The 121,896-nt window shown below is 47.0% G+C and overlaps 12 protein-coding genes across 24 annotated transcripts in view; 9 read left to right on the forward strand and 3 right to left on the reverse strand.

Annotated features, from left to right (window-relative positions):
• Nucleotides 1-808, forward strand: part of sh3bp1 (SH3-domain binding protein 1) — a 14,662-nt gene extending 13,854 nt beyond the window's left edge. Inside the window, exon 18 of the mRNA XM_076034727.1 lies at nt 479-808. Within this exon, the coding sequence (XP_075890842.1) occupies nt 479-537 (59 nt within the window). The 3' untranslated portion in view covers nt 538-808. The remainder of the gene's footprint in view (nt 1-478) is intronic.
• cdc42ep1a (CDC42 effector protein (Rho GTPase binding) 1a) overlaps nt 1-10,755 on the reverse strand; it is a 12,842-nt gene extending 2,087 nt beyond the window's left edge. Inside the window, exons 1-3 of the mRNA XM_076034728.1 lie at nt 10,596-10,755; nt 5,363-5,481; nt 2,446-3,421 (exon numbers count right to left, since the gene is read on the reverse strand). Coding sequence (XP_075890843.1) covers nt 2,446-2,935 — 490 coding nt within the window. The 5' untranslated portion in view covers nt 2,936-3,421; nt 5,363-5,481; nt 10,596-10,755. The remainder of the gene's footprint in view (nt 1-2,445; nt 3,422-5,362; nt 5,482-10,595) is intronic.
• Nucleotides 10,756-39,468: 28,713 nt separating this feature from the next.
• LOC142893827 (putative endonuclease 4) lies at nt 39,469-42,100 on the reverse strand. The gene is made up of 7 exons (XM_076034753.1): nt 41,945-42,100; nt 41,655-41,864; nt 41,344-41,526; nt 40,555-40,686; nt 40,047-40,151; nt 39,828-39,957; nt 39,469-39,723 (listed from the first exon to the last, which is right to left on the reverse strand). The coding sequence occupies exons 1-7, from the start codon at nt 42,090-42,092 to the stop codon at nt 39,663-39,665; spliced, it is 969 nt and encodes a 322-aa protein (XP_075890868.1). The 5' UTR covers nt 42,093-42,100; the 3' UTR covers nt 39,469-39,662.
• A 400-nt stretch (nt 42,101-42,500) lies between these two features.
• Nucleotides 42,501-60,416, forward strand: tnrc6ba (trinucleotide repeat containing adaptor 6Ba). Its single transcript, XM_076034762.1, has 22 exons — nt 42,501-42,641; nt 44,119-44,205; nt 44,436-44,457; nt 44,938-45,372; nt 45,519-48,608; nt 48,965-49,126; nt 49,267-49,463; nt 50,092-50,163; nt 50,235-50,420; nt 50,602-50,721; nt 50,874-50,999; nt 53,075-53,245; nt 53,474-53,599; nt 53,692-53,905; nt 54,039-54,191; nt 54,491-54,637; nt 54,794-54,937; nt 55,294-55,386; nt 55,881-56,084; nt 56,311-56,378; nt 56,524-56,663; nt 57,428-60,416. The coding sequence occupies exons 2-22, from the start codon at nt 44,149-44,151 to the stop codon at nt 57,999-58,001; spliced, it is 6,501 nt and encodes a 2,166-aa protein (XP_075890877.1). The 5' UTR covers nt 42,501-42,641; nt 44,119-44,148; the 3' UTR covers nt 58,002-60,416.
• A 540-nt stretch (nt 60,417-60,956) lies between these two features.
• On the forward strand, nt 60,957-71,155 carry csnk1e (casein kinase 1, epsilon). 9 transcript variants are annotated; one of them, XR_012927750.1, is made up of 11 exons: nt 60,957-60,979; nt 62,781-62,878; nt 62,964-63,074; nt 63,790-63,938; nt 64,951-65,179; nt 65,325-65,495; nt 66,583-66,731; nt 66,911-67,109; nt 68,240-68,385; nt 69,349-69,441; nt 69,749-71,155. XR_012927750.1 is itself a non-coding variant. In XM_076034740.1 (11 exons), the coding sequence occupies exons 2-10, from the start codon at nt 62,803-62,805 to the stop codon at nt 69,406-69,408; spliced, it is 1,263 nt and encodes a 420-aa protein (XP_075890855.1). In that variant the 5' UTR covers nt 60,957-60,979; nt 62,781-62,802; the 3' UTR covers nt 69,409-69,441; nt 69,752-71,155. The 9 variants fall into 9 exon arrangements, 7 of the variants coding, with proteins under 7 accessions (XP_075890855.1, XP_075890856.1, XP_075890857.1 ...); XR_012927751.1 differs by having other exon boundaries at nt 69,349-69,430; XM_076034740.1 differs by having other exon boundaries at nt 69,376-69,441; nt 69,752-71,155.
• A 1,104-nt stretch (nt 71,156-72,259) lies between these two features.
• tmem184ba (transmembrane protein 184ba) lies at nt 72,260-87,075 on the forward strand. 2 transcript variants are annotated; one of them, XM_076034748.1, is made up of 10 exons: nt 72,260-72,721; nt 72,810-72,841; nt 75,613-75,840; nt 77,100-77,265; nt 80,743-80,833; nt 80,997-81,164; nt 81,832-82,001; nt 82,100-82,294; nt 82,523-82,549; nt 84,338-87,075. In XM_076034748.1, exons 1-10 carry the CDS (start codon nt 72,607-72,609, stop codon nt 84,568-84,570), a joined length of 1,425 nt encoding a protein of 474 aa, XP_075890863.1. In that variant the 5' UTR covers nt 72,260-72,606; the 3' UTR covers nt 84,571-87,075. The 2 variants fall into 2 exon arrangements, with proteins under 2 accessions (XP_075890863.1, XP_075890864.1); XM_076034749.1 differs by lacking the exon at nt 82,523-82,549 and having other exon boundaries at nt 72,266-72,721.
• A 1,331-nt stretch (nt 87,076-88,406) lies between these two features.
• Nucleotides 88,407-96,458, reverse strand: maff (v-maf avian musculoaponeurotic fibrosarcoma oncogene homolog F). The gene is made up of 3 exons (XM_076034760.1): nt 96,310-96,458; nt 92,834-92,916; nt 88,407-91,506 (listed from the first exon to the last, which is right to left on the reverse strand). The coding sequence occupies exons 2-3, from the start codon at nt 92,864-92,866 to the stop codon at nt 91,075-91,077; spliced, it is 465 nt and encodes a 154-aa protein (XP_075890875.1). The 5' UTR covers nt 92,867-92,916; nt 96,310-96,458; the 3' UTR covers nt 88,407-91,074.
• A 472-nt stretch (nt 96,459-96,930) lies between these two features.
• On the forward strand, nt 96,931-99,510 carry tomm22 (translocase of outer mitochondrial membrane 22 homolog (yeast)). The gene is made up of 4 exons (XM_076034761.1): nt 96,931-97,278; nt 97,777-97,895; nt 97,980-98,097; nt 99,055-99,510. Exons 1-4 carry the CDS (start codon nt 97,189-97,191, stop codon nt 99,127-99,129), a joined length of 402 nt encoding a protein of 133 aa, XP_075890876.1. The 5' UTR covers nt 96,931-97,188; the 3' UTR covers nt 99,130-99,510.
• A 749-nt stretch (nt 99,511-100,259) lies between these two features.
• Nucleotides 100,260-104,326, forward strand: dmc1 (DNA meiotic recombinase 1). Of its 2 annotated transcripts, XM_076035521.1 has the most exons (14): nt 100,260-100,328; nt 100,418-100,524; nt 100,681-100,725; nt 100,909-101,055; nt 101,304-101,386; nt 101,516-101,568; nt 101,681-101,722; nt 101,829-101,901; nt 102,048-102,139; nt 102,240-102,313; nt 103,336-103,450; nt 103,561-103,621; nt 103,712-103,828; nt 104,137-104,323. In XM_076035521.1, exons 2-14 carry the CDS (start codon nt 100,468-100,470, stop codon nt 104,204-104,206), a joined length of 1,029 nt encoding a protein of 342 aa, XP_075891636.1. In that variant the 5' UTR covers nt 100,260-100,328; nt 100,418-100,467; the 3' UTR covers nt 104,207-104,323. The 2 variants fall into 2 exon arrangements, with proteins under 2 accessions (XP_075891636.1, XP_075891637.1); XM_076035522.1 differs by having other exon boundaries at nt 100,265-100,524; nt 101,319-101,386; nt 104,137-104,326.
• Nucleotides 104,327-104,847: 521 nt separating this feature from the next.
• On the forward strand, nt 104,848-114,187 carry gspt1 (G1 to S phase transition 1). Its single transcript, XM_076034763.1, has 14 exons — nt 104,848-105,413; nt 105,701-105,745; nt 107,892-108,209; nt 108,298-108,331; nt 108,615-108,692; nt 108,816-108,996; nt 109,604-109,758; nt 109,908-110,048; nt 110,538-110,631; nt 111,308-111,388; nt 111,562-111,735; nt 112,928-113,017; nt 113,138-113,306; nt 113,454-114,187. Exons 1-14 carry the CDS (start codon nt 105,209-105,211, stop codon nt 113,504-113,506), a joined length of 1,818 nt encoding a protein of 605 aa, XP_075890878.1. The 5' UTR covers nt 104,848-105,208; the 3' UTR covers nt 113,507-114,187.
• Nucleotides 114,188-114,800: 613 nt separating this feature from the next.
• On the forward strand, nt 114,801-118,568 carry rsl1d1 (ribosomal L1 domain containing 1). 3 transcript variants are annotated; one of them, XM_076034764.1, is made up of 9 exons: nt 114,801-114,940; nt 115,220-115,359; nt 115,449-115,587; nt 115,684-115,832; nt 116,097-116,198; nt 116,718-116,811; nt 117,359-117,490; nt 117,582-117,743; nt 117,859-118,568. In XM_076034764.1, the coding sequence occupies exons 1-9, from the start codon at nt 114,902-114,904 to the stop codon at nt 118,003-118,005; spliced, it is 1,104 nt and encodes a 367-aa protein (XP_075890879.1). In that variant the 5' UTR covers nt 114,801-114,901; the 3' UTR covers nt 118,006-118,568. The 3 variants fall into 3 exon arrangements, with proteins under 3 accessions (XP_075890879.1, XP_075890880.1, XP_075890881.1); XM_076034765.1 differs by having other exon boundaries at nt 114,802-114,940; nt 117,582-117,755; nt 117,874-118,568; XM_076034766.1 differs by having other exon boundaries at nt 114,802-114,940; nt 117,359-117,477; nt 117,581-117,743.
• Nucleotides 118,569-120,226: 1,658 nt separating this feature from the next.
• Nucleotides 120,227-121,573, forward strand: LOC142894256 (transmembrane protein 238-like). Its single transcript, XM_076035523.1, has one exon. It carries the CDS (start codon nt 120,864-120,866, stop codon nt 121,302-121,304), a length of 441 nt encoding a protein of 146 aa, XP_075891638.1. The 5' UTR covers nt 120,227-120,863; the 3' UTR covers nt 121,305-121,573.
• The last annotated feature ends 323 nt before the right edge of the window (nt 121,574-121,896 follow it).

Genomic DNA, 121,896 nt, shown 5'->3' on the forward strand with positions numbered 1-121,896 from the left:
AAAAGAGGGCGCAGTGCAGCAGAACACTTGTAACACCAAAGCCTTTCCTTTTCACACACTCAACTCGTCCTTTTGGCAATGTTGCATAACAATTTATTCTCTGTATCGGGGCAAATTCAGCCTCGGAAAGACTGAATCTCTTTTTAAGCAAGAGTACGATAAATATAGTAGCGTCTACGGCTAATGGGAGAAAATTGCCAACAAATGAACATCTGTGTTCGTATCACCTGAAGCTCTGCTTCTTATGTAAATAAGAGTGTTTATAATTGAAAGTGAACGAAAATGTATCTTCCACTTAATTCAATGCCAATAGACCCAATCGATCTGTAAATGTTAGGCAATGCACCTTTAAAGTCCTGCTGAAGGTCTCACATCAAAATGACTTCTGATTTATTCACATTAATGCCGTTTTCAACCAGCGCTCAAGAGAAACTCGGGATCTGATCAAGTTTTTCGATGTATCGTTTGCCTCCAACAGGGGGCGATGTACACCAAAGTTCAAGCACGCCGTGTCGGACGAATACAACGGTGCGCTGAGATGTTCGGCTGTGTGGGGAGTGAATCATCGTGCCGGATCTTTTAATAGTTCAAACTCCAAAGTAGCGGAACTCAAACAGATGTAGATACAGTTACCAGAAAACATCTTCATGCCAGACAGACGGAACGACTGAGAGGTTCAAAGCGAAACGGCGTCAAGATTGAAAGAATCAACGGAAGAGAGAAAATTTAGAAAAAGAAAATAAATGATGGTCTAAAGAGGAACAAAGGCGTAAATGAAAACCAGTTCATGGGAAACAGACCCTCGGTTCCAGCGACATTCAGAGGAATCATTGTACAGTACCAAAAAAACATTCCATTCCAACATTCAAGTAGGATTGTGTTTCATGGCACTAGCGCGCTTACAGAACCCCCCCCCCCCCCCCCCCCCCCATTAGAAACCTCACAATAAGTCTCATAGCTGTGGCTTAAAAAACTGTAAAATGACTCGTTTGGTGGGACAAGCTGAAGACAGAGAGTCTCAGCTGTGAAGTTTGTTTTCAAATTCAAACACACACACACACACAAACACACACACACACACACACACACACACACACACACACACACACACACACACACACACGATGCCTGGTGTTAATCCAGGGCACCCAAACAGGCCCTCAGACAGCCTGTGGCCATCAGTGTCTGGATGTGTGTTATCAGTGTGAGCCCTGCTGACTGAACCAGGTGATTCACAAGGACGTCTGGGGCGAACCTGGCCCCATCTCTGGCTCCAGTCTGATGATGAGTGAGCTCCACACACGGCTGCAACCTGACTGCAGTCTCCCGTCAACTCATCTGACCTCTGCCAGAATGTTTTGTGTTATTCTGACGCCATTCATTCATTTTTAGAGGAACAATCTAAGGGACTATTTCTGGATTTGGCCGCACACTCCCCCAATTCACTGACTCACAGTCTCTGTGTGGAATGGCATCCTGTTTAAAAAGTCCAAGTGAGGATTTATGGCACCGTCTTAATGGTCCAAAGCCTTGTTGGTGGAAAAACTCCTCAGAATTAAGACCTAATTTTTTTTTTTTCAATAAATAACTCCAGCACATTTTCTCTAGACATGAAGCTTTAGTTTCCTCATTCTTTCCAGTGTGTCCACCAGCATGTTGCTGTCTTTCTGACTGTGTGCACTTCCTTGAATTTATTGTCAGAATTTGTTCTGCTCTATCCAGCAAGGAGACAGAACCACAACACTATCACCACTATTATCAAATACTGAAACATGAGCAACTTACACCCACCAGGAAACTGAAATTGAAACAATATTAAAGGTCCCATACTGGGCAGCAGTGATACTGGCCCATAGCCTCCGAGTGATCTCCAGAAATGAGAAAAGTTCCTCCTCTATTTGGTTTTGCTCGGCCCATATGTCAGAAAGTGTGTCAAGACACAGTTGTACGTATCAGGTCTTTGTGATGTCACAAAGGGCACTGACACCTCTCCCTGATTACTATAAACACATCAAGCCAGGTGCTCTTTCCTTCAACGAGCAAAAAACCATAGCATTTTATACTACAGCATAGTAGCGGGAGGCTGTAAACAGAGGGCTATATATGCTGTTGACTGGGGAACTATGAAGTAGTTTTTTATCATTATTATGAATTGTGAGAGGCTTCTCGACTGATAAGCTAAAAAAGAAAGTATCAAAATCTAAAATAAGTAAATACGGGACCTTTAAAGATGAATCATCCATCAGAGCAATGTTGACCAAACTCAACCCTTCTACCTTAAGGTGACCTGGATGACTGAGAACCTTCACAGGCATTCACTTAAAACCTTGAGCCGTCAAATTCAACACAGTGAATTGTGCGAGGCTGCTCCACTGAGAGTCCTGGATGGAAACAGTACAGTCGTGACAATGTGCAGTGTGCAGAAGGAAGCGCCGGCGTGCTTACCGTAAGAGCTCTTCTTCTCCTCGGGGGTGCACTGAGAACTGGGGAAGAGCACCTTGGCGGTGGGGCTGCCGTTGGGCACGTCCACGTCCAGCCTGGGCAGGGAGATGGCGTTCTTGATGATGGGCGAGACGGGGGGCGGCGGCGGCGACGTGGGGTCCTTGGGTGTGTCGCCCCGGGGCCGGCTGTCCGTGGAGCTCCTCCGGATCTGCCGCAGCGTCTTGGAGAAGAAGGCCCCGATCTTGTTGTCGGGTGTGGAGAGGGACTCGGCGTCGCCGCCGTTGCTCCCGTGATTGGCCGCCGAGCCGCCGTGGTTGCTGAGGAAGGAGGTGTCCCCGAACACGTCGCCGCCGCGGCCCACGTGCATGGTGTGGCGGAAGTCGCCCAGCGGCGGGCTGATCATGTCCAGCGTCAGGTCGCCCTTGTGGCGCCGCTTGCTGCTGGAGTGCGTCACCAGGCCTTTGAGGCCGGAGAGCTTCTCCTGGAGATTCATGGCGACGGAGGAGGAGGAGGACTGAGCGGGAAAATTAGCCTGAAATAATCCCTCGGGTGGCTCTTAATCCAGATTCAAACTACTCTCCTCAGAGATTGATGCCAAATGGAACTGGCATTTGAGCAGTGCAATCCTTCGAAACCAGGAAATGTATAAAAATCAAAAAAGGCAGGAGGAGGAAGTGTTCAAATCCAGGCACGCAGGTTGCAGATATTTCAATAGAGCGGATCAAGTGTGCGTTCGCTACCAGCAGGCCAAACTCTGTCCTCCTGCTGTTCCGTTGTCGTGCATTGCCGGCTGGATTAAACAAACATCGACGGAGGGAGAGAGAACACTGAGCAGTTGTGTTCTGGGACGGACTCGGGCCAGGAGTGCGGTCGGGTCGCCTGCTTCCCCCGCTCGGCTCAGGGTTTGGCTTCGTTGGGATCAGAAATAGATCTGCAGAGTCCAGCTGTAAACGTCCTCGCGGTCACATCATTGAAGTATCTGCAGAGAAGAAGAACAGAGATGGAGGACGGTCCAGGGATCCGTTTGATTTTGATGCATGTCGAGATACTTGGCTAAGATTCGCAGTGTTTTCACTTGCGGAAAATGAGGCTCAGTGAAAGACAATGGTGCTTTCCTTTTTTCCTTTCTTCTTTCAAAAACCCCTGTATGTAGTTGTAAAGTAACCTCGCTGTGTTTTGAACACATCCATCGTTCCGCGTTCCAAAAATCCACTGGTCTGGAACCATCTAAATTTAGACCACAAGTCACTCCTCTGTGAGAGGAACCAAAGCCTGCATCTTATCCGTGGACCAGTTGGACTTCCAGGGAAATCCTGCATCCTCCATTTTGTTCCACTTTGTCCGGTGTGCGCAGTTTCGCACAAAGGTAATTTTACATTGCGGCGACAGGACTTATCTTATCTCATTACCCCGATAACCTCCAGCAGCCCCTGGCGTCAACAGCCCTGGGGTCGTCGAGAAGCAAGAAAAGCAACGATTATTCATGAATGCGTCAAGAAGCCAGTGTAATCCAAAGACAGATGCCTTCATTACACTGCGATTATAACTGACTGAGGAAGTTAAGGCAGTCAATAACTGGGGTGTTTTCCAGTATATCCAGTGTGAGCCGGTTTTAGCTCAAAGCTAAACTGCATACAATGAGAAAAGTGATGCTACATCACTCAAGCTTTCAGTTTGGTGATATTAGTGAGTGAAACTCATCCGGCTGTATGGCAACTGCAGAAACTATGCATGGAAGTTAAGTATTAAGTCTGACACATCATCCAAGTTGGTGTTAATATGTCATCATGTGTCCTTGCTTTTCATTGGTTTACAAGAAGAAGAACAACAACATGACATATAAACTGTTTTAATATTGGAATGTGAAAACTTGTATTCCATTCGGTCAGTGCTCTTAACGTTGTTCCTCCCCACTGGGGTTAAGAATCCTCAAATGTTTTCATAGCGCAAGGCAGCCATGGAAGAAACTGACTGCTCTCCTTAAAAGCTTTCCCTGCGGCAGCAGCAGCAGCGGCAGCAGCTAAACGTCTGCGGGCCTCCCACGCACGCTAAAGCCCCGTCTGGCTTCATTAATGATCTGCATCCAGTCGGGGATTGCGTCAGGTCCAAGGCAGCCCCTCTAATTTGCCGTTGACCGCAGACCCAGGCCCTCCACTCTGCTTCCCCTGGCTGCTGTTTTAAGAGGAGGCAGCAGCGGCAGCAGCAGCAGCGGCAGCAGCAGAGGCAGCAGCGGCAGCAGCAGCAGCAGAGGCAGCAGCAGAGGCAGCAGCAGAGGCAGCAGCAGCAGCAGCGGCAGCAGCAGAGGCAGCAGCAGAGGGGAGTCATCTCAGGCCTACAGCTGAGGGGGCCACCACACCGAGGTGTGATACTCAATCTAATGTCTTCCAGGTCCGTCAGGCCCTGGTGCACATTCCCATGAAGTCACAAACACAATTGGATTTGCGCTCCCCTAATGAGGGCTAAACATCATTACCTTTGGTCACGCTTTAACAAGGAAAAGCCTCGGCGCTAAGTGATAACCCGCAGTCTTACTGGAACACACATGGGGGCGTTTAATATGTTGACTGTGTGTTTACGGGGGGCTCTGGTGTTTGGTCTCGGCCTGTCATCCCGGCAGACCTTTGACCGCGGCTCCGAGGGGGTCGACCCTCACCTCCCCCAAAGCTCTAATGTATCTGTTGACCCTGGAGGCAAAGCTCTTTTTATAAACCCATACGCTCCCCATGCCGCCGAACTCTCCTCCCCGGCTGTTTTCGGTCGACAAAGCCAAATGTTTTTCAGCTCTTAAATACAGAACAAGAGCTACGCTTGCCAAAAACACAACGAAATGTCTGACTAGAGCGAAGAAACAGAAGATTTCCGGCCTGCCTGCGAGAATGAATTGCGAGTTGAGTTGTCAACAGGAGGGTCTTGAACGTACCTTGGATTATGTTCTAATCCTTCATCTCTGGAGCTGCTCCCAGCGGGGGGTGGCTGCTTCTCAGGGCAGGGCTTGGGTGCGATGACCCCGACGGGATGCTCCACCGACTGTGACTCCTCCTGTCAAGGAGGAAATAGATCAGCTGGCTGTCCACTGAGGAGAGGAGGCGTGCGAGGGGTCGGCAACAAGACGATGGATGACAAGAGGTTGCGCATAATGAGGAAGACAGACTTGGTCTTAGTCTTGTAGTAGAAAGTCTCGTAGAAAGGGCCGAAAAAGATCTTTGGAATTACAGAGAACTACAAAAAAATGGATTTGGAATTTACTCAGACTTTCAATCACAGATGTTCTTTGAGTGTTTGTGCAGAAATGTTTCACCACTGCGATACAACCTTTCTGATTTCTTAATCCCTACACCTGGCATGATTTAAACCCATTTGCGTTCACCAATCCTGCATTTGCTATATTCCTTTGTTTGGATCAAAACAAAGAATTTGTTTTCATAGATGTCTGGAGAGACAAAGCCTCAGTGATTCCCTCAGTTATTTGCCAAAATGGCAAATGAATATAAAAAATGAAAACGTAACACTTGCTAAGAGTCCTGCTCCAAACCTGACAGGCCAGGTGGAATGTTTCACATATCCATGGGACACATGGCAGGAATAACACTGATCTATTTGGGGCGGGGTTAAACGTTTGGGGGGGGGTTAAGGGGCTTCAAAATCATTTGGAGGTGGACGAACCTTGCGTGCCGCTGGAAAAAGACCAATCAGGTGTTTTTACTGCCAGTGGAGCCAGTTGGCAGCAGCGCTATGCTTTCTACTGATGTGAGGAGCGCCCCCTGGCGAGACGTGACAACTGAGTAAACTTTTGCCAAAGCCAGTCAGGGGTGGAGGAAAGAATTCAGTGTTGTTTTTCTCTTATCTTTCATTGAGCGAGGGAATAATGTAAAGCCCATGCGCTTCTCCATGCGTCCATATTAATCTCTTTAGCAGCAGCCATATGGTGCGAAGTGCAGCTTCTTCCGTCTGCTTCTCAGCGCGGCTCGGAACAGTTGATCCTACCGTCATACCTCCTGCTTCTCTAAATGTAAAGAAGTAAAGATAGATTAAGGTTGCATTGAAAACGCTCTCTGTCAGATTTTGGTTGGACGGAGGAGCAACATTTCAGAGCTGGAGTGGGAGACGTGCAGCCGCAGCTACATCTGAACTGCGTCCCTGCTGTGTCGTATTCATGGACGTATCAGAAGAACTGGATACCGGACTGGCGATTTTTCACAGTGGTCACTTGAGGTACTGCAGCAACAAAATCCCATGGGCCCAAAAAGCATTTTTCCCATGGACCAAAATACAAAAATAAACGCCTTTTAAAATGGCTGGCAGGATATTGCTGTGACCTAAAACATGATTCATGACGAATCTTTCTATTGCAGATTTTTCAGTTATGGACTTTTAGTCGTTTAAAAAAATGATAAAGGCCAGAAAGAGTTTATTGAGATGGAGATTCCCTCAGTGGCGGTGACAGACAGGCGGCCGCTTGGTTAACGGCTTTGTTTGCCAGGAATCCTGCGACGCGCAGGCCCCTCAGCATTGGTGGTAGATCTCAGAACTCATCAGCACCGGTTGGTGACAAAAAAAGCTCTTTTCTGCCGCAGCCCCGACTTGCTGCCTTTGGGTGTCCGACGATTTGTGGGATTTGGGAAGCGTTCATACATCACAGACAGGCTCAATCGACTGTTTCCATGTCACTACGTACAGAATCTGCTCAAAGTGGATTCGCTGGAAGCAAACCAGGGCGACCGCAGTCTAATAGGAGCCGTGTGTTGATGTGTGGAGGTGCGCGCGTGCGTGTGTGCGTTGCAGGGTGCGTGCACCAACACATTCCTAAGCGAACATCAGTGGCTGGAGCCTTTTTTTCTAAATTTTGATCAACAAACATCCTTCGGCTCAACTTTGCCACCGCTTGAAGCCACACTTTTGGTCTGAAATTTTCATTTTTCTTGAATTCCTTTTTCATTCTGCTTTTATTTCTTTTCCATACTTTGTCGCTTTTTTCCCTTCCCTGGAACGGCGCTTTTTTCACTTCTTGCCTGCTTTTTCCTTTCTTTACTCGCTCCTTTTTAATCCCCTTGCTCTGCTTTGTGTCTTTCCCACTATTTTTCTTTGCTTGACTCTGTCCTCTGTCTTCTCTCTGCCTCTCTTGAGTGACTTGTGGACGGGTGAGGCAGCTGTCAGGCCCACACAGGCAGCCATCAGTCGTTCTCCTTTCATGGCTTCACCTCTGGAGTGTTTACACTGCAACACTTGGTCTTTTGGTACAAAACAAAAAAACAAACGTAAAAAAAACGACACACTCCCCCCCCACTTGACCCCCCCCCGCCTCTTCCCTCACGTCCTTCACTCGCTAACCCTGCTAACCAGGTGAACAAACATACAAGATAAGGCCACATTTATTTTCACCCTCAGCCTTTGACTTTCAATTACGCTCCTATTTTCGCCGTCCACGCTCAGGTTGAATCCAAGCAAAACAGTGTTACACTTCCTCCTCAGCCAAGAAAACATTATTCATGCTTCAACAAATATCCATACCCTCCTTCGGCTTCCTGCTTCCTGCATCTGCCGGCACGGGCGGCACTCAATTTGCCCCCTTTTGTTGTCTCTAATTTGGCTTTTATGCGTAAACTGGACATGAACTTTTCTTGCCTTTTCATTTCATTCTCACCACTTAAATCCACATTTTACGACTGACAATTTACCTTCAGGCTACCAAAAACATACTGCAACCAAATGACTGAAGATACTTTTTCTTCTCATGTTTATTATCTTGTAGTTGTGGGCCAGTTAAACTGAATGTCAATTTTAAGAATTATTTTTTTTTTAGGTTTGATTTGATTAGCTATCTATTCTTGGGGTTCTTTCCTTGCTAGGAGCAAGCCGCCGCCTAAAGAAACAATGAGCCAGAAAATGCTAGAGAGCAGAACACAGAAAATGAAAAGAAGTCATAAATAAACTGACCAAACGAGCGCTCTTAAGGTGCTTTATGCATAATATGTGCTGAAATGTTCTTATTTTTTCAGAATAAACAGTTCCAATTTCCCAGTTTCTTCTCAGTGACAAACAAAGTAATAAAATATGCTTACTTAAGTGTTTCTCAACAACTGACGTCAAACTTTCTTGTGTGTCTCTTTGGCTACAGTCCCTCAGCACTTCTGTTCTCATGGTTTACAACGTCAGTCTCAGGCCCTTTTGTATTGTGCTTTGATTGTTGCTGTTGTATTATGTGATATCAGGAGCAGCACTGGAAGGCAAAGAGCCAGGCACAGGGAGAAACTTTACAATCCGTTTCACATCAACAGTCCACAAGGTTCACACGGCGCCGAGATCTGGACCTCTGCCAATCGACAAACACTCCTCTCTGCAGTTCCCTGTTTGTCAGCCTTAAACAATCCTGGCGGCTCGCTCCAAAAACGTCTCACACACGTCACCAGAACCTGAGTTTTTCATCAGTGCCCCGCTGACCCTCAGTGGCCAGCCCCTTCGACACATGCTGTCTTGTTGCTCCTGTTGAACGACTCGCAACCATTTGGTGGCAGCTAAACAGAGCTGTTCTCCCAACATCATCGACATGTGTGGAGGTGGTGGTGGTGGTGGGGGGTGGGGGGTGGGAGGAGGTGGGGGGGAGGGGGGGTCATAGAAAAATCCTGTGGCGTGTGAAGACAAATAGGGCAGCCGGATTCAGAGTTCGCACCTCTGTTACTGACCCCTTCCTGCTCGGTTGCGTCAATGACACCAAAAGGTCACCAAAGGTCCCCATGAAGGAATTTAGAGCTCCGGTTAAAAAATTAGAAAAGGAAACAAAAAAAGGCGAAGGGGCAGAGAGGAAAATCCACAGGGAAGGTCTGCACTTGAGTATCATTAGTGCCGATCTATGGGGGCGGCATGGTGGTGGTGGTGGTGGTGGTGGAGGGGGTTTCACATAGACAAACAGTCAAGGGTGAGTTCATCTGTGCACGTTGCAGGCGGGAGGGCTACTGATCATGAAGGTGTAAACTCAATAACCAGTCACTAGCTGTGTTTCCATTACCACTAGAATTGCGCAAAGCCTAAATATCGCAATAAAAAACTGGTAATGGAAACGCCTATACTTTGAAAAACCTATCAAATATCGCTGTTTTTTACATACTCATGAGATGCTTTTTCAGACGTATCGCATCGTAACGTAACGTAAATGGCGCGTTATGTCAGTGTGAGTCCTGGTACTGTCCTGGTGTGTGTGTGTGTGTGTGTGTGTGTGTGTGTGTGTGTGGTATTTCACATGGTGGCCACCATGGCAGCTTGTGGTGGTGGTGGGGGGGAGAAAGAGGGGTCAGGAGGTCAAGGCCCTCTCCTTGTCATGAGTCCAACTCCGCGACGCCCGTTTGTCTCCATAATTAAAACACCTCAAGGGCAACGACTTCAAGTCCAGCGCCTTATTTTCACAGCCAATCAGAGAACGCCTCCGCGATGCCCGGAAAACATGCCCTGCCGCTGATGTCATGTCATGTCCCTTTTGGTTAATTACAAGGTGGCGTGATGGAGCTGAGAAAGGCCGAGGCCGTTTATTCTGACCGAGGCTGCGGTGGAAGAAATAGTAATGACACGCTGCTGTTGCTGCTTCTGCTGCATATAAATATATTCCGCAGAGGATTGAGTTTCATGTCAGACATCTGAGAAATGATTCAACATTTCAACAACCCAGCACAGCGCTTTTACCAACCTGACCAATAAAGCCATGACTGACGATTGCTGAGGACTGAATCAACATTTGGGCAGGTTTTCATTGCCTGATCTGGAAGTGAACTTAAGACATTTTTATTTTATTTTCAACGTCTGCAGGAAGCTTTTTTGCTTTCACTGCAATGTGAAATCATGTGTTTTTCAAGGTGGAACAAGTCATTCCTCGGGAAATGAACATGACAAAGACTTCCAGCTTGTTCCCAAATCTCCTGACTTTACCCACTCCATGTAAAAAGTGAGAAGAAAATGTGTGAATGTTTTTTTTTTTTCTGATATTGTATAAATCAAATATATGTATGTAGGTATATTTCAATTCTATCGCTACGAGCTAGCTTCCAAACTTTAAAGTAATTCTCATATCAATTAGCGGTAATAACGGTCAACAACGGTCAACAAACGGCTCCTTGTGCATCTTTTGAACGAAAACTAACGTTGAGAGTAAAGACAAACAAACTTACCAAGAAAGAGTGCGACGGGGACGGTGGTGCTCTGGCAGTCCTCGGTCGAAATAATGTTTGCTTTCGAAGTGTATTTTCGTTTTCTTGCGGTCCGAGAGAGCCGCTTTCTGCTGCCGGACAGTCCCGCTGGCGCGCCTGGTGTGCCGTGCGGCGCAGCGCGGAGGATGGGCGGGGCCAGACGGGGGTTCACGAGAGGGGGGCGGTGCTACTGGCGGTTGAGGGGGTGCCGTCTCCACAGTGTGTCAGTCAAGGTGTCAAGACCATGTGAAAGCTCAAGTCAGCGCCATTTGAAGCGCAACTTTTGCGGTTTTAAAACTAAGTTGCGTTGTGTTGCGCATACCAGGAAGAGCGTATCCGGTGGTAAACGTTAGACCTCACCAGCTGAGTGTCTGCTGACAGACACACTACGGTGAAGACCATGTGAAGTTGTGATGATGATTCAGGTTGGTGACCATGAAACCACTGATGGACCAACAAAGGCTCCGACGACAGACACCGTTTAACCCAGGAATCATTTGAAATCATTTGCATGTTGGATCCAGGATATAATTTGCATTTCATGAGGAAACTCTCCACTGAGAAGTTTATCTGATCATGAATAAAAAACAAATAACATTCATTTCATTTTATTGTATTTTCTTATTACAAAATGACAGCTCCAAACACTTCTGAAAGTGTTTATTTCTGTTTGAGTGTTTTAGCGTTCACTTGATAATAATTAGTTTGAGAGAAAATTCTGAGATTCTGTTTCTCCTTCATTAAAACGATTGTTATCATTGTAATCCTTCAAAGAGAACTGGATAACACATGCTTCAAATATTGATAATATTCATCATAGTAAAAATAATGAAAATGCCAGTTTTGTGCAGGTGGGGCCGTCAGCAGACAGGTGTGACCTGCTTTACTCAGTGCTAAGATGATCATAGAGACACCATTGGTTTGTACAATTTACATCATTATTTTGTATTTTGGGGTCTGTTTGCCTTCATGATTGCCCTACTCCGTGAGGGACGGTCATCTATCCTCTTTCCAAGATAATCGAGGACAAACATATCAATAATAAATAAATAGGACAAAACAATAATCATTAAAGTTATTTATTTAACACTCTAATTTGCTTATTGAAAATGGTATCATATCTAAAAATTGTACTATAAAATGTAAAAGCGTAGCTATCCGGTTGTTTATTTACTTATATATGCAATACCTCTAGTTATATTCAAGCTACATTAAACTGCTTAACTGTTTTTTGCAGCTGTGTAAGTGGACAGGATCAGTGTGTCAGTTCTTCCTAGGTTTTCGGAGTTCCCAACAGGCTCAGAACGCCACTGAGCAGCATGTCCCATGGAATCCTGTGAACAATGTGTCAGGCTGCTCTTGTTGAGATGCGATAATTCAACAAAAGGAAACCACATCAAGAGGCAGAGCCTGCAAGCCTCCGGATGACTGGACTAAACACAGCGAATCTGCAGCACAGTGTTTTCACCAGAGGGGCTTTGATTTCCTCCTTTCTATTGTTAGAGACGTGTTTTCTGCCTCCCTCCCAGTGTAGCTGTACCAGCAGTGCTGTCTGGCCTGCAGACGCCCTCTGGAGATTTAGGAAGGGGCGGTTAACAGACTGTCTTGCAGATCCATAGAGAAGAGCTCCCGTCTGATTCGGCAGGTCAGAGGATGACGATGCAGACGCAGGAGCTCCAGGGCAGCTTCAGCTGTGATGGTAGTGAGAGGCGACTATGAACTGAGGCCACTGAGGAGATAAGAGTGGCTGCTGCAAAGTCAGCAGTTTATCACAAGTGCAACACATTTTTTTCAGTACAAGGACGGCAAGGACTGATAGTGATTTTTTTTTTTAAGTTGATGCCACTCCTGCCTGGAGTGCGATCAACACGGCTACAAAGCTACCAACAGGCCCACTGATTGGCCCATTCTGATTGCTATCACTCAATCAATCAGTCCATGAGTCAAGATTGTCTTATTGACTTGGCTCCACAGCAACTCAAAGGTGATCAAAGTGAGAACCCTGGCATACAGTCAAATTAGAAAAGCACAATAGTAATCATCAGCCTTATCACCCTATTGATCAAAATCCCTGATCAATAACATGTAGCGAAATCATGAGGTGCTTTAAAAACAAACACATGAGAATGTCAGGGACAGCAGTGGTAGTGCGCTCACATCTGGGTGAGTTTTTCTTTAAAAGACAGTAGTGGAGAAGAGCTAAGAGAAAACACTTGGATAAACAGCAACAACGTCATCAAGCCTCGAACCAGCAAAGGTCTCAAGATGTTGGAGGCTGTTCAGTCACCATTCAAGATATTTTTTCAAGGGTTCTTCTCTTTCCCAGCATTTCTACGGGCTGCTTTCCAGGGTAAATACACGCCGTGGGGAGGTGAATCGTTCCGTCTCTCCTGTCAGGTTATTTAGTCTCCTCAATATTTACATGTCAGCCGTCCCACGCTGACGAGCTCGGCAGGAAATAGAATCTCACCAACAGGAAGTGGAGGCTCGCTCGCACCGTCCTCAAGCTCTGTGGTGGTCCGGAGGAGTCCGATCACACACCACCTGTGGAGTGTAGGGTGCTGCTGCATCCGGTGCCACACACACACACACACACACACCAGGACAGTACCAGGACTCACACTGAGGTTCACACGTAGGCAGACACCAGTAAACAAAAGACTGTCACCGCTCTTCTTTCACACCGGACTGAGGTTGCTCTTGTTTGCTCAAGATCAAATATTTTATTCTGGTCCTTAAATCGTTCTCTTAAATCTCCCCACCCCCACTTTTTTAAAAAAACATTTATTCAGCTGTTTTTTATCACAGAAAGATTTTTTTCTTGTCAGGCCACGGCAGGACTACGTGCAATTGAAATATGTCTGAAGTCACAGTCCGAGTGTTTCATCGTCCATTTGTCTGTTTGTCTCACCCGGGTGCTGAACACGGCCTCCTGCTGTCTGACCTCCTGTGAGGCACAGCCAAAATAAGCCTCGTTGCTTGGTGCTGCTGTTGACAGCCAATCGGGTAGCAATTCTTTTGAGCGCTGCGACATGACTGGCCGGCCCACATTATCATTAAGGGATCAGAAGACTCACAGTTTGTTTAGTGACAGACACTGTTTAATACCTAACTCCAATATTTATATTCACTAGAGGAGGACATCTAGGGATTAGCTTGTGTGCATGTGCGCGTGCATGTGCATGCATTCCATGCCCACGTGTATCAAGCAGCATGTCTGTATTTGGTCTGTCTTGCCTCCGACCGCCACCTACGCCCACTCAGGTCGGGCATGAAGTGTTGGCACCGACGCTCCTACAGACCTTTATTTTAGCAGCCGGGCCTCACTGTGCTTTCACTAGCAAGGCAGCATTTACTCTGAATGCCAGGCGGCCAAACTGCCAGGAAAATTGCAATATTTCAGAGGAGGCTTTTCAGCAGGAATCCTGTGAGAGAATCTTTCTTTTGCTGCTGTAACCTGACATACCAGGCCGGACGCTTCCCGCAACTCAACTGAAGGATCCTTCCTGTAAAGAGTCCTTGGAGAAAGTTTTGTTAAGGGCTGGTACTTTCAGAGAACCTTGGGAGGTGATTTCTCCTACTTTGCGGTCTAGAGGGAATCTAACACATTGGATTGGACATTTCCCAAAAAACAGTTTATTTGTTCTAGTGAAGAGCCCACAAAAAAAGGTTTGTAGAATCTGTTCAAAAAGATCCAAAGTGACTGCACAAACCTGCTGTCACATTCAAGGTGTAAAAATCTGATATTTTTTACTGCCAGTTGAGCTAATGAGGGTTTTGAAGGAGGGCCTTGAACTTGAGAGTGCAATCCTAGCACTTTGATTGTTGATTTTTAAGAACCCCTGAGTAGTAACATATTTGTCCATTTCTTCATTTTAGTCCTTTGTCCTGTTTGAGATGCAGTGCGCTCACTCACAGATCTGGTTTCTTACTTCAACCCACAGAGTGCTGGGCTACTCCATCAAAAGAACATCAAACTTAACCAGTGTCACACTCTCTGTTATTTCATGGTGGGGAAATGAAAATAACACACTCACCCAGGATCACCCTGAAGACGACTCGTGGAGCTGAGCAAAAGAACCACAGTGGCACAAGAGGGACACACATGAAGTTGAAGCTACAGTTTGATCGTCTGGTTCACAGTTCAGGTTCACGTTGCTTCATTCACACCCAGCTCCATTGTTGAAAACCAAATCGCAGGATTGAATTTGCTCTCAGGTCAACTGAACTAATTCAGATAATTAATATAATAACTGTATTTGCAAATGTCTATGTAGTTATTTTCCATGACTTGGTTTCTGGCCTTGTTCCAGCAGTGAACTCACTCCAGCTTTGCTGTGTGAGTCATCAGACTTGGAAGCTTCCAAGGTGTCTTTCTTCTATATTTGTGTTTTTTTTCGTGCAGTAAAATATGCACAGCTCACAGTTGCAGCACTTTGCATGTTTTCGTGATGTCATTTGTTGGAGCTTGTCTTTTCTCAACTAACCATTCATCTGTTCTTCCTGAGTTATTAATGTTTTCTCTGTCGATAACTTATCTGCAATGATTTCAGCACATTAGCTGGATTGATATGTTCAAGCTAAAACGTATGGCCTCTATTAGCGGTGCAGAATAATGTTGTTATGTTTCAATGCTGCTTGGTTTTCTTGTGTATCTCCAGAGAACCCAGTCGCTCTTTGTGTTTGTGAAGGACTGTTTGGTGTGTCTCAACTTCACACACTCTTCTCTCAGATCTCCGGTCGGATCTGCCGCTTTGCCTTTGTTGCCGAGAGCTGGAGAAACAAAATATTATCCCCGCTGATCTGCTCAAGCTATCGTTTGTTTTTGTGTATTCTCTGCGGCCAGGGTTCCCAAGCATCTCGTCCCTCTCGTATCTCTCTTCCTTCACACAAGCTCCAGTTTTCCTCCTTTATCTCTTTGTTCGTGTTTTTTCGGCCTCCTCGTTCTTCCAGGACCTCGTTGCATCCCTCCGCTCGCTCTACCCCCGTCGCTCAATCCCAAGATAAACAACCTCTGTACTGAGGCATGTCAGCTATTTGTTCAAAAAGAATTTGGATGCCATTCAGACCTGGGTCTCCGAGGGGAGGAAAGCTTACAAATTTGGTTCTTTTTCACAATCCCTTCCTCTGTTTTTCATTTTTCTTGGTCGGTGCTGCTCTTTTTTTTCCCTCCAGGCTCTCTCACGACTTCATCCCTCTCTTTAAACTGATATGTGAGCTCCAACGCTCCAGACTTCTAATGCTTACCCTTATTTTCCCCCTTTTCTTACCCGAGATGAAAATTCCCTCCTAGTTGGGACCTTTCACCATCTTTCCCTGAAAAATACACAAAGGGAGAACCAAATAGTTCTCACGCCTCTGCTTGTATCAAGTCCCACTGAGGGGGAAACACCCAAACATGCATAACGCTTTTTTTTGTTACTATGGAAAAAAAAAAATCCCCAATGTGGTAGTCTGCTTATCGTTGAGTTGTTTGGAAAAGCTTTATCAGTCTAATGACCCAAAGTGGACGTTTCTCTGAAGACAAGCGGCCATGTAAGTGTGTTTGTCTGGTGGGAATTCATGGCGTGAGATAAAAAAAAACAAGGACACTCAGACAAGTCAACGTTTTCTCTGCGTTGTGCATTTTCTGTTACTTTCTGTACTGTTGTTTGTTTGTTCACTTCAACTAACTTTGTAGTGGAGGCACATTCATGTGTGTACCATCCATTAAAGATCATGATTCCATCCTGATTAAAGTTATTGGATTAAAGAATATACAAAATACTTTTCCCAATGTTTTCAAACAATAATTATTGTCCCAAACATGTTATTCCCACCCGGGACTGAAAAAAGTCCATCATCAATCATTTACTCCACAGCTCCCAGATCCAACCATTTGTGACATCATAAAGCGTTACTTGTGTGGAAAGCCCAACAACACATCAGTTTTAGCATGAAGCTAACACAATTATCCCTCTGTAAACATTGCTTTACTATGCTTCTTAATGGATATCTATATTTTTTTCAGGATCACTAATAGTGCAAGACTAATGTATTGGATTTAAAATGTTTATCAAAAGGAATTTATTATCTTCAAATTTAAACACGCACCCCACTCACAGGTGCACCTTTTCATCTTAACACACACGCGCACATACACACACTGACACATGTACTGTACAACAATGCGTCGGCCATGTTTTGACTAAGCCGCCATTCAAACACAGAGATACCGATCAGTGTTTTGCTCTGAGAGCAGCGGGGTGATGGTGGAGTGGCGAGCGCCGCCCTCTGACATGCTCTCTGACCCATTTCCATGATTTACTTTGCGCCTGAGACGCTGTTTCACTGGCCCCGTCCAATTTGTCTGTGGCTTGCGAGACCTTGTGGTGCCGGGAAGACGGACGATTCCAAGAGTGATGTTTTTAAACTGGGGTGTCCATAAATGTGTGATGGAACGCAGCTGCTAGCTCAAGTTGCAACACGCAGAGGGACTTTTTCCATCTTGTATTTTTTGAGCAATCAAGGTTCGTTCATACATCATTACTGATGTTAATGTGATGCACAGCCTCCACAGGTCCTCGTAGCAGCAATTGTAGCTCTAAATAAGAAAATACCAGAGCCCGGGTAGAAATTATTCCCACTGGCGCTTTTGGTGCAGCAGGTTGGTTTGGAGTTGTTTTGTTTTAGCTAGTGTTGTAGTCAAGTCCGCACTAACCAAGACCAAGACATTATCAAGACTAGAGAGTATCGAGATCGAGACAAAGCAAAGACTTTATATATCAAAGAAAAATAACAACAAAACAGAAAAAATGACCAGTATCTTTTGTATCAAGTTTGCTTCTAACTCAAACAGCAGCATATCTTTTCAGCAAGGTATCTTTGAATATTTTTCTTTAACATTTTGGTGCTTTGCCAACTATTTTGAACCATTTTCAAAAAAACAACTTTGCTTCAAAAAATTAAAAATTAACAAACAAGGAATAAGGGGCTGCGTCACTTTGGGTGTCACAAACAGAGCAGCAGCTGGATTCTTTTCCGTTATTATCTGTCATTGTAGTGTTGGCTGATTCTCAACTGTTCTTGATGAAAAACCCAGAGTCTGCCCAGTCCGACACCAAGACAAGACCAAGTAAAAATGCCTCAGAGTCCCAGACGAGAACGAGACCCTTAAAAAGTGGTTTCTAGACCAGTCTTGAGACCACGACCAATCTCGAGTACAACAACACTAGTTTTAGCCTCCCATGTTGAGAACCACCAGATAGGAAAGAAAGGATTAAAGAACATAAAAATATGCTGTCATATGAGTGGAAATCCTAACTAGCACCACTGTGACCCAGGACTGTGTGTGCCTGGTTGGACACAGCATTCATCCTCTTGCTGCTTTGCAACTCTGGAGAGACTACTCTACTGCTCAATGTACAATCCACATTCCTCCCGGGAACAAGATGTGACAGCCAGCTGGACGCTAACTGACAGGGTCTTCATGTACATAACGATTAAATACTCTTATCATGAAACACTTTGCCCTTTGCACCAATGGTAACATAATATTTGGGAAGAGAGGAATTCCTCTATGATGCACTACAATTTGAAAAAGATGCAACTCCACTAAAAATAAGAACAAGGACCTCACTGGATGTACTGAAGTCAGCGCTCACACAAGCCCAGTAAAATATTTTAAATTCAGGTCAGAGGTCACATATTGTAACACTACCATAGATTGATAACACATGACAAACTCTCAAACCAGACACAATAAGTGGAACATTTCCTGTGGATATTTCTCACGTGTGTATACGTCCATAGAAAACATTTGGTAAAGGGAGGCCTACAATGGGACAAATCCTTTGTCTATCACATTTAAAGTTCACCATTAAGAATTTTTACAGTTAAGACAGTTACAGACTGACAGCTCAGGTGATGGCTAAACGTTTAGTAGCATTAGCCTGCTAAGGCTAGCAGCAGTGTACCCCTTTGTGAAAATGTTGCCCAGTTCTTGTTACGCAGCCAGTATTGCTGCATCCAAAAGTTTCATGGATAGGCACCATTATTTACAGCTTGTAGTTGCTTCATTCCCCTCATCCCGTGTCTTCTTCTCTAGAGGAATTTGCAGCAGTCTCCTTTCTTTGGTTGCACCTCAACAGAAGCCGAATGGCTTCTTTATACCAACAACGGCCAAAAAAAGGGTTTAGACTGGAGTGTTTTAAAATGGATTAGGCATCAAATCCAGCTCAGTTACAAGGCCAGGCTGTGTGAGACCTCAAATATTTCATGCGTGTCCACAATAATGAGCAACATGTCTTTTTAAAACTGCGATATCCGTACTAACGGGCTGAACGAGACGCTGCCGTTTTGTTCTGTAAAACACATTGTTGAGGAATGACAACGGAGAATGTGGGGTGCTCAGTCTGTGCCACTGTTATCTCTTCAATCTGAGGGAAGGGAACTCTATCACGGGAGACGGGTCGGGCTGACAGAGGTTGGAACGGTAACTCGGGGCTCAGTCGTCAATTTAAAGTGCAGAGAGAGACATCAAGGACCTGGCGTGGGGCGCAGAAACAGGATGAATATTTCACGGACAGAACGTGGGGATATTATTCCAGGAAATGGCTTTCACGCAGTGCACATGCCTGCCAGATATGTTGGAGCCATTAGAGCCAGAGCAAACCCAAGGAAATTTAGCCAATTAAGTCATTTTTAAAGAGAAAACCACTGCCGAACCGGCCTTGAACAGCAATGCGTTTTCGGCTGAGACATTTACAGGTAATGAACAACAGCCCCCTAATATTTTAAGTAATGGTTTGGAAACAGACACCCACCCCCCTTCCTCCCCCAACCCCCAACTGTGGAGCCACATTGTAATATGTGCACTTACAGGAATAATTGTGTTTTGGGTTGAGTTTAATGAAGTTGTGGTTATTTGATGCTATAAACAAGCATGGATGTTGCTGAAACCATTTGATCTCGCTGTATAGTTTCCCCCAAGACCTTTAATAGGCAGACGTGGCTTTGTCTCGTTGGCACCATAGGCCAAAAAAGTGAAGTCCCTGACAATCCAGTTCTGCCTTTACTGTAAGCGTCTCTGTGTTTCCTCTGTGCGAGTTTTGGATGGCAAAACAGACAATGCTGCCAACACGCTGCTTTAAAAACCCTCACTTTCAAACAAACCAAACTTAATAAAATTTATATACTCAGCCGAGGTTCCTCTTTTATGTCACAGCGGTGCACATTAAAGCACCGATTGGGTGCCAGCTCATAAATCCTGTTTCTGCAGCATGATCTGCTCCCCAGAGGCCAGGCTGGTTTAAATTAGACCTTCAGCGGCCCGTCTGCTAATTTGACTCCTAGAATAACAGCAGCTACTGTGTTTTTCAGCCGTCTGGACGTCAGTGCTGGCAGCTTGCAGTGGACACAGGTGCTGTCTTCTCTGTCTTTGTCTTTTCCTTTCAGTTTTCTGGCTGAGTTATTCGCTCAGGAGGGCCGGTTTTACTACACCGAAGAGCAGGAAAATCCCAGAGGTCTTGAAATCATCAAAGGTGTTTCCTGAGTCAATCCTTCAGTCTGTCAGCATGTGTGTGTCCATGTGTAAGGGTTGCTGTATGGCTCTTCCACCCTGTCAGCCCGATGTTAGATACAGATACAGATAGATATAAGATGCACGATTGTTGAGGCAGGAAAAAGGCCAAGCTTTGCTCTGACCTGGCATGCCAGGCGGAACTGTTCCTAAATCGGTTGTATTTATTACACAAATCCATGAGGTAACGAGGGCAGAGGAAAACATTTGGAATTTGGACACCTGACTGACCAATCACATTCTTTGCAGTGAGTGTTGAAACAGGAAGCAGCAGCTTTGGACTTCCTGCTGGTGCAAGGTGTGACACTACATGCACATGTTTAAGTTTAAGTCAACTCTGTTCAGCAGCAACCTTCAATCAATTCGATCATCTTTTAGTGTGAAGATGTCATCTAGGAGTTGCATTGGTGGAACAGCTGCGCTTTTTTTTTCTTTAGCTTTGACTAGGCTTGTAGTCACTTCCTGTATTTCCTGCACTCACTTCCTGTCTCTTCTTTATTGTCTTCTGGGGGTTTTTAATGGCAGCATGGAGCAGTAGCTTCCTCCTTTTGTCACAACCAAACAATGCTGATTAACTATGCAATACAACAACTCATTGAAAAATGCCTCAGGCTGGAGCTTTGCAATGTTGGCAATTGGATGTTTGCTGTTTAAGAATGGAAGTCTCGGCAAAGTTGGCTTTGCAGAAGTTACGCCTGCAAGGATTTTTTTTAAAAAGCTCTTTTAGTAACTGTTTTTACCTTTTGACATGGAGTGTTTTCATCAAAACTGGAGTGAAGGAGGTAATCTCAGATTTTTTGGGGAGTTTCCTTATTCTCTGTAATCTGTCAAGGTCAGTGTTCATGTGTTCAGGCAATCCTTCCTTCAGTTTGCACGGCATTGGAGTGCTTGAACAAGTTTCAGGGGAAGAGGAAGGCTGCTGAGACAGAGAGTGGTGTTTTTTAGCCACCTTTTCTAAAATTTTGAAAAGCCCACAGTTCCAGTGAGGACAAACCAATGCCCTGTGGGCGAAATCATATAATACTATAAACCAAATTGGAATATGTTGGAAAATCCCCACCATTCCTGGTTTCGTTTTTCAGACCCAAACCGCTGTGTAGCTCCTCCACCGTGCAGCCCTGCAGCCCTTCGCCGCCCCCTTTTCCATATTCCTTCATGCATAATGTAAAATGTGTCTCCCTTTCGTTGGTTACGCAGGGATGGGACGCTGATTAGCTTCCTGGCAGGATTCCTCCCACCCACACCCACCGTCCGTGCTGGGGTCCCGCCTGGAGGGCCTGACGCGCCTGCCGAGAGCCGTGGCCGCCGCTGTTTGTTTGCCCTGTGTCCTAATTTCCGTGAATTCTGACATGACAGGAAGCGTGGAGGGGAGACGGGACAATGGGCTATTGTGAGACCACACTTTATGTCCGTGCAAGGCTCAAACAGGAAAGCATACTAGACAGGAGCATGCATACACACACCCTAACCTGCACAAACAGACTCCGGGGAAGACAGTCTTGCCCCTCCTTGTCCTATTTCTAAGTCACAAACATCCAAATGAGAATGAAAATATGAACTGTGCAAAGTTAATCTGCCGTAAATTAAAGTGAAGTCTACTAAAATAGATCACACTGAATCAACATCAACTTTGACCATAAAAGGACATATTGCAAAAGCATGAACAATCACAACATTGAGATGCAGTGTTTCCAGTGTATTTTTGCAATGCATATTAACTGCAAATCACAGCAAAAGACGCACAATGTATTACAAGTCATTTTTCTTTCAAGATAATCACCATTTTCCATGGCTGTATGTATGTAAAAAAGCTTTCATTATTAAAGCTTTCCCATCATGCACAAAATTAAGCTCACACAAAGAGGCAGGAAAGTTACAGTTAAATTACTTAATTCAAAAACATTTTTATTGAAGGATTATGACCACCTTGTTTCACTAAAGAGTAATATTAAAATAATAGTTTTTTTTTGGACACATTTGGGTCTCCCTGCTCACAAACTTATAATGAAAGTTTTTGGGTGTTTTATTGAAAGTTTTGGCAGTAAATTACGCCACACATTTCAGCAGCTTGAAGCAGCGACACCTGAGGACCAGCAGACCCACAACACCAAGTTTTGTTTCAGTGGGACAGAAGAAGACGTAAAGACCTTCCTCTTGCTGCTGCTGCAAACAGACGCCGTCTTCACCTTGTCTATGCGTCTATATTGTGACCAGCTGGCTGCTCCGGTCAGCGGCAGGGAGACCCCGGGTCTAACGTGGAAAGATGTATGGAGATTTACGGGGGCTTCCTGAAGGGTCCAATCGTGAAATAAGGAGAGGGAGGGAAGCAATTTACAAACAGGAGGTATGTGGCACTGCAGTGCTGTTTTTCTGTGCTGTGCTGTGCATATGTGTGTGTGTGTGTGTGTGTGTGTGTGTGTGTGTGTGTGTGTGTGTGTGTGTGTGTGTGTGTGTGTGTGTGTGTCAGGGGGAGAGTTTGGAATCTCTCATCAAAGAAGCTGAAGGCGTGATAACACAGGCCCCCTATATAAACTCTGTGCTTACTCAGTTAATCTATGGCACTGCCCATAGGCCCCACAGGACAGAGGACAGGCCATATGTATGCCACTGTGTCCGTGTGTGTGTGTGTGTGTGTGTGTGTGTGTGTGTGTGTGTGTGTGTGTCTCTGTTGTTCTATTTGTCTTGTGCTGTAAGGAATGCAGATGTCTTACTTTGTGCCCTTTGCAAATGCATATTTGACACAAAAGACCAGTGCCTGTGTGCTGCGAACACTCAACTAGACAAGCACTTATACACACACAAACACACTCAGACCAGACGTGCCTCGAGAGAGCTGACAAACTCACACCAAACCAAAGACACATGGTACACGCTTGTCTGAGTGTCTTGACACATTGTGGGCTGGTCTCTGGTGCCTGGTCACTGGTCTCTGGTCACTGGTCTCTGATGGTGGGTCGCTCGTGGCCGGTCTCTGGTCACTGATCTACGGTCACAGGTCTCAGTTGGTGGGTCTCTGTTGGTGGGTCTCTGGTGGTGGGTCGCTGGTGGTGGGTCTCTGGTGGTGGGTCCCTGGTGGTGCGTCACTGGTCACTGATCTCTGGTGGTGGGTCACTGGTGGCTGGTGTCTGGTGGTGGCTCACTAGTGGCTGGTCTCTGGTGGCTGGTCACTGGTGGTGGATCACTGGTCACTGATCACTGGTGGTGGATCACTGGTGGTAGGTCTCTGGTGGTGGGTCTCTGGTTGCTGGTCTCTGGCGGTGGATCACTGGTCACTGATCTCTGGTGGTATGCCTCTGGTTGCTGGTCTCTAGGCGGGGGTCTCTGGTGGCGGGTCACTGGTGGGGGGTCTCTGGTTGCTGGTCTCTGGTGGGGGGTCTCTGGTGGCGGGTCACTGGTGGTGGGTCTCTGGTTGCTGGTCTCTGGTGGGGGGTCTCTAGTGGCGGGTCACTGGTGGTGGTCTCTGGTTGCTGGTCTCTGGTGGTGGGTCACTGGTGGTGGATCACTGGTCACTGATCTCTGGTGGTGGGTCTCTGGTGGGGGGTCTCTGGTGGTGGGTCACTGGTCACTGATCTCTGGTGGCGGGTCACTGTTGGTGGGTCACTGGTGGTGGGTCACTGGTCACTGATCTCTGGTGGTGGGTCTCTGGTGGTGGGTCACTGGTGGTGGGTCACTGGTGGTGGGTCTCTGGTGGTGGGTCACTGGTTACTGATCTCTGGTTGTGGGTCACTGGTGGTGCGTCACTGGTGGTGCGTCACTGGTCACTGATCTGTGGTGGTGGGTCACTGGTGGTGGGTCTCTGGTGGGGGGTGTCTGGTGGTGGGTCACTGGTGGTGCGTCACTGGTCACTGATCTGTGGTGGTGGGTCACTGGTGGTGGGTCACTGGTGGTGCGTCACTGGTCACTGATCTCTGGTGGTGGGTCACTGGTGGTGCGTCACTGGTCACTGATCTCTGGTGGTGGGTCTCTGGTGGTGGGTCACTGGTGGTGGGTCACTGGTTACTGATCTCTGGTGGTGGGTCTCTGGTGGTGGGTCACTGGTGGTGGGTCTCTGGTGGGGGGTGTCTGGTGGTGGGTCACTGGTGGTGCGTCACTGGTCACTGATCTCTGGTGGTGGGTCACTGGTGGTGGGTCACTGGTGGTGGGTCAGTGGTTACTGATCTCTGGTGGTGGGTCACTGGTGGTGGGTCACTGGTCACTGATCTCTGGTGGTGGGTCTCTGGTGGTGGGTCACTGGTGGTGGGTCACTGGTTACTGATCTCTGGTGGTTGGTCTCTGGTGGTGGGTCACTGGTCACTGATCTCTGGTGGTGGGTCACTGGTGGTGCGTCACTGGTCACTGATCTCTGGTGGTGGGTCTCTGGTGGTGGGTCTCTGGTGGTGGGTCACTGGTCACTGATCTCTGGTGGTGGGTCACTGGTGGTGGGTCTCTGGTGGTGGGTCACTGGTCACTGATCTCTGGTGGTGGGTCACTGGTGGTGCGTCATTGGTCACTGATCTCTGGTGGTGGGTCTCTGGTGGTGGGTCTCTGGTGGTGGGTCACTGGTCACTGATCTCTGGTGGTGGGTCACTGGTGGTGGGTCTCTGGTGGTGGGTCACTGGTTACTGATCTCTGGTGGTGGGTCACTGGTGGTGGGTCACTGGTCACTGATCTCTGGTGGTGGGTCTCTGGTGGTGGGTCTCTGGTGGTGGGTCACTGGTCACTGATCTCTGGTGGTGGGTCTCTGGTGGTGGGTCACTGGTGGTGGGTCTCTGGTGGTGGGTCACTGGTCACTGATCTCTGGTGGTGGGTCACTGGTGGTGCGTCATTGGTCACTGATCTCTGGTGGTGGGTCTCTGGTGGGGGGTGTCTGGTGGTGGGTCACTGGTGGTGCGTCACTGGTCACTGATCTGTGGTGGTGGGTCACTGGTGGTGGGTCACTGGTGGTGCGTCACTGGTCACTGATCTCTGGTGGTGGGTCACTGGTGGTGCGTCACTGGTCACTGATCTCTGGTGGTGGGTCTGTGGTGGTGGGTCACTGGTGGTGGGTCACTGGTCACTGATCTCTGGTGGTGGGTCTCTGGTGGTGGGTCACTGGTGGTGGGTCTCTGGTGGTGGGTCACTGGTTACTGATCTCTGGTGGTGGGTCTCTGGTGGTGGGTCTCTGGTGGTGGGTCACTGGTCACTGATCTCTGGTGGTGGGTCTCTGGTGGTGGGTCTCTGGTGGTGGGTCACTGGTGGTGGGTCACTGGTGGTGGGTCACTGGTTACTGATCTCTGGTGGTGGGTCTCTGGTGGTGGGTCACTGGTCACTGATCTCTGGTGGTGGGTCACTGTTGGCTGATCTCTGGTGGTGGGTCTCTGGTGGTGGGTCACTGGTCACTGATCTCTGGTGGTGGGTCACTGGTGGTGGATCACTGGTCACTGATCTCTGGTGGTGGGTCTCTGGTGGGGGGTCTCTGGTGGTGGGTCACTGGTCACTGATCTCTGGTGGCGGGTCACTGTTGGTGGGTCTCTGGTGGTGGGTCACTGGTCACTGATCTCTGGTGGTGGGTCTCTGGTGGTGGGTCACTGGTGGTGGGTCTCTGGTGGTGGGTCACTGGTTACTGATCTCTGGTGGTGGGTCACTGGTGGTGCGTCACTGGTGGTGCGTCACTGGTCACTGATCTGTGGTGGTGGGTCACTGGTGGTGGGTCTCTGGTGGGGGGTGTCTGGTGGTGGGTCACTGGTGGTGCGTCACTGGTCACTGATCTGTGGTGGTGGGTCACTGGTGGTGGGTCACTGGTGGTGCGTCACTGGTCACTGATCTCTGGTGGTGGGTCACTGGTGGTGCGTCACTGGTCACTGATCTCTGGTGGTGGGTCACTGGTGGTGCGTCACTGGTCACTGATCTCTGGTGGTGGGTCTCTGGTGGTGGGTCACTGGTGGTGGGTCACTGGTTACTGATCTCTGGTGGTGGGTCTCTGGTGGTGGGTCACTGGTGGTGGGTCTCTGGTGGGGGGTGTCTGGTGGTGGGTCACTGGTGGTGCGTCACTGGTCACTGATCTCTGGTGGTGGGTCTCTGGTGGTGGGTCTCTGGTGGGGGGTCTCTGGTGGTGGGTCACTGGTGGTGCGTCACTGGTTACTGATCTCTGGTGGTGGGTCACTGGTGGTGGGTCACTGGTCACTGATCTCTGGTGGTGGGTCTCTGGTGGTGGGTCACTGGTGGTGCGTCACTGGTCACTGATCTCTGGTGGTGGGTCTCTGGTGGTGGGTCTCTGGTGGTGGGTCACTGGTGGTGGGTCTCTGGTGGTGGGTCACTGGTGGTGGGTCACTGGTGGTGGGTCTCTGGTGGTGGGTCACTGGTTACTGATCTCTGGTGGTGGGTCACTGGTGGTGGGTCACTGGTCACTGATCTCTGGTGGTGGGTCTCTGGTGGTGGGTCTCTGGTGGTGGGTCACTGGTCACTGATCTCTGGTGGTGGGTCTCTGGTGGTGGGTCACTGGTGGTGGGTCTCTGGTGGTGGGTCACTGGTCACTGATCTCTGGTGGTGGGTCACTGGTGGTGCGTCATTGGTCACTGATCTCTGGTGGTGGGTCTCTGGTGGTGGGTCTCTGGTGGTGGGTCACTGGTCACTGATCTCTGGTGGTGGGTCTCTGGTGGTGGGTCACTGGTGGTGGGTCTCTGGTGGTGGGTCACTGGTTACTGATCTCTGGTGGTGGGTCTCTGGTGGTGGGTCTCTGGTGGTGGGTCACTGGTCACTGATCTCTGGTGGTGGGTCTCTGGTGGTGGGTCTCTGGTGGTGGGTCACTGGTGGTGGGTCACTGGTGGTGGGTCACTGGTTACTGATCTCTGGTGGTGGGTCACTGGTGGTGGGTCACTGGTCACTGATCTCTGGTGGTGGGTCTCTGGTGGTGGGTCACTGGTCACTGATCTCTGGTGGTGGGTCACTGTTGGCTGATCTCTGGTGGTGGGTCTCTGGTGGTGGGTCACTGGTCACTGATCTCTGGTGGTGGGTCACTGGTGGTGGATCACTGGTCACTGATCTCTGGTGGTGGGTCTCTGGTGGGGGGTCTCTGGTGGTGGGTCACTGGTCACTGATCTCTGGTGGCGGGTCACTGTTGGTGGGTCACTGGTGGTGGGTCACTGGTCACTGATCTCTGGTGGTGGGTCTCTGGTGGTGGGTCACTGGTGGTGGGTCACTGGTGGTGGGTCTCTGGTGGTGGGTCACTGGTTACTGATCTCTGGTGGTGGGTCACTGGTGGTGCGTCACTGGTGGTGCGTCACTGGTCACTGATCTGTGGTGGTGGGTCACTGGTGGTGGGTCTCTGGTGGGGGGTGTCTGGTGGTGGGTCACTGGTGGTGCGTCACTGGTCACTGATCTGTGGTGGTGGGTCACTGGTGGTGGGTCACTGGTGGTGCGTCACTGGTCACTGATCTCTGGTGGTGGGTCACTGGTGGTGCGTCACTGGTCACTGATCTCTGGTGGTGGGTCTCTGGTGGTGGGTCACTGGTGGTGGGTCACTGGTTACTGATCTCTGGTGGTGGGTCTCTGGTGGTGGGTCACTGGTGGTGGGTCTCTGGTGGGGGGTGTCTGGTGGTGGGTCACTGGTGGTGCGTCACTGGTCACTGATCTCTGGTGGTGGGTCTCTGGTGGTGGGTCACTGGTGGTGGGTCTCTGGTGGTGGGTCACTGGTCACTGATCTCTGGTGGTGGGTCACTGGTGGTGCGTCATTGGTCACTGATCTCTGGTGGTGGGTCTCTGGTGGTGGGTCTCTGGTGGTGGGTCACTGGTCACTGATCTCTGGTGGTGGGTCTCTGGTGGTGGGTCACTGGTGGTGGGTCTCTGGTGGTGGGTCACTGGTTACTGATCTCTGGTGGTGGGTCTCTGGTGGTGGGTCTCTGGTGGTGGGTCACTGGTCACTGATCTCTGGTGGTGGGTCTCTGGTGGTGGGTCTCTGGTGGTGGGTCACTGGTGGTGGGTCACTGGTGGTGGGTCACTGGTTACTGATCTCTGGTGGTGGGTCACTGGTGGTGGGTCACTGGTCACTGATCTCTGGTGGTGGGTCTCTGGTGGTGGGTCACTGGTCACTGATCTCTGGTGGTGGGTCACTGTTGGCTGATCTCTGGTGGTGGGTCTCTGGTGGTGGGTCACTGGTCACTGATCTCTGGTGGTGGGTCACTGGTGGTGGATCACTGGTCACTGATCTCTGGTGGTGGGTCTCTGGTGGGGGGTCTCTGGTGGTGGGTCACTGGTCACTGATCTCTGGTGGCGGGTCACTGTTGGTGGGTCACTGGTGGTGGGTCACTGGTCACTGATCTCTGGTGGTGGGTCTCTGGTGGTGGGTCACTGGTGGTGGGTCACTGGTGGTGGGTCTCTGGTGGTGGGTCACTGGTTACTGATCTCTGGTGGTGGGTCACTGGTGGTGCGTCACTGGTGGTGCGTCACTGGTCACTGATCTGTGGTGGTGGGTCACTGGTGGTGGGTCTCTGGTGGGGGGTGTCTGGTGGTGGGTCACTGGTGGTGCGTCACTGGTCACTGATCTGTGGTGGTGGGTCACTGGTGGTGGGTCACTGGTGGTGCGTCACTGGTCACTGATCTCTGGTGGTGGGTCACTGGTGGTGCGTCACTGGTCACTGATCTCTGGTGGTGGGTCACTGGTGGTGCGTCACTGGTCACTGATCTCTGGTGGTGGGTCTCTGGTGGTGGGTCACTGGTGGTGGGTCACTGGTTACTGATCTCTGGTGGTGGGTCTCTGGTGGTGGGTCACTGGTGGTGGGTCTCTGGTGGGGGGTGTCTGGTGGTGGGTCACTGGTGGTGCGTCACTGGTCACTGATCTCTGGTGGTGGGTCTCTGGTGGTGGGTCTCTGGTGGGGGGTCTCTGGTGGTGGGTCACTGGTGGTGCGTCACTGGTTACTGATCTCTGGTGGTGGGTCACTGGTGGTGGGTCACTGGTCACTGATCTCTGGTGGTGGGTCTCTGGTGGTGGGTCACTGGTGGTGCGTCACTGGTCACTGATCTCTGGTGGTGGGTCTCTGGTGGTGGGTCTCTGGTGGTGGGTCACTGGTGGTGGGTCTCTGGTGGTGGGTCACTGGTGGTGGGTCACTGGTTACTGATATCTGGTGGTGGGTCACTGGTGGTGGGTCACTGGTCACTGATCTCTGTTGGTGGGTCACTGGTGGTGGGTCACTGGTCACTGATCTCTGGTGGTGGGTCTCTGGTGGTGGGTCACTGGTGGTGGGTCACTGGTGGTGGGTCTCTGGTGGTGGGTCACTGGTTACTGATCTCTGGTGGTGGGTCACTGGTGGTGCGTCACTGGTGGTGCGTCACTGGTCACTGATCTGTGGTGGTGGGTCACTGGTGGTGGGTCTCTGGTGGGGGGTGTCTGGTGGTGGGTCACTGGTGGTGCGTCACTGGTCACTGATCTGTGGTGGTGGGTCACTGGTGGTGGGTCACTGGTGGTGCGTCACTGGTCACTGATCTCTGGTGGTGGGTCTCTGGTGGTGGGTCTCTGGTGGTGGGTCACTGGTCACTGATCTCTGGTGGTGGGTCTCTGGTGGTGGGTCACTGGTGGTGGGTCTCTGGTGGTGGGTCACTGGTCACTGATCTCTGGTGGTGGGTCACTGGTGGTGCGTCATTGGTCACTGATCTCTGGTGGTGGGTCTCTGGTGGGGGGTGTCTGGTGGTGGGTCACTGGTGGTGCGTCACTGGTCACTGATCTGTGGTGGTGGGTCACTGGTGGTGGGTCACTGGTGGTGCGTCACTGGTCACTGATCTCTGGTGGTGGGTCACTGGTGGTGCGTCACTGGTCACTGATCTCTGGTGGTGGGTCTGTGGTGGTGGGTCACTGGTGGTGGGTCACTGGTCACTGATCTCTGGTGGTGGGTCTCTGGTGGTGGGTCACTGGTGGTGGGTCTCTGGTGGTGGGTCACTGGTTACTGATCTCTGGTGGTGGGTCTCTGGTGGTGGGTCTCTGGTGGTGGGTCACTGGTCACTGATCTCTGGTGGTGGGTCTCTGGTGGTGGGTCTCTGGTGGTGGGTCACTGGTGGTGGGTCACTGGTGGTGGGTCACTGGTTACTGATCTCTGGTGGTGGGTCACTGGTGGTGGGTCACTGGTCACTGATCTCTGGTGGTGGGTCTCTGGTGGTGGGTCACTGGTCACTGATCTCTGGTGGTGGGTCACTGTTGGCTGATCTCTGGTGGTGGGTCTCTGGTGGTGGGTCACTGGTCACTGATCTCTGGTGGTGGGTCACTGGTGGTGGATCACTGGTCACTGATCTCTGGTGGTGGGTCTCTGGTGGGGGGTCTCTGGTGGTGGGTCACTGGTCACTGATCTCTGGTGGCGGGTCACTGTTGGTGGGTCTCTGGTGGTGGGTCACTGGTCACTGATCTCTGGTGGTGGGTCTCTGGTGGTGGGTCACTGGTGGTGGGTCACTGGTGGTGGGTCTCTGGTGGTGGGTCACTGGTTACTGATCTCTGGTGGTGGGTCACTGGTGGTGCGTCACTGGTGGTGCGTCACTGGTCACTGATCTGTGGTGGTGGGTCACTGGTGGTGGGTCTCTGGTGGGGGGTGTCTGGTGGTGGGTCACTGGTGGTGCGTCACTGGTCACTGATCTGTGGTGGTGGGTCACTGGTGGTGGGTCACTGGTGGTGCGTCACTGGTCACTGATCTCTGGTGGTGGGTCACTGGTGGTGCGTCACTGGTCACTGATCTCTGGTGGTGGGTCACTGGTGGTGCGTCACTGGTCACTGATCTCTGGTGGTGGGTCTCTGGTGGTGGGTCACTGGTGGTGGGTCACTGGTTACTGATCTCTGGTGGTGGGTCTCTGGTGGTGGGTCACTGGTGGTGGGTCTCTGGTGGGGGGTGTCTGGTGGTGGGTCACTGGTGGTGCGTCACTGGTCACTGATCTCTGGTGGTGGGTCTCTGGTGGTGGGTCTCTGGTGGGGGGTCTCTGGTGGTGGGTCACTGGTGGTGCGTCACTGGTTACTGATCTCTGGTGGTGGGTCACTGGTGGTGGGTCACTGGTCACTGATCTCTGGTGGTGGGTCTCTGGTGGTGGGTCACTGGTGGTGCGTCACTGGTCACTGATCTCTGGTGGTGGGTCTCTGGTGGTGGGTCTCTGGTGGTGGGTCACTGGTGGTGGGTCTCTGGTGGTGGGTCACTGGTGGTGGGTCACTGGTTACTGATATCTGGTGGTGGGTCACTGGTGGTGGGTCACTGGTCACTGATCTCTGTTGGTGGGTCACTGGTGGTGGGTCACTGGTCACTGATCTCTGGTGGTGGGTCTCTGGTGGTGGGTCACTGGTGGTGGGTCACTGGTGGTGGGTCTCTGGTGGTGGGTCACTGGTTACTGATCTCTGGTGGTGGGTCACTGGTGGTGCGTCACTGGTGGTGCGTCACTGGTCACTGATCTGTGGTGGTGGGTCACTGGTGGTGGGTCTCTGGTGGGGGGTGTCTGGTGGTGGGTCACTGGTCACTGATCTCTGGTGGTGGGTCACTGGTGGTGCGTCATTGGTCACTGATCTCTGGTGGTGGGTCTCTGGTGGTGGGTCACTGGTCACTGATCTCTGGTGGTGGGTCACTGGTGGTGGGTCTCTGGTGGTGGGTCACTGGTTACTGATCTCTGGTGGTGGGTCACTGGTGGTGGGTCACTGGTCACTGATCTCTGGTGGTGGGTCTCTGGTGGTGGGTCTCTGGTGGTGGGTCACTGGTCACTGATCTCTGGTGGTGGGTCTCTGGTGGTGGGTCACTGGTGGTGGGTCTCTGGTGGTGGGTCACTGGTCACTGATCTCTGGTGGTGGGTCACTGGTGGTGCGTCATTGGTCACTGATCTCTGGTGGTGGGTCTCTGGTGGTGGGTCACTGGTCACTGATCTCTGGTGGTGGGTCTCTGGTGGTGGGTCACTGGTGGTGGGTCTCTGGTGGTGGGTCACTGGTTACTGATCTCTGGTGGTGGGTCTCTGGTGGTGGGTCACTGGTCACTGATCTCTGGTGGTGGGTCTCTGGTGGTGGGTCTCTGGTGGTGGGTCACTGGTGGTGGGTCACTGGTGGTGGGTCACTGGTTACTGATCTCTGGTGGTGGGTCACTGGTGGTGGGTCACTGGTCACTGATCTCTGGTGGTGGGTCTCTGGTGGTGGGTCACTGGTCACTGATCTCTGGTGGTGGGTCACTGTTGGCTGATCTCTGGTGGTGGGTCTCTGGTGGTGGGTCACTGGTCACTGATCTCTGGTGGTGGGTCACTGGTGGTGGATCACTGGTCACTGATCTCTGGTGGTGGGTCTCTGGTGGGGGGTCTCTGGTGGTGGGTCACTGGTCACTGATCTCTGGTGGCGGGTCACTGTTGGTGGGTCACTGGTGGTGGGTCACTGGTCACTGATCTCTGGTGGTGGGTCTCTGGTGGTGGGTCACTGGTGGTGGGTCTCTGGTGGTGGGTCACTGGTTACTGATCTCTGGTGGTGGGTCACTGGTGGTGCGTCACTGGTGGTGCGTCACTGGTCACTGATCTGTGGTGGTGGGTCACTGGTGGTGGGTCTCTGGTGGGGGGTGTCTGGTGGTGGGTCACTGGTGGTGCGTCACTGGTCACTGATCTGTGGTGGTGGGTCACTGGTGGTGGGTCACTGGTGGTGCGTCACTGGTCACTGATCTCTGGTGGTGGGTCACTGGTGGTGCGTCACTGGTCACTGATCTCTGGTGGTGGGTCACTGGTGGTGCGTCACTGGTCACTGATCTCTGGTGGTGGGTCTCTGGTGGTGGGTCACTGGTGGTGGGTCACTGGTTACTGATCTCTGGTGGTGGGTCTCTGGTGGTGGGTCACTGGTGGTGGGTCTCTGGTGGGGGGTGTCTGGTGGTGGGTCACTGGTGGTGCGTCACTGGTCACTGATCTCTGGTGGTGGGTCTCTGGTGGTGGGTCTCTGGTGGGGGGTCTCTGGTGGTGGGTCACTGGTGGTGCGTCACTGGTTACTGATCTCTGGTGGTGGGTCACTGGTGGTGGGTCACTGGTCACTGATCTCTGGTGGTGGGTCTCTGGTGGTGGGTCACTGGTGGTGCGTCACTGGTCACTGATCTCTGGTGGTGGGTCTCTGGTGGTGGGTCTCTGGTGGTGGGTCACTGGTGGTGGGTCTCTGGTGGTGGGTCACTGGTGGTGGGTCACTGGTTACTGATATCTGGTGGTGGGTCACTGGTGGTGGGTCACTGGTCACTGATCTCTGTTGGTGGGTCACTGGTGGTGGGTCACTGGTCACTGATCTCTGGTGGTGGGTCTCTGGTGGTGGGTCACTGGTGGTGGGTCACTGGTGGTGGGTCTCTGGTGGTGGGTCACTGGTTACTGATCTCTGGTGGTGGGTCACTGGTGGTGCGTCACTGGTGGTGCGTCACTGGTCACTGATCTGTGGTGGTGGGTCACTGGTGGTGGGTCTCTGGTGGGGGGTGTCTGGTGGTGGGTCACTGGTGGTGCGTCACTGGTCACTGATCTGTGGTGGTGGGTCACTGGTGGTGGGTCACTGGTGGTGCGTCACTGGTCACTGATCTCTGGTGGTGGGTCACTGGTGGTGCGTCACTGGTCACTGATCTCTGGTGGTGGGTCTCTGGTGGTGGGTCACTGGTGGTGGGTCACTGGTTACTGATCTCTGGTGGTGGGTCTCTGGTGGTGGGTCACTGGTGGTGGGTCTCTGGTGGGGGGTGTCTGGTGGTGGGTCACTGGTGGTGCGTCACTGGTCACTGATCTCTGGTGGTGGGTCTCTGGTGGTGGGTCTCTGGTGGGGGGTCACTGGTGGTGCGTCACTGGTTACTGATCTCTGGTGGTGGGTCACTGGTGGTGCGTCACTGGTTACTGATCTCTGGTGGTGGGTCACTGGTGGTGGGTCACTGGTCACTGATCTCTGGTGGTGGGTCTCTGGTGGTGGGTCTCTGGTGGGGGGTCTCTGGTGGTGGGTCACTGGTGGTGCGTCACTGGTCACTGATCTCTGGTGGTGGGTCACTGTTGGCTGGTCTCTGGTGGCGGGTCACTCCGGCCGTGCCTGTTGGGTGGTGCTGTCGGTGTGATTTCACTAACCTCACTGTAATTATGTTGCAGCATGTTTGCCTCAGTGGCATTTAAATGACAGCGTGCGTGGCTGCAACAGCGAGGGCGCAAGTGTGAAAATTGCACGTTTCTATTCCAGTGTAATGAGGAGAATGGGACTCGTTGATGTGGCGTTCGGACTAATCATCGCTTGCAACGGCGCTGACTGAGATAACAAGCATGGGTTGCAAAGGTTTCCAAACTATTTGCCGCTCTATACGTAGCCTAAAACTGCCTCACTGCGTTAATGTCTTCTTTTTATCTGGCCAATCAAGGTTGCATAGCTGAAATAGAATTAGCACAGCGCAATTCTATCAAGGCGATCTTCCTAATTGTTTGTTTTGAACCTTTTTGGAGGAAATATCTGGAATTCTTTGCTTCTGAATAGCTCTTGTATTCTCCAGCCTGTTGCCACCTCCACTGTAAACTGCCAACTTGTGTCAAAGTCCTCTGTGATTTGACACTTTCGCAGTGCAACTAGCAAATGCATGTCTTCAATGAATGTATTAATTGTAAAGGCTTTTAAGGATCGGTGAATGCCACTGTACACGTAAATAAAGAAAACAATCCAAAAATAGAAATTATGTGCGCATTACATTTCATTCCTCGAGGATACTCTTACTTCTCTGACAATGTCTGCTTCAAATGCTCTACCATCTTTCACATAAAACATAGGAAGCAATAAATACCAATGACTGAGGAAGTAAAAGACTAACCTTTTGTAAAAATCTGAGGAATTTTAGACATATACATTTTTAATGGTAATAATATTGGCCCAAATATTTTTTGATCGTGCATATTCTATTGTGGACCTGTGCAATGAAGATACTGGACATATAGTATGTGTTTTGGTAGAAGGGTAACCCCAAAAACACCAGAGGTACCAGCAGACAGGTTTGGGAAGAAAATATACAGTATGTTAGTCCACTTCAAGGTTCCTCTCTGTGTTTCTCTCCTGCCTCCTCTTTTTCTCCTCTCTGGTCTCCATGTGGCCCGGCGCCCAGCCACCAGTGGGTAGCATTCCTCAGCGTGAGCGAATGAAAAGAGAGGGATCAAGAAGACATGAAGAGGAGAAAAGTGGAAGAAATTGGGAGGGATGAAAAAAGAAAAACGGCCGCAGCCCGTCTCCTTATATAGAGTGATGTTATACGAGATTGGCGACCTTGCTGCCGGGGCGAGCTGCAGATTTCTTTTCCACCATAATGTTTGTCGCTATCGAGCCTTTTTTTGCCCATTTGGTCATAAACCATCCCTGCTGTTTATAGTCACATCCACTCAAGCTTAAACAGGCGTCTGCCGGTAACGAAACTCTCCTCCGCGCCACAAAGTACCACAGTTGGACCGTGCAGGGGTCCACTTAAATATACCCACAGCATACAAAAGCAGACAGCCTTTCCTTTTTTCCCTCCATGGTGGGAACTGCAATGCTATATCTAGGATGTGAGTTATGATGCCTGGACTCCTGCTGAGGTGCAAAAATAAAGGATTTGCTGAGGAAGCAGGGCGAACTCCACCCTGCCCTGCAGCTCTTATTTCTTTTGAGCACTCAAGTGAGTGTGTGTGTGTAAGTATTGAGGCTTGCAGGAGCATGTGTGCGCAAGGCAGTTCAGAGGAGCTTGTGATTGAGTTTGCATATGTGTTTGTGTGTGTAGGGCATCTCCTCTGGTTTGTGCTTGGCAGATGCAGTAGTCAGACTGCGGGCACAGGGACGGATCAAGTTTGGCTCAGTCGGGAAACAAAAGACATATTTGAAGAGCGAAGCCACGCATGCAGTCCTGTCTCTTCTAGTCTGACTGTTTTTTTCTGAGAAATGTAACCTTGCCCTTTTTCTCCACAGTTGTTTTGACTTGTCCATCACTTGTGTACTATTTAATTTAATCTCCTGCAGAAAAATAAATCAGTCGCTCCCAATTGTTTCGTCTGTCTCTCTTATAGCTGCAGTTAAAGTTAAGCAGCCCTCTCGTTAATAAGCCGCAGTCTCACATGGGATCCAATATCATCCACTAATGTGAAAAATGAAAATACTGACTTGTTGTCAACAAGTCAGCAAGTTAAAAATGTAAGAAATGCTCACAGTATCCAAATTCAAAACGATCCAATGGACAAAACCTGGGTAAAGTCCTGCACGCAGTCCAGAATCTCTCACATCCATCTTGCCCATCTCTAATTAAAAGTATTTAAAACCTAATTAATGAGGAACCAAAATCTGTATTTTAAGTAGTGATTAAAGTAGGAAGCGACTGCTGCAGAGCTCCTAAAAAGCAATTATTGCCCCCCCCCTTTTTAAAAAAAAAAAAAAGAAGCAACCCTTAGTCTGCTCTGCTAAAAAGATTGCTAAAAAAAAAGAAAAGAAAAAGAGCATAGATACTGCAGTCGCATCGTTTTCACCACGAGAGGAGCCAAGAACACCAAAGGCCTTTCTCTGTATGGAAAATGTGTTTTTGCTTTATGTTGGTAACTGGCTGTGGCAAAAGTTAAGAGGGGCTCACCGCAGTTCACCACAGGGGATCTCACACTGGCTCACCAACATAAAGCTTTGCGCTGCTTCTATCATCTTAAATGTGGTCTTTCCCAGATACACACAGCAAATAAAGCTAGAAGATTTGAAAACATTTCATCTGAAATTTAGAATTGTTGAGACTTTGAACTCAGGTCCTCATAATTAAGGTGATCCATCATTTTAGTTTAAGTCCATCAAAATGCCACACCATCACAGACAGTGTAGCAGTTTTAGTTTTGAATGAAGGTTTCAACACAGCTCAGGACTCTTTCTGTGTATTTTGTTCATTCAGGGGTCTTTGTTTAAAGAAAACTTGTCACAGTCAGATGGGGAGGTACACAGTCTTTGTTGTTGCAGCAGTTTTTTGGAGAGAGCCATATGTTAGTCATTGTATATTTATCTTTGGGTAATGAAAACGCAGTCATAATAATCCTTTTTTTAAATATCTAATTGTTAGGCCAACGGCTTACTTTGAGCAAATGAGCAAAAGATTAACATTTAACCCCATGTTGTCACAAGGAAAATATCACCCTGCCTTTGCTCTGTCATTTTTGGTGTGTCTGGTTTTTGACTACATTTTGGCAGCGTGTCCTTTTCTGCTTAAAAAATAGAAGAGAGGAAAGAAAAGAAAAAGAGAACAAAAACCTTGGGTTAAGTTGGCAGCTGCAGCCACGAGAAAAGGAAATGAGTTGCTTTTACAAATGGTGGGATAAAACAGTGAAAAATAATAGGCCATCTCAGATTTGGTACAGATGTTGTGGAAAGTATTTAATCCTGTAAGAAGAGGCCAATTGATTACACATTGCCGCGCTCTCGTGTGCACGGCCCTGTGAGGGTCCTGGCAAAGATTATTTTTTTCTCTTCTGCAGCAGCTTTAGAGCTTTCATGCCAGAGCAGTGATAATATGTTTCTTCCTTTGAGCCACTGAGGAGAAACACAGAAACAGTTGCTTCACTTTAGCTGTTTGACTGCTTCTCTTTGGCAGGCATTTTTTGGAGTTGGCGTCCACTTCCAGTCTCCGGAAAATCAGACCTAGAGAAAGAGAGAATAAGAGACAGAGTGAGAGAGAGAGAGGGAGAGAGAGAGAGATCGTCGCTTTACTGCTCACAAGACACAGAAACTGTCTGACCAAAGATATCTGAGAATATTTAAAAGGTGTATAATTAAATCAGTGGCTTTTCTGCTGCTCGCGGAAAAAATGTTCTGAGCGTAATGTACTGATTGAGAAAACAGAGGAGAAATGTGCTCATGAAGAAGAGTCCTCCGAAGCAGCGTTTTTTTCAAAGTCCTTTATCATGCAAATTCACAATAAAAAGTCTTGTTAGCCTATAAATGAACACCCAGAAACAGAAAAGTCTCTTCTCTTTTTCTTTTGCTTTCTCTGTTCTTTACAGAAAATCTGTGTGGGAGGGGAGCCTTCTGTGATGTCACAAAGGGCATTGGTGATACCTCTCCCAGGTTAGTGACACCCTAAACATGCTGTTTACTGGAGACCAGGGAGTTTTTCGGGGGGTAAGTAACAAAGCTTCACCTCACTGTAGTTCAAGATGAAACATAAGATACTGAAGATGATTCCAATACAGAACTACTACATGTGATTTGTCTCTTCATCTGGTTTTCTCTCATAGGTAATGACAAATTTAGAGTTGAAGCCATAAGTGCTCTCATTGTTTAGTCTTGAGCTTGTCTGGGTTTCTCACCCTTGATCCTAATAAATCACACGAGCACCTCTGAAAACCATCACACATTTTTCCAGTCTAAACTGTAGAACACCGACATTCCCATTATTCAAACCCAATTCATCCTCTCCTCCTTCAGCTGCCCGACTCCACTAACAGGAGACTGCTTTTCCGTCGGCGCAGACTCCAACAGGCCGCACAGGCATTTCCTGTGGGTGGGACCATAGAGCAGAGACATTCTTGGGCCAGGCACCTCCACTTCCTGTCTCTGCTAACGACACAAGGAAAGACATAGCGTCTGGGAGCGTTCTTATTTTACACATTGCTCCAAAGCTTTCATCCAGAAGCAGGTTTAGTTGAAATTCCGAGAGATAACCGCTGTTGGGTGTAAACAATTGCAAGAAGTGCAAGGTCAGAGTCCTGTTCCTCAGACTGTGGAAGGAACAGAACAATAGCTGCAGCTGATGTGCCTGGTCAAGATAAAGAGTAGTTTGGTTTTATTTTGCAGTGACGAAAATGGTATTTTCTTATGAGTTTGTATGCAAGATTCTAGCACACAATGGTGGAGTAGGTGAGAGAGGACCTGTCCTCCCAGGGGTGAGCAGCTGGGGGGAAGAAAGGTTTAGCTTTGTCTGCATGGCTTGTTTGTGTGTGTGCGTGACCTAATGTAAAAGGACAAAAGCAGTGTATATAAATGTGAATTGATTGAAATGGACAAGGGTATGTTGTTGTTGTTGTTTTTTTGTTTTATAAAAATATATAAATAAATACCTATAGCCATTTCATTATTTTTCCAGGGAGAAAAGTCAATAAAAATAAACTATAAATAAACTAAACTTAGTTATTACGATTATTTTATCATTTCAGGCTAAAAACTGAAATTACCTTCCTGGTTTACTAATTTGGAGTGTATAATATACTTGCATGAGTAATTTTGCATTTTATTTGGGCTCTGCCAATGATGTCAAGACAACAAATGAAATGGGGGAAACTCCGCATCATTCAGTGAAAAGTCTGCCACTCGAACCTGATGTCACTTCTGTGCTGCATTTCTGTGTTTTTGCTGCCCTCTAAAGGAGAATTGTGAGCATGACGACTCTGCACGTTTTAGACTTAAAACGCCTTTATTTAACACAAACTTATTCAAAGATAAAAACCCACAGAAACATCAAACAATAACTAATAGGAAACATGTCAAAACAATGTGTCAAGTTAACATCAAAATGTTGACGTGTTGAAACAGCAGGACTGGGTTTTTGAAGTCCCATCTTAAAGTAGTACATCTGAAGTGCTCTTCATTTTTTCTGACTGAGAGAATGGAGAAGTTCTATTTGTTGCGGGTACTCAAATCCTGGCCTGTAGGAAAAGACACATAGTCATCAGCAAAATACTTAACAGGAAGTGGTTCGCTGAGCTTTTCACACAACCTATTCCAGCAGAGATATTGCACAGTGTCTTACCGTCCAGGAGTCTCCAGTATCAGAGGAATGTTGTCTAGTCGAGGCTCATTAACGATATCCCGGAAAGCGGAGATTCCAATCTGGCCTTTTCCGATGTCTTCGTGGCGATCAAGATGGCAGCCAAGGCGTCCTGAAGAAGAGGAAGAAAGCAAGAAAACCGTGAGACTTACTTACACAGACATTTGATGTTTGCTTCACGTGTGATAATTCTGCCTGCACCTTTAGAGTCGTTAAGATGGACGGCTTTAAGGTAGTGGAGCCCAACCACCTGATCGAACTCATCCAGCACGGCCTTCACTCCCCCCTCTGCAGCCAGGTCATAGCCTTCAACAACAAGCAAAATGCTCAGTCCTGATTGCACTTTTCATATTTCACGTCACACCAGCGACTATTTGATCAACAAACTTCATCGCGCTAATGCTAATTTTGTCCGACCTGATTGTGAGAGACCCATCAAAGATTGATTTGGATCCGTTTTATGCTCAGACGTTGGGACAAACTGTGACTTTTCCCCTGAAGTTCTATTGTTCTGTTTGTAATCAGGGAATTTGGGAGTCGCAAGTTTTAACCTTTTTTTTGTTTGAAGCTACACACAAATGTGTATTTATACTGTACCTTTGGGGTCATTTCAAAAAATGCTTAGTAGAGGGCAAATACAGGCAGGGAGGAGACTCTGAGACATCTGTTAATTTCGCAATCCAACACGTCGACATCAGGATTGACGCACCTGCTGCAAAAGCGTGGCAGGTGTCCAGACACACGCCAACCCTGGTCTGGTCCCTCACTTGGTCTATGATGCTCCTGAGCTCAGAGAAACGTCCGCCCACCGTGCTGCCCTGGCCACTCATGTTCTCCAACACTGACCGCATGGAGGGATAGACAGAGGAGAGTCCACCATCAATTTTAGGACACAACGCTCGTCACTTCTGACGGCACCAGACAGCACAGTCAGGGCTTCTTTTTTGTGAAGAAGAAAAAGAGATTTCACTCAGGCATGAAGTGTCTTCATGTCATACAAACGGTATATTAGTATGCGAGTTCTGGTGGCATGCAGTGAATCACATCAACGCTGCAGTCAGTTTTGATAACTCAAAGCTACAAATTCAAAATAAAATCTAGTTTTCTTTTTTTCTGATGACATGCAAACAAATGAAAAAAGTGACTCTTCATGACGTAACATTAATTTCAGTTTAAGAATCCTCTGCAGATTTACGAGCAGAAAGTTCCAGTTTCAGTGAAGCTCCTCGTGTTCAGTGCTTGATCACACCATCACAAAGGGATCTGACTCACATTAATTCATACAGGTGGACTTGCTAAACATTTCAGCTTTCAAATAATGAAATTCATTTTTTTATTTTTTTATTTTAAAAAGCACTAAAAGATTGTGTTTCATTAAATTTAAAACCAATTGACAGCTTCTGTTATTTTCACAAAGTGAAAAAAATATTTACTCTGAAGCTACTGGCTGATGTCCTCCTGAACGTGTTGTTTTTGTTTTATTAGACCAGCCAAGCACCTGTGACCACAGCAGCAGTCTGCTGGTGAGCGTAGTTAATGGCCCCTGCTATCTTCTCACAACACTGATCGGCGGTGATGGAGCCCAACGACGACCCAGGGTGGAAGTTGAAGAGGTTGAGACCCAGCAGGCTGCATCGGCTGAGCTCATCTACCAACAGGTCTTGGCTCTTCTGGAAGACATCTGAACGAAAACACAGATGGAAAAACAGCAGGTGCAGGCAACAGGGAGAGTTGCAGTCAGATATCAACACAACCAGGGACCCAGGGTCGAGGAACAGTTGGGAAACATCCATCAGTGTTTGAGCAAACCCTCTTTGGGAGATCCACAGTTCATCAGGTAGGACCCGTGGGGCAGGATGTGAGCCGGGTCGAACCCCTGCAGCGAACACTGCTCCCGGAACTTCTCTGCGGCCTCCTGCTGCAGGGCGGCTCGCTTCCATGACCGCTGAGACCCCAGAAACAGGGCAAAGCAGTTTCCACCCATCTCCACGGAGGAGTGCACGGCTTTCCAAATCCCACCTGGATCACACGGAAGAGCACAAAGTGTGAGACCGCGTGTGAGGTTTTAATAGTTTAGTGATGTAGAGTTGAGACACCACCTTGGATCCTAACATGGGCCCCAATGTATTTCTCATTCCCACGGTTCTTCCTCCTCTTCTCGCCTTCCACCTCCTGGATGTCATCTATCTCACGTTCTGCATCGGCCGCGCATTTCCTCTTGTTCGCTCCTGCTTTTTTCGGACCCATGTTCAGCGCTTAAACAATCACAAACAGTAAACAACACCACTTGTTTGCAAAACTGACGCCGCGTCGAGTTGCCGGCTCTTCGGCGGTTGCTGTTGACGTGCGCAGAGCGGTGGCGGCGCCAGCTTTAAGTGTAAAACTTTTTTTTTCTGAAGGTCAAAATGAGTTTGTGTGCATCCCTCGCGGGTGAAAGGCAGCCAGTCAGCGGGCTTCCAGGCAGCTGCCACACACTGGCCATTGGAGACGCTTCATGCTGAGCAGCAAAATGGCCGCCCGTCAACCGACAGACTCCACAGCGCTTTGAAACGTTCGTTTTTTTCCCCCACCTGCACATTAGGGTTTACACTATTACAACGTTAGTACTTATTTACAAAACCAGTAGCTTATTGCGCGTGTGTTTTCGTCGTCTGCCACTTACTTGACTCTCCGCTCAGGCGTCGCTGTTCTCGTAGCCTCGACGAATGCCTCAAAAAGCTCGGGAAAAAAATCGCACTGAAGCACTTTAGCTACACTGGCTAGCACGCTACCGTCTCTTCATATGTGATTCCTGAGGTGAGTAACGATAGCTGCACCTATGTTGCTCATGTGGAGAACACACTGCGGTGTTTTACTAGTCGTCTATGTGCATTATATTGGAACTCATTCGGGTTGGGGGGCTGGGGGGGATAGAATTCGACATGTTTTGCGCTTGCTATCGTCGTTAGCCTTGTGATTGTGGCAGATGTCCGCAGGTATTAAGTCGCTGCTAGTTAGCTGACGTTTTGTAGCATTAGCAGTCGTTAGGCATTATTTAAGTAGCTATTTTTTGCGCCTCAAGTTAATATGCAGTTTGAGATTTACACGCATTAAACACATCGGTTATTCGATTTGTGTCTGTCGACAGCTACATGGTGTTCTGAACTTGTTAACGGTAGCGCTGCTCGGTGTCTGCGCATTTTAAAAGTAACGTTACCCGCGGACACCCCTCCTTAACGTTTGACGGTAGCTATCGACGAAATTTTTTATCAACCGGCGTCAACTCTGTAAACTGTAAAACATAAACGAAACAGGTTTGGCCACTACAGTAAATCCGTGTTTTTCCATTTAATTCAGCTTAAAGATGCAATGACTTTATTTCTTTGGCGAAGGTTTTTCCCCGTTTTTTGTTTTTTTTTAGCATGGGAGAGCTAAGATCTTGGTAACGCTGAGCTAACAGCTAACTGCGGATGGGGGAGTAGCGTTGACAGGGTTACACGGATGGGCTAAAACTTGCGTATTTCGCAAAGGTCGCAGGGTTTATATCCTCGTTAAAATCGCTTTGGCCCCGGGGGCCTCTGCTCCGTAATATCTCAGAAGGTTGAGGGGTTCGTCGACAAGACGTCTGCATTTAGCTTGCTCAAAGTGCTGTGGTACGAAGCAAAGAAAAATCTTTAAAAGCTTCGTACATAACATTACACACAATCGCACCGTAGTTTGCGGTTCTTAATGTGTCTGTCAGATTCTGTCGTTTGTCTTATTCCGTTCCTGGCTTCAAATAGTGCATGGCCTTCACCAGCTAGCTTGGCTCAGTTGTTTCATAACTGAATGAATCAAACTCTCTGAACCTAAGGCGTTTAGCTATCGGTCTGGTTTCCATAGTCACACGCAAAGTAGGTAGGTCCACAGCCCCGACGTGATGCGCTTGCTGACTAACACACGCACCTGTCGATACAGGTTCAGCTTTGTGGCGTCAAACTTGCGTACGGTTATGCTATGGATATGTATTGTTCCTATTACCTGCAACGGATTCAGGGACATCTTCTTAGTCCCAGGCCTAGAATATTGAACCAGTCAAGCACGTCCTACATTGTCGTATTTGCACAAGTGCGTGTGTCCTTTATAACCATGCAGGAACCATCTGTTTTTAAAAGAGCTAAGAGCTTTTAACAATGTCGTTTGAGTGTCAATCTTTCTAACTACTAAAAGTGTTCTAAAGTGAGGGCTTCATTATATTCAAAGATGGCTAACGCGTAACTGTATTAAGGGCTGTCTTCCTTTTTTGTTCCAGAAGAAAGGAGTATCAGAACTGGAGCAGTAGTTCATGGAAGACAAGAAAAGGAAAAAAGACGAAAAAAGGAAAAGGGAAGCCTCTCAGAAGGTAAGTGTGTTCACAGTGACTTGCAAGCGTCTCTGTTTTGCTCCAGTGCCGTGATCATCTGCAATTTGATGAGCTGTGAGATTCTCGAGCAACATAGTTCTTTAAATGATCAGAGTTTTCACTGTTGGTTAGTTTTAGCGATTTCAGTGGAGAGGCTCATATTGTTGTTCATAGGTTTGAGTGAACGTTGTCTTGAATTGGTTGTCTCGTGTTTTCTCTTTACTTTTCAGGTCACAGAACAAAAAAACAAAGGTGAGCAGCACTGTGACAAGTGTGCCATGTTGTCAAGGGTCTGGTTTGTTTGAGTGTCTTTATTGATTCTTATTATTTTGCAATAGTAATAGTGCTTGAGACGAGGTCGCAAATTAAGCATTTTTTTATTTTATTTATTTATTTTTTTAGACTGATGATTCATAGGTCTGTTTTTTTGGTAACTCTGACACGTGTACACATTTCAAGGAGGCAGGCAATTTACAAATGTGTGTAGTCAAAGGTAAATGGTTGTCACATCTGTCACCAGTGGGGAAAAATGAGCTGAGAGCCGTGCATAACTTCAGCATAGCCTTAAGTTCTCCAGTCCTCGTGATCAGTAACCACATGATGATAACTAACACTGTGTCTAAATTTACAAAGTGAAGACTGAACTAACAACAAAATGAAGACTTGATTAACGACAAACGTCGTCGGCTCTTAACCTCAAATAAACTCTCTTCCTGCCTTCCTCCCTTGCAGTGCCAGAGTTGACCAAGCCTGCAGCATCTGCTCAATCATCTGCCACACAGAGCAGCTCTGCTTCCCCCAGCCCTGGACCAACCCTATCTGCCTCCCCATCCTCAGCCACCTTGGGCCCTGGCGGCGCTGCCACCCCATCCCAGGGCGGCAACAATGCCAAGCGCCCGACTGTGGCCAACGGACAGCCCACCACCTCTTCCATTTCTTCCTCCTCCTCTGGCAGCCCCGGTGCTGCTGGTAACGGCAGTGCAAGTACTGGAGTCCAGGCGCCTCAGCAGCAACCGCGCTACATGCCGAGAGAAGTGCCACCGAGATTCCGCTGCCAGCAGGACCATAAAGTGCTACTGAAGAGGGGTCAGCCACCGCTGTCCTCCATGCTGCTGGGAGGTGGGGGCGGAGCGGATGGCCCCAATGCAAACATGGCTGCTGCCTCCGGTAAGCGTTCAAAAAAAAATAAAATAAAATAAAAAGTCTGTTGAGATAATTTGCAATGTCTCAATCCCAAGTCACAAGCTTTTATAACCTGAAGTTTCTACGTGCCCTTTTTTTTTCTTCTTCTTTTTGTTATGTTTTGGTTTCAGACTCTGGTGCAGCTGCCTCCTCATTGGCCCAAACCTCATCATCAGTTGCTGCTTCTACTACTATTTCTAATTATGCAAATTCCATGTGGGGGCCGAGCTCGGGCAGCCAGACCTCCTCTCAGGGCAGGGAGAAGGTGATTGTTGACGGCAATGACCTGGAGGAGTGGCCGAGCATTGCTGGCAGCGATGGGGGAGGAGCTTCTTTCGCTGGGGTCGGAGGGGGGGGCGGCGGCGGCAGCAACAACGGAAAGCCTGTGAACAGCATCAGTGCCTCTGGCAACCAATCCTCACCCACTACCACGTTCTCTTTGCCCAATGAATGTATCCAGTCGTCCAACAGTGTGGCGTGGGGGATGGCTGCTTCCCAGGGTCATCATAGTGGAGGGAATGCAGTGTCTGCGGCCGGGCCTCTGCTACAACAATCCTCCTCACTTTCCAAAGCTTCCGCTGTGCCAGGGAGCCATGACGCCAGTGGCCCTGTGGACGGCAGCAGTGGGATTCCAGGTGCCAATTTCAATCCAAATGCCAACCCTTCAGCCTGGCCTGCCCTGGTGCAGCAGGACGGGCCCGCCGCTGCAGTCGAAGGAGGGCCGTCTTCCTTCCATCAGCAGGGCCCCGGGGGGTCTCTGTCTGCCAACGGCGCCGCCTCCGCCGGCCCAGGGCCGGGGAGCGGCGCGGTCGGGGTGCTGGGGGATCACCCACCTTTATCTGTGAATCAATCAAGCACCTATCAGCGCCAACTTCACCAAATGCAATCAAGAGACAGAGAGGTTGGAGGCGGAAAGTGGGACAGTGAATCAGCGGGACCAAAAATCGCAGGGGGGGAAGGCAGCGGGGGAGGAATGGAGCGTAATGTCAGCGCAGGCGAGGTGAGTCTGGTGGACCACAGCCTCGCCTCCTCGTGGAGAGGCCAGCCTTCTTACCCTGCAGCTAACTCTAAAACGGGTGCCTCAAGGACTGATGGATGGGAGGGCGGAGGAAGCGGCACGGGGGGAGCCGGTGCTGCTGAAGAGGACAATGGGACCTCAGCTTGGGGGTATCCCAGTTCCACTAGCGGGGCTAATGCTTGGGGCAGTGCTGGGACCGGTGGAAGCGGTAGTCAAACCTCCGGGGTATCTCAGGGAGGGTGGGGGTCCTCAGGAGCGGAAGGCGTCCCCGGATGCGACTGGGGGGCAGGAGGCTCCGCCGGCGTCGGCGGCGCCAATCCAGCAGGCGAGGGGATGGGCGGAGCCAGCAGCAGCAACAGCAGCAGTAGCGGTGGCAGCACAGCCGGCAACGTGGCCGTCACGACGTCCTCTCCCCCGACAGCCACCACTACGACCAGAGCTTGGGACAATCAGAAGGGAGAGGGTGAGATGGGAGAGTGGGGTGGGGGCGGCGAACGACAGGGAGCACAAGGAGGGTCCTCGTCCAGCGGCGGGAACTCCCGCAGCGGCAGCTGGCCCAACAGCAGTCAGAATCGCTCTCGCCACGCGGCACCTAATGCAGAAGCTGCCTTACAGAACCTGCTCAGCCGGTCCGACCTCGACCCCCGGGTCCTGTCGAACACGGGCTGGGGCCAAACCCAAATCCGTCAAAACGCATCCTGGGAATTTGAGGAAAACGTAGGACAGAATAAAGGGGGATCATCGTTTGCGTTGAAACAGGCGTCTTCTGCCGGCGGGTCCTCGCACTACTCTGGTGGGCCGAGGACGCAGAGTGGCGATAGCATGGGCCCTGCTGGGGCCAATCCAGCTGTGGTCCCACCTGCAGGGTCCTCAGGAGGAGAGGGCTGGGAGAGCAGCAGCAACAGTAGCAGCAGTGGGGCGTCTCTCTCTGGGAGAGCGCCGCCATCTTCAGGCCCAAACAGAAATCTAGGCGTCTCACAATCTGGGCCGGTGACTATAGCAGGACCCATGATGGGGTCCGGAGTAGGACCAGGACATGGCCAGCAGGGTAAGGCTACAGGCTGGGGCGAGGGAGGGATGGGCTCTGGGGATGGCAAAGAAGCCAAGGGCTGGGGAACTGAGGAGTGGGGGGGGGGCAGCGGCGGGGGCAGTCGACGAGGGAACGCCGGAGGGTGGGGCGACCACCAGGGCGAGTCGGGCAGCGGAGGCTGGGGAGGAAACCAGGAAGAGAAAGGGACGGGGACTTGGAAGGCACCGGGAGGGAACGCAGGTGGGTGGGGCTCAGTGCAGAAGGCGGGGCCCGGCAGAGAGTGGGGGGGCGAGCAGCAGTCCAAATCAAACAGCGGCGGCGAGCGGTGGGACGACGAGAGGAAGCACGGCGGAAACTCAGGTGGGGAGTCGGGCGGCTGGGGGAACTGGGAGGACGGCGCCCCCAGGAGGACCTGGGGAGCCGGCGGCACAGGGGGAGGAGGAGGGAGCGGCAGCGGGGGGGTCGGCGGGGGCGGGGGGCCCAAGCCCCATCAAAGTTGGAGCGGAGGCAACAAAGTGCACCAGATGCCAAACAGCTTGTCGGGCCCCGGCGCCGGCCCGCAGGCACAACTGCAGCAGCAACAATCACAGCCCCGCAATCAGCACCCACAGCGGCAGCAGGCGCTGGACCAGGGCGCAATGCAAGGGGGCGGGGGGAGGAAACCCATCCCCCAAGCGCAAAATCCCAACCAAAGCTCAGGCTGGACCTCCGGGCCCATCCCGGGCGGCTCTGGGGGCGGCGGAGGTGGACCAGAAGCGAGCGGCTGGGAGGAGCCGTCGCCGCAGTCCATCAGCAGGAAGAACGAGATCGACGACGGGACATCAGCCTGGGGAGACCCGACCCATTACAACTACAAGCCAGTCAACTTGTGGGACAAAAACAGCACACCTGCTGGCCAGCCGCCGCACGGTCAAGTTCAGGCTCAGCAGCAGCAGCAGCAGCAACATCAGCAGCAGCAGCAGCAACAACAGCAGCAGCAACAACAACAACAACAACAGCAGCAGCAGCAGCAGCAGCAGCAGCAGCAACAGCAGCAACAGCAGCAGCAGCAGCAGCAGCAGCAGCAGCAGCAAGTACCCCCGATTCAGCAGCAGCCCAGCAGGCAGGCTGCAGGACTCGGAGGTAACAGAGAATTCAACTCTGGCCACGGACCTGGAAAAGGTTCAGCGATGGGTAAATATGAATTGTTTATTTCGTCAAAGCTACAAAGCAAATCCAAGTGCATTGATCACTTTAATAGTGGCAACTTTGCCAGTCAGACAAGGAAGTGACACTCATACCGCCTCGCCTCAAGATGGTATCAGTCTCTCACTCATTCATGCATCACGTGTGAATGTCAGTTGTTATTTTGATATAACGTGACTGAGCTGTGAACTTTGACAGCTGTTAAAAGCTGCAGCAGTAAAAGAAGAAAACACATTGGTTAACTAAACGCCCGTCTGCTCCACGAGGAAGTGAAAATGAATGTGACGCTCGCTAGCCTTCCCCAAGTTTCCATCTGGACCCAGACTGTCGATGCTTGTGCGCAGGTCCGTCGGGTTGGGGCAGCACCTCTCCAACCAGTCCCTCAGACAATGGCACGGCAGCTTGGGGGAAGCCCAGCGACGTCCCGACCGGCTGGGGAGACCCCGATGATGCCGGAGAGAAGACGCCTGGCTGGGGAAATCCTCCTCCCAACCCCATCAAACCTGGTTAGAGGATTCGATGGAATATAACCCAATTAAATCACCGCTAATTATCATCGTTAAACCTTGCAAAATTGAATCTATTGAGTGTTGACGCGCCAACCGATTGGAGCCCGGAAGTGATTTTCAAGTGTGCGCTCATGCAGGTCCAAAGTCTATGCAAGATGGCTGGGGAGACAAAGACATCTCTGTCGCTGCCTCGCGCCACTCCAGCTGGGAGGATGAGGAGGAGGGAGGCGGCATGTGGAACAGCGCCGGCTCCCAGGGAAGCGGCTCGTCCTGGGGACAGGGAAGCAACGGCGGCTGGGGACAGAGTCACGTCGTCAAGAAGCCCGGCAACAAGGTGGCGCACTCCACACGTGCACAGGTTCTGTGCCCCAAAGAAGTAGTTATTAGTCCCAGTATCTGCGTTTAAAAAAAGGTTGAAGATTGAAGTAAACAATCATTTTAATGTCATGTCAGTCAGCGTGTGTGTGTATATATTGTACACATTCTGGTTGCTCTCAGATCAAGGTACTGTTATTGATCTCATAAATAACATTTCACATTTGATTACAAGTCTGTGGACATTACAACACCGTTATGAAATGGTCATTGTTCGTATCCATAGCCTGCTTATATAACGTAAAGTTCAGTGTTGTGTGATACAGTGTATATATTTTTCCAACTTTCCCGAATGACTCTTTGTGTTCATTTGTGATTCGTTCTCTTCGAGAAATATTTGAATAAGCTCATCTGAAATAGCAACCAGCAGCGAGTTGATGTGATAAGTTGTTTTCCCGATGTCAACTTCACAATTCACTTCAGTGGCACCAGGCCCAAATACCTTCTGTTCATCTGTATCCGTTTATTGTATTGGAATGACTTTCTGACTTCAGAAATCTAAAGCAACGCGTCTTCAGCTACTTTTCCTCTTCTACAATTTGAAAGATCACCGTTGAGAGTATTCCTTCCTCTGAATGTGTCGGCAGGGTCCGGTGAAGACTTGTGGAGACTCCTGGATGAGCCCCATCAACAGGCAGTTCTCCAACATGGGGCTACTGGTGAGCCAGAAGACGTCTTGACTTGTCATTTTGACTGTGGCTGTTTTAACGCTGGCCTTCTGTCCGCGCAGAGCGACGACCCCCCTGGTCCAAATATTGAGCTGGACAAGAAAATGGATGTGGATAAAAGATGCATGGGACTGAACGATTACAACAGCGACATGAGGAAGGCAGGAAGGGGCGGAGGGATGAACGCCTACCGTCCACCCGCCTCCAAAGAGGCGGCGCCGGGAGACGGCGGCTCCTACTACGACAAGGTGGTGCCCCGCCCTCACTCCACAGTCCTCTGTGTCCCACGTCCGTTCTGGCGTCTCGCTTTCATTCCGTCTTTTCTCACTGTTCTTTATTTCCTCCTGTGGTTCTCCCTTTGTCTTCTCGATTTCTCCTCCCCCTCCACCACCACTCACATTGGTCTGCCATTGGCTGTCGCTGTGACAGGCCTTGCCTTTGACCAATCAGGATTGGTGCCTTGGGGAGGAGGGTCCTTGCTCTCTGTACTCACCACCCACTGTCTACAAGCCCCATTCCCTCTTCAACCACACTATCCCCTTTAGACAAGTAAGATAATAACTCTCCTCTTGTTTCTGTCCTGGTGTCCTTTTTGCACAAGGTTCTCCTGGTTTTTCCTGTCAACACTGCCCGCTTGTGTCCGCCTGCTTTTTTTGGTTTTTCTTCACCGTGTTGAAAGTGTCTGGTTAATCCAATCACAGGGTGGCCACAGCATGTTTGGAAGCGGCGGAGGAATGGCCCAGTCACGACACCAGCCAAGTGTTCCACCGATAAACCAGTCCCCAGGGATACGAGCGCAAGTGCCTCATCAGTTCCTGTCACCACAGGTAACACACCACAGGTCTTTCAGGCTGCGTTGGGTTGAAACATCCAAGGTGCACCTGTGTTTAGTGAGTACTAGAACTGTAGTAGTAGTAGTAGAGTAGTAGAACTGTTAGGCTGCGTTCAGACTGCAGGCAGATCTGATTCAAATCAGATTCCTTCTCAAATCTGATGCTTTTTAGGGTGTCCAAATGGGATGTGGCTCTGTTCAGACTGGGCCACAGTATTGACCCATCTGACAGGTTGATATGGCAACAACGTCAGAGTGGAGCCGTCGTCCAGCGCGGGTAGTGTGTGACGTCATATCATTGCGACAGTGGCAAAAACTAAATGGACTCGTTTTGCGATCCATGGCCTGGAGCTTGGCTTGAATGGAGTAACCTGCCCACACACTGATGAGCCAATGACTTTCCTCCTCTGTCTAGGGACTGCTGTTTGCTACTGCTTCTGTCTGCTCCATTATGTTGCAGCTCGGCACCTGGACTGGCGCTGTCTGGTCTGACGCTTTGGCTCTTGCGTCGTGTAGAGTGACGGCACGTGACACTCAAAACCGATCTGGGTGTTCACCTCCCGGCGTCGTCATTATAAAGTTACAAACAAGAAGCGAAAACAAATCATTTTTGTTAGACTCGTTTATTAGGATGCTAATAAATTTCATTCCGCATTAGTGTATTTTGTCAGTGGAGCAGCGGTCGCAGTTTCCCACATATGAGATTAAATGTGCGACGTTGCATCCGAAAATTTTGCCAGCCACCGAAAATAAAGTCGTCACCACCCTGTCCCACCAGTCATTACTCCTCGTTCGGATCCATACGCATCTGTCTGGTTCCGCAGCTATCAGACCAGAGACAAATACTGCAGCCCTCTTTCTTCTCCATGCTGCTCTTCTCTTTAGTCGGCGCTCTAAGACCATTAACCGGCTTTGTCCACAACTTCCGATAATACGGACGAGCTGCAGTAGAATTAAAACGAGTGACTTGATATAGTCCGCAAACAGGAAGTAGATTCTTATTCGCTTTAAGGTGAAACTAGCCGTGGTTTTGCGCTTTACTGCCCCTAGTGGTTAGAAATGCACTAATGCGATCACAAGTGGCACGCTTGAGACGCATGTTAATGCTATGTGCGAACAGATGCTTCTAGATGCGTACTTTGTGATACGATCCCCCGAAACAGTTGCAAGTGACCAAGTGCAAACGGGGCCTTAATCTGGATGGGCTCTGGATGGCTGGCAGTCTGAGTGCGGCTTTAATGAAGCAGACAGAGGACATGCCGTCATTTGATGTTGGCAATGTGTGAAGATGGATCGTTGCTACATCGAGACTTTTTGGCTGCAGCATAATGATAGAATTGATGCAAATTGATATATTGACAGTGCAGTTGGTCGCTGTCGTGTGTAGCCGGGTGTCACCTCATGCATTCTGCCCAGAGGCTGTCACACTGGTGAATGCTCATTAATGCATTTCTGTATATGCAGCTCCATCGTTTTTAAATCACTGCACTCTTTTATTATTATCATCGCTATTGTGTTTTGCTGTTTTTCCGTTATTCATTTAGATATTTTCCTACTTGCCACAATTTTAACTTACATTTTATGCTGCTGGGCCTGACTTTTGACCTTGAAATGAAATGGGTACCATAGATGTCACTCTGCATTTCTAGCCCTTGAAATTGACACAAATCCCCAAGATTCACTTCACTTGACCTCTCATCTGCATTATCTTGTAAATTTACCAAATCTCCACGTCATCCTGTCAGCCACTTGCTTTTTTTCCTTCCCAATGTGTTTGATGTTTTTTTTTTTGTTCTCCATGAGATGGCCCAGCATGACATTAATTTGTCAGCGCTGTCCCTGGAGTGCTTAATCACTGTTTAGGACACTGCTGACCACCATTCTCTGCTTAGTTCCTAGGAATAGAGAGACAAGGATGTCAAGGATACAGACGTTCAATACATTTGTCTCTTGCGTCGCTTGTTGAATACTCGGCGCTGCTCTGAACGGGGAGGAGCACATCAGTGCGGTCGTCTGCAGCAGCAGCCGAGTAGTAACAAGCGTGCTGTGCTCGTTTTGTGCCTCCTCCAGGTGCCAGGCTCCATGCTGAAGCAGATGCCCCCTCCCAGCGGGAGTGTCGGGGGAGTTGGCGGTGTGGGCGGAGTGGCTGGATTGGGAGGCGGGGTCTTCCCTCCGCAGCTTTCGCCACAACAAATCGCAATGCTCAGCAGCATCTACCCGCCTCCCTTACAGTTCCAGCTGGTAGGAAGAGATGCTTTGCTTCTGTCTGCTTTATTTTTATTTATTTATTTATTTTTTTTAAAGTTATTATTAGTTGTAGTAAGTTGATTACAAATGATAAGGTTAGGTCCAAAATCCAACCCTTGTGTTTATCTCACATTGAATCATGGTAATTGTTAGATTTTTTAGCCGTTGATTACTGCAGTGCAAACTCCTCACCTCTCTCTCTTTGTGTTTGTCTGCGTTCAGGCGTGTCAGCTCCTCCTCCAGCAGCAGCAGCAGCCACAGCAGCAGCAGCAGCAGCAGCAGCAGCAGATTCTGCAGAATCAGAGGAAGTTCACTCCTAACGTCAGGCAGCAGACAGACCCCCAGCAGGTACCCGTCCACAGCAAACCCCCTCCCCCTGCGTTTTCTGTCTTTTCTTTTTCTCCTCGGTCAACCGCCCTGTTCTTGTCCTGTGTGCTCAGCTGGCCAGGATCATGGCCGTGCTCCAGCAGCAGAGGCAGCAGCAGCAGCAGCAGCAGGCTGGGGGCTTAGGCGGCAGCTCCAAACTCTCCCCTTCCCACCACGGTGGGATTGTCGGAGGGGGTGCTAAACTGCCCGGGCCCGATCCTCTGAGCCACCCGGGCCTGGCGGGATCCGTAGCCGACCTGCACCAGAAGAGTCTCGGACCTTACGCTGGTTTGTGATCGCATTGAAAACGCTGTTATTTGAAATGGCGGACATCACTTTTTGTTTTGTTTTGTCCCATGACAGTGGCTTAGTCACATCACTCCTGGTGTTTATTATTGACAACTTGACTTGTTCCCTGCAGGGTATGGATCTGGTGTCAGCCTCCCAGGACTGGACCTGGGGTCGGCGGGGGGCATGAAGGAGTTTGGGGGGCAGCAGTCCCGCTTTAAATGGATGATGGAGGGACACAACTCACCCGACACCTCCTCGCCAGAAAATGCATTCCACAAAAATGGCAAGTCGCGTGTTTTCTGCTCATCCATCGTGTGTGTGTGTGTGTGTGTGTGTGTGTGTGTGTGTGTGTGTGTGTGTGTGTGTGTGTGTGTGTGTGTGTGTGTGTGTGTGTGTGTGTGTGTGTGTGTGTGTGTGTGTGTGACACTTGAGGACGTGACCCACTATCAGGCACGTAGTGCTAAGGGGGTTAGATGTGAAGGTGATTGGTTAATTTGTCTAGTCCTGCTCTTGGCTGTGATGTCATTTGGGACTCGCCCGGGTTGCGCAGCCTTGCCTTCACACTCATCATCAACCTTCCAGGTCCCGTCACTCCAATGAAGATGCCCGGCGGCTTGCCGTACTCTCAGTACGACATGATGGTTGGAGACGGCCTCGGTGACAACTGGCATCGTACGCCAGGCAACAAGATGGGTACCAAGCTTTCCACTGCACCCAGCTGGCCCCCTGGTTAGTGCCACACTGCAGATAAACTCATCTGTCATTCAGGAGATTCAAGCGTATCGTGAAGAGTAAAAATGCAAAGCAGCATAATGTATTTAGTGGTGTGGCAGTGAGTTCACCTCTGAGCTTCCGGATTGACGGTCACCCTCTCGCCCCCGGCAGAGTTTCAACCCGGCGTTCCCTGGAAGGGAATTGACCGCGTCGACCCTGAATCTGACCCCTACATGACCCCAGGGAGCTTGATGGGAAATGCAGTGTCCCCAAACCTCAATGATACTGAGCACCAGTTATTACAAGATAACACTGGTAAGCATTTTCTTCTGGCTTCAGCACCTTAACATTCTTGTTACAACCTAGTAATTACAACACAGCAGAACGGAATGTTCAGCTCTGACAGGTTGGACAGTGATTCCTACCTTGTTGCACATGATTTACAATTTATGTTAATATTTGTCAATGTATTTCTGTTTTAACTGTTTAATTAAGCATAAATAATTTGCGCACCAACTACATTGATTGATCATCAGCCACTCTAAAGAAGTTGGGGATTATTCCTTAAAAAGAAAAAAAAAAAAAAAGAATTAATGTATGTTGACTGATTGGGTTCATTATTGGCTGGGAGTAAAAGATGAACACTGCTAATGGGTGCCCTTTGTTCATAGACTCCACCCCTCCCCTCAACACCTTGCTGCCTTCACCCGGTGCCTGGCCCTACAGTGCCTCAGACAGTCCCCTCAACAACGCACACAACTCAGGTAATTGTCACGCAGTAACTCACGTCTCATCTGCAGGCCGCTGTTTGTTTGGGCTCCAGTAAAGACTGCAGTTCAAACTGTAACTGCATGCTTTAAGAACAAGCTTTTTAATCTGTTGAAATAATAGTAGGCATATCGTCTGAATTTGAAATGTGTTGCAGTTTCATTGAGGACTTTTTTCACACATTAGCTGTGCAATATCCTACTGACCAGCTTGTAAAACCTGTTGAATCAGGAGGCATTCCTACAGTGACCTTTGCTTAGCTGGATGCGTCCACATGTAAAACAAAGTTAGAGAGCTGAAGTAAGAACCACAGAACATGTGAAAAACTTCACTGCCGTTGACATTGAATATCACACGTTAATTACTGTGCCTTGCTAGAAGAACAGCGTCTTGTAACCTCTGGAAGCCCTCTGCTCTCCGGTAGCAGCTATGCTCCACGTCTGATTTCCAGTTGAGTCATCTCTTGAATGACTTGTGTGCCCTCGTGCAGCAAAGTACGCAGACTACAAGACCAGCTGGCCCCCCGAGCCTATTGGACACAAGTCCTGGAAAGCCAACCGAGGCAGCAGCCAGAGCCAGCTGTCACGCCCACCCCCAGGACTAGCCAGTCAGAAGCAGCCGTCACCGTCGCCCTGGTCCGGAGGAGGCCCTCGATTGGCCGGCCGGGGCTGGGGAAGTGGCTCAAGCACTAGTGGTAACGCATTCATCCATTCATCCATCCATTCATCCATCCATTCATTCATTCATTCATTCATTCATTCATGTTGTTTCCCCACTGTGCTGTGCTTGCTTCATTGAGGCACAATATTTGTCAAACTGCTCTGTTCATCTGTCCAAGACAGTAAGAGAACCATGTGACCCTCTGAACTCACAGGAAGTCATGGAGCGACTAACGTTGATTGTCTTTGTTTCTATTTCAGGCTCATCCTGGAGTGACGGCAGCTCTCGGGAAAGCTGCTGGTTGGTGCTCAGCAACCTGACACCACAGGTACTAAACTGGCTCACTCTGCTAAACTCTTACACTCCCAAAAATGGGTTTGTTGTTTTTAATGTGCTTCCCTTCATCTGGATGTACGTGAAATTTCCTTTCTGAACTGCATATGCAACACTTTGCTTCTGTGACTTTCCCACAGATTGATGGCTCGACCCTGAGGACCATCTGCATGCAGCACGGACCTCTTCTGACCTTTCACCTTGGCCTGACCCAGGGCACAGCGCTGATTCGCTACAGCTCAAAACAAGAGGCAGCCAAGGCCCAGAGTGCATTGCACATGTAAGAAATAGTCTTTTGACAGCAGAGCATCTTTCATTGTTGACCTGCATTGACTTGATACGAGTCACCGCATCCCTCAAGGTCCAACTGAAAGTGATGGCAGCATTTTTAAGTGTTAGCATTTGCAATCTGGTATCATTTTGAGCAATTTTTGAAACATTGTCCACCTGTGACACATTATAGTAATATATAATGTGTTGCTTATTCCAAATGAGGCACATGTAAACCCGTCAACCTGCAATTAATCCGGTTTGTGTGTGAGATCTAATGTTTGTAGGGATCCACACTATCAGCCAGAAGTTTGGACACACCTTCTCATGCAATATTTTTTAATCTTTACAACTTTCTCCACTGCAGATACTGAAGACATCAAATATATGAGCCAGATATGTCATTATACAGCAAGGAAAAACACCTTCAATAACTCTAAACATGCTTTTTATGAAAAAATTTGTTTGAGTTGTTTTACACTTGGATTGTTTCCTATATCATTCCATGTGTGTTCATACGTAGTTTTGATGCCTTCAGTGAGAAACTGCGACGTCAATAGTCATGAGAATGAAAGAAAAGACATTAAATTCATAGGTTGTGTCCAAACTGTTGACTGGTAGTGTATTTAATCCAAACGGCATCATCATTAAGATTTCAATCATATTCTTGTCTAAACCTTTTTTACCTTAGATGTTCTGGTTTGCTAATTGTGTCCGAGACTTAAAAAACCCAATTGAGTTCATTCCTATGTATTTCTCTTCTTCAATCTCCAGGTGTGTTTTGGGCAACACCACCATCTTGGCAGAGTTTATGAGCGACGACGACGTGGCTCGCTACATTGCACATTCCCAGGCAGGAGCGGCCGGAAGCGGCGGTGCCGGCTCCTCGGGGGCGGCGGGGGCGGCCTCGGCCGTGGGCGGGGCCAACGCCAACGGAGGTAGCTGTGAAAGAGGCGGCGGGGGTGGCGGTGCCTCGGCGGGCGCGGGAGTGGAGGGAAGCTCCGCGGTCGTCGGGGCGGGCAACGGAGCGAGCGGGCATTCCAGCACCGGGTGGCAGAGTCTGGACAGCACAGGCAGCTCGTCGGACCAGTCGGTCCCCCCAGGGCCCGGCCTGGGCATCTTCGCCCAGTGGAGCAGCAACGGGACCGGGGTGGGCGGGGCGGCCGGCGTGGAGAGCGCGGGGCGGGGCTTGTGGGGCGGGATGGGCGGGATGGGCGGGATGGGCGGGGCCGGCTACCCCAGCAGCAGCCTCTGGGGCCCCCAGGCCCTGGAGGACCGCCACCAGATGGGCAGCCCGGCCTCGCTGCTGCCGGGCGACCTGCTCGGCGGGGGGGCCGACTCCATCTAGGCCACGCCTGCTAGCCACGCACATACAACCATTTCACAACCAATTTGTCATACGCGTGTCACACTCTCAATTACTGACACGAAGAGATGATGTTAGTCGAAGCTAGACTGTTCACCCAGACGTGCAAACACTCAACATTCATGTCACACACACACACACAGAGTTACATGCAGTACACACACACACGCACACACTCAAAACGTTTTCACTTGTAAAGCCGTGTAACTTAAAATGAAGACGACAGTAAAACTTGAATTGGGGGAGAGAAACAAGTGAGATCCACTCGACTCTTAGGACTCAACTGGACAGCTCTTTGTCTTTGACAAATCCCACCATCCGCATACAGAGACCCGATAACTCAGGCATGCACTGTAGACAGGCTCAGCCAGAGTCAACAAGTTTAGCTATTGCTGTTCATAGTGTGCCACAATTTATTATTATTATCTTTTTCTTTATCCTTTTTTGTTCATTTGTATTTAATGGTTGAATCTCAAAAAAGTCAGACTTGCAGACTGAGCCTTTGTAGACCTGGCTGGTGTTCCTCTGAGTTCTCACTTGACGGGAGCTGGAGAGAAGGAAGGGGGGGGGGGGGGTACCTGGAGTCAGTAGACACGTTTGGACGGCGGTGCCACACTACTGAGTCAAAAATGGACGATTGGCATTTTGTTTGCGCTCCAGAAAAAGAAAAAATGTTTGTAGAAGGTACCGACACCTTTGCCTTGGTGGAAATGCAGCATTACGTGGACCCAGGGATATACAAAGATTGTATGTGTGTATATACATATATGTCTCGCTCTTTCTCTACATATATATATACATATATATATATGTATACACACACGCATATATAACAACACACACAGATGACATTAGCCAAACTTGCACTATATCCCTCTGGGTTTGTTGACAGAACTTCCACAGATCCCTCCATGTTCTTTTTGAAACAGAGCTCCAACTATTTTACAACAGCAGTGGCCTTGGCTCACACCCAGTGGCCGCCCAGCCTCGCCCAGCCTCGCCCGCCTGCCCGCCACGTCAGCAGCACCGCACCGCACCGCACCACCCTCCCACCCTCCACATTCACACTGCTTTCGTTTTTTTGTTTGCCAAGCAAAGTTGTTGACGTATTGTCGGTTGGTCATCCTTTTTATTTCCGGTTTTAAAAGAAAAGAGAAATGTGTGAAACATTGTGGAAATCCAGAGATGTCCCTTTTCTTTGCCCTTTGAACACTGACCTCGCTATTTTATTTTGTTTTATTTTTGGGTTTTTTTTTTTTTTTTTTTTTTTTTTTTCTTACTCAAGAAATCAAGTTGGTTATTATATATTGTCATGATGTTGATGACTATGATCACTTACTCGCTGTTCAAGGTGCCCTCCTGCCTGCCTGTGTGTGCATGAAAGGAGCGATGACAGTATGGCCGAATGGAGGACAATGTGATGAAGATAATAATATCAGGAGTGTCTGTGTTATTGATACAATTCTGAATGTTTCTTTCTTGTCCATGAGAGATTTGTGAGAAATCAACTGTATGTGTGTGTGTGCGCGTGTGTGTGTTTGTGTGGGCTTGCTTTTGAACACGTATCTGCTCTAGTGAGGGGAGTGAATAGATGATTATCTGACAGCTTGCATCTGACTGAAAGGATGTGTGTGTGTGTGTGTGTGTGTGTGTGCACACTTGTGTATGTTTGTATGGATGTGTATGTTCTGTCTGGAAGTTGTGATATCTAAAAGAGAAAAAAAAAACTTAAAAAAAAACAAAAAAACATTGGCACTATTGCATATGTCTCTTAAGTTGTGTTTTTAGCAGCATTTTGTTCCTGTTTGTGTTTTTTGTCGTTTTTGTTTCTGCCAAATGCAATAAGAGAATTTGTTTTTAAGACGAAGCAGCCAACTGACGGCATTTCTACTAAAGATGCCAAATCCTACCATACCAAGCTGAGCTGGAACAGTGTTTTACAGACACATTAAAGACATTACCTGTTTTACCTTTTTTTTTTTTTTTTTTTTTTTTCTTGTGTATCAATGTAAATTAAGTCATTCTTTATTATCACTCCTGTTCGGGATGTTTTCATTATTTCAGATGTTACAAAAAAGGAGAGGAAATTAATTTAACGCAGAAAAGAACAAGATAATAAAAGTTGAATTGAAGTCTGCAGTCGTGTTTTGACTCAGTCTATTGAAAGAAAATTGTTAAGACTGATCATGTAGCGTTGATGGGTTTTGTTATTTTTTTACGTAAATTTTTACGGGCAAGTCTTTGGATTAGACCCGGCACATTTGTTGATTTGGGTTCAATTCCAATCAGTGTGTGAATTCCCATTTCCTGTCTCAAGTCAAGTAGACGTTAGAAATGTTGCACTGTGAAACAAATAAGGAACTTGTGTTTTTTGCTGCTAAAAAGTGAGATTGAGAACTTGCTGTGTATTCCTTTTTCTTGACAAATCCCATCTGAATATTGATGCAACGTGTTAGTTGGTGAAATAAACCACTTTTTCAGACCATTAAATACACAACAGACTACAGAAGAAAGGTGGCCTACACATCTTTTTTTGGTTTCCTGTCAAACTTGGAACTAAACCTTTTAAAAAGTCTCCTTTGATATGTGTTCTGTCCAGATAATGTTTAATTGAATTTCATTTACCAATTTTATTAAGGTCGGAGGAACACATGATTAACGTTTGGGTGATGACATCAGGAGGTCATTGGTATGTTCAGTCTTAATATTCAGTGTTAATATCCGAATCCTTTTTTTTTTTTTTTTTATAATATAATCATTTTTAATGCTCTGGTTTCACCGCAAATTTAACACAAAAGTACTTTGATGCTAGCGTCGTGGCTAATGAAAGCTAACTCAAGGCTAGCTGTTATATCGCCCTCTGGTGGCTCACTGTTTGCTAAGCAGATAGACTGTGACTGCTCGGATTACGTATCCGTGCTCTACTTTGTGCTTATGCGGAGAGAGCGGACCGGTGGGCGGTGAGTGTGTCACTCCGCTGCGCCCCCCTGTTCACGCCTGCAGAGAGCAGCAGATGCCGCCCGCCGCTGCGGAGCGGCGACTTTAAGTCAATCCGGGCATCTCGTCCAAGTCTGCGTATGACATCATTGATATTGTCAATGGCAAACTGAGCGAGAGAGAGGGCTGGTTGGGCGGGTAGGGGGGCGTGTGAGCAGGGAGACGAAGAAGGAGCTCACTGTCTGGATTCCGCGGGGTTTGGTTCTTCTTCTTCCCCCAGAAGAAAGCGTCGTTACGGGGAGAATCTTCCACACTGCCCCGGGCTCGGCTCGGCCCTGTCGGCGGTACAGGGTTTTTTTTGTTACTGGGTTGTTGTTGTTTTTTTGTTTTTTTAGGGCGGGTGGTCCAGCTGGCTTTTTGGGGGAAGGGATGGGGGTCTTGGCCCTTCCGGGTCCGAGGTTATGAGCCGTCCTAAGCCGCGTCCAAGCGTTGCTGTCCGGGGTCCAGAGTCCTGAGTTGGTGGGCGAGAAGAAGAGAGAAGCCCGGAGGAGGAGGTGGGTAGTTTGAGGGGCGTTTGTCGACGGGGGAGGTGTGTGTGTGTGTGTGTGTGTGTGTGTGTGTGTGTGTGTGTGTGTGTGTGTGTGTGTGTGTGTGTGTGTGTCGGGGGTGGGCTCAGGTGACTGAAATCCAGTCCACACGGCGTCACGTCGCGGAACGCCGCTGGCCGAGGCTCCTACCTGCTGCTGGCCTGGCGGAGGGCGCGGCTATGGGGGTTGGCAGCACGTTCGATCCTCAGTGAGTGACGACCAGCGTGTTGCCTTGCTCGCTTTATCCTCCCTCTTCTCCCGAGCTATCTCTGATCACTTGGAGTATTGTTTTTGTTTTTGGTTGTTGTTTTGGGGTTGCGGGGGGTTTATTTTCGTCATTTTTGCGGCACTTTGCAGCATCGGCGAGCCGTAGTTTTGCAAGCCCAGCCGCAGGAGCAGCTGTCTTGATGCTGTGAGGAGACATGGGAGGTGCGGGGAGACCTCATGGAGCAGGGTTGGTGCGGCAGTGGCGCTGCTTTGCCTTGTTTGACCCAGTGCAATGGATGTAGGGTGGTTTTTGTTTGGCGCAGGGCTAGAATGAACTTGTGCAAAGCCATTTTTTTGGCGCCTGGCGGGGCTCAGCCTTACCTGCTGCACCCCCCGTTCTTTTAAAGCCTATATTCCACGGGCGCTTTGACGGGCGTGATGGGTGAGGCGAACGTGACTCATTCCAGTGTTGTCATCGCGGCTGGTGCTCGAGAATCGGGACTTGGTGCAAATCTGCAGACTGCTTTGACGGTGTTTTTTTTTTTTTTTGTTTTTTTTTGAAGCGGTTGCGTTCGCAGCTCTGAATAAATCATGTTGTAACTGCACGCCGGCTTCCTCCTGCCTCCCCATGCATGCGCCTTGCAAAGACCCGACTGTCCTACATGGTTGTCCTCCTCAGACACCTCATCAGGTTCTGTCCCCTGAAGGTGGCACAGCCACAGTGGCTGCACTCCGCTTTGCATAGCGGAACATGTTCTGCTCACACAGACACGAGACGTGGCTGAAAAATGAGCAATGTATTTTTATTTATTTTTTACCCACTTTCCAGGGACCTCGACTCAGGCACCATTACATCACTGCTGTTGTGGTTCAGTCGTTTGTCATTTAGTTACAAGTCTGCAGCTTTGCACCACCACTGTCTTTTTTATTCTATTGATTATCAGTGATTGATGAGGTGTGTGTGTGTGTGTGTGTGTGTGTGTGTGTGTGTGTGTGTGTGTGTGTGTGTGTGTGTGTGTGTGTTGTGCAGTGAGTGTAGAAACTCAGGAGCCATGGAGCTGAGAGTTGGGAACAAGTATCGCCTCGGGAGGAAGATCGGCAGCGGTTCCTTTGGAGATATTTACCTTGGTGAGATTTCTTTTTTATTTTGAATTGTGTTAATTCATTACCAGGCTGTACAGTTAATATCTCTCTCTTTTATTTTGGCACTTAGGTTCTAACATTGCCACAGGAGAGGAAGTAGCCATCAAACTAGAATGTGTAAAGACCAAACATCCTCAGCTCCACATCGAGAGCAAATTCTACAAGATGATGCAGGGAGGAGGTAGGAAGCACAACAACACGTTTCAGAGTTTATGAACATGGGTGAAAACTGGAGGGCCGCTGCGGGGGCTGTGAGCTTCTAAAGAGCGCTGGAGGGTGAATGATTACAGCTTTGTTTTTACAGGGACATGGCAAAATGCATTCAGGATCAATCAGGGATGCAAGGCGCATTTTTGACTTGATTGATCTTGTAGTATGAATTCCACATGTGATGCAGGCCAATGGGAAAAACAAAATTTGTGAAGCTGTTTTAGAAAATTACTTATTTGAAAGAACAAACAAATCAAGTCTGTCATGAATACATTTTTTTTTTTACAGTCATCAATACTCTGTGGCCATATCGCACCACAGTGAATCCAAAGTAGCCCAGAGCAGACATCGGCATGGGGTTTTCATGACAAGTCATCATAATAAGTTGTCATGTTATTTGACAACGTAAAAAAAAAAAAAGATGCAATCTCTGCGATTGGAAGTGTGTATATATTAACATATGGAAACATAGATTGCAAACTAGCAATAGACCACAGGACTGTGAGACTTCAATAACTGATGATAAAAGATAACAATAAGATAAGAGAGTGAATAAAATGATCAAATTATTCTCTAAATTATAAATTAGACTTATGTTTTATCTTTTGTCAAATACATGTATTCATGTTCATATTTATATGTTATGTTTTATATATTTATATTTATATCCTCCTCTGTATCCTCAGTGGGAATCCCATCCATTAAGTGGTGTGGGGCCGAGGGCGACTACAATGTGATGGTGATGGAGCTGCTGGGCCCCAGTCTGGAGGACCTCTTCAACTTCTGCTCTCGCAAGTTCAGCCTGAAGACAGTCCTGCTGCTGGCCGATCAGATGGTGCGGCTTTACTCAATCCAGCCCCAAGGGGGGCCGGGGTGGGGTGAGGGGGTGCTTCTCCAGAGAAAAACTAATTAGTCTTACATAAAGAGCTTACCTCTTTGAGCGGACTGTTTTGGTTTGTCCATGATGCGGTGAATTGACCTCAGGTTCAGGAGTCACAGTGATTTGAGTGAATAATGGCACGAGGCTTTCTTCTGGCCTGGAACTAAAAGGATCAATTGGAGACTAAATTCTCAATTAAATTCCATAGCCTTAGTTTCTGTGTGGATACAGAGGTCATCTCCTCACTATCTGCCGTTAAGGTTCTCCTTAGAAACCCGCTTGAGTTCAGGTCAGGAACATAGAGGCAACATAAAAGACCAGATCCATTTCACAAGATCAGCCACGGTGATTGTCAAAGTCCCACATCTGGAAGGTTTGTTTTCGGCTTCCTGCATGGTAAAATTCACTCTACCTGTGTTTTCTGAAGATAACATGTCTCCAGTCTGTCAGTGAACTCTCCAGGGGAGAGAAGAGTCAATCCTTTTCTTTTGTTTTTCTCGCTCCACTGCTCAGAAAGTGTGTGTTGAAAGATGCAGTTCTGGAATTCAGCCCCCTTTGATGTCACAGAGGGCACTGATCCATCAGTGATGGCTCTCACAGGTCAAAGACGCCGCCTCCAGTCATGTGTTTGTTCCACCCTCTGAGGCTTTCTTGGTTTGTCCACTTCCAAACAGGAAGTTACCTCAAAAAATTACAACAAAGCCTTTTTTTTTTTGTTGCAGGGAGTTAATACAGACTTAATTTACGAGGCTGCAAACAGAGGGTTAAATCTGTAGTTCTCAGGAGATCTATAGAAGTTTTGGATAATTAATTAACTGCGCCACTGAGGTCTACATAAAAAAATACAAGTCTGAAAAATGTGTAGTATAAAGAAACTGTAAATATAAAAGAGCGTGTTGTTGTTGCATCTTACTTCTGTGTTTCCATGTGTTGAACCTTTTAGTTCTCCTGTTTCTCTGTGCCTCAGATCAGCAGGATCGAATACATCCACTCCAAGAACTTCATCCACAGAGACGTGAAGCCCGACAACTTCCTGATGGGACTGGGCAAGAAGGGCAACCTGGTCTACATCATCGACTTTGGCCTGGCCAAGAAGTACCGTGACGCCCGAACGCACCAGCACATCCCCTACCGCGAGAACAAGAACCTCACAGGCACCGCTCGCTACGCCTCCATCAACACCCATCTGGGCATCGGTGAGGCCGTGCAGCTCACCCGAGTGTGGCCTTGTAGATGACCAAATAGACTCCTGATCCCCGCCGTGCTCTCGCCGCCTCGGCGTATTTCCTTTTCTGCTTCTTGCGTGTAATTTTTATTTTCATCTGTTTATGACCCCCACAGAGCAGTCGAGGCGAGATGACCTGGAGTCCCTCGGCTACGTCCTCATGTACTTTAACCTGGGCTCTCTGCCCTGGCAGGGCCTCAAGGCTGCCACCAAGAGGCAGAAGTATGAAAGAATCAGCGAGAAGAAAATGTCCACCCCCATCGAAGTGCTGTGCAAAGGCTACCCATGTAAGTCAGTCTGCACTCATTTTGTGCTTTTGTGGATGATTTTTTTCATTTTTTTTTCTACATGATGTCTTTCTTCTTTTGGTTGCTAAAAACTGAGCTGTTGGAAAAATCCTTCCAGGGATTTTAAGAAAACACTGCTTTACTGTTTGAGTGTGTGCAGTTTGTAGAGGAAATTGGTGTTTTTTTATGGGGTGGGTAGTCTCCTGCTACATTAGCTCACAGAGGCCTTTTGAAGAGTTGAAGGGTGGAACACTGTTACTCAGAATTTATTTGTGGTTAAGGTTTGGGTAAATTGATTCTACACAGGACACAATTACCAGGTTGACCAAGATCACAAAACATGAACAATTTGAAATGAATGACTTACTGATTCCCCAACCTACTTACACCATTAATGGAACCTACAGTAAGGTTTTTAACATTTTAGAATACAATCCATTAATGTTTCAATATATGCTATACAGGCAGACAAATAATATAAGAATTAAATAATAATAAATTAGATTAACATTAACAAATACATCATACATTTGTTTGAATGTTCTTCAGGTCTAATGTAGTTAAACTGAAATCTTTTCAAATATTTGAACTTTTTTGGGGGAAATGAAGATAGTGAGAACTAATGGGTGGAGTTATTATGACTTTGGTGTGATTTGAGTTTTGAGTGACAAGCTGTGCAGCTCAGTGGGATTTTAACTGCCACCGGCTCTCGAACACTCTCAGTGTTCACAAAGTTGAACCTGGTTGTCAGTCCATTCCTCCTTTTCCTCTTGATGTGCCTGCACTGATTGTCTCTTGGGGTTCTGCTTGGCAAACGTGTCATTAAGCTTCGGAGATGACAGCGCCACCTCTTGCTGTGGCATGTGCCTCACATCTCTTGACAAGTTCATTCGCAGTTGAGATGATTTCAGGGTACAGTCAGTGTTTATGGGGAACCTTTTTGACTGGAAGTTGAAGAAAATGTCTTCTGTAAGCCTCTATACGTGGGTGTGTGTCTCTGTGTGTGTGACAAGGCTTTAGTCGCATTTTGTCAAGTCCAGACCGTCTTTGTAACATCCACATGTCGTCTCCTCTTGGGTTTTGGCAGCCGAGTTCTCCACCTACCTGAATCTGTGTCGCTCGCTGCGCTTCGACGACAAGCCAGACTACTCCTATCTCAGGCAGCTCTTCAGGAATCTTTTCCACCGACAGGGTTTCTCCTACGACTACGTCTTCGACTGGAACATGCTGAAGTTTGTGAGTCACCGCCTCCAGGTCTTTTACACCTGCCGCTGTTGCTTTACAAATGCTAGTTCCTGTTTTCCGGTTTTAAAGCTGTATTTCACTGCTTCCCCCCTCCCCCCCCCACACACGCCATTGGGCATCGTTTCCACCCGCTGTCTGATTCACATCTGTGCCGTTCCTCTGCTCCGTAGGGCGCGAGCAGGACGACGGAGGACGGAGAGAGGGAGAGGAGGGACGGGAAGGACGGCGAGGAGCGAGCAGGAGGAGGCCAGAGAGGCGGCGGAGGACGAGCTCTGCCACCTGGCCAGAACCCTTCAGCAGCCAACAGAGCAAGGAACGAGGGGGATGCTGCGCCGTCCAACCCGGCCACACGTGGGATCCAACAGTCAGGTCAGTAGTTTTAAAACATCCCTATGTGTGAAATTCCCTCAATTCATTCTTCAGCCTGTCAGCGTGTGTTCTAACGGTCCAGTGTGTAATATTTGGCTGGATTTATGATTTTTATATTGGTCAAAGCTTAATATACTGCCCATAAATACATGAATAAAAGTGTAGGACGGGTGACTGACGGTGTTTCAAACAACAGTGGGAAGGTACGGCCTAGCACGCTAGTGTGACTTTTATTTGAGTATATTTTACACCAGTTTCTACAAGAAACTTTCTAGTCAGCCGTCCTCGGTCTACCTGTGTGTCTCTCCATTGAGCTCTTCCGCTACGAGCGCCCCCTGCAGGTTTGGAGCACATCTGTTGTAGTGACTGGTTTATGCAGCGTTTTTTTTGTTTGCATGTGTTTTCTTGTTTTGCGTCTGTTATGTTTTGCTTCGCTTCTCCGTTTTCAGCGCATTTGATGATTAAGTCCATGTTTTTATGTTTTTTTTTTCGTTTGCAGCACGATCCCCTTTTTGTATCTTGTTTAGACTTGTGTTTGTATTTGTGAATTTGCATCGTTTCCATGCCTGCAGCTGTTTTTGCCAACTAAGCGCATTAGACTTTTGTATTGTGTTTGGTCCTTGTCGGCCACCGTAGTCTTGCTCCCGGTTAGCTGCCAGGAAGCCTGGTTTTGAAGTATCCAAGTTGAGGTGCGCAGCCACTGGAGTTCCCTGGCAAGCTCAGGAGGGGGAGGGAGAGTGAAAGTGCTGCAATCTAAAATGGAACCACTTGATGTCGCTCTTTCTTTTTCAACATCTCCAAATATTACATACTTAACCTTTAACACTCTGGTGACCCTTGTGATATCACAAAGGGCACAGACACATCTCCCAGGTTAGTGACAACACCCCTAGACATCTGTTCTGCACCGTCTTTTTGTCCCCATCAAAAGACACATAGAAGGTCGAGCATAGCACAGATCTTAGCGGGAATAGTGTTTGTGTGGGAGGCTGTAACCAAAGGGCTAAATATGCTCTTTTAGTTGTGAACTCTTTGATGTAACACTGCCTTTGATTCAGCTCATCCGGAATGTCGGAGGAACAGAAAGGATCTAAAAAAATGACAGTTGCTGTTTGCTTCTAAACGTGCAGGGAACCGCTCTCCTCAGGCGGGAAGAGCAGAGCGAGCCGAGCGGGAGAGGAAGGTGGCCATGAGGCTTCACCGTGGAGCCCCTGCCAACGTCTCCTCCTCGGACCTCACGGCACGCCTCGACCAGTCGCGCATCACTGCGTCGCAGGTGCGGAGAGCCACACACACACACACACACACACACACACACACACACACACACACACACACACACAGGAGCGTCTCCCAGGCACAGCGTTCTGTAGATGCCTTTGCTTTTATTGAAATGATGCTTTTTAGATGCACTTTCTTATGAGCAGACAAAATATAAATGAAACTTAAAGGTCAAAAGTAGTTACTGTACGCACAATGTGATAAGATTAACAGATGTTACAGTGGCCTTATCTTCAACTACTGCTGTAGATCTCGACAAATTATTTGGAGCTGTTTTTATGCCTTTCATTTATTTGTACTTTGTGTAGTGACATGTAAAATTGAGCCAATGGGCAACACATACACAATACTGTCATGTTGTTAAGATGTTTCATGTTAGCTTCACACGTCATCATTGGCACAGCTTTGACAGATGTTATTTCAGATTATAAATACATGTGTCATAATTGCACTCCTAGATATCGTGTTTTCTAACAGTGAAAATGTGAATTGAACAGAAAAAGGTGGATGAATTCTCATTCCATAGCCTGATTCTTGGCTATGTTTGCCTTTGAAATTCCTTCTTCATGACTTCATCCTGGAAATATTAATGTTCAAAAAATATTTGAGCATTGCCACCACTCAGTTACTGCGACCCGTGTAATAATGAGAAGGGGAGAGTTTTTTGCTGTTGTTGTTGCTGGTGGCACAAGACACTCCAAATATTATTATTACTAATAATATTAAGGAAATAATTCGTTATGAATCACATGATTCAGGTTTGGCAGTTTGATCAAGTGGATGACCCTTATTCAAGACAATGTGTTATTATGATGTTTATATATTATATCTATTATTGTGCTCCTGTCTGGCTGAACGGCTGCAGGGCCACACTGCTGGGAAAGCTTTGGGTTTCCAAGGGCTCGCATGTTAAAACACATTATTCAAGTTGCCATCTTCTGCCTTTGATTTTCTTCAGGCTTCTCATCTCTCCCCCTGTGCTTAGGTCAGCGTGCCGTTTGAACACCTGGCCAAGTGATCGACATTCGACTGGCCCACAGGTCAGTGGCAGGTATGGACGTGTCATACACACACATGGAAACAAGTCCTTAAGGTGCCTTTTAATAGTAGAAACTTTGAAAAGATAAAATAATGTGCTTGGTTTACCATAAATGTGAGATTTTTAAGAAGTTATTTTTCTCCAATAATTGTATTGTCTTATGAACATCCACTTACTTTTGCGATGCTTTCCAAAACACAGCAGCCACAATCTTTGCGTGTATATTGTGCATGTGTGTAGTCAAACACATTTATTTTCAGCATTCTAATCGTAAAGTGGCATGACCGGTGTCTCTTGTTTTCTCTCTCTCACGGTTCAGCAGCTGCAGGGCGTCAAGCACCCCTCACTTTTCAAAAGGATGAATGAGAAGATGAATGAGTGGAGGAGGGCTGAGGAGGGCACGGAGCAGCCGCTGAGAGAGTAGGACGAAGGCCACGGCAGTGTGTCAGTGTGCTGTCTGTGTGAACACACGCGACCCGCAGCGGCTGTAAGGGAAAACTTTCATCATAAAGTAACGAAACAAACTGACTCCCGGCTGGAGCCACTTGGTTACTGCTTTATCCAGGGGTCCAGGCGTAACAGCAAAGGTGTGGGGGAGGTGGGCTCCAACCCTTCTTTACTCGTTCAGCTGCCCGTCAACTCAGAGGCTCAACTTGCAAAAACAAAACAGACTTAAAAAAAAAAAGAAAAAAAGAAAAGCATTAACAAAAGAATCAAACTGCACAAAACGGACTAAATCTCATTTATTCTGTGGTTTACACCTGCAATTAAAGAGAGAAAAAAACTGCTAGTGCTGAAAGCCAACAGCTGCTGCTTATGGTGATTTCCATTCTAAATAATCTAGTAAACACTTGCAGAGGCAAACAAATGTATTCAGGCCCTTGATATGTACATATGTATCTGCCTGGAACTGTGTATCTCAACTGATGAATGGTTGACGACAGAGAAAAGGCGATTGGCAAATGAATGTGAGACTTGTGAGTCGGAGTGAGGCAGCTTTTGTCGATAAATGTCTGTGTCTTTCTGTGTGTTATCGTCACAAAAGGTTATTTTACCTTCAGCTTTGCATTAGAGCGCCCAGCAGACTGCGGGCCTGACAGGAGACTTTAAGTGTGCAGCCTCCTCTGCTGCACACTTGCTCTCACCGACTGCAGGGGAAGATGGAGGCGCTCTTGAGAATTAGTTAGAGGACAGGATAAACGGAAAGCCATGTTGATTGTGTGATAGGATCGGATTTAAAAGCTTTAGTGCAGCTTCTAACTCCAGGTGTGAAAAAACTGAAACTTGTGGGATCTTGTTGGTCGACAAGCCTGGAGTCACACTTGTATTTCTCAGTTCCTTTTGCTTTTTTTTCTCCATGTAATCATTCATGTAAAATCTGTAGATAAGGAGAGACATACGGATTGTTTAAAATATTGGGAGATAGAGAGAAGTGTACAACTGATAGCTCACTGACAGCCCTGGGGAAGGAAACAAATGAAGCTTTCTTCTTTTTAACCAATAGCCTTTGGAGTCGGCCAGATGTGCACGTCTTTGCTTTGTGTTGTGGCAGGCAATGACAGACAGGTTGTTAATATTTGAAGCTTTGACCCCCGGGCTTGTCACGACACTGGGATGATGACAGTGGAATGAAACGTCTGATGTCCTGTACATTTCTCCACCATGCTTCTCTTTATTACTGATATTTGTGTATATTTTCTGAGTCAATTAAAATATATGCAGCCTACATGCTGAGTTGTGTGAGTGATTTATTTCTTCAAGGAAAATACATCATTTTCTATTATTGTAAGTATACCAGCTCCCACCCAATAGCTCTGACTCCACTCGCATGAACTGAAGATGATTTGTGACACATCACTACTGTAGACAGTTGTGTCCTTACACTGTTTTGGTTATCTAGTGTGGCTGTACTAGCAATAGTATGGCAACACTATTAGAATGTGATTTCAGATTTGCGTACAGGCTTATATCCGGCTGCTGTACACACTTGAGTGCCTCCGGTGCCTAACTAACAATAGTGAATAAATGGCTGTTTGAATTCAAACCAGAAGTGATTCTTTGTAAAGTCAAGAAGTCAACAGCTGCGTACAGAAATACAGAAATGGCTCCCTGGCTTGATTTTAAAGAAGAAGAAGAGGAAGCCTTTATTAACCCGACATTAGGGAAATTTGCATAATTACAGCAACAACACAGTGCAGAAGAAGGAAAATGATATTGATAAAAAAGACAAAGAAATAAAATAGTTAATAGACTAAGAAAGGAAAAACCAAGATATTTACATTGTATTGGCAGTTTGATATCTACATAGTATTGACAGAAATCTCTGTCTTCAGAAACCTGTTGAGAAAATGATTATTTTATATATCCCTTGACTGCGGAGAAATTACGTTAATGTCAGAACCTCTTAAAAATGATCTCGGTGGGTGGCATTAGGACAGAACACTTGAAAAGGCACTTGTGAAAAAGATGACGAAAAACCTAAACAAATTTGTGTTTTGTTCTAAAGAAAGTAGTCCTTGTGACTGAACGTGCACGACGTGATTATAGGACACAGTTAAAAGGTCAACACATGAGTGTGCGTCATTATATGCGTTTTAATGGCATCGTGTTCTTTAATCCTATCAAAGTACCAAAATTCATTAGGTAAGTGCTGTGTCATGACGAACAGGTGTCTGAGGGGAGAACAAAAATACGGATAAAGCCAAAAAATAGCGTTTCCGGTTAAGACAGAATGAACAACCATAGACTTCATCATTATTGGCCTTCGTCACAGCCCGTGTGGGTGAAGTTCTGTCCTAAAGTGTTGTTTTGCTGCGAGGCCCAGAATAGATGCGACGCCAACTCGGCGTTAGCGCGGAAACCCACCCCCTTAATGACAGCCTGCCCGTGATTGGCTGAATTGGGTCGTCCTCTCGCAGTGGGCGGAGCCCGTGGAATAGTTTTTAATCCGACATAGATTGACTGGCGGTCGGCGACCAGTGGAGAAGAAAGAAGCGAACGCGAGTGACGGAGTTTATCCTGCTGTTCTACTCTTGGAATATCGCCTCTGGAAGTAGTTTGTGAGCGGACAGGGGGACACTGAAGCGACTCTCTTGGACGGGTGTTTAACATGAGCGAGAAACTTTGAGGGGACGCGGAGTTGGACGGAGCTTCTCTCCCCTGGAAAGCTCAACATGGATGTCCGCGAAGCAGCAACGGTGCGGCTCTGAGCAGGAATTAAAGGCTGATTCCGAGGTTATTTCTGGTCGGGACTTGGCTGACGAGGATTCGAAAGAGGCGCCCTGTTTGCCAAGTGAGTCCCCTAGCACCTTGCAGAGTCTAACATTATCTCCAAAGAACACGTTTAAGCGACTCATAAGGCGTTATCTCCTCAATTGCAGTTGGAAGATCGTCCGTGTCCAGGTCGGCGAAGGTACTGTTGCGTCTTTATACTTCAATTTTTCTCTCTTTCTCTCTCTTGTGTCGTTCTTTTGTTTTGTTTTTTCCCCCCCGTGGCATTTCCATGCCATTGAATCGTGTCAAATCACCTTGATCCCCGGCGGTGGAATAGAAATAATAAGTGTTGTGTAAGAAGCACTCGAGCAAAATGCCAAAATATGTCCGTGGCTGTGTTGATTAATCCCCGCTGGTGTTTGTTTCAGCAGGCAGAACCTTTAGCTCGGCTGTCGTGTGTGTGTGTGTGTGTGTGTGTGTGTGTGTGTGTGTGTGTGTGTGTGTGTGTGTGTGTGTGTGTGTGTGTGTGTGTGTGTGTGTGTGTGAGCTCCACTTATTAGAACCCACCCGTCGCCCCTTCCCATCTGTTGCTACGTGTCTGACCCCCCCACCACCTCTGTGTGTGCGTGTGTGTCCAGAATGGACTGCTGTGATTTTAAACACGACGCCACACAACCAAATTGCATTACAGCATTGTCAATAGTTTCACATTGATTGAATACAGACTTTGTAAATATTGTCTGAAGCAATAATTCTTATAGTTTTTTGTTGTTTGTTTGTTTTTTGTTTTTTTAAACTAAAATGAATGAACAATTTATATGGAACAAAAAAAAATACATTGATGATGTTGCGGGTCATTTTGACTCGTACTCTGTAAATTAAGGCTGAATGATAATGGAAAATAATCTGATTGCGATCCCCCCCCCCCCTCAATATTGCGATTGCAATTTAATTTGCGATTTTTTATTTTTATTTTATTTTTATCTTTTTCTCATCTATTTTTCCAGAAACAAACAATCTGTTGATCTCTTGTTTAAAAAAAAAAAAAAAGAAAGAAGAGAAAAACACACGGCAGCAGCACTGCAACACCTTTCACCATGACCTGCCTCCTCCACCGGGCACTTTACAGCACCAATTAGCCGTGTGTGTCTGCCTTCCTGCCTCCAGGTGTGCGTTATGTCACCGTGTCAGCCTGTCGTTGTCCCTGCTGTTTGCTCACTGCGCTTTGTACCTGGAGCCTCGGCGGCTCAGAATGCAGTCGGATATCATCTTGCACTGTCTAACCCAGGGGTGGGCAGTCTTTTTGACTGGTGGCCCACAATGGGTGGTAAAATGTGGCTGAGGGCACCGGAGTAGCAGCAGATGGATGGAAGGTTTTGGTGACCCACCTCATGAGAGGAAAAATATATATTATGGGATATGTAGAAAAACATGTGTCATTTGAAAATGAACCAAAGCAAAGTTCCAACAAAATCAGTGTCTCTGAAGCCCGAGGGTATTCAGCTCTTTATTGAAATTACTCTTATGATGAAATGCATTTATTTCATGACTTAATATTAATATATATATATTTCTTCAATTTCAAGTTAAAAAGCTAAACGAGCCGCATATGGCCCCCGGGCCGTAGTTTGCCCATGCCTGGTCTAACCCCATTGCCCATTCTGTCTGTGTGTGTGTGTGTGTGTGTGTGTGTGTGTGTGTGTGTGTGTGTGTGTGTGTGTGTGTGTGTGTGTGTGTGTGTGTGTGTGTGTGTGTGTGTGTGTGTGTGTGTGTGTGTGTGTGTGAGATTTAAAGTTCACAAACTACCCTTCAGCGATGAAGGACAAACACAAACATGCCCCATCGAAAATGTCCGTCTCACCCCGGAGACGGTGACGAGCCTGCACTGATGTAACTCTAACGTGTCCTCTGGCCACTTCACGTCTGCTCTTCTTCTTCTTCTTCTTCTTAAGCTGGAAATTGATGTTGCTCACAGATGACGTCTTCATCTCACAGCCGCTCAAAGCCTGACCAGGCTCGAGAGGTCGTGTGTAAATATCACATCTGATGATGTCATATTTAAGTATATATTGTTCATTAATTTAGTTTAGAAAAAACAAAACAAAAAACAATGAGAAGCGTTGCTTCATCAGAAACGTTTGATTTACAAAGTGAGTGTTCAATGTGACATAAATGGAAATACTCTAATACACTTTGGTTCAATGATGCTTCATGGATAAATCACAGCAATCCATTCTGGACACACACACACACACACACACACACACACACACACACACACACACCTCCTAAAACACACCTACACAGTAAATATTTGATCATGTGTGGTGGAAGCAGATGAATGGCATTCTGGGGGGTGCAGTAAAAGTCACCGTTCATTCTTGGGAGTCTATAACTAACACAGCTCCCAGTGTAGCGGCTCGGCTCTGCATACAGTGTCTCCATGGCCTCTGATTACACATGACGTTGATGAGCGAGCATGCAATCCATACTCCGGGTTGATGATTACCACCGCAGCTCTCTGCCTACACCAGGCATGGGAAAAACTACGGCCCGGAGGCCAAATGCGGCCCGTTAAGATTTCTTATCCGTCCCGCCGAATTTAAAGAAATGAAATAAATAGTAAGTAAGTAATAAAATAGCTGTATTTCATCCATTTGTCAGTGTTTTAAGAGTCATTTCAATAAAAAGCTCAATACTGTGGGGCTTTAAAGACACATATTTTGTTGTATTGCTTTTGTTCATTTTAAAGCACATGTTTTCTACATATCCAATGATATATTTTTTTCCTCCAATGAGGTGGGTCATCAAACCACTCCATCCATCTGCTCCTGCTCCAGCCCCATTGTCACATTTTACGACCCATTGTGGCCCCACCAGTCACAAAGCTTGCCCACCGCTGGCCTGCACTGCTCACTTCCTGTTTGGAGTCTCTGCTGCTCACTGAACGGGCGGCCGTGTCGCCGGCAGATGTGGAGGCGAGACGTGCCGCTGTCGGAGAGGCTGGGCGAGGACCCCCCTGCGCTGGCCGCCGCTCCCAGCCCCGCGCCCACGGCGGCTCCAGCGGGGCCCAACATGTCGTGGCTCCCAGAGGAGCCCCTGCTGACGCTGGACCAGCCCATCTTCCTCATGACCCCCGCAGCGCAGGCCGTGTCCGGCTTCTTTGTGTGGACCGCGCTCATCCTCACCTGCCACCAGGTAACTGCAAGTGAACGGCTGAAAGTCAAGAGATGAATTGAGGCTGTTTGTCTCTGAAGGTCCCATGTTGCCTCTTTTATTTTCTGTCAGAGTCCAGCAGAGTCGTGTTGTTGTTTTCTCTTGTTCGCTCTGGTTAAAGTAGCCGTTCTCACTTGGGGAAGTCGCAGGACCCACATTCTTTTCCTTTATCTTGAAGTCGTGACTCAAATTTATTCCACAGCACTCAAATTTATCCCACAAAAATAATTATTTATTGATATTATTGAATTGTGTGACCTGCAAAATAAATGACCAGCATTTTCTCTCTATATATACACATTTTAAAATCCGTTTTTTTAAAGAAAATGTTGCCGTGACCTAATCAAAACAGCTCCTCAACCCACTTTAGGGTACCGACCCACCAGTTGAGAAACACTGGTTTAAAGGATCCTGCAAAAAACAATTTTATGTTTTTTGCAGCAAGATGAGGATTTGTTGGACCTCCTCAATGTTTAGAAGGTGGCAAAAAAAAATATTGGTCTCTTTTGACGGAAAACATTTGGCTGCGGGTATTGGTACTTGGTTGGGAAAGGTCCCAGTGCCCTTTGTCATGTCACGCTAATTTCAAAAACTGTACATTTAGCACACACGTCAATAGAAGTAATGGACTCCTTCCTGTTAGCCAACTCTGCGACAGGAAGGAGGAGAGGAAAAGTTTACAGAAAAGAAGAAAACGGAAAGAAAGGGAAACAGACCAACAAGATCAAACATTAAGGCAACAAAAAATCCTCAAAAACAGTAAAAAAAAAAAAATGTAACTCAACCATTCACAGCAATATTACAGTTAATATTTTTTTTCTTAGGAAATTTTGATAAAATATATTTTGTGTAGTATGGCACCTTGAATACACAGAGTATATTAAAATTTGACTGAAGAAATGAGGAAAAACTCCAACAATCTGCAGGGTGTAGCTGATGGCTGTGCAGGTTGTTGTTTAATGCAGCTGTACTGGTAGCAAGCAAACACGCAGGCAGAGTTGCTTGGAAACCTCCCTCGGCAGAGCGTGAACGTGCACAAACACTCATTAAGGTGAGACTGCATCCACGTGGACGAGGCTCAGCAGATCTTCCCCCAGTGGGAGTTTCCCTCTGCGGCCTCGGAAGTTTCTCTCCTCGTCGAGTCAACGTGACAATGAGTGGTAAACTGAAGGCTTTATGCTCTCTGATGCCTCTCCACACCCCCGATAAAAAAAAAAAAATCTTTCTCTTGTTCATCCCAGATCTACATGCACCTGCGCTTCTACAGCTCCCCGAGGGAGCAGCGCCACATTGTCAGGATCCTCTTCATCGTCCCCATCTACGCCTTCGACTCCTGGCTCAGCCTCCTCTTTTTCACCAACGACCAGTACTACGTGTACTTTGACACCGTGCGGGACTGCTACGAGGGTGAGGCTTTGATTTGTCCTCAACTTGACCGCTGATGTGGTTGCAGTTTTCTTTTCTTTTTTTAATTGCATTGACTCAGCAGGCAGCAAGGGCAGCGGGCAAAGACGATCGATGGAGTGTTTTCAAAGCTCAGGGCGAACACGAGCGCAGCTCCAGCGCAGGGCTGATGTTGCACCGCGGCCGGTTGTTGGTCCAGCGGTGGCTTTTCTAAATGTAGCTCATTGAAATCGTTGTCAAATCAGACCCCAGTCCAACACTTTGATTCATTGTAGATGGTTCTGCCAGTGCGGTGAGGGTCTGTTGTTGAGAGTCTTCAGTTGATCTTTGCCTTGTGATTCTATGCCGGTGGTGCAGTGGTTAGTGCTGCAGCTTGTTGAAGGTCGTGGGTTCAGTTTCCCTGTGTGTGTGTGTGGGTTCTCTCCAAGTTCTCCAGCTTCCTTCCACAGTCCAAAAACACACCTGTGAGGTGAACTCTAGTGTGTGTGTGTGTGTGTGTGTGTGTGTGTGTGTGTGTGTGTGTGTGTGTGTGTGTGTGTGTGTGTGTGTGTGTGTGTGTGTGTGTGTGTGTGTGTGTGTGTGTGTGTGTGTGTGTGTGTGTGTGTGTGTGTGTGTGTGTGTGTGTGTGTCTTTGTTTGTCTCTATGTGGCCCTGTGATGAACTGGCCACTTGTCCAGGGTGTCACCCTATGACAGCTGGAGGCTCCAGCAGACCCTCGAGACCCTGAGCTCTGGAGGAAGAGGGTATTGGAAAAGGATGGATGGATTTCACCCTGAGCTGCTGTTAAATGGCCGAGTTTCTGTCAATGAGTTTGAAGATGAGGGAGGAGACCCCTGGTGGCCAGCCAGTCCTTTGAAATCAGGACGGATGTGCAGGGGCCGCGTTGTGATGCATCCAGCAGTAGTTGCAATTTTCTGCTACTCATTTACAATTTTTATTGCGCCGACGTGCGTCACCAGGTGAAGAGTGAGCCAGATGCCTTATTGTCCTCCCTGGTTGAGGCGGCCGGTCTGCCGCTCCCTGCTGAGGTGATGAGGATGGAACCACTCTGCAGGCTGCAGTGTCACTTCCTGTCTGCCAGAAGCGATGACGTCACATTGAAGCAAATTTGGATCCGAGACGCTCGGCGTGCCTGCTGATTCATTATCGACTGTTCTCTCCTCCTCCTACTCCCCCTCTTTCTCCTTCTTCTCCTCTTCCCCCTCCCTCTCCTCTTGCTCCTTTTACTCCGTCTCCTCCTCCTACTCCCCCTCTTTCTCCTTCTTCTCCTCTTCCCCCTCCCTCTCCTCTTGCTCCTTTTACTCCGTCTCCTCCTACTCCCCCTCTTTCTCCTTCTTCTCCTCTTCCTCCTCCCTCTCCTCTTGCTCCTTTTACTCCATCTCCTCCTCCTATTTCTTCTCCTTGTCCTCCTCCTACTCCTCCTCTTCCTCCTCCCTCTCCTCTTGTTCCTTCTGCAAGTTCTCCTCCTCCCCATCACCTCCTCTGCCCCCTCCTCCTTCTTCTCCTCTTCCCCCTCCCTCTCCTCTTGCTCCTTTTACTCCGTCTCCTCCTCCTACTCCCCCTCTTTCTCCTTCTTCTCCTCTTCCCCCTCCCTCTCCTCTTGCTCCTTTTACTCCGTCTCCTCCTCCTACTCCTCCTCTTTCTCCTTCTCCTCTTCCCCCTCCCTCTCCTCTTGCTCCTTTTACTCGTCTCCTTCTCCTTGTCCTCCTCCTACTCCTCCTCTTCCTCCTCCCTCTCCTCTTGTTCCTTCTGCAAGTTCTCCTCCTCCCCCATCACCTCCTTTGCCCCCTCCTCCTTCTGCTCCTCCTCCTCCTCCTATATTTCCTGTCACCATCTCTGATGAGACTAATCTTTGTCTCCCGTCACGTCCCCCGCCACTCTCAAACGGAGTCGTTCCACCTTCTTCCCTCCTTTTTTTTTTGACCTCCTCAGCCCGGCCCGACCCCTCTCCAGCCCCCGAGCCAGGCTTTGACCCACCTGTTGCCTGGCAACAGCGCTCGCATATCCTGCTCCTCACCGTGCGCCGCGTGAACAAGCCGCTCTCGACTAAACTTGCGGCAGAGTTGCTGGTGGTGGTGGTGGTGGTCGGTTGCGTCGCCGCTCCTGCTGCCGTCACCACGGCAACAAAGCGGCGAACTGGGGCTGAGAAGTTCAAGGCCTCCGCAGTTTAACACAGAGCAGAGCAGAGCAGAGCAGAGCCTGAGCTGCCTCCAGGTCTCGGTCGCTGCCGCACCAGTCAGTCAGTGTCAGTTGGAGACGCTGCATTCCTGGCTGGATCTCACTCACTCACTCACTCACTCACTCACTCACTCACTCACTCTTTCACTCACTCACTCTTTCACTCACTCACTCTTTCACTCATTCACTCTTTCACTCATTCACTCATTCACTCTCACTCTCACTCTCTCTCTGACGGGCGTGTACAGCAGACCACAGTTGCCGGTGGCGGAATGATGTAGCGCCTGTCTTTGAGGGTGCGTGAAGAAGTGACGTTGGGAGAACGCAAATCAGAATAATGAGTTAATGAGTCAGAAGCAGAGTGACGGCAGCTCATGAAAGGAACCATGAGTCACAGCAGACAGTCGGCTGAAGTTCAGTCGGTGGGGCGTTTTGTTTGCTTAACTTCATTTCTTTTTTTCTTTTTTTTAACATTTACATTAACTTGAACACTACAGAGATGCTTTCATACATACACATGCATACACTTTCCAGTCCGTACATCTTTACTGTGACATTACTGTTTACCTAAGTTTTTGTTTTATACAAGTCCTGGACAAAGAAATCTTAAATCAGCCACACCCATTACCTATAGAGATAACTAAGTTTAGTTACATGCGCTGCCTCAAGATATACATAGCTTTGCATACTTGCATAATCTCATAATAATTTGACTGAGTGCCTCATGAACTTGTAGAATTCATTGGTTCTACCCTGACATAGGCTATGCGCCTATGTATGTCTAAGTATGGAAATTTGGTATTTATTGGTTTCGGTCAAATCTAGTTTGTAGTTGCTCGTCAAGCAACTGGCTCTAATCAGTGACTTTTTAAACACAATAATTCTAAACACGTTCTATTTTGACAGAAGAACATGGCCATGATAAATTTTCCCTCTTACACATACACAGGAAAAACCTCTTTTCATCTTGGTAATGACTGAATTGAGAAATGACTAAATCTAAACTGACTTTAGACTCTGTGAGGTCAGGGTTCAGTCTGAAACTGGGTGTTCACAGCACAGTGACTGACTGGCTCTTTTCATTTGTGTGGCTGAACCATTATTAGTTCCCATTTCGACATTTCATTGATTCACCGAAGCTAATTTAAAAGTGTTTAGAAATCACAATGGCAATTAAGTATGTTTGTTTTCATTGCAGACCCAGGAGATCCTCATTTAATTTTGCTTTTAATGATTAAGTCATGGAGTCTAACTGATCAACAAATAGTTAAAATTGCAATTTCTCTTTTCTTTTCTTCCCAGCATTTGTTATTTACAACTTCCTCAGTCTGTGCTATGAATACCTGGGAGGAGAGAGCGCCATCATGGCCGAGATCAGGGGGAAACCCATCGAGTAGGTCTCACACTTCATCCTCATCCCCTTCTCAAAGCCAGTGTGAAACCAGCCCTTGGTCACCGCTGACCAAAGTCATGGCTAGATGAAAAATAAAAGCATTAACATTTAACATTAACAACGCCTGAACCAAGTTTGACTGCATCTTGTGCCGTCTGCTCAGGTCCAGCTGCATGTACGGCACCTGCTGCCTGCGGGGGAAGGCCTACTCCATCGGCTTCCTGCGCTTCTGCAAGCAGGCCACGCTGCAGTTCTGTGTGGTGAAGCCGCTCATGGCCATCATCACCGTCGTCCTGCAGGCCTACGGCAAATACCGGGACGGAGACTTCGAGTGAGTGGAGGGAAGCGTTGGAGGCCGAGTGGCTCTCATGGAAACTCTTCAAAGGCAGTCGTACCTGGGAGGCGGAGTCAGAGTTCCTGGTTGCCTCCTCCTTATGCGGCCTGTGCAGCATGTAGCTTGTCACGCTGGGAATATACAAGTCTTATCTGGAAATTTCCTGGTCCTTATAACTTTTTCGGAAAAATTAAAAGTCCATGACTTAAAAATGTACAACAGAAAGGTCAAAGGTCGTTTTGTTGTCTTGTCAACTGTAAAACTACAGGCATTTATTTTTGTATTGCTATCTATGGGAAAAATGCTTTTTAGCCTGCATGGGATTTTTGGCTGCAGTACCTCAAGTGGCCACTGGAAGAAATTTGCCACACCACCTCATTAGCAGTCCGGTGTCTGGTTCTTACGATACATCCATGGGCAAAACACAGAAGCTGATTGGCCGAACCCTCCGCCTGTCTATCACACTTGTGCCAGGCAGGTTTAGCTCAAGTGTCCCAGTTGTCCTGTAGGAACAGCCGTCAGGTTGCATTCAGTATGGGGACGTTCCAGAGTCGTTGCCAATCCTCTCTCTCTCTCTCTCTCTCTCTCTCTCTCTCTCTCTCTCTCTCTCTCTCTCTCTCTCTCTCTCTCTCTCTCTCTCTCTCTCCCTCTCTCTCCTCCACAGCGTTGCCAGCGGCTACCTGTACATCACCATCATCTACAACATCTCAGTCAGCCTGTCCCTCTACGCCCTCTTCCTCTTCTACTTCTCCACCAGGGAGCTGCTCAGCCCCTACAGCCCCATGCTCAAGTTCCTCATGGTCAAGTCGGTCATCTTCCTGTCCTTCTGGCAGGGTGAGGACTCTCTGCCGACCCCTCAGCCCCCGACCCCACGCTTTTGTTTGTTTGTGGTTTGTCTGTTTTTAATTAGCCGTCTGCCCTCGTGTGAGCAGGCCTCCTGCTGGCCATCCTGGAGACGTGCGGCGCCATCCCTCAGATCAACTCCCTGGAGGTGTCGGTGGGCGAGGGCACGGTCGCCGCCGGCTACCAGAACTTCATCATTTGCGTGGAGATGTTTTTCGCAGCGCTGGCCTTGCGCCACGCCTTCACCTACAGAGTTTACATGGACAAGAGTCTGGACTCGCAAGGTGGGAGAGGGGCAGGGTGGGGTGGGGGGGGGGTGGGTGTCGACTGTGATGGAGACACTTGACTGCATGTTGTACTAACACCTCCTCAATTCCTGTTTTCTGTCTCTCTTTCTCTTCCACTCACACCGCTCTCTCTCTTCTCTCCTGTCTCTTGTTTTTCCATGTTTCTGCTCGTCCACCTTTTTTCTCTCACGCGTCTCTCTCTTCCTCTCTGCCGGGCCATTAAAGGACCGCTTCCCACTTACGGACACTTTGGTAGGTTTTCACGTTGCCTCACTTGCTTGATTGTAGTTTAGTTCCCCCTTCTCCAGAACTTCCTGTCTCGTTAAAGTCCTATGTTGTCCTCGTTACCCACACCTTGTTTTTGCTGCCTCAGATCCCACTGAGTAGCTACCCTGGAATTCCATGGCTTATTTAGCCCTCTGTTTACAGCCCGTTGCAAAAACACAAGCTCAAGTTTATCATCCTGCTGAAACTTTCTGCTCTCTGCCTGCAAAATGAGCCCATTTAAACCAGGATGGACCTTTGCCACCTCTAACACGCTGGTGATGCAGTCAGACATTAACATGCATAACATTAAGTCACTTCAGCACAGTAATCCAGTTTGAAAGTTATTCAGTGGTGCTCACTGGTTCCCTCCTTCCTGTTTCCCAAACATTCCAGTCTGCTGCTACCGTTTGTTTTATTGGGATTGCTGGCAAAAAGCATAAATACCCGACATTTGTGTGGAGTGAGCCTCCTTTTCTCTCTTCCTGGAACCCCGTTATAATTCACCTGCACTGTTCTCTAACTCCCTCCCTCCCCCTGCTGGTGCGCTCCCTTTGAATGGCTGTGGAAGCCTCCTCTGAATCACTTGTCCTTCGTTGCTTGACTCCACTCTTGTTCTGCTCCTGCTAAATGTACTAAATCTCTGCTCTCCCCCGTCGTTCCGACCGGCTCCGCTTTTCCTTCTTTCCTCCCGCTGCTCTGCACTCCCCCACCGCTACCTCGGATAAATCACCACCAGTCCACGTTCTCTTTATGCTCTTTACCCCCCCCCCCCCCCCCCCCCCACGTCCTCCCTCTTGATTACCTTTTTAAAATTCTTTTGTTCAGACACGCAACTAAGAACTATTTAATCTAAACATGGGCAAACCATGGCCCCAGGCAGCCCGTTGAGCTTTTTTTTTTTTTTTTGAAATTGTATCTTTATTTGGAACGGACCGGCAAATTGCACAGTAGAGCAGAATTAAAGCTAATCCAGATCAATCGTGCTATCCTGCACTCCTAGGAAAACCTCCTCCTTAAGCATGCACCGGTTGGATGAATTGGATACTCAGTTGTAGAGAACTTTGATACAATTTAAATTTTGAGTGAGTCAAACAGTTCACAAGAACACTGAACAAACAAATAAGAACCTGGGGGGGTCACCAGCAGTCGCTACCGCTAAAAGACAACAACATAATAACCAAACAGAAATGAGTAATTCAGTCAATTGTAAAAAAGTAGTGCCAGTAAGTATCATAAAAGAATCTGCTCTCGTGGCTGTTATAAATAAAATCCATTTGTTCCAGATTTGGAAAAAATGTGTCTTCCGTTAAGCATTTTTCATCTGAAGAAATTATATTAGTAGTAAGTCAGTCGAAAATAGTTGTATTTCATCTTCCTTTTTTTCAGTGTTTCAAGAGTCATTTCAATAAAGAGCTAAATACCGTCGGGCTTCAAAGACACAGATTTTGTTGTAACGTTGCTTTTGTTTATTTTCAATTGACATTGAAGCAAAATGTTTTCTACACAACCCATGATGTATGTTTTTGTCCTATGAGGTGGGTCAGCAAAACACTCCATCCATCTGCTCCTGCTCCGCCCCCTCTGTCACATTTTAGAACCCACTGTGGCCCACCAGTCAAAAAGTTTCCCCACCCCTGTTCGCATGTCTGTGCAAAAGAATTTCTAAAAGTGAATCATTATAAGAAGACATGATGAATATGTTTGTGTTTGTGCTTTCCGCCCTCTCTGGTTCTGACCTTCTTCACCAACCCCCCCCCCCCAACCCCCCTGCAGGCCGCTGCGCACCCATGAAGAGCATCTCCAGCAGCCTGAAGGAGACCATGAGCCCCGGCGACATGGTCCAGGATGCCATCCACAACTTCTCTCCGGCCTACCAGCAGTACACCCAGCAGTCCACGCTGGAGCAGGGGGCACCGCCCCCGCCCAGCTCCCGCAGCCACGGAGCCGTCGGCGGCCGCAGCGACACGGAGAAGACGCTGCTGCTCAGCTCCGACGACGAGTTCTAGAGGCCCCGACCTCCAAATCAACAGCCGGACCAGACTTTCTGTTGTTATTTTTAAATGATTTTTTTTTTTATGTGTTCTCAGACAGTACTTCATCCTGCTGTGCTGCCGAGGCCTCGTCAGTGCGTTGCGGGCAGAGGTCTTCACGAAAGGACATTGCGCATGCACACACACACACATGCATGCACGCCTCTTCCTGGCATCGAATAATCTGGATGTGATTCTTGTTGGAAAGTGTGCGAGTCCGTCGGCCAACGCTTCCTGCTTCCTGCTTGAACAGGAGGTTCATTTCATATCTCAGCAGTTTTGTTTCACTGCGAATTCCAGCTCCTTAACGCAACTTAGTTTTTTTGTTTTGCTGTGCTCCGAATCGTCCGGTTTTGTTTTTTTCCAAGGTCATCTTGTTTTTTGACATGGTGCGCCAAAAAACTCGTCCTTCAACTTTCAACCTTTTCATTTGCTAAGATGTAACTAATATTGATATATATTTATTTGCTGCAATGGAGTGCATTTGTTGGGCTAAAATTGCTTCTATTTTTTAATTGTGGATTATACAGATTCGGTACAAATTTATGGAGGAATGTACCTTTTTTTTTTTGAGCTGGTGTCAGACCCTGTTGCAGTATGAGGAGAGACTCAAACTGAGCTCCCATCAGTTTGATGGATCAATGCTCGTATTGATATTGTGGGAGCAGATGAAAACTAGGGAGCAGATTATGGATTATACAGTGGTTCAGTGGGCAACTGGAGTGAAGCAGCGGTGGTCAGGATTACCCGAGTGTAACTGGGACAGTGTTTGAATGGGTGGGATTAAACCTCTGCACAGCACAATGTAGGTTAACTGGATTGAAGTAAACAAGCATCAGGAAAATATAGGTTACAGCTAAATTTTGATGCAAGTTTTTCTAATATTTTCTCAATAATGTTAAAGTCTTAAAGCAACTCTTTAAAGGTCCTAGATACCAGACCCGGTTTCCCATCATGTTCTCCCTCGGCTCCAGTCGGGTTGTAGCCTGACTCGGTAAATTGTTCACAAAACTCCAAGACAACAGCATGCTTAGCCCTCTGTTCACAGCCTTCTGCAAAACTGCAAGCAAACACTTAGTACTGTCATTGAGTCAGGAAACACCAGGTCTGGGATGTTGCCACTGACCTGGGAGAGGTATCAAGCACCCTTTGAGACATCACCAAGGGCTGATTTCCAGAACTGTGGTTCGGTACACACTGTAAAATTAGAGCAGCAAGAAAAAAGTAAATGTTGGTTCTCTCATTTCTGGGGGCTCATTTTGAGACAACATCATAAAGAGCTGTTATAGAAAGAATCAGAATAAATACAATTTAATCCAGAACTGAAATATAAGGATCAAGTGAACAGACGTTCGACAGCGGCTGCTGACATGGGATGTAATGCTGACTGGCTGGTTATTGATCCGTGCAGCTCCTCATTAAATCTGAGTTACACGCCATCCTGTTTTCAGACCAAACATGGAGAAAGTCAAAGCCTCAAACAGCTCTGGGTTGACTTGTTTTTCTTTGGCAAAACGAGTCAAACTTTAAATTAGCTAGCAGCTGCCCCCCATTACCCTCGCTGGAATGCTGAGCTCATGTCTGAGAGCTCAAAATGAATTTTGTCGGATGTGCTCAGCGCATCGGAATCCAGCTGTATTTTGTGAAGTTGCTGCACTTACTATTGAAGTCAGTGAGCCACATTCATTGCTGTGCTGTTCCTGTGCTTGAGCACCAGGGGTCAGCAGAGAGCGGTCGTCTGGCGCTGTAAAAGCAGAACGTTAGTGCTAGCTTAGCGCCCCAGGTAGTCGTCGTGGCTCAATGTGGTTTCTGGCGGCTTGTCCGGATAATTTTGCTCATAAAACCAGACGCTGGTAAATGTATGGAGCACTGAAGTTGTTGGTTAACGTTCTTTCAGTTCTTATGACCCTTGGTCATTCTCGGACTCGGATTTATCAAAGAGCTGCAAGTCCAGAATTCCCCTCAGATGACCTGCGCACTCATGTTGCGTTGTTTTTCCGGTCAGTGACAGCAAGCTGACGAAACGTGGTTAAAGCAGAGTGTGTAGGTGTTGATGTTGAATCATGGGAGCGTTTCCTTTCTTCAATGCAGCTTATTCTTTTTGCATGTTACACTTTCAAAGTCAGCTTTGCACACCCAGCAGAGAAGTCAAGTTTTGCACTTTTGATTATGTCAACCTTAAAATGAATCTTAAACCTACTCTGTACGTTTTTATATGACATTTGACTTGTCTTATCAGATACAGTATGTTAATATAAGTGGAATGGTGTAGACTGAAGTACCTGCCCACAGGAGATATATGTGCGAATAGTTTTGTCTTACAAGTCATAAAGGTGAGCAAAAAATATTTAGTTTTGTATTTTAAAAGCTTTTTTGTTTCATCAAGTTTTTCATTACATGTATAAATTAAAAAAAAAAAAAGTCTTGATACTTTGATTTCAAGTGTAAGAAATAAAGTTATTTTCTAGTCTCAATATAAAATTGTTTTCTGCTAGTTATTAAAATGCTTTTGTATTTCCTCACTTTTACCATGAAACGCAATTCTGAAAAGACAAACAACAGTACATGGTTATTTTACCACAAAATTTCTAGTTTCAAAATAATTTTTGCGATTCGCTGTCTGGAAGACAGGGAAGAACCGCTGTTGACAATATGGAGCTGACACTTGGCCTGGTGTGCACAGCAGAACCTGCAACACCTCCAACCTGCTGGCTGTGAAGTGAGAGCAGCAACTGCTGCGTCGCTGCGTAGAGTATGGTTGTGGTTGCACATCTTATTGTAGACACTCTACATAACCCCAGATACCCCCACCATCATCACCACTGCTGACACCTGCCTTGGGCAAACTATGGCCGGGGGGCCATATGGGGCCCGTTAAGCTTTGTAATCCGGCCCGTAGAACTTGAAGAAATGATATTATTCATAAGTCATAAAATCGCTGTACTTCATCCATTTTTTTCAGTGTTTTAAGAGTCATTTCAATAATGAGCTAAATACAGTGGCATTTTGTTGTAACGCTTTTGTTCATTTTCAATTTACATGAACGCGCGTTTTCTACGTATCCCATGATGAATGTTTTCCTCGTATGAGGTGGGTCACCAAAACACTCCATCCATCTGCTCCTGCTGTTCCGGCCCCTCTGTCACATTTTAGAACCCACTGTGGCCCCACCAGTCAAAAGGTTTGCCCACCCCTGGCCTACAACATCGGTGTCAAACTCTGGCCGGCAGACCAAATTTGGGCCACAGTGTCATTATATTTGGCCTGCGAGGCGATACAAAACCACTACCAGAGCTGGCTCGCCGATATTATACAGCACCTGTACCGTTGATCCCAGAATGCTCCGCTGGTATTTTGGCATGTCAATCAAGATGGGGTGTTCGTTGAAGGATATGAACTTATTGGTTGATTGAAATGTTTTATTCGCTCGTGAAAAAAGGTTACTGTTGAACTTAAAATCAGAAGGCTGCAAGTTAAAAAAAAAAAAAAAAAAGTTATGAAAAATGTATTTAGACTTTAATTTGATTAGTTTTTTTTATTTGAAATATGATTTTGCACATTTGCAATATAAAGTTATTAATTGTATAGTACGTATTAAGTACGTTTCATATTCAGATAGAGGCAAAACTGGTTTAGGGTAAGGTTCACTTTTTCTCAAGTTTGACGTTTTGGCCCCGCTGTGTATTTGAGTTTGACACTCCTGGCTTACACAACATGTACCGTTGGGTTGTTATCAGCAGACCCCACGCATGCAACCCTCTCCACTTCCTTTCCGCATCACTTCCGGAGCCGCAAGCAGCACAAGCACGCCGTTTTATGTACAATATGTACAACATTTATTAGAATCAAGATATAAAATAGACAATGTACTTACATTTTCACAATAGAAAAAATACAGGTAATAATAAATACAAAAAAAAATTGTTTTGCAAGGATTTACAAAACATCCAGCACAGATCAACAGACGTGAGATGTTAAAATGTCAGGAATAAATGCTCTGCAACAGATATTTGTATAGCTAAATATATTCCTCGTATCTCTAGGAGTATTCTGCTAACACTCACTCTGGTGCGTTACGATGGCGGCGAGCCGAGCGCTCTTCAGTGGCCTGGCGGAGGTCTTCAAGTCAACTAAAGCGTCGCCCATCTTCACCTTTTACCCCAGTTTCCCCCTTTCTTACTTTCTATATCCATCTCCCTTCAACAGTCCTCCTCCTCCTCTTCCTCCTCTTCCTCCACATCACCATCTTTAAAATACACATTTTCATCACTTTCCTGTTTGTCTTTATCGAACCCCTGGGTCTTGCCTGACCTGCCAGATTCCAAAGTGACCGTAGATTTTCTCCCCCCCCCCCCCACCCCAAACACAGACAAACATACAAATCATCGTAGAAAAATATCCCTCCTACAGTCCATCACGTCCAACAAGTGTTTGCAAAGAACAGGACACACACACACATACAGACATACACACATACGCACGCACACACACACAAGTAGAATCATCATAGAGCGGTATGGCCGCTGGCTTTGAGCGCACTCTCTACGAACAGTAGCTAATAATTAACATCTGGTGAAGTCGTCGTCATTGCCACAAGTCACAACAACAATAATAATAACAAATAATAATAAGACATGAGTAAGGACGACTGGGGGAAGAAATATAGAATATCACAGCACTCATTAGCTTGTCGTTTCAATGGTATCTACCTTTTTTAAATACACCTGATAAATGTCACGCAACATTTTCGTCTCTAAAAAAAAAAAAAACGTACACGTACAAATAATTACACAAAGCGGGAGAGCAGAGCTGGGAATGTACGCAGAGGACGAGCGGGGCCGCGTTCCCACCAGGTGCACTGCCTTTATACACAATCTCAGGGGGCGTGGTGGGTGGTGGGTGGGGGAGGGGCAGCAGCATCGGTTGTCGAGGGTTCCAGATGTGGAGGGGTGGCAGCAGGTCGGAGCTGCACGGTGCGAGTTCTGAAAGGAGCCACGGCAGCCGCTCCCTCTCGCATCCCGCCGCACACTGAAGGCACTGCATGAACATGGGACCTGTGCACAGACGCAGCGCTGAGACACTCTTTCCTTCCCTCGCCGACAGACTTGGGCAACGTTTTTCAGAGACTCGCAACAACCCACAGACGCAGCACCACAAAACCTGTTAACCTTTCCTAAGAGTTTGACGTTGGGGAAAAAAAAAATAAAAAATAGAAATCTCAGAAATCATCGGTGTAAATTAAATTAAATACAAAAAGACTGTCAATAAATTAAGCTTTTTTTCCCCTGCCCTGAAAGGTTGAACTCCTCTGTGATATCTGGGAGGGAAAAAAGCCTTTTTTTTTTCTGTCGCGCAATCAGAGAGGATGGAGTTCGGAGGAGCTGCGAGCGGGCGCAGCACCTACTGACCGGTCAGCGGCGAGCTGGCCGAGAGGTGGGTGTTGTGTGGGAGCGGCACCACCGCACTTCTGGTAGAGGGTGAAGAACAGAAGTAAAAACACTGACGGTTTTTCTCAGTAGGATTCTAAACTGACACTTTCTAAAGCAGTCGGACACCGAGGCCTTGTCCACACGCACTCGGGCACTTCCAGGAAAACACAAAAACTGCAGTCTTTTACACACTGATGGTACATTACAATAATATGATGTTCAGCATGAGCCAGACCAAGAGGTGGCGTTGTAACCTCAGAGAGCTGCACTCCTGGGACAACAACAATGGCGCACAGCGAGTTGTGTGTGAGGACTGACAATGAAGCTGAATCACCTCCGAGTACTTGACTGGACTGCGAGGTTGCTAAAGTAAACATCACTCAGTGATGGATGCACATTTAGCCAGACATCTGAAATGGGTCCCGCACAAAAGACGGCGACGAGCCGGACAACCCTGATTTCCTGTCCACGTAGTAGCAGTGGTAGTATTTCTCCTAAGAAACAAAAATAAAAATCACCATTGCAATGGAAGATTTCAAGAAGCTTTACGACCTGAAATAAAAGAGCGGAGTGGACGAGAGGCCAGGCTGCTCTCAAAAACTGCAATTTGCTCTTTTAAACAAAAAAAAACCAACCCCAAAAGCACGTGTACACGTGGACAAGGCCTGAGCAGAGAACAGCTGAGCTCGCTGGACTCTTCCGACGCTGCATCGCACACCCGTCGACCACAGTGAAATGTGGGAGCGAGTAGCGAGCGCAGCTGCTCACACTGGTTCACTTTTCCTACTGTGCTGCCTTGACGTTGACGTGTGTGTGTGTGTGAGTGAGTGTGTTTTGTAGGTCGTTTTTTTTTTTTGCAGCAGATCATGAAAACCGAGGAAGAACAGAAAACTGAGGGTGGCAGTAGAGAGCAACACCTCCGGGAAGAAGGGGAAAGAGAAGAAAACGAAGAAGAAAGAAGAAGAAGTAGAAGAAGAACCACCGGTGTGTTTTCATGAGTTCGTGCCCCACCTTCCCTCCCTCCTCTCCCAGTCTGTCCTCTCCCGCAGCTCTAATCCCTCTGTTGCTGCGGCTGCGGCGGACTCTTGACGATGGTGATGACCGAGGCGGTGTTGAGGCGCGGCGCGGTGGCCACCAGGTGGCCCCCTTCCAGCTGCATGCCCCTGGCGGCCCGCTGCAGGGCGGTGAGCCGCGCGAACAGCCCCTCCATCTCCTTGCGCATGTCGGCGTTCTCGGCGCCGAGCCGCTCCACCTCCACCTGCAGCTCCATCTTCTGCTGCTCCAGCGCCTGCCGCTGCGACACCCGCTTCACCCGGCAGCTGGCGGCGTAGCCCCGGTTCTTCAGCGTGCGCCGCCGCTGCTTCAGCTTCTGGATCTCATCGCGCGAGAGGCCCCGCAGGTGCAGGTTGAGCTCCCGCACCGACAGTGACATGAGTTCGCTGTCCGACAGCACCGGCATGTTCTCGCCACACTCCTGCTTGATCTGCAGGGGGACAGAGGCAGGAAGTGAGGAAGTGGAACATAGCAATAAAATAATAATAATAATAATCATCATCATCATCATCATCATCATCATCATCATCATCATCATCATCATAACGGAAGTACATTTAAATTTGAAAATGACATATAAAAGAGAGTTCTTTTCAGTAAGTCACAGAGTATAAATACTTTGTTACTTTAGGGAAAAGTCTTTTTTTTTTCTGTTGACTTTTTACTCCCTACATGTGCACACAGATATTTGTACTTTCTACTTCTAACATTGGTGAAAACATGCTGGTTACCTTTTGGTTTAGAAGATACAAATTCAGTTCAAAGTCACTCACTTATTATTATTTATTTTATGTTGTAGTTGTTGTTGCTTCAAGTGGCGCAGTTTAACCTCTGCTGTTGTGTAGTTGAATATAGAAGTGGATGGTATTTTAGAGGGACATTATTTTAGAGTACTTTGGCTTTGGGGTCACTGTTCAGTATGTTTTTTAGTACCCTGGAAAATGAACATGTCGAAAGAAACATTGGTTATGTGTGTTGACAAGAATCCAAGAATGGCTCACTGCTCAGAACTGTTGCTGACTAGTTTGGCTGTGCTGCAGTTGAATAAGAAACTATAGTGTTGAGAGTAGCAAAGCTGTTCAAAATGATCCAGATGCTCATCAAGACATCTGACCTTGGGTCAGTTCAGTCCAGATTATTCTGTCACAACTCGGCATGCAAATTATGGATTAATTCATTCATCGGTAGTTGATTGACCTTTTCGATCGATTAACGATTAATAGATGAGTGGCAATTTTGCTGAGAACCTAAATTTCACAATGAAAAATGTGTAAGGAAGACATTATTTAACCCTTCAATAATGTTGTGGGTCCAATGTGACCCATTTTGACATTAGAGAACAATAAAAACCTCTGACTTTAAGTTGACTTCTAATGGGTCACATTTCGACTTAAAAACAAACAAAAAAAAGTTTAAAAGTAACTTGTTCTAGGCATACAGGTATACACAATGCCATTAAAAAAACAATCACTTAATCAAGTAATTCCGACCAATTTAATTTAATCGATTAAATTCTTAATCGACAATCAAAAATCGATTCATTGTCAACATCCCTGGTCACAACTTTTTCACTTTTGTAAAATGAATATTGTGTCATTCGTGGCAAAAAAATCAGTTTCACTTACTGAACATTTCAGCCTTTTATTTGCGTAAAGGAGTTGAATCAGTACTTTTAACAGAGCTTTTGTACACAATGTATCCATACTTCTGAGTACAGAATGCGAAAACTGTTGCCTCCTCTGGGGGGCCGGTGTTACCTTCAGGGCCTTGCTGCTTCTCTCTGTCGTCATGCTCCACCCGTCTTCACCTCCTTTCCACCCCTAAAACTAGCGCAGAGACTCTGGAAAGAACAGAAACAGGAATGAAGAACGTTACGTTGCGACATGTGACCTACGCTGGCGGCTCAACTCGTGTCCTGACATTTTACCATCCACTCAGGAGACGAGCGCTTGTGCGTGACACAGCGAAAGGAGAAGCCGCAGCCCCTCGGAGCTTCTCCAAAACACGCTCTCCCGTTTAACGCAGGGATTTTGATTAGCAAGTTTCAACCTTTCAACTTTGATTTGAATGGGCCGGCGCAGTTTAATGGACATTAGTATGAGCACAGAGTTTAGTGGAACTGGTCATACATGTCCGTGAACTTTCAAAGCTTGAAGGCTTTCAAATATTGTTCTTTTTTTCATTTTTTTAATTGTTTTTGTTAAAATTTTTTTTTTTTTTTTTTTTTTGCCGTTCGTTGGTATTGCGAGGAGGAAGTTACAATGCGTCTGCCCTCTGGTTGCTCAATGCAGGTGTCCTCCACACTTCCTCTTGTCGGCACGGCGACAAACAGCACAAAACTTTCATTGTGAGCGAGTCAAAGCACAGGAACTGCGTCTTGCGGGCCTTTTTCCATGTTGCTTCAAGCCATATTCAAGACAGGAGCTCCTATCAAAACAGCAGACCTTTATGGCTACACTTGCTTCATTCAGGAGAGATTAAACTCCAACAGTCATTTTTTTTGCAAACTCAGCCAACTTGCCAATATTGTCTGTGCGACTCTTTGAAAGTGCGCTCTCTTCTATCTGCCATCGCTGTGCTTCTGCATTTATATGTTCCCCTCCATTAAACCTGCTGACCAGTCAACACAGACGGCCGTGCGGTTTACATCACAGCCATGTTGGTAGAAATGACTCTGCACTTCAGCACGAGGCTGCGTGAGCTGGATCGCATTTCACCTCCGCCCTGACGGAGACGACCGCGCTGCGACGTTAAGTCACGCCAGCTCCACTGCACAACAACAACAAAAAAAACTGTTCCCACCGAGACTGGCAGGTTGGGTCCGGACATCACTGAACCACAAGGTGATTTCCCAGGCTGCTTTGGGAGAGCGACTCGGTTCACTTTCTTTTCTGACCGTCTCGCAGGGCAAAGATTGTGTTTCTTGGTGAGCCAGTGAAAACACGCCTGAGGACAAACTGCAGTCCACTTGTCGACAAGTCACAGGCTTGTCAAGTGACAGTGTGATCCTTAATCACAGGCTTTACCCCTAGCCCCACCTGGGAGTGTTTGTGGAGACAGACACACATTATATATACACAACAACAACAACAACATGAGATTACACTCAACCCAGGAAAGAAAATGTGTCCACAGGCCAAATCTGCAGTTAAAGAACAGAACGCGGAGTAGCATAAAATCCATTGTTGGCAGTTGTTTTCAAGAAAACCCATATATTGCTACACATAACTATGCAGTAATAACAGAAATGATTACGGCTGCAGAAGACCTCATTACTTTACTGTTACCTAACACTAATGCATGAATGGGACGCAGTTATGTAAAGAGCCTGAAACATGCTCCCACCTTGTGTTCCTCAGATAATAAAGATATTAAGATTAAGAAATAAACTCAGCAATTAATAGCCACTGGAACCTCTGTGGACAGAGGAGTGAGCAGCAGCTGGGTTCAATTTCAATGGTGATCAGACTATCACTTTAACGTAGGTAATTGGTGATTTCCATGATTAAAATGTTTAGTGTTGGTGCTAGTTTTCTTAATGAACCGAGCGCGACAGTGTGATACATTCAAGGGCACAGAGCAACTTCTCACAGTGTTGCTACCCTGTAATTAGCTCTCTTCCGCTTTGCAAAACAACTTTTCTTCCAAGATTTCACAAACTTTCATATTTTAAAGAGGCGGGACAACAGTCCCACGTAGGGGACTTCCGACTACATGAAATTCAACTAGCAAATGAAAATGATAATAATAATAATACATCCCAAACGCTTTTAAAGGACAAGCACCTTTCCTGCAAATACTGTATGCGTCCACGTGTTTATGAAAGGACACAGACAAACTGAGCGTCTCCCAGTCTGGCCGATGGAAAAGGTGTTGGTGGCACTCAAACAGCCATATAGTGTTAACACAAGACAATCATCACTTTGTCTCTACGCTAAAGTTTAGGTACAACGCAAAATGGAAAGCAATGCACTTGCGGCACACTGCCTACTGATGATTGACCACTCACCGGTTTACAATGTTGATTGGTCAATCAAGCTATAAAATAAAGAAGAGAAATAGCTCCCGGTCAAATAAAGATTATTCATAATAACACGGTACTAAAGGGGAGCCAGCCATTTTGCATGGCTCTAGGGTGGGCGGTGGGAAAGGGGGCCTCAATACAATTTCGCTTAGGGCCCCAAGAGGGTCAGGCCCCTCACTGTATAGGCTAAGGAAATCTGTGGGAGCCATTTTACACGGCTGACGGGTGAGAAGGAAGAGGGCCCCCCCAGGAGCACCAACACTGCTAAAAATGCGCTAAAGTTGGCTCACAATAAACTTCATTTCCCGAAAGGCGTGGGAAGTGGGAGCTTTGAGTAAGACGGTGGTTACACGGTCAGCCGACGGACTCCGGCTTCAGACCGCCGCTGTTTCGTAAAATCATGGTGATTCAGCAATAAAGCGCTCGCCCAGCTCTGCGCCGTCCGTCAGTGACAGCCCAGGCCGACCACTGTCAGCACACACCCGGGCCGGGCCGAGCATCCAGTCAGACCGGGATGTCCACATTTAGTAATAATATTTTTTTAAAAAAATCACGACAATTGTCGTTTTTAAAGGACACAGCTCGGTACAAACGCAAAGTTACCACGCTGGAATGCAACAAGTGAACGCAACATAGCCAACCCGCACCAAGACTACCAACAACGACGACGATATTCACCCGTGGTACAAACATATGACTAATTAAATACACAAACGTCACATACAGAGCGCATATAAATGTATATTACTCATTCTGGTCACAATAATAACCCCATTTGCCACAAATTCTTTGGCCACGAGCGTGGGGGTGAAGGCGCCATACCATAGTAAACAGCCATCACGAGTGCCCTCGACATCCATTTTTAGCAACGCTTGAAATAGTCGATTTCCGTTGTTTTGGATTTTAAAGGAAAGAATGTGTGTTTGCGTGTCAAGTGTGTGAGAGAGAAACAGAAGGGGAGAGTGTCCGCATTGTTCCAAAACACGCACGGTTGTTCACCGTTAGCACCTAGCATGGACGGGTACAGCCAGGCGAGCTAAAGGAGATTAGAGCAAACAGCTGCCTGCCTCGTCCTCCGCTCGGCTGACCGGCGGTCCCTGCTTGAGAGCCTACCGGGGTCGGAACACTGCTCCGCTACTTAGCCGCTGTCGGTGGATGTCGATCGAGCAGTTTAACGCTTTAAAAGTTTCGAGAGTAATTGGTGTTTACCTGCTCCGTCGAAGCGACTCTGGCGACGAAATGTTAGTCCGCCTTTTCCGGGAATTACTCCGCGGCTCTCTGAGGTGAGGTTGGATTCTTTCATTCATAAAAAACACCAGCGACAATGACGTCAGGACGAAGGAATGGGGGCGGAGACAAACCCGCCCCCGCCGCGTACTCCCGTGGATGTAAACAAGGGATGCCTGCGTCCCCAGAACTTTCCATGACCAGCCCCTTATTCGCTCTTCTCAACAACTTCTCTGGGAAAGATTTTTTATTATTATTATTATTTTTTTAAATAATCTCTGGTAGAGTCGAATAGCTCCCACTTTAATCCACTGGACATTTCCCCAGCTGGATATTTAAAGTTTAACGGAATATGATAAAAAAGAACAAATTGTGATGATAAACTTTCCCTAACACCCATCAAAACATGCCCAGGTCAGCTCGCCGTTCAGTTGAGTTTTTATTTAGCCTTGATGTGCCATCATTCTCATTGGTTTTATACTTAATAAACTAATGTATTATTGCATAACGTACACATGCCAATTTATTGACTACAGTAGACCTCTCAAACTGCATAGAGACAGCCACGTCGACAGAGGGCGCTCTTTCTTTCCTGCGAGGTACAATCTGACCTCTGCCCTGCTTCCGTCTTCCGGCTGTGACCGCTCGACTGGTTACGATCGGCTACTCACGTTTTATCCACTGTGACCTTAGGCTCGAACCGAAGTATATCTGTAAGCGTTGTTAGAAATTACAACCGCTGCGAAGTTATCGTCACACACACCAAGCGTACAATCAGAGTTAGCGGCTATTTGGAAACCCAATAACCGCAGACAAAGCCGTTGAAACCCCCGCTGGAAGCAGCGAGTTAGCAGCAGAATCATGGCCGCAATCGAGGAGCTCTCACCCTCTGCGGGCCCGGTGTCTACCCGGCCACCCGAGGACGAGATCGACGACGATGAAGACGAGGACGTAAGTGTCTGCTTATTCTCCCACACAGTGTGATTGCTAAATTTATTGCTCGACATTCCTTGATGTATCAAAGGTGGCCAGTATGCTGTATAAGTGCTAAGTACCTTGCTATGCTACATGTCTATTGTAATTGTAATTAGTCCAGCTGGATTGCTCTAATGCTTGAACACGAGGAATTAACCTAACAGTGCGTTTTGGTCTATTTAGAAGCTCACTTCAGTCTGTGTCTCTAAACAATTTATTGTCAGTCTTATCCGCACCAAGTGATGACATGCGTGTTGTGCACATTTAAAGGTCCTTGTCCTTTTGATATCATGTGTTTTATGCTGAAGAATCGAATATACTTATCAGTGTTGTTGCAGATGAACCACCTTGATCATTTTCTGTATGTATTGAAGGCTAAATTGTAGATACACATTGCTGTTCATACTCGCTTGCTCTTCCACAGCTGTTTCACCATCAAGTTCAACATCTGATATTGGTTTTTGTCTCCTTTAGCTGGATGAGACATTGATGGAAAGGTTGTGGGGCTTGTCTGAGATGTTCCCAGACTCAGTGCGCACAGCCGCCGAGCTCTCTGCACAATGTTCTGTCTCACTTGTCAAGAAGTGTTATAGGTATGTGTACTGACTGGTTATTGTTACACCTAACTATCACCCAGAATATGGGAGATTAAAATCTATTTTTTTTTTCACATCTAGTTTTTCCCGTGCAGCGCTTTGGGTTGGAACAACCTCCTTTATGATCCTGGTGCTGCCTGTTGTATTTGAGACGGAACGACTACAACTAGAGCAGCAGCAGCTACAACAGCAGAGACAGGTTGGTGAATATATGCCAGGGGTGTTGAACTCAAATACACAGTGGGGCCAAAATGTAAAACTTGGACAAAGTCGTGGGCCAACGTTGATATTTATTGAAAGAATCTTCCTCCTGATAGAACCGTGAACCTTTTTATATGGGCCCAAACAAGTTTTGCTTCAATGTCAATATGGAACAAGCAAAAGCTTAATACTGTTCAATAAATACATTCATATTTCACACACGCCAAATCAAATTTCAATGAAAAAAAAACTAATCAAAATAAATAAAATGTAAACAACATTGAATGCTTATTTTTATCTGCTGCCTTCTGATTTAAATATAAACAGTAACCTTTTTCCACAGGATAGTAATTAAATGTAAAAATAAAATAACAACGATAAACCAATGAGGTCATAATAATGATACACTTCAATTAATGTCCTGTGTCGATCGACGTGCCAAAATACCAGCAGAGCTTTCTGGGGTTTGTAGTACTAGTGGTACATGTGCTGGTGAAAGATACATCTTGCGGATGTGCTGGGACACATCATCAGTGATGTTGTATCCCGGGATCATCGGGGGTTTTGGGTCTTTCAACATCAGACCCCCTCAGCCCAGGCGACCCGGCCGGGGTGATCAATCCCCGGCCTGCGTCCCAGCAGCGCTTGCCCACGTTTCTGCCCTCTTAATCCAAAGCCATCTTGTGGCTTTCTCTGCGGCTTCAGTTGCGGATCTGATAGCCTTCCGTTTCGCTTCCCCGACGAGTCCTAGCCGAGTGTATAATATAATATCGTGCTGTATAATAGCAGTGGGCCAAATATAATAACGCTGCAGGCAAAATTTGGCCCGCGGGCCAGAGTTTGACACCTATGATATATGCACTAAGCAGTGGTGCAGAGAACACATTTATTTGACATTTCAGGATGCATGACCAAGTTTAATGATAAGCAACTTCATCTTTTTTTTCCCCCTTAGATTTTGTTGGGTCCCAACACTGGAATGTCTGGCGGGATGCCAGGAATGATGCCTTCTGCACCTGGAAAGATTTGAGATGAGGAGGACCAGTGTGAAACTCGGATCAGCTCCCAGCAATACTGCTCTGCCAGTCCCAAGGAGAGACAGAGAGATCACAGAGAGGAGCAAGAACTTGTGTTCAAACCAATAAAGCCCAAGTTCTGTGTCAGTGTCGTAATATACAACATGGTCCTACATGTTGGATTGATTTGGATGACGGAGAAGAAAGTGATGTGCCGCTAATTTCTCTCTCACTGTCTCTCCTTACGCCATCGTCATGCAGAGACTCTTAAGTACGGGGACCTGTTTTTGTTTTTGTTTTTTTAAATAATGAATACCTGTTTCAACATGTATAATGCTTTCTTTTGGACAGCTTCAACAGCTAGACAAATAAAAAAAGAATGGAGGGATTACAGACTTTGTGTCATGGTGTTTGTAGTCAACATAATTTCTCCTAAACTCGGCCCATTTGTCAGTTCGATTATATCTCGATCAACCATTTACATGTGTAGTGCTTTAACCACCTGATTTCTCATTATTTTCAGTCATTTTAAGAAATGCTGTTTTCTTTTTCAATTATTTAATGAGTATATATATATATATATATATATATATATATATATATATATATATATATATATATATATATATATATATAGTGGAATTTGTTATATTATTTTGGAAGTTTTAAGTAAAATGTTGAGACTGTACCATGTACTAAGAGCATAAATTAATAAGGACACTCAACACAAAGCGCTTTGGCGTTCAAAATTCGTTCCTACACATCCTAGTTCAGGGTCCTTACTGACTGATACGGAGGAAAGTTAACCACTTTGTCACGACCTTCGAAAAGTTGTAATTGTAGGAAAATCTGTTTAAAAACAACAACAATATAACAAACATTTGAATAAGTGATTCCAACATTCATCAAAACAAGTGTTTGTTTGTTTGTTTGTTTGTTTGTTTTAAATAATGTGTTGGTCATCTAGGGTATATTCGGAATAGCCGATTCTTCTGAATTGAACAATGAAAAGTAAAAGAAGAAGAAAAAAAAACTTCCCGCCTTGAGCAATGCGCTCGAGCCCTTAAATATACATCTGAATCGTAAGCTAGCTAGTGTTAGAATTTCAATATCATCATTGCGATTTAAAAAAAATTAAATAAATAAGATTAATTTTATAGTTTGCACAATTAGCTATACATGTTTAAGCGTTCATTTTTGCAGTTCGCTGGAGGTCAATAACAATTTAACTATTATTTTATCCAAAGTTGTAGTTACCGTACTAAAGATTTGGCTAACTTGGTTAGCTCTCTGTTGAGGAAGATAAACTTGAGTCGGTGAACTCTGCGAAATACAGTTAAAGAACGTTGAGGATGAAAGTGGCAGAGGACCAGGTTGTGGCAGACGAGTCTGGCTTCCAGGATGATGAGGTTGGATTTTTATTCACTAGTTTCATTTACACCGGCTGGCAATGTGTATGCCGAGCTGTGCAGGTTTGCGTTTTGCGCAACATACATAGTGTGTTTTACTTAAAGCACATGCTTTGGTTGTCGTCTTACAAATGAGCTAATACTTGGTTTCAAAAGGAGTCCTTCTTCCAAGACATTGATGTCCTCCAGAAACATGGAATTGTGAGTTAACGTCACACTGGATGTCCAGTGACACAACCCATATTTCCACAACTTTCAACATCCTTTGAACCACAAAAACATATTTTCTGTTGAGTTAAAAATCTTAACCACATTTTATTAGATTCTAAGTCAGTACAACCACGTGGTCATCTCACTACTCCCCCTCTTCCCGTTTGACCACAGAACGTGGCAGATATTAAAAAGATGAAGGTGGTGGGCATCTGCACAGTGAAGGGAATCCAGATGACCACCCGCAAGGCTCTATGCAACATCAAGGGCCTGTCAGAGGCCAAAGTGGAAAAAATCAAAGAAGCAGCTGGGAAAATGCTGGTAAAGAAACTCAGTTGTACAGTAAATGGCGACTTGTCCAGGGTGTCTCCCTGCCTTTGCCCTAAGACAGCTGGGATAGGCTCCAGCACACCCCTGTGACCCTGAATAGGCATAAGCGGGTATAGAAGATGAATGAATGAATGAATGAATGAATGAATGACATGTTGGACCTTCACTCTGCATTACGTTAGGCATAAGATAGTGCAGACAAGAATTATTGCATGAGATCATTTTCAATTACATTTTAGAACGTTGGTTTCCAGACGGCCTTTGACTACAGCACCAAGAGGAAGCAGGTGTTCCACATTACTACCGGCAGCCAGGAGTTTGAGTTAAGATCAGTCAGATTTTTTTTTCTTTACTTAACACAGTGCAAGTTTTTGTATGTATTTTAAGTGCACTTGTTTTGTATATATTATTAAATGTAGTGTATGTCTCATGACATATCTCAACGCCACAGCAAGCTACTGGGTGGCGGTGTTGAGAGTATGTCCATCACTGAGGCATTCGGCGGTGAGCAGATCACATCTTTCATTTTAATGAATGTGGTTTATGATAAATAAGGCTCACAAAATATCAATCATTGGCATTTAACTAAGGCCGCCAACATTATTCTTACCTTTAGAGTTCCGTACAGGGAAAACACAGCTGTCCCACACATTCTGCGGTGAGTAAGGAGGCTCCTGCAGAGGCTGCTTTTTGATACAACATTGTTGACGTTATCTCTGTTGAATGAAACTGAATCTTTGTAACTGTGTGTTTTTTTTTTCCAGTCACTGCTCAGCTGCCTGGCGAGGACGGCTACTCGGGTGGGAAAATAATCTTCATTGACACGGAGAACACCTTGTATCCTCAAGTAGTAATACTAGCAGTCTGCATTGTCTTTTCCCCTCAGCACTTTTGATTCCATGTGAACAGGACACATTTTTCTTATGGATGTAATAGTGCCCCTATGTTGTATGTTATTCCTTGACTGAATCTGTCCGCTCCAGTCGTCCTGACAGACTAAGAGACATAGCTGACAGGTTTAACGTGGATCACGATGCCGTGCTGGACAATGTGCTCTATGCCCGGGCCTACACCAGTCTGAACATGCTCTATTTTTTCACCCTACATACAGTAGATATTGTTATTGTGCATTTGTGTATTTCAAGCTAACTTGTGTTTTTCCTTGTCTCCTACAGGTGAACATCAAATGGAGCTGTTGGACATGGTAGCTGCAAAATTCCATGAGGAGGGAGGAGTTTTCAAACTGTTGGTGAGAACAAACTTATATAATATTTAATCCTACAATTCCATTGAATCATTTTAATAGTGTTGTAGTACTCGAGATTGGTCCTTGTCAAGACTGGTGTCAAGACCACTTTTTAAGGGTCTTTTATACTTGGGGTTTTTGATCAAGATCGGTCAAGACTCAGTCAACACTGTAATGACAGATAGTAACGAAAAATAATCCAGCAGCTCTGTTTGTGACACCCAGAGTGACACACCCCCTTATTCCTAGTTCATTTATTATTCAATTTTATGAAGCAAAGTTGTTTGTTTTGAAAATGGTTCAAATTATTTGGCAAAGCAGCAAAATGTTGTTATTTTGCTTTGATATATAAAGTCTTGGTCTTGTCTCGATCTCGACACTCTCTAGTCTTGATAATGTCTTGGTCTCGGTTGGTGCGGTCTTGACTACACAACACTTTAATATTTGAATCCATGGCATGGTGCTAGTTTTAGTACTCCAAAGCTCGTTAGCTTCCTTTCACTTGTGACAAAAGTAGGAAGAAACTGCAGGTTATTGTTGTGAACAAAAAAAAAGAAGAAGAAGTCCAAGCAGAAATAGAGGAAGTGACATCAGGTGCGGCTGCTGCGTCTGACATCAGCGTGCATGTTACAGTAACAGAACAGTGACGGTTACACAGTGAGTGGCTTTTTTTATTGGCACAGTTTGATCTTGGGTGAACTTCTCCTCCTCTGTGTTTCTTTCACATGCTACCATCACTGGGTCACCAGATTATTTCTAAATACAGTACATCAAACGTCAAACCTTTTTTTTTCATTGTTCTAAAAGTCTGCAATGTACGTGGTGAAGAGAAACAGTAAGAACTGCCCCCTGCAGTGCTCTGATATTGTCACCAGTGTCCCAGCATCACCAACACTATTAAAGGCGTTCATATACGAACAATTCTATCTGGCAAACCATGTCAACCAACCCCCCTCGCCAAAAACCTTTTCTTTCTTCTTATTTAGAACTCATGTAAACAATGATTTACCCCTCCCCGTCCCCAGATAATCGACTCCATCATGGCTCTGTTCAGAGTGGACTTCTCTGGCCGAGGTGAGTTGGCTGAGCGCCAGCAGAAACTGGCCCAGATGCTCTCCAGGCTGCAGAAGATCTCTGAAGGTCAGTACAAATATGCAGTTGACGTCAGAAATGGAGTACGGTGTGAAGACGTAACCAGAAAGCGTCAACATTGCATGAATTGTATTAACGTGGGCAATTGTTTCATCTAGAGTACAATGTAGCAGTGTTTGTCACCAACCAGATGACAGCTGATCCCGGTGCAGGGATGACGTGAGAGAGAGCACCTTTCTTCACTTTTATGGCCATTATGTGTTTAAACTTTTGGAGTGATGCCATTTTTTCCCTGTTCACTTCTCATAGTTTTCAGGCTGATCCTAAGAAGCCAATTGGTGGGCACATCCTGGCCCACGCCTCCACCACACGAATCAGTTTGAGGAAGGGACGTGGAGAAATGAGGATTGCCAAAATATTTGACAGGTAGTATTTGTTCCTGGTTTATTTAGGGTATCTGACATTTCTAATGTGAACGTCATACCACCAATTTCCCCTAAACATAAGTGGTCCAAAAATAGCTGCAAGCTGTCAGCTGAAATGTCATGTCTTGTTTTTCTGTGGTCACATGATGTAAACATCAACCAAACAAACTGTCATACCAAATGATGTGATTTCCCAACAAGGTTTCTCTTCTCTCTCGTGATTGCTGTTTCCTCTCTTGTCAATTTTGATTTCAGTAGCCAGCATTAATGTTTCTTTATTCACTTACCCCTTTGATTTTGTCCTTTTAGCCCTGACATGCCTGAGAATGAAGCCACGTTTGCCATCTCAGCTGGGGGAGTTACTGATGCCAAGGAGTAAACAGTAAAAAACTGTTAGAGGTACTGTTACTGTTAGCGCCTCCGTTTCCACACTGTGTTCCTATTGTCTAGTTAACCTCTTGATGCATCTCCAAATGAAATCCATGTCCTAAAACAGTTATAAATAGCTATATAACCCTTTAAAATATTTATTTGTTTGTTTGTATCTTCACATTAATTTTAAATAAAATCTTCCAATGCTGAATGCTGACTGGGCCATTTCATTTCTGACAATTTACCGTGCAGATTAATAATCTTCACTTTCTGATGCAGTAATTTGTCTTTCCAAATAATGAAGGGATATTGATAAGGATGCCATTCAATTTACAATTATTGATATTATTTCTGTAAATGTAAATATGTTTTTATTTTGCCATGGTCCCTTTATTGTGGACACTTTCCGTCATTACTATTATTAGATTACCCGACAGACTAGGGATTTCGAGTTATATTTGTACGATTTTTATACGATACCTATACGAAAATTATATATTTTAAAACGCTCAAACAATTAAAACACTGTCAACAGTACTGTGTAGTGGAAGGGGGTCCGAGGCTGCCCTCTAGGGACACGTCAGGGAGGTACTGCAGCTTTACGCCACTTGTCGCCGGAAACAGTGTTATGCGCAACTCGGTTACCCCTCATATTTATTGACCAGTGTGGGAGCAGGCTGTTGTACAGTCTCGTGTTTGTTCCGTCGATGAGAGAGCCTGAAGAGGAGCGTGCACGTCGCAGTCCGCCCTCCTCTCAGCCTACCGAGTGCCGACCGATACCGCACGACACCGCCTGCTTTTGGCGACGAGATCTGGACGGGGTCGCAGCATTTGGTGCAACACCCGCTCCATATGCTTGTCAAAGCACGGCTTGACTAAACGATGGCAACTTCAGCGAATGCGCTGCCGAGAGTCTAAAACACACAAGCGACTCGACTGAGCCACGAAAGTCACCGACCATTCCTGCGAGGGGAAGGCTTGACAACTCCCCGGGAAACAAAACCGAGCGATGGACCCGAGAGACACCGCTCCGGATTCGTGGGAGCTGGAGGAGGAGGATGCCGAGGCCCCGGCGGTGGCAGCGGCGGCGGAGCTCCCGAGCGCCTTCGCCGCCCTCAACGTGAACGCCAAGCCGTTCGTTCCCAACGTCAACGCCCCGGTGTTCGTGCCGAGCTTCCTCCAAGCTGGTGGCGCGGAAGTGACGGCTCCTGACGGTGAGTGTTGGCCGGGACAGCAGCTGGAAGTTAGCTTCACTCACTAGCCTCGCTTGCTTGGCTCGCTAGGGCCGCTAAATTTGCCCGAGTGCAACTCCTTCCTCCCGGTGTCCAGTTCTCGCATTACCGCCGCATAATCAACAAGTCGGCTCTAGTGTCGTTGTAAACGGTGCCATAGCTCATTTATAAGGCAGTAGTAGCTGTTGGAAAGCGCACAGAGTGACCGCCACTGACTGTCTCATCAATATTTATGAAAGTTTGACACCATGTGCTGTGTCCCCTCTAAGGTGCCCCGGAGCCCGCCGTCGGCATGGAGGTGACGGAAATAGTCGGTATGCTCTCACACTGCACGACACGCACATTTCGTACAGCTAGCAGTCAGTCAGTCAGCCAGGCTGCCAGCCGGACAGACTGACAGACAGACAAACACACTGCTGTGATAGGACAGGTGCTGCTGCTGCTGCTGCGGTCTCAGGTGTTTGCAGCTGTTAGCGGATCTCATTCCTCAACACTCAGACTCCATGGAAAGATTGACTCCTGTCACATTAATAGGCCACTTTTAGAGCTTTACCTTTTCCCCATATTTCCCATACTTGGATTCAAATGACAGAGCTCTGCACATTTTTCTCCTCCAAAACATATAGCTTCAGATGGTGCTTTAATGGTGCACAGCTGGTGCAGTGGAGATGTTCCCCCACTGATCCGCTGCCATGCTTCATGATCTTCTTGTACTTGAAGTGCTTGTTCTGGAACCACATTTTCACATTAGAAGAGAAAATACGGTCACATGTTCCAGAGATTATCAACAGCAATTTAATGTGTAAATTAGTTATAATAATTCTGTAAATGGACACAAACTTGGCCTTCTGTTTGCAGCTTCCCCTTGAAAACGCACAATTTTAGCTGTGTCCGAAATGATTGCCTTGTTATATCTTCCAGATGTAGACGGTGGTAGAAACACCTGGCTGGATGATGTTTTCACTAACTTTGGGGAGCTATCAGTGAGCTATTAGCGCACCTTGTGATGTCACAAGAGGCTGAATTTGTCAACACAATCTTTCTTCAAAGTGGAGAAATCCAAAGAAGTCAATACAAAATGTTTTTTTCAGTTCTGGACAGAGACACACATTGCTGCTTAAATGCAAGTGTATTTAATAAAGTGAATCTCGAATCATTTTGGTTATACAAACAATCTTTACCTTTACCATTAAAGTTGTGCTTGCACAATTGACAATAAAGCTCTCAAATCTTGAACCTTAACAAACCTATGTGCCTAACTACAGAATGATTGAACCTCAGTGCGTTGTGCACTGCTAAAGGGAATCCCAGTGCCTGCAAGTAGTTGTGATCGGTGCTGCGCATTTGCACGCCAGTAAAATTGAGCACCATGTGTTTTTGTTATTTACATTTGGCCTGAATGCTGTGCACCTCTGGTGAAGGACAGGGCGCCGGTAGCTTGTCGGTCTGTTAATGGTCGAGGAGCTGACCGTTGCAGCTGCGGCCGACTAACGGGGGGATAAGATGCAGCGTTCAAGAGGAACTGATCCTCTCTTGCTGGCTTTCTTTTCTTTCTTTATTGCACAGTTCATATTTTCAATTACTATTTTGATCCCATCGTGTCAAAAACATGATAGGACATAATCACTGTTTACATCGTATAGAGTGATTATGTAGTAAAAAAAAAAAAAAATTACAGTATATAGCTGTAGAGGAAGTCCGAGCATAAAATCACTCCCAGATTGTTGGCCCACTGTCTTGCCAGCTGACTCTCAACGAGAAGCGGCGAGGGGAAAGCAGGCACGGTGTATGACTACCGGGCCGTGTAATTTCATAGTTGCAGGGAGATAGGAGCTTTGTGTTTGTTTTGCAGTGGTGGGAAGGAACCTCAGCCGACAGGCTCTGCAGATTGGACTCTGTTCTTGTGTTCAACCCAGGCGCCCACCGAGTCACTGACTCAGAGTCTGTGACAGCTTGTGAGTGCAGACTCACAATTCTTTGTTTCCTGTGAAGGTTGTCAGTCTAACAGCTCGTGTTGGTCTTTTTTTCGAGACACTTATAGATTTTTTCTTTTTTGCACAGGGAACTGAAATAGGATTTTCTTCTTCGTATAACTTTAGATTTTCAGTCTTGTCAGTGGTTCGAAAGAGACACCAGTTAAAAGTGCAAATGATTTATCTCCTCCCTTTCCTGACATAAATGGATGTCATGAATCTTCATGGAACAGCTGGAAGTGAAAGAAGAAAAGAATTTAAAACTGGAGTGACAAGAATTTATTTTCTGTAAGAATGCAGCCAATTTCTTTTGTTTGACTGCTTGAAAAGGGTGGAAATGTAGGGGCTAAAATGTTCCAAAAAACATTCCATCAGGTTGTAAATGCCGCCAGTAAAGCCTGTTAAATAGTTCATCCCCTCCGAGCTGTGTGCTGTCTGAAGGCAATGCAGAAGAAAATAATGGCAGCGTGCGCATCTCCACTCCCAGCTCCGGTGGAGAACGGCAGCACGGAATCGGACATGGCCGTAGAGGAGGAGACGTGGGAGCAGAGGGAAGAGCCGGAAGGTGAAGGAGAAGGAGGAGGTGGGGGAGGCGGCGGCTGCGGCGAAGGAGGAGGAGGAGGAGGAGGAGGTGGGGGAGATGAGATCCTGGCTTCAGGATCGACGAGCCAAGACGATGCCAGCAAAGAGGAGGAGGAGATGATGGAGGAGGAAGAAGAGGAGGTCAGCCTGCCCAAAGCAGCTGCAGCGCCGTCGGATGCCCCTAAGAAGGAGCACGTGAACGTGGTCTTCATCGGTCACGTTGGTACGACACAATCTCCACAAATGAAAAGATTCTACAATTTATTTAAAACATTTTTGCTCTAATGGACATCGTGTTTTTCTATTGCTAGATGCCGGCAAATCAACTATTGGGGGACAGATCATGTGAGTAGTGTTGTTTTTGTGTTGTTGGATGAAGCTGGTAACACACAAGTCAACCTTAAACCTTCCTTTGTACACTAGTTGTAGTTCTCTTCATGACATAGACGCAGGTTGGTTCTTTAAAACGGTTTATTCAGACACATCTTGGAAGCATCCATTCATTCACACTGTGAGAACTGCAACATAACATATACATCAACATAAAGTGCACAGTAACAAAAATAAAGATGTGGAGGAGTTGTAGATGTAAACTTGCGCTGTTTGTCTGCTCGCGCTGCATCGTCAGGTACTTGACTGGAATGGTGGAGAAGCGAACCCTGGAGAAGTATGAAAGAGAAGCAAAGGAGAAAAACAGGGAGACCTGGTAAGAAGAACGTGCTGGAGTTGCAGTTGAACCAGTCAGCGCCTGAAGCAAACCTACAGGCTTTGTCACCCTCTAGTCTAGATGACATTTTGTTGTTAAGAAACTGCAACCGGCTGTGTCCAGGTACCTGTCGTGGGCTCTGGACACGAACCAGGAGGAGAGAGACAAGGGCAAGACGGTGGAGGTTGGCAGAGCTTACTTTGAGACGGAGAAGAAACATTTCACCATCCTGGACGCTCCCGGACACAAGAGCTTCGTCCCCAACATGATTGGCGGAGCGTCACAGGCTGACCTGGCTGTCCTGGTGAGGCCGGAGGCACATTTGGGATTAATTCCACAGAGGTTCTTGTATACGCTTTCACATTCATTTGCACAGTTACTGAGAGACTGCATTATTAAGAGATAGATTTGTTAGCATTTTTTCCACAATAAACCTTTACATATCCAACCTCATGTGTCGGTCAAAGCAAAGGGCGGCAATGTGAACTCCAAGTGACTAGAAAGAGTTTAACAACAAAGAGTTGCAGCACAAGGTTGTGTCTGCCTGCCGATGTCTCTAGTTTAGTTTGTTGCTTTCGGAGATGGAGCCGCACAAAAAAAACTTCACTAGTGGATTTTTTTGTTGTTGTTGTTTTGTGTTCTTTTTTTAAAGGTCTTAACAATGGATGGAGCTTCTGAAACGCTTATTTTTAATGTCTTAAAAATAATTTTGTTGTGGACAGTTATCCAACCTACAAGCTACAGAAAAATATATTTTTTATTAAGGTAGGTAGGTAGGTAGCAGGCAAAACCAGAATTAGACGACCTCTAAATACTCGACTTTGCTTTATTAAAAAATAAATAAATAAACCTACAGCAATGTCTTATTCTTCATTTTCACTTGTCTACCTCCCACTGTGTCCTTGCACCAGGTTATTTCAGCCAGGAAGGGGGAGTTTGAGACGGGCTTTGAAAAGGGCGGCCAGACGAGGGAGCACGCCATGCTGGCCAAGACGGCAGGAGTCAAGCATCTCATCGTCCTGATCAACAAGATGGACGACCCCACCGTCAACTGGAGCCTCGAGAGGTGCTGATTCACACCGGGTGGTCACACACATCTCCACACGTTGCTGCGGTTTTACACTTCTGGCAGTTCTGGCAGTCTGGACGTACGTACGACACACCAGTGTGTTGTCGTACGAGGTGTTGACGTCCGCGTTTGCTGCTGCCCTGCAGGTATGAAGAGTGTAAGGAGAAGCTGGTGCCCTTTCTGAAGAAGGTGGGCTTCAACCCCAAGAAGGACATCCACTTCATGCCGTGCTCGGGCCTCACAGGTGCCAACCTCAAGGAGCCCGTCACCGAATGCCCCTGGTACATGTAAGTCAGCTGGGTGTCTATGTGTCTAATTGTCCCTGTGTGATTTCTTTCTTTTATTGTAGCAATATGTCACAATCACATGGAAGTGGTAGATTGGGAGATGTGGCAGGGTGTCTCCTACGTGACAAACCCTCGTGAAAATTTGTTCTCATCACCGAGAAATTAACATCACGGCAGCCAGGCGGTCACTGTTGACAGACTGAATGCACCAGATGGCGAGGCTGTTTGTCGGTGGCCAAACAAGTGAGGACAGACTATTCATGATGCTCTATCTCGTATGCTGTCCAGTAGTAGCCAAAGTCCAACTCAACATGAAGGGACGCGATGAACCCTCTGTTTTTAGCCAGCACATCCAAGCCTCGCTTTAGAATTTGAATTGTGAATGAACCGTCCCTTTTAAACGAAGAACACCCCTGAAAAGAACAGGTGTCTTGTTGCAGTTTCTAAACTATAATGATGGACATGTTTTATTTTGTATTTTGGGATCAGAGGTTTGCCATTCATTGCCCACCTGGACAGTTTGCCAAACTTCACCCGATCCAGCGACGGCCCTGTCAGACTGCCCATTGTGGACAAGTACAAGGTGAGCTGCCGATTCACAGGAACATGCAGCAGCTTGTTGCCGCCTCCGCTCTGTCCTCGGCACGTGTGTGGGTGTGAAAAATCAAAACTATTTTTGTTTCTGTTTACTGGGCCAAATTTTCCATTTTTAAATCCCTCATCGTTTTTATTGTCTTCACAAAAACGTGAACATGCGGGCGGGTGCGCGCTGAATCCCTCCTTTGCATGACTCAGCACTCTAGCAGTCGCCTAGCACGAGTTGTTGGAAGCTGTTCACCCTATTTGTGTCTCTCTTCTGTGCATCGTCGGATGTCTCTTTTGTCCCTTTAAATCAGCTTATGTGCACTCGTGTCAGTCGTTTAAATGCTCCTCTCCTGCACTGGTTACAGAAAAATACACACATAGAGTAGTGGTCATATGTTTTACAAGTTGTGTGTGTTTAACAACCCTAGACTGCTTCTCTGATGCCAATGGCTGCTGCAAAAAACATTTTCGCTGATTATCTGTGGATTTTATTTTAGTTCATTCCACAGCTACAACGCAGGACACCCTTTGGTCTGTTTTAATGCATTTATTTAATAACAAACGTTGGTTTAAAGAAGTTTGAATAACGAACAGTTGAAATTCAGGATTCCTCTCTGTGCTTCATCTTCACTGGCCTAAACGAACAGTAAATTGTACTTTATTTCTCCCGCCAGGACATGGGCACGGTGATTCTCGGGAAGCTGGAGTCTGGATCCTTCAGTAAAGCCCAGCAGTTGGTCATGATGCCAAACAGGGTGAGATTTCCCCTGTTATGTCCCAAAAAAATAACTCCTCTTCGAAAAGATCTCCAGAGCTTCAGTTTGTCTGCAGGGAATCTATTATAACACATCATTGACACATATAGCTTTGTTTAAATTTGAACATTTTCCTTCCTTTTTCATAATGTAGTAATAAGTCTGTCTTGCAGCACACGGTGGAGGTTTTGAGCCTGTTGAGCGACGACGTGGAGACGGACGACGCTAGTCCTGGAGAGAATCTGAAGTTGAGGCTGAAAGGCATTGAGGAGGAAGAAATCCTTCCTGGGTTCATCCTCTGCAGCCCCGACAACCTCTGCCACTCAGGTCGCACCTTTGACGCACAGGTAGGGACGACGGATGAACCCTGACACTGCAGGTCGTAGAGCCAGGATGGTTCACAGACCCGAACTCTATTCAAATGTAATAACTGTATTTCAAATTAATTTTTAAACCGCGCTACTCAGTCACTTTATTATTTATAACTCTCTGGTACTACACTGGGTCCTCTTAATGACCTTAACTTCAGTGGCTTAGGTTCAACGAGGTACCTGGAAACATCCATCAAAGATTTCGGTTCGACAACTTAATGTTGTCACGCAGGCGGTGCATATTTGTCGCAGCAATTCAACCCTGTTCCACCGCATCCCATAAGTGCTCTATTGGAATGAGATCAAGAGACTTTGGAAGCCGTTTGAAAAACGGGGAACGTTCCAGTCGCGTTCTAGTTCCAGATGTTTTAAACTTTGTGACGTGGTGTTATCATGCCGGAAGCGGCCGTCAGATGATTCCAATCTATGGTCGTTAACAGAGATTTACAGTAGGGATGACTTTTTGCCGATATCCGATAAGCCGATATTGTCCAAACGCTTCATTTCCAATTCCGATAACAACCGATACCGATATATGCAGGCACTTTCCCCTAAAACTTGTGGTGCCTAACTAGATGCATTCCACAAACTAACATTGTCGAACATTGAAATTGAATATCATTGTAGAAAATAAGAACACCATTTTAACTTAAGTTATGGAAAAGTGCAATATTTATTTCTAACATTTTGTCTCATGGAATGGGAATGAGTTGAAGTGCAGACAAAGCAAAGAAAAGTGCACAGAAATAGACAGACTCAGTCCTGAGCCCATTGTTAAACATGAGCCAAAACAAAACCTGCACTCCCACAAGCATCCATGATTTATTCATGTACGTTTGGCGAAACCCGGTGTTCGTGGGTTTTCATTATCAGAGGAAAAACCGATAACGATACGTACAGATTTTACAAAAAATGTAAATATTGGGCCGATTTTATCAACTGGCCGATGTTATCGGACATCCCTAATTTACAGAGATTTCTGCCCTTAAATAACAGCACTATTGCTGCATTGCTGCATTGCTGCGTTATCAGGATAAAGATGCAAGCCATGTATTATAGAGGCTGCTTTGTTTAAAAGCACACACATTCATTATGTTAATCACAGCAATAGCTTTTTTTTTTTGTTTGTTTTTCTTCAAGTAGCAAAATTTCTCCTTTGTCACCTCAGATCGTCATCATCGAGCACAAATCAATCATTTGTCCTGGTTACAACGCAGTCCTCCACATCCACACCTGCATCGAGGAGGTGCAAATCACAGTGAGTCGCTCATCTATATATTTCACCCTTTTTTTGTTGTAGCTGTTGTATGTTGCAGCCACTGCTACACTCTGGACCCTCTGAATCTGTAGTTGAAACCTTTGTAAATCCCATCTGCAGGCCTTAATCTGTCTGGTGGACAAGAAGACGGGGGAAAAGAGCAAAACTCGACCCCGATTTGTCAAGCAAGACCAGGTGTGCATCGCCAGGCTCCGGGCGGCGGGTGTCATCTGCCTGGAGACCTTCAAGGACTTCCCTCAGATGGGACGGTTTACCCTTAGGGATGAAGGTGGGAGCAGTTCATCTCTTCAGTATTCGTCTAAAAATGCTGATGGACAACGTGTGATTTGATCGTGTGCGTCAAATCTGTTTTTTTGTTACGCTTCAAGTGGAAATTTCAAGCTGTCCTTTTGCCCTCTGCTTCCCCCTCCGACAGGAAAAACTATCGCCATAGGCAAAGTGCTGAAGCTGGTGCCAGAGAAGGACTAACTGCAGCACACAGCGGCATGCATGGAGTCCTGTAACTCGTTTCCAGAGCAGAAACGCTGCCAGAGCCGACCCCAACAGCTGCTTTCTCTTTAAACACGACTATGCTGAAGAGGAGAACGGTGAAAACTGAGGAAGTGGAGATGGAGGAAGGAAAACAGTAGAAAAGAAAATAATAGGACTGAATCTTCCTTTTTTAAAATAAAAAAATAACGACAAATATGAAGCAAGATCAAGTCCAGTGTGTCAGCTTTCTCATATTGAGAGCTCAGCTATGCCACTAATGTAGCCACCTGTCCCCCTTTCTGTGCTCCCATGGCCAAACTGTGTAGTCCGTTTGCCCCACCATTTGTTTTTAGAATGGACACGGATGCAGTGTTATGAGACTGGGGAAGAATTACTACATTTTATCAACCTGTAAATGAGCAGAAATCAGTCACTAGTTAACATTTTGCAAACGCTCATCTCCCTTTTTTTTAGTGAGTTGGATTAAAAAATCCAACAGACGTTTCATTTGGTTTTCCAGAATTGCTGTACCAAAATCTGATGTTGGGTCTCTCTGTCTCTGAATCCACATAAAAGTTGAACTCATCACTCCGATGAACCACGTCTTAAACGCACCCACACACCCAAACAGCTGTTACATATTCTAAACTGAAAATAAACAATCAAGCTACACATAAATCGTGGATTTGTGTATTTAGTGGTTGTTGTGCTTGGTGGTGGCGTTGGTGTCGGTCTCAGCTTCCTGAAAGGAGTTTTGTGAAGATTCCCACAAGTCCAGGTGATGGCATCAGTGCAACACTCCCATTATACACTGGTATAATGCGAAAGGCAACGAAGAAGTGACAAGCAAGGGGCTAATGAAGTTGCTGACAGGTTAGTTAAGGAGTCCTTGACTAAATAAAGTTTAGAACGAATATGCTAATGGGTAAGGGGGATTGTATTAGCATCTGTAATGAAAAGCTTGAGACTATGTGGCAGCAGGAGTGGGATCAGGAGCAGAAAGGCCGGCATTATTATTCTGTGCAACCTTCAGTAAAAATGGAGGAATATGCTCAGGCAGAAAGATGATGTTATCCTAACAAGGCTGAGATTGGGACATTGCTGTCTGACAAGGACTTTAAAAGTGCTAGATAAACACGCGAATGGTTTATTTGAGTGCGGGGAATCAGACACTGTGGGTCATGCGTTATTTTCTTGTAAATTGTACTCTTGTCATTGGCAGAAATCGTTTGTGGATCTGTCTGAGCTGGATCTGGTTTGTCCGGTGGAGGGCAGCATTACGCCGTACGGCGTACAGCCTGCCGGAATTCTAGAAGAGGAAGAAGAAAAGACTCACGGCAGGAAATGCATTCTGCGCATGCGTGAGAGTAGCTTACACGTGAGGCACGCAGCATGGCTGAAGCGACAGGCATCCAGTTAGACGGGGCGCAGGTAAAAAATAAAATAAAAAGTTTAATTGTTGTTCTTCCACATTTCTTATTGCTCAATTCGTCGACATGCATTTTTGAACGAGTTAACTTTTATCATCGGAAATGTACAGTTCATACGGTAGCGAAACCTTCGCTTCTTGGCAAGTTTGTTTAGCTAGGAAGCTAATCGCGGTACAGCAACTCCTACTCGCCAAAGCGTTGAATTAAAAGTTGTGGGGTTTTTTTGTTTTGTTTTTTTGAAAACGTGTTTTAAAACCGGAAGCCTCTGTGTCTGTGTCAGGTGAAAATGGCTGTGCAAGCCTTGCAGGCTTTCCTGAAAACAACCTCGGCTTCCAAGTCTCTGTTGCTGGACGACTCGCAGCCCATCAGCCTGCTCTTCACTCTGTGGAGGATCCCCAAGAAGGCCCAGACCATCCGCATGTGAGTGATTCGCCTCGGGTCGGGATCGTAACCGTGACGTCGCAGCGATTGTCAGGTGAACCTGACGGCGACTCTTTTTCCCCCCCCAGCCCCCTGCCCAATGCTCATCGTACAGACACAGACGAGGTTTGCCTCTTTGTCAGAGACGAGCCCAAAATGACGTCAGAACAGACACAGAGGTTCTACAAGAAGATGCTGGAGGAGAACGGAGTGAAAAGTGTCACAGAGGTACATTATTATATGCACAGTGAAATGAAGCAGGCTGTAGAGTGTATTTAAAGTGGCAAACCACTGACGGCACTTTTCCCCCTCCGTCTGTACCAGATCATCCCATACAATGTGCTGAAGAAAGAGTACAAACCATTTGAAGCCAAACGACGCCTGCTGAACAACTTTAATGTTTTCATCTCTGACGAAAGCATCCGCCGCTTGCTCCCCTCCCACCTGGGGAAACATTTCTACGAGAGGAAAAAGTAAGGCCTTCATCTCACCTTTCATCCCTTTGTCAGCAGGGCTGAGAACAGATCTGGTTGGCTGCTCTCGTCATGGAGCTGGACTTTAGAGTTTGAAAAAAAATAAAAAGTGTTATGCAGTTTGATCTGCAGTTGGCACAATGGCATTGTTGTATTTATGACATAGTGAGGATGTCTTCATTTACTTGGAACCTGTGTGTCATGTCTTGACTTTCTCTCACTAGATGTCTTTTAATAACAATTTCTTTATTTTTTTCTGTCCAGAGTCCCGCTGTGTGTGAACATGAAGAGCAAAAATGTTGCCAGAGAAATCCAGAAGGTCGTCCAGGGCTCAAACCTCAAGGTTACCAACAAGGGCAGCTGCTGGTGAGTTCAATGAAATTGCTGTTTATTTATTTTTTATTTATTTATTTATTTATTTATTTTTATAAAGTTGATTCCACATATTTGCATTCATACTGAGACCACTTATTTTTCTGTGTAAAAACCCAAACAACCACTTGCTTCACCTGGGACAGCCGAGGATGCACCTCTTTGAAAAGGTTTATAAGCTTTACGAATGTTATTCCACTGAGCCACTATGATTTTGTGGCAATGATGGAATATAGTTTTCCGCTGCAGGGACATTTGCTGCAAGTTTAACTTAATGTTTATACTCACTGTATGAAAATGAATGAATAGCACCTGTCTGCAACCCGGTCGATTCTGTTGCGGTGTTGGATACGAGTCTTAGACGGTGCAAAAGAGAATCATTGTGTGTCCAGATGGACCTCCTCTCATGGAGCCTGTCACTACAACTTTGACACTAGACTCTCTGTGAGTGACACCTGCCTCAAAGTCAAACCTGCGTCGACAAACTAACTCCGCTGTTGTTGCCTGTTGCAGCATGGCTCGTGTCGGCCACTCCGCCATGACCGCTGAAGAGCTGACGGAAAACATCGAGGCAGCTATCAAGGTTGTTGCGGCCAAAATCCGGATGGTGAGTGTCGATGGATGTGTTTGCATTCCTTCACTTCGACGGGTTCAGAGTCCACAATAGGAACTGGCAACATTTCTGGAATTTAAGTTTGTTTTGCTTTATTTATCATGTTGCTGTACCAGCTACAAAAACGTGCTCCCCGATTCGAGATATCTACACTTGCAAAAATATTCTGTTTTTTTTCGCCCTCAACACAAGTAAAAAACAATGTTCAGATTGAGCTGTTTTCATTACAAAGAGAAAAAAACAAAAATGGATGCTTTGTTGAAGTGGGGCATGCAGTGCAAACCTCCGCCATCTAGTGGTGAAGAATGGAATGACACGTAGCTCCTTAACAAAGACATTCAAATTATCCTTATGAATATTATTATAAATCCTAGCATTTAAAAGGAATTAAGATTTTTTAAGCCAGTGTGCAGCAGTCCTGTTCTTGAACAGCAGGTCTACAGAAATGTACTCTTCTGTCTCCTAATTCGCCCTTTCACCACAGTGTTTGCCACCCAAGGCTGTAGCAGAATAACTGAGCCTTTTGTCCAACTCTCTGTAGAAAGAACCAGTGATAAAGATCATCCATGTGAAGAGTCAGTCATCGGTCGCTCTCCCCATCTATACGGCCAATCTGAGCCACCTCAAACTGCTGAAGAAGGCAGAGAAGGAAGCAAAGACGACCCAGGAAGAAGTGAGTCCGCCTCTGTTTTTGAATATTCCTCATTCAGCTGAGAAAGATTCATTGTTTCAGAGCATCAAATCACCGCCTTGTGTGTTCTCAGGCAAAAGCAGCCAAAAGGAAGACAGGCGAAAAAGAAGATGCAAGTCAAACAGAATCCTCTGGACAGGGAGAGAAAAAGGCAGAGGAGGGTGAAGAAGAGGACGAAGAAGAAATCCCACAGCTGGTTCCCGTGGCAACGCCAAGCAAAAAGCCTAGACTGCAGGTCAGCACTATTGTCTTGGCCTTGATTTCCTTTCTCATGTATTTACAGTAAACCTTTGGCAGAAACCACATTGTGATGAAATTCAAACCCTGCCATCTTTGTCTTTAACTTGCAGAATCCCAAGAAGAAGAAGAAGAAGCAGCTGGAGAAAGTGCGGAAAGCTGCTGGAGCAAGACCAAGAAAACACGCCCACGCAAACAGACCAAGAAGGGCAGGACAAACAAACTCCAAAGGAAAGAGAAAAGCGCCCAAAGTGAAATGATTCTCGTCGTTCGACATGGACTCTTCACACAAATCTCTCAATCAGAATTTGCCTGTTCTGTTTATTTATCCCCAATTAAAGTAGGTTATTGGTGTTGTCTAATATAACCCCATTGTTTTAGTTCTCTACATTTGTTGGAATAGGAATACCTCCTAATTCACAGGTTTGACAGCATTTTCCTTCAAAAGTGTATTCATTCTTCATGAAATAGATTTAACAAGCTGCTGGGAGCATTTGAGGTTTTTGTCCATGATGTGACGTCATTGTCACGTTTCCAGCCACACATCCGCGTTGCAGGGTTCTTTCTTCAAGCACATCTCAAAGGTGTTCTTTTGAACCGAGATCTGATGACTGCGGAGGCCACTTATACACTGGCAGGCTGTGCTGTCTAAATAATGTTCAGTTGGAAGCATTCTCCACTGACCAATCAACATAAATAACTTCCCCTTCCATCCCATTCTGGTGCTCACTGACCTTCAGCAGGTTCTCTTGACCTTGTCCCTATATGCATTTTGTTGCTTGCATTTGTACAGCTTTGACAAATAAAGTAACAGTCATTTGTATGTGTGGCTATAGGTGATTTAATCATTTAATCTCTGTGAAAGCCTCTTGGTTCCTCCAACTTCTAATCTTAATTTTTTTCAACCTGTCTCTGGTGGGACAGCCTTGTCTCTCAAAAACTCTACTGACCTCCAGAAACAGCATTTTTAGCTGTGTCTTAACAGCCCGCAAGAGACGCAATTCTAACTCATAACTAAAAGTGATGCTTTCCTAGGGCTTCTACATGCTTCGGAATGGGACAAACAGAAAAAAAGCGCTTATGACAAATTGTCAAGATCTAGCCCAGGGGTGGGCCAGCTTTTTGACGGGTGGGCCACAATGGGCCCAACAATTTGACAGAGGGGCTGAAGCAGCAGCAGATGGATGGAGTGTTTAGGTGACCCACCTCATGGGAGAAAAATGTTATGGGATATGTAGAAAACATGCTTACATGTCAATTGAAAATGAACGAAAGCATTACAACAGAATGTATCTTTCTAAGTATAATTTCTTCAAGTTTGGCAGGCCAGATTAAAATGTTAAACAATCCATATATAACCTTATGAGGTGAAGTTCAGAAAAAGTAGTTGGTGACATCAGAAAGGTCTAATTTCTGCAGCAAGCAGAGAAAGTAAAGGATGGACGTCTCTCATCTTAAGGAGTCCCTGAGTGGCTGGAGTGGTGTTGTTAGTGTGCATTGATAAAATGACATGCAGCACCACTGCAGCAATACCATATTTACCTTATGTTCAGTGAAAAGACAGACTGTCATAATGCAGAACAGTGTTTCCTGCACCTTTTGTGTGCTGTAACACCTGAAGCGCATCGACCTCGAGAGCTGTTGACACATGGCCATCAGAGCGGGTCGCCTGTATCATGTGACCTATCATCAGTGGGATCACACACTTGGGCTCACACAGCTGCTGCTCAAGAGCAACGGGTGCTGCTTGTGCATAATTAACACGGCGCTGTGATATACGTCTGCAACTCCACCATCCTCGATACTGAAGATGTTGCCGAGCACAACACAACTGTGCTTCTCCGCACTGAAGTTGAATGTTGTAATTAATGAATTTAATGAATTCTGACCCCCTTGGTAGGAGGACCGGTGGGGGTGGTACTGATGTCAGCAGGTGGGCTGGAGCTCGGCCAGCCTCTCCCTCAGCTGTGGGGGGTTGTGACAGGCCGTATGCAGGTGAGCGTGCAGGGTGGGAGGAGCATCATTCGCATGCAAACTGCCATTGATCGGACTGTTAGACCAGGAGCCAGTCGGATGTGTGCTTGAGAACAACATGTAGGTGGATGAAAAAACAGAGCGGCAGCAGGTTTAATTTCAACAACTATGGATCCAACAGTCGACGGTGAGACTTGTATCCGACCTTCGGAGCTTGACTCCAGGGCTGCTGTCAAGCCGGGCTGCGCTTTCCTCCACAAGTCCATCATCGTCATGGTGATGGGATCTCTGATGTCTGCCGTCGGAGGACTCCTCTTCCTACTGCGCTCACTGGAGGCGGCTCACGTGCCGTGCTCTGTGGCCTCGGCGTGCGTGTCCATCGGGCTGACGTTTGTCGTGCTGGGGCTCGTTTGGATCCCCATCCTGAAGGAGAAGCGGAGACGGAAGCTCTTCAGTCGTGGGACCTGACCCACGGGTCTGGACTTTCTGATCCTTCTCTACCTGGACACCAGAGGCCTCGGATGATTCATTTTATTAAAGCAAAAATAATTCTGTAGCTCTCCTGAAAACAGAATACAGCTCCCGTCTGAAACACTCAACTTTAGCTTCCTGTTTAGCTTGATGCTTTCTGATATCTGGAGTCCAGTGTGTTGGGAAAATGACAATGTAGTGTGAAGTGGTCTCAGAGGGTAGAAGGAACACCTGGCTGAGGATTGTGTCACTTGGGTGGATTTCTACAAGTGTGGAGCTGCCTGCAGCTTAAGGTTTAATACACAAAATCGGAAAATATGAGCAAACTAAAGAAGTAAAGGAAGGACTTTTCTCATTCGAGGGAGTGGACAGATTAGATCCACTTGTTTATAAGTATCACTAAGTGGATTTACATAATATGGGACGTATAAAACCACAGGTGCAATAAAATCGCTGGTGTGGTTTGTGCTGATAACCAGCTGGGAACAGTGAACTTCGACCGATGCCTCTGCGGGCTGCTTCACGTGTTACTGCCACTCGGAGAGGATTACACTGGAGGTACAGTCACATCTGCTGCCAGTTCCTGTTCTAATTTGCTTTCAGCACATCTGGATCAAGCCTGAAAAAGGATTGCTTGCTGTTGCTGACTTGGAGGAGCATTTCCGTCACCGCAATGTCAACGGCCGTCCAGGTAGAGCCAGACACGGAGACAAGGTCCACTGGAGTGGGCCGCTGCAAGTGCCCCTTCTGGTTCGCAGTGGGCCACATCATACTTGGCGTTACTGCCATGCTGGTGGGGACATTCGCGGGGATCTTCATCCACGACCTGTTCATCTACGTAGGGGCCATCATCATCTTCCTCAGCCTCATCTGGTGGGTGTTCTGGTACATCGGCAACATCGACGTGCCGCCCGGGGAGCTGGAGGACGACGTGGGTCTGATCAAGCAGAAGAACCGCGAACTGAGCGAGGCGGTCAGGACCGTGTCCCAGCGCATCTCCAACAGCATCAGGGACTCTTTCAGGAGAAACAGGCCGTCGTCGCAACGAAAGCCCACAGAGAGCAATGGGCCTTTGACCACAGACGTGCCCCTGTCCACAAACGACATCGCCTAGACGTCCTCTTTGTCCAAAGAGCCAGCGAAGGACACATGGAACGAACCCAGCGCAGAATGCAAGTAACACAAAAGACAATGAGCTTGGGTCCTCTTCTTTGTTTCTTTCACACCGCACCTGCTGAGATTGCTGTTGTAACTTGGACCGGTAATGATTAGACAACACCGCAGTTTCACAAAGATAAGACCCACGTGTTATCAGGCTATTAAGATGGAATCTTACAGTGACAGTGTTTTGAATGGCTTTGATTGAGACAACAGAAATTGCATTCTTCAGACTCTATAGAGCGAAGCTGTGGTGACTGCGAATGAAAAAATGCACGACATGACGATAAGGTACATCGCAAAGAAGTTGCTAATCTTCAGAAAGTGGTGAATTTGTAGCTCTAACTTATTATTAAGCTTTTGATTGTTAATTTGTTTAATTTGTTCAGATAAATATCTGGCTTTCAGTTAAAAAAACAAATTTCCCCTCTTTTGAAAATGTCATGTACTTTGTATATACTGTAGCCAAATGCTGGACATAATTTATGGCTTCACATTAAAACAAATGTCTCATCATGACCGTGAAAGTGAAAAATAGATCTTTCTTT

Source organism: Nelusetta ayraudi, unplaced genomic scaffold (genome assembly GCF_046127955.1).
Source record: "Nelusetta ayraudi isolate G7.1 ecotype Tasmania unplaced genomic scaffold, CSIRO-AGI_Nayr_v1 ptg000042l, whole genome shotgun sequence".
NCBI classification, from domain to species: domain Eukaryota; kingdom Metazoa; phylum Chordata; class Actinopteri; order Tetraodontiformes; family Monacanthidae; genus Nelusetta; species Nelusetta ayraudi.

Bases quoted from the DNA above. Each gene is read 5' to 3' on its own strand.
- LOC142893827 (XM_076034753.1), bottom strand. From the start codon at position 42,092: ATGGGTCCGAAAAAAGCAGGAGCGAACAAGAGGAAATGCGCGGCCGAT. The intron at 41,527-41,654 runs GTTTGCTCAAAC...GTTTTCGTTCAG, and splicing joins CTGTGGATCTCCCAAAGAGG to ATGTCTTCCAGAAGAGCCAA. The intron at 40,152-40,554 runs GTGCGTCAATCC...TTGTTGTTGAAG, and splicing joins CTGCCACGCTTTTGCAGCAG to GCTATGACCTGGCTGCAGAG.
- tnrc6ba (XM_076034762.1), top strand. From the start codon at position 44,149: ATGGAAGACAAGAAAAGGAAAAAAGACGAAAAAAGGAAAAGGGAAGCC. The intron at 44,458-44,937 runs GTGAGCAGCACT...CCTCCCTTGCAG, and splicing joins CACAGAACAAAAAAACAAAG to TGCCAGAGTTGACCAAGCCT. The intron at 56,664-57,427 runs GTAAGAAATAGT...TTCAATCTCCAG, and splicing joins GCCCAGAGTGCATTGCACAT to GTGTGTTTTGGGCAACACCA.
- csnk1e (XM_076034744.1), top strand. From the start codon at position 61,723: ATGGGGGTTGGCAGCACGTTCGATCCTCA. The intron at 66,732-66,910 runs GTGAGTCACCGC...TCTGCTCCGTAG, and splicing joins ACTGGAACATGCTGAAGTTT to GGCGCGAGCAGGACGACGGA. The intron at 67,110-68,239 runs GTCAGTAGTTTT...CTAAACGTGCAG, and splicing joins ACGTGGGATCCAACAGTCAG to GGAACCGCTCTCCTCAGGCG.
- tmem184ba (XM_076034748.1), top strand. From the start codon at position 72,607: ATGTCCGCGAAGCAGCAACGGTGCGGCTCTGAGCAGGAATTAAAGGCT. The intron at 75,841-77,099 runs GTAACTGCAAGT...TGTTCATCCCAG, and splicing joins TCATCCTCACCTGCCACCAG to ATCTACATGCACCTGCGCTT. The intron at 81,165-81,831 runs GTGAGTGGAGGG...TCTCCTCCACAG, and splicing joins TACCGGGACGGAGACTTCGA to CGTTGCCAGCGGCTACCTGT.
- maff (XM_076034760.1), bottom strand. From the start codon at position 92,866: ATGACGACAGAGAGAAGCAGCAAGGCCCTGAAG. The intron at 91,507-92,833 runs GTAACACCGGCC...GTCCCCCTGCAG, and splicing joins GAAGCAGCAAGGCCCTGAAG to ATCAAGCAGGAGTGTGGCGA.
- tomm22 (XM_076034761.1), top strand. From the start codon at position 97,189: ATGGCCGCAATCGAGGAGCTCTCACCCTCTGCGGGCCCGGTGTCTACC. The intron at 97,896-97,979 runs GTATGTGTACTG...TTTCACATCTAG, and splicing joins CTTGTCAAGAAGTGTTATAG to TTTTTCCCGTGCAGCGCTTT. The intron at 98,098-99,054 runs GTTGGTGAATAT...TTTCCCCCTTAG, and splicing joins AGCTACAACAGCAGAGACAG to ATTTTGTTGGGTCCCAACAC.
- dmc1 (XM_076035521.1), top strand. From the start codon at position 100,468: ATGAAAGTGGCAGAGGACCAGGTTGTGGCAGACGAGTCTGGCTTCCAG. The intron at 100,726-100,908 runs GTGAGTTAACGT...GTTTGACCACAG, and splicing joins TCCTCCAGAAACATGGAATT to AACGTGGCAGATATTAAAAA. The intron at 101,902-102,047 runs GTATCCTCAAGT...TGTCCGCTCCAG, and splicing joins ATTGACACGGAGAACACCTT to TCGTCCTGACAGACTAAGAG.
- gspt1 (XM_076034763.1), top strand. From the start codon at position 105,209: ATGGACCCGAGAGACACCGCTCCGGATTCGTGGGAGCTGGAGGAGGAG. The intron at 105,414-105,700 runs GTGAGTGTTGGC...GTCCCCTCTAAG, and splicing joins GGAAGTGACGGCTCCTGACG to GTGCCCCGGAGCCCGCCGTC. The intron at 108,997-109,603 runs GTGAGGCCGGAG...TCCTTGCACCAG, and splicing joins AGGCTGACCTGGCTGTCCTG to GTTATTTCAGCCAGGAAGGG.
- rsl1d1 (XM_076034764.1), top strand. From the start codon at position 114,902: ATGGCTGAAGCGACAGGCATCCAGTTAGACGGGGCGCAG. The intron at 116,199-116,717 runs GTGAGTTCAATG...TGCCTGTTGCAG, and splicing joins ACCAACAAGGGCAGCTGCTG to CATGGCTCGTGTCGGCCACT. The intron at 117,491-117,581 runs GTGAGTCCGCCT...GTGTGTTCTCAG, and splicing joins CAAAGACGACCCAGGAAGAA to GCAAAAGCAGCCAAAAGGAA.
- LOC142894256 (XM_076035523.1), top strand. From the start codon at position 120,864: ATGTCAACGGCCGTCCAGGTAGAGCCAGACACGGAGACAAGGTCCACT.